At 35.6% G+C, this 144179-nt stretch overlaps 4 protein-coding genes and 2 pseudogenes across 6 annotated transcripts in view; 4 read left to right on the top strand and 2 right to left on the bottom strand.

Moving 5' to 3' along the window:
• The first annotated feature begins 34501 nt into the window (after window positions 1-34501).
• Window positions 34502-38997, top strand: LOC113783277 (annotated as a pseudogene).
• Window positions 38998-51825: 12828 nt separating this feature from the next.
• LOC113783275 (probable LRR receptor-like serine/threonine-protein kinase At3g47570) lies at window positions 51826-55965 on the top strand. The gene is made up of 4 exons (XM_027329364.1): window positions 51826-52669; window positions 53203-53274; window positions 53350-55353; window positions 55473-55965. Exons 1-4 carry the CDS (start codon window positions 51826-51828, stop codon window positions 55829-55831), a joined length of 3279 nt encoding a protein of 1092 aa, XP_027185165.1. The 3' UTR covers window positions 55832-55965.
• Window positions 55966-56666: 701 nt separating this feature from the next.
• Window positions 56667-66709, bottom strand: LOC113783274 (urease accessory protein D-like). Its single transcript, XM_027329363.1, has 4 exons — window positions 66413-66709; window positions 62328-62561; window positions 56865-56923; window positions 56667-56748 (listed from the first exon to the last, which is right to left on the bottom strand). Exons 1-4 carry the CDS (start codon window positions 66707-66709, stop codon window positions 56667-56669), a joined length of 672 nt encoding a protein of 223 aa, XP_027185164.1.
• A 5956-nt stretch (window positions 66710-72665) lies between these two features.
• LOC113783050 (probable LRR receptor-like serine/threonine-protein kinase At3g47570) lies at window positions 72666-122130 on the top strand. 3 transcript variants are annotated; one of them, XM_027329067.1, is made up of 5 exons: window positions 72666-73500; window positions 75582-75692; window positions 76216-76287; window positions 76363-78366; window positions 121717-122130. In XM_027329067.1, exons 1-5 carry the CDS (start codon window positions 72726-72728, stop codon window positions 122073-122075), a joined length of 3321 nt encoding a protein of 1106 aa, XP_027184868.1. In that variant the 5' UTR covers window positions 72666-72725; the 3' UTR covers window positions 122076-122130. The 3 variants fall into 3 exon arrangements, with proteins under 3 accessions (XP_027184868.1, XP_027184869.1, XP_027184870.1); XM_027329068.1 differs by lacking the exon at window positions 121717-122130 and adding an exon at window positions 78464-78976; XM_027329069.1 differs by having other exon boundaries at window positions 73480-73500; window positions 74987-75692.
• A 355-nt stretch (window positions 122131-122485) lies between these two features.
• On the bottom strand, window positions 122486-125265 carry LOC113783273 (annotated as a pseudogene).
• Window positions 125266-140170: 14905 nt separating this feature from the next.
• The window catches only part of LOC113783272 (receptor kinase-like protein Xa21), a 5843-nt gene continuing 1834 nt past the window's right edge, over window positions 140171-144179 (top strand). Inside the window, exons 1-5 of the mRNA XM_027329362.1 lie at window positions 140171-140996; window positions 141077-141094; window positions 142577-142648; window positions 143387-143458; window positions 143533-144179. The exon at window positions 143533-144179 is cut by the window's right edge and continues 1357 nt beyond it. Of these exons, the coding sequence (XP_027185163.1) occupies window positions 140171-140996; window positions 141077-141094; window positions 142577-142648; window positions 143387-143458; window positions 143533-144179 (1635 nt within the window). The remainder of the gene's footprint in view (window positions 140997-141076; window positions 141095-142576; window positions 142649-143386; window positions 143459-143532) is intronic.

Genomic DNA, 144179 nt, shown 5'->3' with positions numbered 1-144179 from the left:
CCACAATCGTCCTATGCTCGCCTTATTTCATCAACTACAAATTTGTTATTATCTTCCCTTTGTAAGTTTGAGATTTATGACTGGAACTTGTACTTGAAGATGTCCAGTGTTTAACTCCTCGATTAGCTCTTCAGGTGGCAGAATGAAGTTTTGGGGAAGATTAGTAATGCCTGCATCAACAAGACCCTTCACACCACTTTTCGTACCATCAAAAGCCTTCAGCTCTTTCAAACGATCATAACCTATAGCCAATTGAGCTGCAATCTCTTTGGCATGGGGGTTTCTATCCTTTATGGTCTAAATCAAGCTCAACACACAAAATATTGCATGAAGCCTCCAGTGCATGCTCAGATATTTTTATACATGTGTGGTTAACATTTAGTCAGCCAAAGATTCCAGAACAAAATTTCGATGAAATATATAAGTTGTAGTCAGGACTATAAACAGAGCTGAATTGCCCACCCAGTGGAAATAAGTAACATGTTTAGGTTAAAAGTTCTTGCCTTCGATAATGATAGACAATCTTGACCTCTTCCTTGTGTGATGACTCCGTGAATGGGACTCAAAATGAAGTTTGTCACGGCTAAAGGTGCTGCATGGGCAAGAGCCCGGGTGATCTTGAAAAAATGGGGCTAAAAGGCTCAGTCGTGACACTAGAATGTATAAGCAACCAGCATCTAGAACTTGATGTCTATATCCACCGAGGAACAAGTTGGTCGGCAAGCAAAATTCAAATGACATACTAAAAGTTCTGCATTACAAATTCTTTCTGTCGGGAACAATGAATTAGTGAACAATAGAAGCAGGATTTAATATTTAACTATGATTAAGAGTCTATGTGGTATGTACAAATGACGACCATTTGACAAGTATTTTTTTTAAGAAAAAAATTCTAATAGGAGAGGGGTGGGATTTAAGAAGTGGGGAGGGGGAGGGGGAAGGCGGATTTGAACTTGGAGATCTCTGTGTCCTAAGGCCAACTTAATGAGATGTTATTAGAGTTCAAAATTTCTGATAAGACATTATGTTATGTTGGAAGACTTTTGTGGTAAATTAAAGAGAGCAAATCCATATTCTATTCGGTTTGTGGAATCTAAGGACAACTTAGTCATATAACAGCAATTAATTGTCTAGTATATTCAGTGATTCCGTGAATTGTACTATATTTCCCATCATTGCATTTCTCCAACTTTATACCCTCTTTATGAATTTAAAGTCTTCCCTTTTCCTTGTTCCAAATTTTTTCTAACTTTTTTTTCAGTCTAATTTCCTTGAAAACTAATTTTTATGTTCAATTTTACTTCATTCTTTTAACCTAATACTTCATCTTCACATCCTAACTCCATTTTCAGACAAATTTTCGTGCTTAAAAAAGAAGAAAACAAATAATTTATGTTGAATATAATCTGTAATTTTGTTGATGACCACAATTGTAATATATTTTAAACCTCAAAGGGCTTAGGCATAATACAAAGATTATACCTCAAAATTATTCTAGTGAGCAAAGTTTTAGCAAATCGAATCTTGACTCATAGAAGAAATAGCGCTTTGGGTCTTTCTACATTCGGCCTTGGGATCATTACTATAAAGCTCATATTCAACTCATAAAATTATTAGTGTTGGGTTTAATTTGGATTCAATCTAAACTCACAATTTAACATATAAATAGGATTAATCTTATATACACTGACAGTGTATACACTTTCACCATTGGATATACAACATATAATCCAAATTTGAATTTGAAACCCAATTTTTGCATTTGTCATGCATCCAACCATGATAGTGTATATACTGTCAGTGTATATAAGATTTACTCATATAAGTATATATAAATTTATGTATTATTATATGGTTACTTATTAACTATTAATTTTTAAATTATAATATGCATAATTATAAATTACATGGAGGTGTTGGTCAGATGGTAAGGTAGGAGGGAGTATGGGTAGGAGGTTTTGAATTCAACAGCTCCCACTTACAGAAAAAATATTAATAATACAAAATTATAAATTATATTTATTATATAATATGAGTAAATATACAATTATTTGGGCCGGGCTTTAATCGAGTTGAGCCTAATAAAATCTAAACTTGTTCACGTTTAATTCTGACCTAATATTTGGGCCAAGTTTTGTCTAGCTTAATTCAACAGGCAAAATCCATTTTTTGGGCTTAGCAGGATGGATTTGGACTAGAGTGGCTAGATTAACAATTCTACTTAGACCAGATAGTCAATACAAAATTTCCAAATCCAAGTTACAATTCTGTGTTCAAAGGTCACCTCTCCTTTTCTGAACCAATGTAGCTGGCACAATTCCATGAGAATAGGTAGACCATTAAGCTCTAGATTTTGATCCCTCTCCTTGCTTGACTCCCTCTCGAGAACCAACATTTTTCTTGTCCATGGTGGCATGCTATATTCAATAGCTATGGCTTCTGCATCAACAATTTCAAACTCCAAAAGATGTCGTTTCCAACCAAAATGAGTGAATTTAGAAAGGCTCTCAGCCTACAGCTAATGTTCATAAAGATTGAATCTTTGCTTGATTTTTTTAAGAATGGTTTGTTCTAGAATACTATCGCCAATTTAAAATTTTGGGTAAAAATTGAATGTGAAGTTAATTGCTGAAAGCTTGTAAATACAACAAAAACTAATTATATGATAGAAATTGTTGAGATTGCTTAAAAAATTTGGTGAGACACTAGGTTGTAATGATTTTTAAATGTAATGTGAGCTGGATGTTAGAAATTTGAGGACAAAAAGTGCTTAGATTTGGATGTTATTTTGATCTAGAAGTTTGAGGTTCAAGATATAATAAAGGGTAAAACACGAGGAACCCCCCTTATGGTTTCGTGAAAAGACACCTTACCCCCTATCGGTTAGAAACCTCCACATAAACACCCTAACTTCATAACTAAAGTGGAAACTGACCGGTAACCGGGCGTGCGACCTAGTGATGATGGGTATGCGAAATTCCTTTGAAAAGACCTTGAGTTTCATTCCCAAGAGCTTGAAAAGACCTTTGAAAGTTGCCATGTCCACTTCTGCAAATTTTGGAGGAGGTTTGACGGATCAGATGTTATTCATTCAAGATGGGCTATGCTTGGAGCACTTGGTTGTGTTTTTCCTGAGCTTTTATCAAGAAATGGTGTCAAGTTTGGAGAAACAGTTTGGTTCAAAGCTGGTTCACAAATTTTTAGTGAAGGTGGGCTTTGATTATTTAGGTAACCCAAGCTTAATTCATGCAAAGAGTATTTTACCCATCTGGGCTTCACAAGTCCTACCGAGACGCCACCAGAATCCACGAGGAAATAGCCGTCGATCTCTTGGGCGTCAAGAAGGATGCCCGCATTCTCGACGCTAGCTGTGGTGTTGGCGGCCTGATGCACGCCATCTCCGCTCATTCCGGTGCCAACATCATCGGCATCACCATTAACGAGTACCAGGTAAATCAAGCCCGGATGCACAATGAGAAAGCCGGCCTCGATTCCTTGTGTGAAGTTGTCTATGGCAACTTCCTGGACATCTGGGAAAGAAAAAGGATTTATCTTGCTACTCATGGATAGGGAAAGAATACTCAACAATTTACTCTACAAGAACGACTTATCCCAGGGCTCTGGCCCATTTATCCCAGGGCTCCGCCCATCAGGTAAATTTCGGGCGTTTTATGACCAGTCACCAACTGCTTTTGAGCCGGGCCGACGAAAGACTTCATTTTTATGCTTCAAAAAAATGCCCGTAGCGGCAATGCTTTTGCTTCTGATTGCTCGATTACAAGGGTTTACCATAAATAAATAAGAATCTACCTGTGTCAATGGATTCAAAATCTTTTATGCCCGACAACCGTGGTGGTCCAAAAGAATGTCAACCAGAAGAACTGGATGAAGATGTAGAGGAGGATGACTCTCCCCCAGTTGTGAAAATAGCAGAGATTGATTCTGGGAATGAGCCAACCGATGGATATAGATCTGAAGTAGTCAGGGATCCAACCAAGGGTAAGACTCCTATTGTTGATTCCATCTGGTTCAAAGTCCTTATGTCAAAGGACAGTCAACCGTTGGGGAAAATGGAGAAAGCTCCAAAGATAAGATGTTGTTTCTTTGAGAATATAGAGCCAGTAAGGTAATCTTCGAGAAGCCACCATAGGAGATGACCAAGCATTTGAAGCTTTTGTATATCAAGGCTCACATTGATAGGAAACCGGTATCCAGAGTCTTGGTGGACAATGGAGCCGCGTTCCACTAAGAATGGTAAGAAGATTATCCAAGTCTGAACAAGACTTGATTCCTTCTGAAGTACTAAGGAATGGGATTTTTCCATGTAAAGGCAAGCTGACTAATAGATTTATGTACCCAGTCGGATCGGGCGCTTCTGCTTCGGCGAATGTTTTTTTTTCGAGTAAAGATTCCTATGAATGGGATCTCCTCCTAAAGGTTGGCGAGATGGGGCCAGAAGAAGCATCGAAATTTCTTGTTCAGACAGAGATGTATGTGTCAAAGTATACCCTCTATTATAAATGAGGGTATTTTGGGTATTCGACCTGCTGTCGGTAACTTAGCTGGTTCAGAAGGTAATTTCCACTTTAGTTATGAAATTTAGGGTGTTTATGTGGAGGTTTCTAAATAATAGGGGGATAAAGTGTCTTTTTGCGAAACCACAGGGGGTTCCTTGTATTTTACCCTATAATAAACTGTTGAAGATTCTGAAGTTTCTTAGGGTAAATAAATCTATGTAAATTGTAAATTGTATGCTTGTTCTTCTTGATGTGAAACATTGATGAAAAGGTGAAAAGAAGATAGAAAAATGGCAAAAACAATAAAAAACTACTGTTTTCAAATATGTTATTGGAGTAATTAATTCCTCAAGTTAGAAATCATATATTTGACAAGCCTCTCAGCAATGGTTTCCCACTCCTTTCGCCATGACATCCTCAAGTTAGAAAACAATAACGGGAAAAGGAGCGGAATATAAAGCCACATGCACGAGGATGACTGCCTTTTTACCTTTCTACCGTCGAGGGGAAAACATGATGGCTTAACTTGTTGCAAGAGCAAAACTTGTTCAAAGCCGGTTTTGTGGGAGAACACATAGCATGAGGAGTTTAGTATCTTATATAACCTTAGGGTGTGTTTGATAAAACTGAAGTCTGAAATTTGAAATTTGAATTCAGAATCTATTAAATTATTGAATTGTTAAGTATTAAATCTAATACATTTGAGTGCATATCACATTCAGTGATAAGTGAATAGTTTATTACTTAATTTTGGAAGCAAATTTTGCCTAGAAAATTCAGTGCCACTTAATTATTTTAAATGTTCAATTTTTTGTTATTAAACGGTTTGAATATGTTCAGATCTGAATCCATTAAATTTAAATGTTGAATAGGGTAATCAAACAAGATCTTAATCTTAGAAGCAAAATCTTCATGCTGCTCTTTTAAACCAGCTATCATGTACTGATCCTCCCATGAGAAAGAGATGAATTATCCTCGGTCAATTTCATATCACCATTTGTAAGGTTACCAATTTCAGACGATGATTTGTCATTCATTGTACTTTCATGAGTATCTTGACATGATTGAATCATGTTATTTTACCTAAATAAGTTTTAGAATATAAGAATGAAGGAGTCGTGTTTCTTCAAGTGTTAAACTCACAATAATGAACAAGAGCACTTTCTATCCTTGTCCTACATTCTTTCTTGCTAGTTAATTCGCCTTTGTGTAGCACCATCAATAAAACTAATAAAAAAATTGACTCTAACACCTCAGGAATTCTATTCTTTATTTTTTGACCTCACAGTTGAGATGTCCACAAATTGAGAATGCGTTTGGCTTTCTTTGAGATGGTAATTATATGTATTTATGTATGTGTGTGTGTATTTGTATATGTGTATACACATACATGTACATACTAGCTTGTAGTCTCATGTATAAGCATTGGGAAATTAGTTATTTTCATAGTGAAGGACGATACAAAAAAAAATTTATTTGATTTATTCAAACTCTCTTTGAAAGGTGCTTGATGTTAGGTCTTTTTTGGATAACTAGTAAATTATTAGAAATGCAAATGCAATAATGAGATAAAAATTTGAAATAAAATAAAAGGGTAAAACTCCAGATTGCAACCTCACGCTAATGCACTGAACAACATTAATTTTAGTAGTGAATAAAATAAAAGGATAAAACTTCCGAAACAAACATCTTTAATCATCCAAAAAGAAATGTAACCAATCATTTTCTAAAAGCAGTACATTGTTTAGGAATACCCAAGTGAAAGATTTCTGGTGCAATTGAAATACACTATCAGGCTGCTCTAGAATTGCAATTGAAATGCACTATCAGGAGAAAAGTTTACTGTCAATACTTTCAAATAAGGAAAAATTGCCAATTTAATCCCTAAACTTTTTCACTTGAACCAATTTCATCCTTTACGATTTTTTTTCAACAATTTAGTTCCAAACAATTTTATCGGGTTCAATGTAGGACTTATTAGGTGGTGCCACCACATTTTATGTATTTCGCATGGCGGGTTAAGGGTATAATTGGAATGACAGGTTTGACTATCTAATTATAGGGATTATAACAAGGACTTTTAGACGATTAAGGACAAAACCCTCTGAAAATTGAGAGAGAAATAGGGTTCATAAGGATCAAAATTTAAGAAAAGGCTAGAGCCGCTAGTCAAGGAAAAAAAGCTCGATGCCGGGGACATCGTCTCCTTTCAGCGCGGAGTAGGTGAGCTGGGCAAGGATCGATTGTTCATTGATTGGAGGCGCTGACCCGACGCTCCTGATCACCTCCAATTGCCTCCTTCCATGTCCACTACTAGTTTTTCGCAACTGCTTCCATGATTTCTATTATTTCTTTTTGTTTCTATCATTTTATTTTCTCAAGCAAAAAGAAATGACAGAAACAAAAAGAAATAATAGAAATCACCCAAAAATTGACAGGTGTCGAGCCTGTACAATAATAATTACTAAAAAGTCCTAATTACCACCATAATTAATTATAGAACAAATCCAAGTACTGGACCAGGAACCCTAGGTATGCAATGAGTTACTTGATTCACCATGTTCCTGAAGAGTTTACTTGATCCGATATACCAGAAAAATTGTCTATAAAAGTATTAAATTTGTGTACAATGGCAAATAGGGTCGATTCCACAGGGAATAGGTAGGAAGTTGTTTCTTTCCAAATCAAAAGAACGAAATTGGGGGATATTTAATGGAGTGAAAATGAAATTAAAATAAACAAAATTCAAAAGTTAATTCACCAAGTACAATTTACTAAAAATAGCAATTAATAAAATTCTATCCAAAGGATCAACTTTTTAGGCACGGTCCAATTAAATGATCATCGATGCAAAGATATTTCATTCATTCGTCACTAGGTTGGTTATAGCCATCAACAAGCTCTGACAGCCAATTCTTCCTTACTTTTTCGACAGTCAAGGTATGCTCGTTGACTGCTTCTCTAACCAGAAAATAACCCTAGGTACGATCATAGGAATTTAATTATCCAGTTGCATTAAAGTTAGAAAAATCCAACCCTAACCAATAAACACGCTACGAGGTTTATTTAAACTAGATCTTACGTTTCCCCAACACAAAGTCAATTATGGTGGTTGTCACTAGTTGTCAATTAAACGAACAATTACGGATTCAATTTAGTTAATGTGACAGTAGGCTATTAGATTAAATTAAATATCCGGCCGTTGATACTCAATTAATAAAATAACCATGAACAATTAATTCAGGAAACGCACGAATAGTAACAAATTGGAAGAAATAGTGAAAGTTCGATTAGATCTCACAGATGTTATGGACCGCGCCTTCGCGTTAACCTTTGGATAGAGAAGAAAACTAGCCGCTTCTCATCATATCAATCTCACGTGATTTAATTGAAATCATTCAATTAATTGCCAAAGAATTGGGAAAAGTGAAATAACGAGGATACGAACGAAAGGTCTTGCTTCCTTCTTGTTTCGAGTTCTTACAGGAGAAAAGTAAAGGGAAAGTCTCACGAAAGTTGTCAGAAGCCAAAACTGAGAAAGAAATCGTCTACAGGGAAGAAAACGAAAATTAAAATTACTAAGCCCACGTGATTCTGTCTTTTCTTCTATTCGCCACCAAAAAGAAAGAAAACATCTGCCAGAACAAAGCAAAAGCTAATCTATATCTCTCACGTGAATCTGGCTTTCTCCTTTTATATCTTCCAAGTAGCGCCGCCAGCAGAAGGAAAAATGTCAGGGCACAAGCCTTTCTTTAGGAGTTTTAATCCCCTGCACCCCCGCAGTCCACATGAACCTGACTTCCTAATTGCCCTCCTGCTGCTAGCAATCCCGCGGGTCCGGTTTTTAGGTGTATCTCCTTAGTTCCTAGCGTGGACACGCCATGAAATAAAGAGTCTTCAGGAAATTTGCCTCGCAAAAGCACTTTTTACACCAACCACCTACACTTTACACAAATACCAAATATAAGCAAAATCTCAACACTTAGAACCGTAAGTAACCAAAATTAAGACAAAATAACAGTGCAAAAGATGCCTAATAGTTGCTCTATCATTCCACATCATCAATATTCTTTCCCCCATCCTTGGAACCATCATTTCTACTTGCAGCATCATCAGCAGCAACAAACGCCTAGGGACAATTCCCAATTGCTACAACTAAATAATGCTACTACTGGTGTTGGTATTAACAACAATCCCCATCCATCTAATCCTTATCATCTAAGCAACAACTATGCCTACGATAATGTAATGAAGGGGAACCCTTGTTCTGGCCTGTTCATTTATCTCAGATCCGCTGCGGCTGCAAGGGCACTCCAAGTTAATTTGGGAATTGGAACGGTGCAACTGGTACAAAAAGGAGGAGGCAGCATTGGGCTGAACCCGGAGAAGGTGATGGTAGAGGAGAATGGGGAGGCGGAGGAGCCAATGGTGTTTGAGTTGGTGCCACTGGTCCAAGGAAAGGCCGCAGCAAAGCGGCTAAGGCTGTTTGGAGTTAACATGGATTGCCCCATCTCGGAGTCATCGTCGGAGGATTAGGAGGATGATAATTGTGACATACTTGCATTACCTTCCACAGCAATCGATCATCTTACAATGCCATCACAGTTTCCCCATTTGTGTTCATCTCTACCTCCACTTCCGCCTTCTTCTTCTTCTTCAACTTGTCCTCTGCAGTTGAGGCCATACAATTATGCCAGCCGTCCACCGCTCCACACAATGCCCTCCAACAATGACGGCAACAATAGCGACAGCAAGGGCAAGGCATCTATGTTCTTGGATTTGGATATATACTTAGATGGAGTGGCATCGGGGACTCGAGAGTGACTAAATCTTCTAAGGCGGGACATATACAACTTGCGTGAATGCGACCTTGTGTACTATGTTCCCTTGGAACAACTTACTATGTTAATCTTTTATATGTCTCTCTTTAGTGCTGTACTTTGGGCGGCATTAGAGAAGCAGTGAAACACTGAAATGTAGAACCATGTTACAGCGCTAAAAGTACGTGAAAAAGCTCTGGTCTATTAGCTTTGCCTGGTAAAATCCCAGTGACAAATGCAAACAACTTACTATACTATAGTAGAAGAGGAAAGTATGCAACTCATGGCAAGTGGCTGTTTTTTTGCAGAAACCTTGGTTTGGTTTCTCTTTAGTGCTCTTCTCTCTCAATTTTCATAGGTTTTTGTATTTAATCATCTAAAGTCTTTATTATAATCCCTATAATTAGACAGTCGGACCTATCATTCCAATCATACCATTTGCCCGCCATGCGAAATATATAAAATGTGGCAGCGCTGCCCAATAAGTCCTACATTGAACCCGATAAAATTGTTTGAGAACTAATTGGTGAAAAAAATCGTAAATGACGAAATTAATTTAAGTGAAAAAGTTTAGGGATTAAATTGGCGATTTTCTCTTCAAATAATTGGTCCAATATCTAAATAATATATGGAGAGGTTCATACTAACAGCATAAGAACACATATAATAGGCATTTAATCCTTCATTTTTATAGGTATTACAAACTTGAACCGAATTCGTCTTCCTTTCTGCTTGTTTACTTCTCTACTCTTTGTTTTAAACAATTTTCTTGACTCTATTACAACCCAACCAAATTGTCTGAATCATACTTCAAGTCCATCGGAGACAATAATATACCATCTGAGTATGGAAATTCGACAGTGGATTATACGCCACTTTGTCTTGCAAGATTAACCAACAACTTTCTAACCATATAAAATCTTGTACATAATAGGAAATAACTTCTAATTCTAAACTAAATAGAATATTTTTTGGCTACTACTTCAAGTAACTAAAACCAATTAGGAAACTAGTTACTTCCACACAAAACAAGAATTCTACCTAAAAGAAATTAAGCCAATTTCCTAACAAATCTCCATCTTGGCGAAAATTTCTTTTAGCAACTATTTGCCTTCAACTACCAAATAATATGGTACCGAACTACACACCCGAATCAATACAATCCTGACACCAAATTGATTCAATTGGCAAACAAACATGTGTAGTTGCCCCGAGTCTAACCTCCTATTGACTTGCGAGAAGGTGCGTCAATTCACCATCTCCCTTTGCAGGATTTCTTCTCACCACCACTTGCAACACAGGATCCCCTTCTATGAGCTCTAACCATAACCATTGAGGTAACCAAATGGTAAAATCACCATACTTCTTTCCATCCTCAGGACTGTCATGCCACGTGTGGTTTCCAAAACTCCACCTAAAACGAAACACTCGTAACTGTCAGAGTCTTCTGACGCATGAAAATTAGATCTCTTTGTTTCTTTGGGACACGTGCCACACCACCTAAAACACATAACCAAGATCTAAAAGCCATCGGGATGAAGTATCAACCATTGGAGGTGTGAGAAAGTCTCCACCGATTCACGTCCAAAATCAACATTGGACTCCACCTTTTCTTTGACCTTTGAATCACCAGCCTAGATTCACCGTCAAGCATTTCCATACATTTCGACTTCCCATCCTTCACCATCAATATTTTTTGCCAAACCATTAAAACAAGGATACCACTCATTAAATTGTTCAATTAGTAACAGCTATCAATCCACTTGATCTCAATAGTTAACTAGGATCCAACCACGAACTTTGCTCTATTGCCCGGTCTCGTAACCTGAAATTCTGATACCATTTGTTAGGATCCAAGTACGGAATATACAACTATTGAGATATCAAGTACACAAGAATTTAATGGTAAACAAGATACAAGTATGAAAGATAGATGACACATAATATTTAACGTGGTTCGGCTCCACCATTGAGCCTACATCCACGGAGAGAAACTCGTTCTTTATTATGAGAGGAAAACCCTATACAAGAATACAATTTGAACCCAAGTCCAACCCTTGTATACCATCTCTCATCTCCCAAGAACTCTCTCTTACATCCCATGTATAAGGCTACATGATGCCCTTGTGTCTCCTTGTGTATCTCTTGTGTAGTATGTCAACCCATCTATTTATAGAGAACATTATTTGGCCAAAACCCAAATAACAATAGGAAATCAATTCTAATTCCTAGACTTGTACAGAATAGGAAATAACTTCTAATTCTAAAATAAATAGAATATTTTTTGGCTACTACTTCAAGTAACTAAAACCAATTAGGAAACTAATTACTTCCACACAAAACAAGAATTCTACCTAAAAGAAATTAAGCCAATTTCCTAACATAAAATTGGTTGTTTTTTCGTAAAATAAATTCAATTATAAATAATCAAGTTAAAGAATACAGTTATCCGGAACCAACAAAAAAAATCAAATATAAAGCAAATAACTAAAAAATCTTACGTAGCATAGAAAGAAGTGATTGATTTCTTCTGTCATGAACCTAAGTTTAAGTGCTGCTCTGATAAAGCAATTAAACTTTTAACATCGTATGATTGTATTCCTGTAAAAAGAATCAAACATTGAGTTTTCAATCATCAAATAGATAACACTTTTTTTTTCCATGCAAGTTTGACTTACCAATCTTTTATTAATCACAAAAAACCGACCAAACTTTTATTGTATTCATGTCGGTTGACGCATTAGTAGAAGAGTCCCAAGTCAGTTTCGGTTTCGGAATCTTTTGTATTAGTCAACTTGAAGGTCTATATATATGTACTAGTGCTAGTGCGGTTTTTCTTTAAAGAGGGAGCTTGAGAGAATAATTGAGAAATTCTTCAAAGACCTACAGTCTTCGAGTGTTTTGAGAGATATTTGAAGGTATATACATACATATATATATATATATATATGTACTAGTGTTAGTGCAGTGTTTCTTTGAAGTGGAAGGTTAAGAGAATACTTGAGAAATTCCAGTCTTTGAGTATTTTGAGAAATATTGTGGCGTGAATTAGTAAGTGAAAGATATGATTTAGTATTGTTATTGTTGTGTATTTTTGGTTAATAAATTTTTTTGTTTTAAAATAACTTTTGCTGTTTCTCTTTCAATCCCCAATCTTGGTCCTCCCAAACCCTAGAAGAACCTTAGGACCATAGAAGAACCCGAGAAGAAGATAAACAACTCTAAAGTCTGATCGCCAATCAATGAGACAATGGAGCCTGTAGTAAGTTTTTCTATCCTGTTCTTTTACCGTCATCATATTTATTTATTAAGTTGGTTTATTTGTACTTAATATGTTGACTTCCTGTTTCATTCAATCGCATAGTATTCGTTATTATTTGCCTCCTTTTGGGTTGCTTTGTTCGTCATTTTGATTTGTTATTTCTGATTGGTTGCCTATTCATCGTTATTTTCTGATCTTGTTCAGTATTCTATTTTTATCTTTCAACTTTTCACATTTTAATCTTGAATCTTCAGGTCGCAAAGAGATTGGAGAAGTTTAAAACCACAGTCTTCACACAAATGAGCATGCTTGCAGTTAAGCATGGAGCTATTAAACTAGGGCAAGGCTTTCCCAATTTTAACGGACCCGAATTTGTTAAAGAAGCAGCTATCCAAGCTATTAAAGACGGGCGAAATCAATATGCTCGTGGATATGGTGTGCCAGACCCTCAACAATGCTAACACTTGAACACTTGAGTCGTGCTTGAAAGCACTGTCCTAAGAAACTATTTCAGGGTATTGAAATGTTTCCCCAGGATTAAACAAGTCTTCCTCTATTTGTTGAGAGGGACGTAGAACCAGCAAAATTTTGGAACAAAACCAGCAGTTGAAATAAGACAGTCAAGGAAAGCAAATAGAAAAGAAGGAGGAGAGAGTTTGAAGTGTAGACTTCATTTTTTCGAGTGAAATTGAACCTGCCAAATGGTTCTATTTATAGGCTTCTTGATGATACAAAATACGGAAGAGATAGAATTTGTAAGCTGATTTCTCGTGAGAATAGGCATGCATCCGTACCAGACTTATCCTTTGAAGTAGTCAAAGGTCTATCCTTTGTTGTGAGCTATTGGAAAAGGCTATTGGAAAATGTCAGACCATTGGGAAGGCCACTTGACCGAAGATGTCTCACGATCTGATTTCTTGAATTTGGCCTTTAGCAAAATCTTATCTTTGAACAATTCTTCCCTCAAAATAGGAACAAATATTTCTGATGAGATTTTATCAAATGAAACTCTTATCCGAACAGTAAAAATCTTTTGAAATATCTATTTTTTACAACAATTTCCCACCTATTTCAAAAGATTTTGGACAAAAGAGTATGAATATCTGCTGGATTTGTTTGAGATCAATGTAATCAGTTTGGTGTTTTTTAGACTATGAACCAAACTTAAATTGATAAAATATGTCTTACAAAATTATTGGTGAAAAAGTAAATTTCTATGAACCAATAATTCTTGTTGTAAGACAGAGATCTTATCAATCACATTATAACTCATAATTTTGCTGTTCAATGCAGTTTCGCGCATTTAGGCCGTGCGCCTGCCTGGTTGTTCATGAGAACTCTAAAGATTCGGCCAAAAAATCTTATAGGAGCGGCCCCACTCCACTCACATATAGGTGAATTTATCAAGTGTATACTGCCCTAAATACACCTCCCTAAAGGGATATAAATTCATTAAGAGTATTAAACTCAGCCTCACAATTACTGGCAGTCAAAACACTTATTTTCGAAGGGACTTAAATTTCAAGTGCTTTACTGTCAATATCGACTTGTTATTACCCATATGAACCTATTTCATGGGATCACCAATCACATAGGTTGGGTTACCATCTCTATTGACAACCGTTGGCCCAAGTCCTATCTCCCTTGTAGTTTGAAGAATTAATTTTCTTCCTACAGGTTTAGTCAGAGGATCGGCCAAATTCAACTCTGACTTCACAAAATCAATGGAAATAATTCCATCTCTAAGTAGCTGCTTTACGACATCATGTCTCAATCTCATATGTCGACTTTTACAATTATAAGATTTATTTTTTACAATAGCAATTGCCGCTTGACAATCACAGTGTATAGACACAGGAGGCAACAGTTCCTTAATAGGAGGAATATTGGCTAAGAAATTTCTTAACCAATTTGCCTCAGAACCAGTCAACTCCAGAGCTATGAACTCCGATTCTATAGTTGACCGAGCAATGATTGTCTGTCTGGCTGACTTCCATGCTACTGCACCACCACCAAGGGTGAACACATAACCACTAGTGGATTTTGTATCATTTGAATCAGAGATCCAATTAGTATCACTATAACCCTCCAATACAGTGGAAAATCCACTATACAGGATACCAAAATTCATGGTACCTCTCAAATATTTCATTAGTCTGACTAATGCAAACCAATGCTCACGATTGGGATTGTGAGTATATCTACTCAGTCTACATACAGCATAAGCTATATCCGGTCTAGTGAAATTCATCAGATGCATCAGACTCCCAATAATCTGAGCATATTTAGATTGAGCAATTGGGTCACCATTATTTTTCTTTAACTGAGTGTTAGCGTCATAAGGAGTACTAACAGGTGTCACATCATATTTTCAAACTTCCTAAGAAGTCTCTCTGTATAATGTTCTTGTGTCAACATTATACCATCACCTCTCCTTATGATTTTAACACCCAATATCATTTTGGCTTCACCCATATCTTTCATATCAAAATTAGAAGATAAAAAATATTTAGTACTATTTACAATATCTAGACTAGTACCAAATATAAGCATGTCATCTACATACAAACTGATTATCACATATTGATCATTCATAACTTTGACATATACACATTTATCCACTTCTACAGATGAGAATCCGTCTTTCATCAATACTTGATCAAATTTCTCATGCCACTGTTTAGGAGCTTGTTTTAGGCCATAAAGAGATTTAATTAGTTTACAAACGTTATTTTCTTGTCCAGATACAATACATCCCTCAGGTTGAAACATATAAATTTCTTCTTCTAAATCACCATTTAAAAAAACTGTTTTGACATCCATTTGATGAATAATAAGTTTATGGATAGAAGCTAAAGCAAATAAAACTCGAATAGATGCAATTCTTGTTACTGGTGCAAATGTATCAAAATAGTCAATATTTTATTTTTGAGAAAATCCTTTTGCTACTAAACGAGCTTTGTACTTTTCTATAGAGCCATCAGAGTTATATTTTCTTTTAAAAATTCATTTGCAACCAATAGATTTTGCACCAGGAGGTAAGTCTACCAAAATTCAAGTTTTATTTGACAAGATAGAATCAATTTCAGATTTAATTGCTTCTTTCCAAAATTTACAATCAGGGGAAGAAATAGCATCAAAGTATGTTAAAGGATCATTATCAACAAGAAAAGTTTGAAAATCATTTCCATAAGAAAATTCTTTTCTTGGCCTTTTGCTCCTTCTTAATTCCTCATTCGGAATTATTTCTCTATTTATTTCAGTAGGTGCATGAGAGATTTTACTAGACAATGGAAAAATATGTTCAAAGAATTCAGCATTCTTTGTCTCAATAATTGTATTACAATCAAGCACATCACTTTTTAAAACAAGAAATCTATATGCAGCACTATGTTCAGCATATCCAATAAACATACAATCAGAAGTTTTAGAACCTAATTTTCTTTTCTTAGGTTCAGGCAACAATACTTTAGCAAGACACCCCCATACTTTTAAATATTTCAAATTAGGCTTATAATTTTTCCATAACTCATAAGGGGTTTTGCCAGTTTTCTTATGAGATATCCTATTTTGTAAGTGATATGCAGATAAAATAGCTTCTCCCCATAAATTATCAGGAGCATGAGAACTAACTAACATAGAATTTATCATTTCTTTTGGTATTCTATTTTTCCTTTCAGCTACTCCATTAGATTCTGGTGAATAAGGAGGTGTTGTTTCGTGTATTATGCCTTCATGTTCACAAAATTTATCTAAGGCTAAATATTCGTCTCCTCTATCAGACCTAATTCTTTTTATCTTCTTATTAAGTTGATTTTCTACCTCAGACTTATAAGATAAAAAGGCATTATGAGTATCGTCTTTATTTCTAAGTAAGTAAAGTTTAGTATATCTAAAGTAGTCATCGATAAAAGTGACATAATATCTTTTTCCTCCTTTAGTCATAGTTTGTTTTAAATCACCTAAATCTGTGCGGATTAAATTTAACAGTTCAGTTTCTCTTTGAACAGTTATACAAGTCTTCTTTGTCATTTTAGTTTCTGCACATATCTCACATTTATCCATTTTATCATTAATACCAGAAATTAGACTGTAGACACCAAATTTTTGGTGTAATTTCTTTTACTTTTATTCTCATTTGTCGTGGTTGCTTTTAGTTTTTTTTAGTTTCTAGTTTTTATTTTTATTTTTATTTTTAAGTTTTAGCATAGAAAAATTATGAAAAAAAGAGAAAAAGGAAAATTGTTCACAAAATAGGTTTATTTCTTTTTAAATTCAATCTTTTGACTTTATTTATTTTTTGGTTAGGTTATTTCGAAAACAAAAGAAAAGTGAAAAATGAAAATGAAAAAATGGAAATTTGCATTTTTTGTTGTTTTTAGTTTATTTTTATCTAATGTTAATTAAGTTGTTTTCATCATTAATTATTATTGTTTTATTATTATCATTTTTGCTGTTTAATTAATTAATTAAAAAAAAATAATAATAACATTTCCATCTCTGCCGAAGTGCATTCCTTATCTCCACTTCAACTCAACCTCCTCTAGCCGTGCACCATTTTTTCTCTCTACCATTCCACTTCAAAACCCAGACCACTACAACATTTCCTCCCGACCTCGTGATCATCGACCAGAGAAAGAGAGAGGGAGCCGCATCTCGCATCCGAGAGGAAAGAAAAGAAAACCGCGACTCCAACCTCCTCAATACCACACACCATTTCCATTTACTCTCTACACCATCATTCCCCAAAACGACAACCCCATTTACCCACCTTGTAATCATCGACCGAGGGGAAGGAGAGAGAGCTGCACTTACAGCCGAGAGGAAGGAAAGGTAACTGCGAGCTCTTCGTTTCTGTTCTGTCCGTGAGCTGAGGGGAGAGAATCGGACACCACTCTGCACTTCCAAGACCTCCACCAGCTGAGCTCAACCACACCCACCAACTTCACAGCCTACGCAAACCAGACTCAGCCAGCCATACTTTACTTCCATAGCCAGCCGAGAGGAAAATGTTGCAGCAAACCATCGAAGGAGCTGCTGGAAGTGCCGCCGCTGTCAGGAAAGCGCCACCACCTCACCGCCAATCCATCATCGCCACCTGCGCTCCCAAGTGCGGCGAAGGCAAGGTCTGACGCAGTCAACGAAGTTTCCATGGCCAAATCCAGATTGAAGGAGGCAAGAAGAGAAGGTGTACGGTAAGCCGCCATTGTCTTTCAAATTCTTAGTTTTTATTCAAGCTTTCAAAGCCTGTTTTGTATTTTTATTTTCACGTTTGTGGCTAGTAGCAAATTTTCTGTTGAGTTATTCATGAATTGGAAGTATGTATGTTTTGGATGTCGATTGGACTGGAGTTTCCTGTGTTTTGACAAAATTTTGGGGCTGAATATAGCTTTAGTTGAGTAGAAGATTAGTAAAATTTCTGATGCCCTCAACCTGTTCGATGAATTGCCTGAGAAACTTTGATGTTTTGCTGTCTTGCATCTTTCCTTCCGTTCCCTTATGCCTCCCATCTTCTGGGTTTTGTTGTCTGTTACTGAATTTGACATGTCTCTGTTTGCGAAGAAAGCTGAAATGGCATCTGATGTGCTTTGATCTTCAATGGTTTAATGTTCTTGATTTGGGTGTGTTAATCAAAAGGGGTTGTGATAATCAAAGGGAATTTTTAGTAATCCGAATCTCAGGCTTGAATTTGGGTTTGTGCATGATTTGTATACTGAATAGCCTTTCGATTTTGGAACCCAGCAATTAGCATCGAAGAAGGGAGCTTCTGCAGAGCATAAATTTCTAAAAAATGCAATTTGAACCTTTCATGTTCTGCCTAATTTCACTGTGGCCCAAAAATCTGGATAAATTGAACTAATTTTGTCCTTTTAAGTGTAATCCTCTGTTTGCATATTTTATGTGACTTTGTGGATAGATTAATTCTTGATTTGGGGTCATGATTGGGGCTTAATAATTTTAGTTAATTTGTTTATCTTGTTGGGTTTAGTGAAATAAGTGTTTTGGATCAAGGGGTTATTTGTTTGGGCTACTTGGAACTGGGTTTGATTTTCTTTCATTTGGGTTTGTCCTGGGCTGAAGTATTAAAGCCCATCAGTTTGTTGGTTTATGTTTAGGGTCCGAATAGTGGACCGGCCCATTCCATTTGCCCTGGGTTTTCGGCGGGTTTAGGAAGGTTTCGGCCCAAGAGATAAATAAAATGGCCCAAGGGCCTGTTTCTTAAGAATCTGATAATTGGATTTGCGAATCAGTCCTTGAATTTCTCCTTAATTGTACTGCGGCCCTAAACATTGTTAACCTCTTTCAATTGAGTCCCTAACTTAATTGCAAATAGACCCCTAAGCTTTATATTTCTTCAATTTTGACCCCAAAGCTTTGTTAATTTTTGCAATCAAGTCCTTCCTTCTTTTGGCTTCTTAGATGTGGGTTGTTTACATGATTTAATTGATTCAATTTCATGTTTATTTTTATCTTTTGTGATTATTTCTTGATTAAAGCGATGCCTTGACTCTTTTATTATTTTGGAGGGTAAATAAGCGGTTCCATTCCATTTGAGCCCAATTCAAGGGAGGTACACCCTAATCCTTCATTTCTTACTTTATTTTTGACTCTACGTGCTCCTATGAGTTATGTGTGAATATGCATGCTTTAATTTGCTTTTCATTTCATGTTTAATTGCCTATTTCGCTTTCTTTTATTTCATTTTTCTTAATTTGCAAGCGATTTGAAGGCACTTGAATGCCAAGTTGTAATAGCTAGGTTATTATTTTTATTTTTATTCCGTTCCCCCCTCCTAGATTGTATAGGCCTTCTTCCCCTAAAAATGTAATAGTTAGGGCCTTAGTTTCCTTATGTGTCTTGCATGTCTATGTGCTATATGTTTCATCGCTTTCTTAGGTTTTGGCATCTAGATATGCATGCTAAGTGTTATGTGCTATGTGTTTATGAGTGTTTGGCATGTCTACTCGCTTTCCATGGCCATGAATGAATGTGATGGATGAATGTACGTTTCCACTAGTCCAACGCTAGTCGGAATTCATAGAATGGGCTAGTCCAACGCTAAACCCTTAGGAATTTCCTTTCGTTAGTACATGTTTGCATGTTCATTACATGTCATGCATTCTTTTTAGTTTTTTATCATTTTTGCATGCCCCTCGAACCCCTTTTCCTTCCATTTTAGGATTTTTGCATTTCATGCTAGTTATAGGGTTCATTTGCTTGAGGGTCCCCTTAAATATGGGATATAGACGAGTGTGGCTTTTTCTAAGCCTTAGCACGCTTGTATTCCCTCTATAAAAGGGCAAATTGAGTCACGATTTAGGTCTCCCCGTACCCAATATGCATGAATTCCCTAAGCTCATGCATTTTTAAATCCACTCTACCATTTTATATCCTCATCACACTTTCATTTTTCCTCCCATTTTGCACACGTGCACCTTTATGTTTCTTCACTTGCACACGAACACTTTTATCATCACTTGCACACATGCACTTCATATTATCATTTCACATACCGTACCTTGCCCACTCACGTGCACATTTTCATTTACATATTTATTGTTTTTTATTACTTTTTCAAACTCATGTCCTCACATTGCATACATGCATTTCATTCATTTGCATCCCACTCGCATTATTCGTGACCTCTCCAAAGGGTCATTATTGGGCTTCACAATTAATGTGATTGGCACCATTCAACCTTTGAAGAGAAATTTCCCCCAATATCCCTAGGTCTAGGGTTTGCATTCATATAGTGCATCCAAATGTAATAAATTTTTTGGTTAAAACAAGAAAATATTTGATTAAATCACGCAACTAGCCTTGGCTAGGTCGAAGGGGTGCCTTGGATTTTTATCCTTGCCTTCCCCTTCGTCAAATGTGACTCCCGAACCTTTTTCGTTGGTTTACGTGGACTAGGAGTCGTTTAAAAGGGGTTTCTTAATATTTTTTCCTATTTTTCTTTAAAAATTCATTTTTAGGTGACTTGGTACACCTTAACTCATTACCAAGTGGCGACTCCGATTTTTTTATTTCAAAAACCCTTTTTAAACTATAATTTTGGGTCAAATCGTCGCATTCTCAAACCCCCATTTAGACCCATTTTTCTTTTAAATAACAATTCATTTTCCAATTACAAATTGAATCAAAAAATACGTTTTTTAAACCATTTATTTATTTTATCAAAAAATGGGGCGCGACAGTTGGCGACTCCACTGGGGACATTCGAGAGTCCGAGCAAATTTGATTTAATCAATCTTTTTCTTCTTTTAAACCTTTTTATTTATCACATTGGATGTTTAGGGTTGCATTTTTCCCTTTTCTAGGATTTTTGCATTTCGCGTATCAACTCACTTCCTCACACGTTCGCCTACGATTGTTTTGATGAATGGATGTTTGTATGTGATTCCGCGCTTTGCATTGCATTTGGGAGGGGATTCTACCTTAGAGCCTTGCGTGGGTTCTCGATCCCTCCCCTCCAAACGAGCACTAGCATACGTGCATACGCTTTAACTTTTCACCCCTCATTTATTTTTATTTTAGTGGTTTGTCACGCCACTCCACCCTATTAGGATTAGATGACCCACTTGGACGTGTGATCACGACACGATGTGTGTGTAGCATGATCCGATGGGTCACTCAATCTTCCGCTTTAAGCTTTAGGTTGATAGCCTTTAGTTTTTAGTCGAAAGTTGAGGATTTTTGATAGATTCACTCAAACACGTAGCCGTGACACGATGTGTGCGTAGCGGTGTTTGGGGAATCGCTCGAGCCACCGACAAAGAATCTTGGGATTGATGACCCTTGATTCCTAAGTCTGCAGGCTCGGGGACCTGAGCTTATCGAGTCTAGATGCATTAGCGAACCTCAACCTCATGCATCCATATTAGAATTGCCTAGGATAGAGTCGGCCTTATCCTGAGTTAGGGACACTATCCACGAGGGGAGGGGTCCAACCCCTTTCTCCCTTTATTGCTTTATTCCTTTGTATTGATTTCGTTGCTACAATGTGTTATGTGTATTTATCTGGCTGAACTAACTTTTCTTGGTTTTGTGTCCCCATTGCATTCACAAACCCTAGCAAATAAGAGGTCTGGCATGACCTTCTTTTAGAACCTACCCTCGTAGATAGGTTATTGCACGTTTAAAGATTTTGGGATATTGCATTCATAGATTAATAATTGCATAGCATTCTAAGCCTACTTTGGCGTAAAGGGTCCCCTAGGTCATATTGCATTTCAAATTGCATCTTTACTGCTTTAATAAAATGGCATCATGCATAAACCCTAGAAAGGGAATGCCACATAGGGAATCCCGTGTTTAGGAATAAGCCACCTTATGTCTCGGATACTTAATCCAGTGAGACTTGCACGTTTACATTTTGTACCATCCAAAGGGGTAGTGCACAAGGTAAGGTAGGATCCGATCATTTTCATAGAGTGATCTTTGGAATATGAGCATCTAATAATCACTTTTTGGCCATTTTATCAAAAATTGGTAAAAATCCCTTGCGCGAAGGACATTAATTTGAAGAAATTCACAAATGATTCCTCCTATTGAGATGATAAATAAATTGAGGCCAAATTGTGATTTTAGAAGGCTCATAGACTGATTTTCTGAAACCACCAATGGCCGGCCGATTCGATCAATCCATTTTGTCAATTCATAATCAATTTTAAATAAACCATTCTTTTGACCAATTTACCCTTTTTAGGGTCCTTCGGTCGCTTTTAAATAAATTATCAATTTAATTGACCAAATTACCCTTTTTAGGGTCTTTTGACCAATTTACCCTTTTTTAGGGTCATTCGGCCGATTTTTGAATAAATCCCTAATTCAATTTCATTTGACCAATTTACCCATTTTTAGGGCAACCAAGCCGATTTTGAATAAATCAAGTTTCGTTCAATCTATTTGATCAATTTATCCTTTTTTAGGGTGATCTGATTATTTTTGGATAAATTTCATTCAATTCATTTGACCTGTTTCCCTTTTTAGGGTAATTCGGTCGATTTTAAATAAATTGTCAATTTCATTCAACCCATTTGCCCTATTAGGGTTTCATTGTCAAATTCCAAATTGGGAAATCTAGTCGATTTCGAGAAAAACCGTCCATTGCATCCAATCACTTGATCAATTAGGGTTTTGACCCGTAATTCACTAAGAAATTTTATCAACAAATTCCGATCTCTTCGATAGGAGTTCGTCAAGGTCAAACCCATGCGTTTTGCAAATCAAAGGTGATCAATCTATTCGGACGTTGTCCTCATTTTGACAAATCTCTCGTCACTCCAATGGCCAAATTTTTCAAATTATTTTTCACTCAATGAGTTGATCAGATCCGTCAGGTATGGTATAGTGCTTACCCTAGAGGATCGCATTTTCATGCTAGGCCTACCCTTGGCATAAAAAGGGCTCCCCCATAGGACATGCATCCGAATTTTCTGGATATCTACTAACTCTTGCCTTTTTCTTTTCCTTTTCTTTATTTTCTTTGGAATAATTAAGCGAGGGTTGAACCTAAAGGCAATCTGTCAAAAATTCTCAGGTGATATTTCAACATAGCTTCTCGTCGAAGCCCCATCATAACGCGATCCCGTAGTCAAGCCCAGAGGAGTCGTGTAAACATGAGTTCACAACCGGAACAGTCAGATAGGTCTGCTACTACCGCTCAACCCGAGACTGCAAGTTTGGGGATTCAGTTGACTGAGATGCTTACCAAGTTTGGAGAGATGGCGTCTGAGATGGCCGCCCAAAGGAAGTTGAATGATGAGCTAATTAGCAGCGGAGTTCAACCCGAACCTGTACCCGCCAGACAGCCTGAGCAAGAGCCGTTTGTCCTACCTTCGGCCCATGCCACTGTTACTCCATCATTTCCTATTGCACCCGAAGAAACTTTCACTTATCCCACCACAAATTTGCCATACACTTACCCTCCTCATCCTTCATTTTTTCTTACTCACATGCGAGGTCTACAACCCCAAATCACTTCAAATGTACCACCTGAGCCACATACCTTTTATCACCCTGTTGCTGAGCCATTCCTACCAGACCATATTGTTCAAACCAAGGCAGAAATGGGGGAATCTTCTGCTCCCGTTGATATAAAGCTGCTCAAACACCTTGATCGTTTTGATGAGTTTATGAGGAAGAGTCAGGGGGTGAACAAGCAAGGAGTCCTGGATTACGATGAGCTTTGCCTTTTCCCGAATGTGCAATTGCCTGAGGGGTTCAAAACTCCGAAGTTTAACAAGTATGATGGGACGGGCAATCCCAAGACACACCTCCGACTGTTCGCCAACAAGTTGGGTAGGCCAACAGATGATGAAAATCTGCCTTTGAGGCTATTCCCAGAAAGTCTGGAGGGGGATGCACTCGACTGGTACTCAAATTTGAAGCCCGAAGAAGTAAAAACCTGGATTGACTTGTCCAATGCTTTTGTAAGGCAATATGAGTATAACTGCGAGCTGGCTCCGACACGAACCACGTTGGAAGGAACAAAAAGAAAACCCTCCGAGGATCACAAGACTTATGCCAAGAAGTGGAGGAAAATAGCTGCCAAAGTCGAGCCACCGATGACTGAGGACGAAATCATACGCACTTTCATTAAGGCACATGATCCTCCATATTTCGAAGAAATTTTTCGCATGACTGGATGCTCGTTCGCTGCTATTGTCAATAAACTTGAGGAGTACGATGACTTCGTGAAAGCTGGGAAGATTGTTAATGTCTCTACCCTCAAGTCACAGTTGGATGCTTTGCAAGGTCAGGGGACTAGTGGGAAGAGCCCGCAATTCCAAAAGAAAGAGGGGGAAACTGCCTTCACATGGAATCAAAACCCTGTCCCAAGACCCAGACCTCGACAATACCCTACCTACTCAAACCCTTACCCCTACTACTCAAATCCTCGTCCTGTTTACCACACCAATATCACTCATCCTCGACCTCGCCCAAATTATGCCAACCCGCCTACAACCCCTTTCCAAATATCTCAACCAAGCTTTCAACAAGCTCGTCCTCGGCCTCCTTACCACCAAAGATTTCCCCCACCAAATAGACCCACCTACAACTATCCCCGACCCACTGAAACCTACAATCAAAGCCGTACCCGAACCTTCACCAACCTAGGCAGGCCTTTGGACCAATTGTATGAGCAATTGAAGGTTGCCAACAAAATAGGCGTGATTCCCCCTCCAACTTACCTTCATGGCATGCCTGCTGGGTACAATCCACATGCTATTTGTGCCTATCATTCGGGAGTACCTGGTCACTCAACCGTCGATTGCAGGGCACTCAAGCACAAAGTCCAAGACATGATCGAGGCAGGGGAAATAATGCTAAGGAAAAGAGGTGAACAAGGGCCGAGCATAAGTACAAATCCTTTCCCTGAACACAAGGACACCTTCGAAGCATCCACCTCCAATGACGAAATTTGAAAATCCTGAAGGAACTTTGCATAATTTGAATGGCCGAGTATCTTCCCTCTCGAAGGGAATTTCGGTAAATCTAGGGGTTGTTATTTACTAAGGTTCACGAAAACCATTTCTTGCATATGTGAATAGTTTAATGAAAACATCTTTTGCAACTAAGTTTTTGTCTTGTTTCCGTTTTGACTAGTTTTTCCATCAAATGCATAATTTGTTTTTTTCTGTTTATTTGATTATTGTCCCGAATTTTTAATTCTTTTAGATGGCCAAAGATGGAATTATTTGACCATTTGAATATCACTGTTCTGGATTCCGATAATACCATTCATTCAAAAATTTCTTCGTGAAAAATTTCTTTGTTGAAAAGGGCAAAAATTCCTTTGTTGAAAAGACCAAAAATCCCTTCGTTTGAAAAGGCCACAAATCCCTTCGTTTGAAAATGCCAAAAATCCCTTCGTTGAAAAATCCCTTCTTTGAGAAGGACAAAAACCTCTTCTTTGAGAGACCCCTTCATGAAAAATCCCTTCATTGAGAAAGTCTTCATTGAGAAATTCCTTCATTGAGAAAGTCTTCATTGAGGAATTCCTTCATTGAGAAAGCCTTCATTGAGAAATCCCTTTATTAAGAATTCGTTCATTGAGGAAGCCTTCATTGAAAAATCTCTTCATTGAGAAAATCCCTTCTTTGCCAAGTTCGAAGCTGATTGATTAAAGCAGCGTCACCGACAATTGATTTTGATGGATGAAAAGCAGCTGAACGCCATGTGCCATGGCTAATGTTATCAAAGTGCGTGGCCTGTGTTCATAACAAAAAGGTCCGCCTCCGAGCCTTTAGAGAAGGAGGACAAAGAGTTAAAGCGAGTTTTGCCAATGCAAGATGAAGTCAAAGACGAATTTGATCTAAACTGGTAAGGACATTTGTCATTCAAAAAGGTGCCACCGAGTGGAGCACTTATCCTTGAAGAGATGGATGGGTAAACATTCTCTCAACCTATCAAATCAGACATGTGTAAGAAGTCTTTATTTTTGATTATGCAAATTTCTTTTGGAAATCATGCAAGGGACGAGGTAAAAGTCAGGCCATCTTCCTTTTCAATCAAAACATTTCATCCCTAGTTATCCCTTTTGAGCCATCAGAGCAGTAATTTTCGTTTGGCAGCCCCTGAGAGTTGCAAACCCCACACTGGGGTCAAGTTATTTTGGAAAAGAGATGATCAAAAGAAAAGAAAACCCCACACTGGGGCCAAGTTATTTTGGAAAAGAGATGATCAAAAGAAAAGAAAACCCTACACTGGGGCAAATTTTTGAAAAAAAAAAGATGAAAAGGAAAAGAGAACCCCATACTGGGGCAAATTTAGCTTTGAAGAAAAATGCAAAAAGTGAGGAAGATGCAATGGAAAAAGCAAAGAGAGAAAATTCAATCAAACTGGGGCAAATTTCCCTCAGTTTCGTTCGAAATTGAAGATGATTTCAAATGATGCAATCTCAGGTTATTTCACCTCTCATAAGAGCAAATTGTTTTCAAGCCTTAACTTTTCTTGACATATCCCACCTGACTCCATTACAAAAGCCCAAAGTCCTGACTTTCGTCACTTGCTATATTTCTATTGGAAAGTTTGCTAATCAACTGACAAGTGATGTCCATAATGCCTTCGCTTAATCTTACAAGGGAAGTGCATTTTACTGATGTCAGAAATCTTTAACTCATACTTCTGAGGCGATTATGGTTGAGCTCTTCCATTGCTTTCTTACGTAAAAACCCGAAAGGGCACCTCAAAAAGAAAAAAAAAGAAGGAAAAAAAGAAAAAAAAAGAAAAAAAAGAGAAAAGACAAAACAAACAAAAAAAAAAAAAGGTGGGGGCAACCTAGGTAAAAACCCGAAAGGGCGCTAGGTAGGTTTCTTCAATGAGCAAACACGAGGAAGAACAGTTGATGACTTGGTTCATTTGGAATTTCTCTTCATAATACTTCTGCCAGTGTCGAATTGCAGAACAAAGATATTCAGGGACTCGAATATGACATCCGTTGGCCAAAACTGTGTCGTTTTGTAAAAATATTTCTTTAGCAAATTCATTCTTAGGAAGCTCATTTTTTCTCAATTGCTTGTATTCATGGCATTTTTGTAGGCTTTAAGCACAAATGGTTTGTGTTTGCATTCTTTCACATATTCATTTCTGCATGATAGGTGAAATTACTTTTAAATCATCGAATTTTGGTGAATGATAACCCCATGGTTTATTCAAAGCATACTTGGGTTCAGTCATCTTGCGAAAATGGTTGAAATTCAGCAAGGTCGGTTACGCAAGCTTCACAATATGGCAAAGCACATACCTGATCAGTTTGTAAATCAGAAAAGCCTTAGGGTGAAAAATCCAACTCAATCGACTGCCGCAGCAAAAGTTGATAAAGGCGTTGAAAGACTCATGTTTACACGATTCTCAAGGACAAACGGATCACATAATGGTGGCAATTCCTTTGTTTTTTCTCTTTTGCAGGAAATTTCATGCATGGATGAAAACAATCACACCTTGCATTGAAATCGGTGTCGGAAAGAGTCCTAATGAACAAAGGCAGATTGAAAATGTCGCAAGCAAATTTCATCAAAAAAATGCAACAGCATGGCGATACAGAATCAACTCTGGACTCAAATAGCAAAAATTCATCATACTGGGGCAAAGTAATTTTTTGTAAAGATTTTGAAAAGTCAAAAAGAAGCAAAAATCATCAATCAAAAACCAAAATCGAATCAAATTTCGTCACGGCAGGATCGGGTTTAATCCCACTGACCGATGATCAAAAGCATTTTCGGGTCAGTCCCTCGATCAAAAACATTTTCGGGTCAGTCCCTCGATCAAAAACATTTTCGGGTCAGTCCCTCGATCAAAAACATTTTCGGGTCAGTCCCACGATCAAAAGCATTTTCGGGTCAGTCCCTCGATCAAAAGCATTTTCGGGTCAGTCCCTCGATCAAAAGCTCATTCGGGTCAGTCCCACGATTCAAAGCTTATTCGGGTCAGTCCCGCGATTAAAGCTTTCATTCGGGTTCAGCTCCCTTCGATCAAAAGCGATATTTCGGGTCAGTCCTCGATCAAAAGCTCATTCGGGTCAGCCCCTCGATCAAAAGCATTTTTCGGGTCAGTCCCTCGTAAAGCTCATTTCGGATCAGATCCCTCGATCAAGCAATTTTTCGGGTCCAGTCCACTCGATCAAAAGCTCATTTAGGGCAGTTCCCACGATTCAAAAGCTCATCGGGTCAGTCCCGCGATTAAAGCTTGTTCGGGCCAGTCCCATGATTTGAATTTCCTTCTCTAGTTAGTCCCAATTTTAAATTTCTGCTCGGGTCAGTCCCGTTTTAATTTCCTGTTCGGGTCAATTCCATTTTTTTTAAAAAAAAAATGTTAAAGAGGTCGATCCTCATTTCAGAAGCGTCCATTGCAGCCGAATAACACAGGTAAGTATTTGGTGTCTACTTCTTTGTCTCAAGTTTTTTCAAAACTCAGACAAAGAGGGGCAAACTGTAGACACCAAATTTTTGGTGTAATTTCTTTTACTTTTATTCTCATTTGTCGTGGTTGCTTTTAGTTTTTTTTAGTTTCTAGTTTTTATTTTTATTTTTATTTTTAAGTTTTAGCATAGAAAAATTATGAAAAAAAGAGAAAAAGGAAAATTGTTCACAAAATAGGTTTATTTCTTTTTAAATTCAATCTTTTGACTTTATTTATTTTTTGGTTAGGTTATTTCGAAAACAAAAGAAAAGTGAAAAATGAAAATGAAAAAATGGAAATTTGCATTTTTTGTTGTTTTTAGTTTATTTTTATCTAATGTTAATTAAGTTGTTTTCATCATTAATTATTATTGTTTTATTATTATCATTTTTGCTGTTTAATTAATTAATTAAAAAAAAATAATAATAACATTTCCATCTCTGCCGAAGTGCATTCCTTATCTCCACTTCAACTCAACCTCCTCTAGCCGTGCACCATTTTTTCTCTCTACCATTCCACTTCAAAACCCAGACCACTACAACATTTCCTCCCGACCTCGTGATCATCGACCAGAGAAAGAGAGAGGGAGCCGCATCTCGCATCCGAGAGGAAAGAAAAGAAAACCGCGACTCCAACCTCCTCAATACCACACACCATTTCCATTTACTCTCTACACCATCATTCCCCAAAACGACAACCCCATTTACCCACCTTGTAATCATCGACCGAGGGGAAGGAGAGAGAGCTGCACTTACAGCCGAGAGGAAGGAAAGGTAACTGCGAGCTCTTCGTTTCTGTTCTGTCCGTGAGCTGAGGGGAGAGAATCGGACACCACTCTGCACTTCCAAGACCTCCACCAGCTGAGCTCAACCACACCCACCAACTTCACAGCCTACGCAAACCAGACTCAGCCAGCCATACTTTACTTCCATAGCCAGCCGAGAGGAAAATGTTGCAGCAAACCATCGAAGGAGCTGCTGGAAGTGCCGCCGCTGTCAGGAAAGCGCCACCACCTCACCGCCAATCCATCATCGCCACCTGCGCTCCCAAGTGCGGCGAAGGCAAGGTCTGACGCAGTCAACGAAGTTTCCATGGCCAAATCCAGATTGAAGGAGGCAAGAAGAGAAGGTGTACGGTAAGCCGCCATTGTCTTTCAAATTCTTAGTTTTTATTCAAGCTTTCAAAGCCTGTTTTGTATTTTTATTTTCACGTTTGTGGCTAGTAGCAAATTTTCTGTTGAGTTATTCATGAATTGGAAGTATGTATGTTTTGGATGTCGATTGGACTGGAGTTTCCTGTGTTTTGACAAAATTTTGGGGCTGAATATAGCTTTAGTTGAGTAGAAGATTAGTAAAATTTCTGATGCCCTCAACCTGTTCGATGAATTGCCTGAGAAACTTTGATGTTTTGCTGTCTTGCATCTTTCCTTCCGTTCCCTTATGCCTCCCATCTTCTGGGTTTTGTTGTCTGTTACTGAATTTGACATGTCTCTGTTTGCGAAGAAAGCTGAAATGGCATCTGATGTGCTTTGATCTTCAATGGTTTAATGTTCTTGATTTGGGTGTGTTAATCAAAAGGGGTTGTGATAATCAAAGGGAATTTTTAGTAATCCGAATCTCAGGCTTGAATTTGGGTTTGTGCATGATTTGTATACTGAATAGCCTTTCGATTTTGGAACCCAGCAATTAGCATCGAAGAAGGGAGCTTCTGCAGAGCATAAATTTCTAAAAAATGCAATTTGAACCTTTCATGTTCTGCCTAATTTCACTGTGGCCCAAAAATCTGGATAAATTGAACTAATTTTGTCCTTTTAAGTGTAATCCTCTGTTTGCATATTTTATGTGACTTTGTGGATAGATTAATTCTTGATTTGGGGTCATGATTGGGGCTTAATAATTTTAGTTAATTTGTTTATCTTGTTGGGTTTAGTGAAATAAGTGTTTTGGATCAAGGGGTTATTTGTTTGGGCTACTTGGAACTGGGTTTGATTTTCTTTCATTTGGGTTTGTCCTGGGCTGAAGTATTAAAGCCCATCAGTTTGTTGGTTTATGTTTAGGGTCCGAATAGTGGACCGGCCCATTCCATTTGCCCTGGGTTTTCGGCGGGTTTAGGAAGGTTTCGGCCCAAGAGATAAATAAAATGGCCCAAGGGCCTGTTTCTTAAGAATCTGATAATTGGATTTGCGAATCAGTCCTTGAATTTCTCCTTAATTGTACTGCGGCCCTAAACATTGTTAACCTCTTTCAATTGAGTCCCTAACTTAATTGCAAATAGACCCCTAAGCTTTATATTTCTTCAATTTTGACCCCAAAGCTTTGTTAATTTTTGCAATCAAGTCCTTCCTTCTTTTGGCTTCTTAGATGTGGGTTGTTTACATGATTTAATTGATTCAATTTCATGTTTATTTTTATCTTTTGTGATTATTTCTTGATTAAAGCGATGCCTTGACTCTTTTATTATTTTGGAGGGTAAATAAGCGGTTCCATTCCATTTGAGCCCAATTCAAGGGAGGTACACCCTAATCCTTCATTTCTTACTTTATTTTTGACTCTACGTGCTCCTATGAGTTATGTGTGAATATGCATGCTTTAATTTGCTTTTCATTTCATGTTTAATTGCCTATTTCGCTTTCTTTTTATTTCATTTTTCTTAATTTGCAAGCGATTTGAAGGCACTTGAATGCCAAGTTGTAATAGCTAGGTTATTATTTTTATTTTTATTCCGTTCCCCCCTCCTAGATTGTATAGGCCTTCTTCCCCTAAAAATGTAATAGTTAGGGCCTTAGTTTCCTTATGTGTCTTGCATGTCTATGTGCTATATGTTTCATCGCTTTCTTAGGTTTTGGCATCTAGATATGCATGCTAAGTGTTATGTGCTATGTGTTTATGAGTGTTTGGCATGTCTACTCGCTTTCCATGGCCATGAATGAATGTGATGGATGAATGTACGTTTCCACTAGTCCAACGCTAGTCGGAATTCATAGAATGGGCTAGTCCAACGCTAGACCCTTAGGAATTTCCTTTCGTTAGTACATGTTTGCATGTTCATTACATGTCATGCATTCTTTTTAGTTTTTTATCATTTTTGCATGCCCCTCGAACCCCTTTTCCTTCCATTTTAGGATTTTTGCATTTCATGCTAGTTATAGGGTTCATTTGCTTGAGGGTCCCCTTAAATATGGGATATAGACGAGTGTGGCTTTTTCTAAGCCTTAGCACGCTTGTATTCCCTCTATAAAAGGGCAAATTAAGTCACGATTTAGGTCACCCCGTACCCAATATGCATGAATTCCCTAGGCTCATGCATTTTTTAATCCACTCTACCATTTTATACCCTCATCACACTTTCATTTTTCCTCCCATTTTTGCACACGTGCACCTTTATGTTTCTTCACTTGCACACGAACACTTTTATCATCACTTGCACACATGCACTTCATATTATCATTTCACATACCGTACCTTGCCCACTCACGTGCACATTTTCATTTACATATTTATTGTTTTTTATTACTTTTTCAAACTCATGTCCTCACATTGCATACATGCATTTCATTCATTTGCATCCCACTCGCATTATTCGTGACCTCTCCAAAGGGTCATTATTGGGCTTCACAATTAATGTGATTGGCACCATTCAACCTTTGAAGAGAAATTTCCCCCAATATCCCTAGGTCTAGGGTTTGCATTCATATAGTGCATCCAAATGTAATAAATTTTATTGGTTTAAACAAGAAAATATTTGATTAAATCACAGTAAGCCCTTGGCTAGGTCGAAGGGGTGCCTTGGATTTTATCCTTGCCTTCCCCTTCGTCAAAATGTGACTCCCGAACCTTTTTCGTTGGTTTACGTGGACTAGGAGTCGTTTAAAAGGGGTTTCTTAATATTTTCCTATTTTTTTAAAATTCATTTTTAGGTGACTTGGTACACCTTAACTCATTACCAAGTGGCGACTCCGATTTTTTTTATTTTCAAAAACCCTTTTTAAACTATAATTTTGGGTCAAATCGTCGCATTCTCAAACCCCCATTTAGACCCATTTTTCTTTTAAATAACAATTCATTTTCCAATCACAAATTGAATCAAAAAATACATTTTTTAAACCATTTATTTATTTATCAAAAAATGGGGCGCGACATAGACCACAAGATTGCATTTTCTTTATATAACTAATATTAACATGTCCTAATCTTGCATGCCATAAGAAATCGAGGGTCACAGTATAAGTAGAAAGAAGGCCATGTCTGCTGATCACATTGGCAATGTTAAGTACAAAAAGTCCCTGATTACAATAGCCCTTGCCCACAAATACATTATTTTTGATCATTATGATCTTTCCAGATTCAAATGACACTTTCACTCCAACTTTTCCTAGCAATGCTACGGAAACCAGATTTGCCCGAATGTTGGGCACATGCAGTGCATCATTGAGAGCCAAAGTTTTTCCTGAAGTGAGTTTCAAGAATACTTTGCCCTTACCCAGAACATTAGCAGTTCGTGAGTCACCAAGGTAGACAACTTCCTCATCATCCCCTATAGGAGTATAGGAGGAAAATGCTTCTTGATTTGCACATATGTACCGAGTAGCCCCAGAGTCTACCACCCACTCTTTGACATTGGCTGCAATGTTCACTTAAGAGATGACAGCAGCAATTATATCATCTCTTTCGGTTAAGTGCACCTTAGGAGGATTACCATTTGCTCTGTCACCTTTATTATGTCTGCATTGTAATGCATGATGTCCTGATTTTCCACAATAAAAGCAATTGCCTTTCCTTTTCTTAAAGTTAGGATTGTTAGGCTTGAAATTAAAATTTTTAGGCTTGTAATTTTGGGATTTATTGGCGTACCTTTTATTATTGCCTTGTACCAGATTGGTTTTGAAAACCATCTCCTTTGCCTTGGTAGCTCTTAACTCCCTTTTGTTTGAATCCTCAATGAGGATGTGCTTCACGAGCTCATCCATGGTATAATTTTTCTCCTTGTGTTTCAAGTTATTTTTATAGTCGGCCCATGGCTCAGGTAGCTTTTCAATCAGCATGCCTGCAGCGAATTTCTCAGGAGATTGATGTCTCATTTTCAAATCCTCTAGCATTTGATATTCGGTGATTTTGAATTTTCATCTCCTTGTCATCAGTCATTTGCCATTGGTTGTATTTTCCTACGACAAATTTTTGCTTGGTTGTATCTTCGGCAGTAAACTTTGTTGCCAAGGCTTTCCAAATTGCCTTGGCTTCTTTGCTGCTACAGTAGACGTCAAATAATTCATTAGAGAGTGTTTGAAGGATAGTGTGTCGACATACCTTGTTGGCATATTGCCATGCTTCTTGAGTCTTGGCATCCGCAGTTGTAGAAGGTTGAGATTCAGTGAGCGCATAAGCTACTCCATGGATGTCAAGTAGAGAGTGCACACGTTCTTGCCATCTTTTAAAATTTTCATTGGCGAAAATTTCAATTTTGGATACATCCGGAAAGGGCTTGGCGAATGGTAGTGCCACTGCAACAGTTGCTGATGAAGGCTGTGGGGTGCTAACATTGTTAGATGCCATAGTTTCTTAGATTGTTGAAAAAAGCGGCTCGAACAATGCTAACACTTGAACGCTTGAGTCGTGCTTGAAAGCACTGTCCTAAGAAACTATTTCAGGGTATTGAAATGTTTTCCCAGAATTAAACAAGTCTTCCTCTATTTGTTGAGAGGGAGGTAGAACCAGCAAAATTTTGGAACAAAACCAGCAGTTGAAATAAGACAGTCAAGGAAAGCAAATAGAAAAGAAGGAGGAGAGAGTTTGAAGTGTAGACTTCATTTTTTCGAGTGAAATTGAACCTGCCAAATGGTTCTATTTATAGGCTTCTTGATGATACAAAATACGGAAGAGATAGAATTTGTAAGCTGATTTCTCGTGAGAATAGGCATGCATCCGTACCAGACTTATCCTTTGAAGTAGTCAAAGGTCTATCCTTTGTTGTGAGCTATTGGAAAAGGCTATTGGAAAATGTCAGACCATTGGGAAGGCCACTTGACCGAAGATGTCTCACGTTCTGATTTCTTGAATTTGGCCTTTAGCAAAATCTTATCTTTGAACAATTCTTCCCTCAAAATAGGAACAAATATTTCTGATGAGATTTTATCAAATGAAACTCTTATCCGAACAGTAAAAATCTTTTGAAATATCTATTTTTTACAACATTTCTATCCTGTTCTTTTACCGTCATCATATTTATTTATTAATTTGGTTTATTTGTACTTAATATGTTGACTTCCTGTTTCATTCAATCGCATAGTATTCGTTATTATTTGCCTCCTTTTGGGTTGCTTTGTTCGTCATTTTGATTTGTTATTTCTGATTGGTTGCCTATTCATCGTTATTTTCTGATCTTGTTCAGTATTCTATTTTTATCTTTCAACTTTTCACATTTTAATCTTGAATCTTCAGGTCGCAAAGAGATTGGAGAAGTTTAAAACCACAGTCTTCACACAAATGAGCATGCTTGCAGTTAAGCATGGAGCTATTAAACTAGGGCAAGGCTTTCCCAATTTTAACGGACCCGAATTTGTTAAAGAAGCAGCTATCCAAGCTATTAAAGACGGGCGAAATCAATATGCTCGTGGATATGGTGTGCCAGACCCTCAACTCAGCTGTAAGCAATTGCTGCAACCATTTCAGGCTTAATAGATCCAGATGATGAAGTGATCCTTTTTGTGACTCGTATGAAGCCACATTGTGCATGGCTGGTGCTAAAATAAAGAGTGTAACTCTACGGCCTCCAGATTTTTCAATACCCCTTGATGAGGTCAGGTCTATCATCTCCAAGAATACTCAAGCAATCCTAATCAATAGTCCCCATAATCCCACGGGGAAGATGTTTGCTCGAGAAGAACTTAGGGCAATAGTATCTTTGTGCATCCAGAATGACGTTCTAATTTTTACTGTAGGAAATAGTTAGTGATGAATTCCACATTGAAAGTGTGTGAAGAATAGAAGAGGTTTATAATCAAGTCCACACCTATTTAAATAAATTTGGATTGTGGGAAATTTTGGAGGAAAAGTTCAAAATTGCACATACATTTATCCTGTTGACTATTGAATTAGAATATAACTTTAATGGTTAAAAATTTGGCACTTGAGTCTTAAGAACCGAAATTAATTTTAATTAATTTTGTTTTAAAATTTCTTCTTAACTAAACGATTTTCTTTTAGGGGCTGCGTCTAATGATATAACTCTTAAATGTCCGTTTAGTGTCCATTCATTTTAAAAGGTGCCTATTCATAAAAAAATATGTCTTCAAAAGACATGACATTTCTTTTGGGGTATTTGAACGTTGTAAATAAGGACGTTCAGATGTTAAGAAGTCTCACTTTTACTTCTAGTTTTACTATCCTTCTATTTCTTTCAAAACAATATTTTTTGAACCATTTTTGGGAGAATTTCTTCATATTACTATGTGAAAATTTTGGTTGGCTGTTATTCCAAGAGGGAATTGCCGCAAATCTGATAGTAGAATAGTGGAGACAAATTTTCTTAAGAAAAATGAATCTTCACGTCAAAGCCATTTTCTGTGGTTGTAGTTATTACTATTTCCTAACATGTACAGATAAAGTTTATGACAAGCTGGCTTTCGAAATGGATCACATTTCTATGGCTTCCCTTCCTAGGATGTATGGGAGAACCGTCACTCAGAATTCGTTAGGAAAGACATTTTCCTTAACCGGTTGGAAGACTGGGTGGGCAAATAGCTCCTCCACATTTGACATGGGGAGTGAGACAAGCCCATTCTTTCCTCACATTTGCAACATCAACTCCAATGCAGTATGCTGCTGCAACAGCTCTCAGAGCCCCAGATTCCTACTATCAGGAGCTAAAGACTAGTTACATGGCGAAGAAATTGATCCTTGTTGATGGATTGAAGGCTGCAGGTTTCATAGTTTATCCTTCCAGTGGAACTTATTTTGTAATGGTGGATCACACTCCTTTTGGGCTGGAAAACGATGTTGCCTTCTGTGAGTATCTGATCAAGGAAGTTGGCATTGTGGCAAAATTCCAACTAGTGTCTTTTACTTGAATCCAGAAGAGGGAAAGAATCTTGTAAGGGTTTACCTTTTGCAACGATGAAGAAACTCTTAAGAGTGCAGTTCAGAAAATGAAAGAGAAGCTGTCTAAAAAGTTCTAACCCACAAGGCATGGGGTTTTTAGACCTTATTTATATGGTGCTATTATTGGTAGCTAGTAATATCTCATGTGTTTTGGGAGTGTATATATTTTCTAAACTACAACATTTCTAAGATATTGAATTTCTAATGTGTAATTTCCTTTTTATGGTTTCTAAGTATTCTATCCACGGCTTCCTGTATTCCCTTTGGGTGATGTAAATGTTCTCCTTGATGTCATTTCAGCAAAATTTTTCATTTGTTTTTTGGTGCATGTTCTCCTTCATCACATCTTCTGATTTTATCTTCCATTTTAATGAACTTTTTCAGTTTTTTTTTGTGTTAATGATGGGTGTAAAAGATTGATAGTGCTATTTCAGTTAGGTGTTAATGATTGGTAGCGCTATTTTAGTTAAAATACAAATTTTTAATTTGGGTATTAAGTTTTTTTCTTTTTTATTTTAATTCATATAATTGCTATTCATTTAAAATGATCGGACAACATGAAGTACTATAAAATTAGAGGTGGAGATCATTTTATGGGTGAGGAGTAGAGGTGGCAAAATGGGAGGGATGGGCGGGATTTACTTGGGTTTGAGATGGAAACGAGTCATATGGGTTTGGGTCCAATCTTACCCATATGTGTTTTGGGACTAACTTGGGTGGGATCACTTTGGAATGGGTTTAAATTGATCCCGCCCAATGCCCAAATTTATTTTCTACATATTTTTTTTCCTTTAATTCATTTTTTATTTTTTTATATAATTTTTATATTTTTGATTTATTAAATTTCTTTTAGTTTTATTAAATAAATATGCAAGTGCTTTATACTCAGAATTCCCACCAAAAATTGGATTAACAAATAAAGGAAAAGATAGATATACAGTCATATTCCAACATATATCAAAATGGCCAAGATACTTAGGGTGTTGAATATTTATCCTCATCATTATCCAAGGATGACAGGTCTAAACTGACTGAAATGCTGAAAATTCTTGTGGATAATGATTAGGAAGACTACTAGATTATATTCGCTGGTATGACTATAAAAATTGTTAAAGATAATTTTTGAATCTAAGACTCCGTTTGGATTGACTATTTTTTCAAAAAATAAGTTTTTCAAATACAATGTTACAGTAATATACAATAACTCAAAAAATATCCCATCCATATTAGTATATCAACTATTTCAAAAAAATTTTATAGTAAAAATTTTTCATATACACTGCTACAATAAAATATTTCAAAAACACCCCCAAAAACAGTTAATCCAAACGGAGCCCTTGCTATTTGAGCCCAATGGGTACCCAAGTATTTCCCAAAATTTTTCATCAATTAATGGGTACAATTAGGATTTGTCCCATTTTAAACTCAATATCAAATTCCAGTACCCATCCCGCCCAAAGTCCCCATGGGCATGGGTAACCCATTGGGATTTGGGACAAATTGCCACCTCTAGATGTACCCTAATCCTCAAATATTTATCCCCCTAATTTTTTTTTGGTGTCACTTAACCCCTTGTAGAACAAAACTATCACTCTATTATGTTGATATTTTCTTGTTATTTTTTTCAAATTAGTTTTCTTTTTTCAAATTCTTAGTTCTAAGCAAATAGAAATATCATTTATTTGTTATTTTCCTTTTCTAAAATTTGTACTAGTCAAATAATAGAAATTTAATTGAATTTATGATAGAGCAGTTATTTGGCACATTTTGCATTTTGTCTTAATTTTGGCTACTTACTGTGCTAAGTATTGAGGTTTAGCTCATATTTCATATTTGTATGAATTATAGGTGGTTGGTGTAAAAAATGCTTTTACGAGGCAAAATTCCAGAAGACTCTTAATTTCATGGCGTGACCACGCCAGAGAAAGGAAGAGGTACATCAAAAGGACGGACTCGCGGGATTAATTGAAGAAAAGCCAACTAAGGATGCCGGTCCACGCGAACCCGAAGCACTGGATCAGAACCTTTAAACAAGAGCTTTGCTCCTGGGTGGACTTCTCCTGCGGCATTATATAAGAAAACAAGCAAAGGGACCCGCGGCACTAAGAAGCAATAGATTAGCTTTAGTTTTATGTTTCCCTAGCCGTCAGACGTCGTAAACTTTCGTTTTGCTTTTGGCTGGGAGGCTTTTGACTCTTTCATTTTTACTTTGGCTCTGTACAATTTTCGTTGGCTTTTGCGTTATGCTTGTGGGCTTCAGTACAAACATCAACGCAAAGACAAGGAAGACTTTTTCCTTCTTCTTTCTTCAGTGCTTCATCGTTCCAAATTCTGTGATGTTTGCGCGGATGTTTTCAATTAAATCACATGGGATTGACATGATGAGGCGCGGCTAATTTTCTCCTCTACTCAGAGGTCGACGCGAGGGCGCGGTCCATAACATCTGTGAGATCTAATCGAATTTTATTAATTCTTCCAATTGTTACTATTCGTGCGTTTTCTGAATTAATTGTTCATGGGTATTTTATTAATTGAATATCAACGGCCGGGTATTTGATTTAATTTAATAGCCTATTGCCACGTTAATTAAATAGAACCCGTAATTGTTCATTTAGTTAACACCTCGTGGCAACCACCATAATTGGCTTTATGATGGGGAAACGCAAGATCTAATTTAAATAAACCCTCTTAGCGTGTTTATTGGTTAGAGTTGGGTTCTTCTAGCTTTAATGCAATTGGGTAATTAAATTACTACGGTCGTACCTAGGGTTGTTATCTGGTTAGAGAAGCAGTCAATGGTCGTACCTTGACTGTCGAAAAAGTAAGGAAGAACTGGTTGTCAGACCTTATTGATAGCTATAACCAACCTAGTGATAAATGGATGAAATATCTTTGCATCGATGAGCATTTAATTGGACCGTGCCTGAGCAGTTGATCCTTTGGGTAGAACTTTTATTAATTGCTATTTTTAGTAAATTGTGCTTTGTGAGTTAGTTTTGAATTTTGTTTGTTTTATTTCATTTTTTATTTTCCTCCCATCAAAAACCCCCCATACTCTGAACTCGAGAAGAAACGAATTATTCCCAGTCCCTGTGGAATCGACCCTACTCACCGCTATATGTAAAATTTACATTTTTCTCGAGTAGGTATTTATTATTGCACAGGTTTGACACCCTGTCAATTTTTGGCCCCGTTGCCGGGGACTGGTGCCTATTTAATTTGTTTCTTTTTTAGTTCATTTTATTTTCATTTCCATTTTTTTCCCCTCTTATTTTTTTTCTTTTTTTTCTTTACTAGTTTATGGCTGCTAACACTCCGTATTTTGGTGATAGACTGGATTTTGTTTCCAGGGAAGGCAATGAGGCTTGTTTTTTTGCTAAGTTTGCATATTCAGAGGCACTAAACTCTATTAGAGAAACAATGGTTGCTGCAACCTGTAAAATTTGTTATGCCAGGGATCATTTAACCGGTATGTGCCCCGAATATCAAGATAATCTAAGTGTCCCACTCAATAATTATGGAGATTTTTCACCCTGGTCTCAAACGTGGTATGACCCTTATTCAAATGGGTATGAGCAAGAATGGTGGGATGATTCCAATTTTAATTATCAACAAAGGCCAATAGATTTTCAACAGCTAGAGTCTCAAGAACCGTCATCCATGTCAGGTATGTCTCTTGAAGAAATAGTTGAATTAATAGCTACTAACACATATCAAATTCAACAGGAGGTACATCAACTTCAACAGGAGACACAAAAGATGAGTAAAGAGATGAAAGAAGGAAGGCGTGAATGGGCATCTAAAATGAGCAAATTGATTTCTCCAGTTTATGAAGAATTGCCCTCACCGACTATTATCGGCCATAAGAAAGACGAGAGTGCAATTATTCTGACAAATGATATGGTACTGCAAGAGTCTCAAGAAGAAGAATCTAAAGATGCAGTTGAAAAGAAAGTTAAATCGCAAGAATTGAGACCCCAACATCAAATGGTGCAAGTGAATGAATCCAGTGAACAATCCAAATGCGGTGACATCTCCTCCATTCCTTGATCAATATTTTTCTGACTTTTATTCTTTAATTCCTGTTAGTGAGATTGATTTTATTATATCAGACGATTTTGAATTTCATGCCAGGAATAAGTTAAGAGTCATGATGGCAAAATATCTCGGACCAATAAGTGCTCTTGATGGAGGAGTGAGTGAAGATTTAAGGTCATCACTTGTTTGTTTGGCGCCATCTACTGATCCATGGAAGTCCGTAGCTCGTGTGCTCAAGAATTGCTCTATTTACGAGGGATATCAGGACTACATAGAAGATGAAGCGCTGAAACGAGCTACACGATTTTATCCTCCATGAATAAATATGACGATGTCTAGCCAAAAACATTAAAGAAAGGCGCTGCTTGGGAGGCAACCCAAGGCTTCTTTTGTTTTAGTTTTCTTATATTTTTGAAATTTTTTGTTGAGTGTTAGTGTCATTTATTGGGTTTTTGTTTTATGGCAGGAAGCAGGAAGTTAGACATGCCCACGCTAGGTGGTCACGCCTAAGCAGTGAAGTTTTGGAATTGACGGTCAGAAGATTATAGCTTCCAAGGCGTGCCCACGCCTTCCAGCCTTTGCGCCAACGACAGTCAAAGATTGACCAGGATACTCTCTAATCCCACCTTCTACTTTTCTCTTTTCTTGTCTTGTATGGCCTTGTCAATTTCCATTGTCTCAGTTTCTACTTTTCAATTTTCTTTGTTTTGTCTGAGTTTTTCAAGGTTTCCCACTTGTCCACCGCCACTAGAAACTTTCTCTCTCCTTCTCGCGCCATCCATCGCACGTCGCTGCCTTCCCCACCGTCACTATCTCTCTCATCAGACAGCTTTTTTTGCTCACATTGGATTCCAACCACCTCACCCTCCTCTGCTTTAGTGTCTCACTGCACCCTCTCGGTGGTCAGGGAAGTTTCTCTCCTTTTCTCCTTATACTTCATTCATCTTTTCTACATTGAGGACAATGTAGGTATTAGGTGTGGGGGGATGGCTTCCATTATTATCTCCTTTTGCTTTGCTTTTAAAACAAAAAAAAAAAAGAGAAACACCAAAAAAAAATGAAAAAAAAAGAGGAGGAAAATGAAGAAAAAAAAGAAAGAAAAAAAGTGTAGTTAGTTGAGTTCTTTGCTATGATGAATAACTCAATCAAGGTGCATGGGCATGTTGTTAGATATACTAGCTATGCATTTCGTTTTGCCTTGACAGTATTGTTGAATGTTGGATATACTGGACTTGACCCACTTTTGTGACTTTTGGGAGCTTTTGATCCATGCATGAGCACATTATTCTTGTTTGCTCTATTTTTGTTTGATTGAGTGGGTATCACACATGGTATCGGCATTCTAGAACTTGCTATTTTATACATGTCGAGACCACATTTTGTTGAACTGGATGCATTTGAAATGATAAGGGCATTTAGGATTTGACCTTCTTTAACTTTCTACAAACCATGCCTTCATCTTATTTCCGAATAGTGAACCAACTTGAGTTTTTATCCTTTACTTTTGCTTGTTAGCCTTGTTTGATAACCCATGACCTTTTTAGACTTTCTTGTTCAATCTTGTGTCATTAAGGGATGTCTGAAATTCATTACTTGTGCAAGGCAAATAAATCTATGGGCACAAGTGTTGTCAAAAAGATGTTGTATGGTGCTGTTTCTGTACATCTGAGATCGAAAGAAAAGCCAAGAAAAAAAAATAAAGAAAAGAAAAAAAAAAGGGAAAATCGGTAAAAAGCTGGTGAGCAGAAGACTCTGTCTTCCAGGGCGTGCCCCCGCCTTGCTAGACGTCCCCTCCAAAAAAAAAAAAAAAAAAAAGAGGAACGATTTTCGACACTTGCACAATGAAAGCAACAAATGAAAACGCCCTACTTGAGAAATTGCCCCGGTAAAGCATTGTGGTTATGTAGTGGATATTGGACATTCTCTTGACACATTACACCCTATTTTTACCTTCTTATCCCACCTTTTACCTAAACCCCATTGCAACCCTATTAAAGTCCCTTTGATTTGTGTATTTAGTTCACTTTTGAGTGGTGGAGATGTGATAAATATGCAAGCCTATGGTAATGCCATTCTCTGATGTTGATTTGAGCGTTCCTAGTATTCATATGTGTACTCTCATTTTGGCGACATTGTCAAGGATTTGAGGTGCTTATGCTAGTATAGATCACCACATGACCTTTGTTTCCCTGGTTGTATCTCTGAGTTTCGAAATGCTTGAAGGCAAGCATTGTCTAGGTGTGGGGGGATTTGATAGAGCGATTATTCGGCACATTTTACACTGTTATTTTGACCTAATTTTGGCTACTTACTGTGCTAAATATTGAGGTTTAGCTCATATTTCATATTTGTATGAATTATAGGTGGTTGGTGTAAAAAATGCTTTCACGAGGCAAAATTCCAGAAGACTCTCTATTTCATGGCGTGACCACGCCAGAGAAAGGAAGAGGTACATCAAAAGGACGGATCCGCGGGATTAATTGGAGAAAGAAAAGCCATCTAAGGATGCCGGTCCACGCGAACCCGAAGCACTGGATTAGAACCTTTAAACAAGAGCTTTGCTCCTGGGTGGACTTCTCCTGCGGCATTATATAAGAAAACAAGCAAAGGGACCCGCGGACTAGGAAGCAATAGATTAGCTTTAGTTTCTTTTTTTCCCTAGCCGTCAGACGTCGTAAACTTTCGTTTTGCTTTTGGCTGGGAGGCTTTTGACTATTCTGCTTTTACTTTGGCTCTGTACAATTTTCGTTGGCTTTTGCGTTATGCTTGTGGGCTTCAGTACAAACATCAACGCAAAGACAAGAAAGACTTTTTCCTTTTTCTTTCTTCAGTGCTTCATCGTTCCAAATTCTGTGATGTTTGCACGGATGTTTTCAATTAAATCACATGGGATTGACATGATGAGGCGTGGCTAATTTTCTCCTCTACTCAGAGGTCGACGCGAGGGCGCGGTCCATAACATCTGTGAGATCTAATCGAATTTTATTAATTCTTCCAATTGTTATTATTCGTGCGTTTTCTGAATTAATTGTTCATGGGTATTTTATTAATTGAATATCAACGGCCGGGTATTTGATTTAATTTAATAGCCTACTGCCACGTTAATTAAATAGAATCCGTAATTGTTCATTTAGTTAACACCTCGTGGCAACCACCATAATTGGCTTTATGATGGGGAAACGCAAGATCTAATTTAAATAAACCCTCTTAACGTGTTTATTGGTTAGGGTTGGGTTCTTCTAGCTTTAATGCAATTGCGTAATTAAATTCCTACGGTCGTACCTAGGGTTGTTATCTGGTTAGAGAAGCAGTCAATGGTCGTACCTTGACTGTCGAAAAAGTAAGGAAGAACTGGTTGTCAGAGCTTATTGATAGCTATAACCAACCTAGTGATAAATGGATGAAATATCTTTGTATCGATGAGCATTTAATTGGACCATGCCTGAGCAGTTGATCCTTTGGGTAGAACTTTTATTAATTGCTATTTTTAGTAAATTGTGCTTTGTGAGTTAGTTTTGAATTTTGTTTGTTTTATTTCATTTTTTATTTTCCTCCCATCAAAAACCCCCATACTCTGAACTCGAGAAGAAACGAATTATTCCCAGTCCCTGTGGAATCGACCCTACTCACCGCTATATGTAAAATTTACATTTTTCTCGAGTAGGTATTTATTATTGCACAGGTTTGACACCTTGTCAATATGATTCCACCATTATTCTTCATCTACTAAATTGATTAATTAATCTAATACAAGCCTAAACATTAAATAAAATACTAGAATTTGCTATTTATCATCATGGATTAAATCACATATGACATCAAAAGAAGTATATCATTCTATATATTTCACTTAATCTAAGATCAAAATTACTCTTTCAATTACAAAATTCATTGTCAAACATGATTAACAACAAATAATCAAAAATTCTGTAACCAAAATATTAAAAAGAGCGAACTTTAATACCATAAAAATCTCAACAACAAACCTTAATATGCTAACAAGAATATTTATGATATTAAAGGTTGTTCTCTGTAATATTTTGGTTGCCAATTTTTTTAATTATTTATTGTTGATCATGTTTGACAACGGGGATATAACTGAAAAGGGTAATTTGAATCTTATATTAAGTGAAAAATATAAATGATATATATTTTTTGATGATATATGTGATTTAATCCCTAATGATAAACAACAAATTTTAGTGTTTTTATTTAACGTGTGTGTTAGTAATAAATTAATTAAATAATGTAGCAGATGAGGGGTAATGATAAAATTATATTATTTTCTCTCTCACAATATCACTTTTAATTATTAATTGGGTCTAAATGTTACAAGATAATTAACTTCAAGGGTTGCTAGTGTAATTTTTGAAACCTAGAGGGAGGCCATTAAAATAGTTAGAAACCTCATGCGAGGTTTCTAAAATTATCCCATGTATTATTTGTAGAGATAGAGCCTTGGTTAAGTGTTAAGCTGATCAATTTCTTCAACCAACCAAATAATAAAAAAAAAAGTGTTCAGCTGATTAATGATACATATGCATGCCTCCCAATAACAAAGTTTGCAATCATTTTGCTTATGAGCCCATAATTGCCAACTATTTGTGGAACTGGGGCATTCATTTTAATTGTAATTATTTTGCCTTAACATTGACTTGAGCGTGGGAATGGTTGAGGACATAAACCCTGAAAAGTCATTTCAGTACTCATTGTCTACAAGTTCCCCCAATAATGAAAGATTTCGTGCTAGTTGTAGGTACTGCAATTGGTGCCTTGATAGAATTTACCACCCAAAAAAGAAATAAGAGCAAAATACTAGGAAACTGCAAATTTTTTCAAATTAATAAATAGTTTATCATTACTATATAAAAAGTATGAATGTTGGTATTGGGTAGTGCAAGTATAAGCACTTTTTTATCTTAGTTTTTGTTATTCCTAAATTACCCTCATGTCTTTTAATTATTGCATTTTAATGTGACACTAATTAAAAGAAATAAAACACTCCAATTGATTACATTTTAGTGGTATTGGTAATTATAATTAAAAATTCCTCATTAAAAACTATTTACCTACCCTTGGACTCCATTTTCTATTATTATACGTATCAAAATTTCTTAATTGAAGCATGAAAATTTCTCATTAGTCAGTAGTTGAGATTATTAAAAAAAATCAATTTCAAAAAATAGATACTCTCTAGAAATGGAGAAACATACAATGACAAGAAAACCCTTATTCATCTGTATATCTTCACACAAATATCACAAGTAAAATTTACAATTATGCACTTTTACCAATATGAAGAATTTTTCATGTTGCACCCAATAAAATTTCAATATACAAAAAATGATGACACCTTTATAACTGAAATAGCAGTATTAAGCTAGAAAAAAGAAATCTAAAATAGCACCATACAAATTACTATTATCATTAATAGCAACTGATCAAAACAAGAAAAACTGAAATAAAATTGAAAACTATTTATAAAATGACATAAAGTAAATAGCAAATGAATTAAAAAGCTAGAATACAATTCAAATAATAGCAAAGACAACATCCAAATCACTGATATCCAGGGGAAGACAAACATTGTTATTAACAATAATATAGTATTGCTACATTTGTTTTGGTTTGAGCAAACCAAATTCATCCATCAAGTCAGAAACCATCTCCAATGATAAAATAAGGAGTATAATAAGAGTAGATATAAAATGAAGAATGATAAAATGAAAATGATATCCAAATTGTTTTTGGTGACATCCAAAATACCCTTATTTTTCTAATGATTACATATATTTATTGTATTGCAATATTAGTGAATAATGGAAGCGATTATCAAATGAAAAGCTTTAAAATTAAGTAAATTCCATTTATGGTGACAATTGTAATTAGACAGATTTAATGCATTCCAATAATTGATAATAATGATAGCGGTTATGGATTAAAAGTTGGCAATTAAAAACTAAAACACTGCAATATAAAAAAATTAATATTAAAATTATTAATTAGCCACAATTCTCATTCCAATTTCATGATCATCAAAAAAACCAATATTAAAACCAAAAATATTGTCCTCGTATGAAAAAAGTAGAATTGTTGCTCTTGCTTTGCATTGGATTGTGCAGAAAACATGAATAAAAGAAAAGGAAAATAAAAAAACTCCAACTATCTCTATCTATAAAATTTCAATTGTTAGAATGTATAAGCCAGAAAAACTTTATGTGGTGGATCATTTATACTCCATTATTGACAAAAATAGAATTAACATAATACAAAGAATTCAAATTACATGTATGTTTATTTTTCTATCTTAATTATATTCTTCGTTTATAAAAAATTGTGATGATTGTGGTTTATATGCAATAGAGTCATGAATATACAATAATTTTGATAACACATGATATTATCAATATTTGATATATTAGAGTTCAAGCTATAAATAAAAAAGTGTTTCATTCATGATTTCAAATTCAATTCTAAGGGATATGTTAACTACATTAGAATGTTTTGTGTCTCTTTTCATTTAATAAAATTTTTAAAAGTAACTAGCTTAAAAAATAAATAACATAAAAATACTATATTATGATGTTGACAATCAAAATTTCATAAAAAAATTTTAGTATCTGAAAAATAATATATTTTAAGATATTACAATCACGTGCAAAGCACGTGATCTATTACTAGTCTAAAGAAATGGGCACTTGTTGCTAACCAGCACCCACTATATACCTGTTAGAAATATCCATTCATAGAAGATATTATTTAGGTAAATTCACTAATTCAGTATATGGCTTCTTCTATTAAGATGATTTGCATACATATCTCTCATCTATTAATTGCAAATTGATGTGGATGAGTAGAGGTCAGTCCCGTTGATCGATAATATTGATTGTATTGACTTTTTCTTTCGGGATATCACCAACGTTATTAACCACAAATTCGATTATTCTTCCATTTGTGGGGTTGAGGCGTCATTGATTTTCTTGCGTTTCCTGTAGGATGATATGAAGTTCTATATCACAAATTTCTATACAAAGTCATCGTTCGGAATACTCGAGGAACCATCACTTCAGTTTCTTGCAAAATGACCAAGACTTAGTATTTGAAGGTGACAAATAACATTGTCCGTGAAAAGTTTCATTCATGTGCACTACTTATTAGTTCTTTCTTATTGTTAGAAATTATGTACTCTTCAAGACTGCCCAACTTATAAATTTACCTTGAGGCATCCTGTTCAACTTCAAAATGTTAAAACTCATCAATTTGGATCATCCTTGGACCTTGGCAATTTAGTTTTGACAGGCTCTTAGATCCTACTAAAATTCCCACCACGGCTAAGAGAAGATGCCTTGAATTACAATGAATTTGCAATTCCCAACACCCGTTTGATCATGAGATTTTGTTCGCTAATTAATTTGCAATACAGAATTTTCACAACTTCCAAATCAACATTGGGATAAAAAAATATTTTGAAGAGTCAGACTTTATATACCTATAATATTCGAATTAACATGAAAGTTTCTAAAATTTTTTTGCACATAAGGTCTAATTTGTAAGTAAAGTGTTTAAAATCTTTCCACATTTCGAAGGGAGAAAAACATTTTTGGCTATAGGACAGAGTATTTTAACAGGTTTGATCAATATGCTAAATCACAAAATTAGCAAGTGATTATATGCAACAATGGCAAAAAATTGCGCTAATGACAAACCAATCTCCTATACGGATTACATTTAATTTTTTAAAAATTGCTCAACAACACTATACCAACGACTTCAATTTTTGCATCTGATTTATTATCAATTTCTTTTATCTGTTAATCATCAGAAATACTAGTATGTTTGCCTAGCATAACTTTTTAGATTATTATACTTTTGTACTTAGTGTATTGACACGTGTGAAGCAAAGGTACTATTTTTATTAGGGTTATTATCACTTTACCCCCTTAACGTTTGGTGTTACTATCAATTTTCTCCTTAACATTATTTTTTAGTTACTTTACCCCCAAAACTAACGGTCAAACTTAACGGAGTTTATTAATTAAAGTAAAAAGACAAGTTTAGCCCTAAAAGTTATTATCACTTTACCCCCATAAACTATAGCCTCATTATCAATTTACCGCATAAAGTTATTTTTTAGGCAATTAATCCCACCATTAAACCAACTTAACAAGTTAAAAAATTTTAGAGGAAGTACCCTCCTCTTTGTATAATAAAAACAATAAAAAAAATTTAAAGTGGCACTTTTCATCTTTAGTATCAAGGAAAAAAGTCAAAGCATTAATCTCTTTCTTCTTAACAATCTTATTAATATTAAAACAAATAGAAAGATTGGGAGGGGGAGGGAGAGGGGGAGAGAGAGATAGAGAGAGAGAGAGAGAGACAGCTCAATTCTTTTTTTTAAATATAAATAAGTAAGAATTAAATACTTATATTATTTTAAAATTATTTTACTTTACTGTTTACCACTAAATTTCAATCCTAATCCCAATAACCTTAAATTAATACGATAATGTTAGATTTTTCTTTATTATTTTCTTTACAAAATCTAATTTTCTGTCTCCTTCTTTCCTATCTCTTTTTCTTTTCCTAGTATTAATAAGTGTGAAAAAAGAAATTTGAGAAAAACCTTTTAATTTTATATTTTTGGATCTCTTAAAGTGAAAAAAAGAAGAATAATCATTTCAACTTTTTTATTTTTAATTATATATATAAAAGGGTCAATATATTTAAAAATTTTTGACCATACTAATTAGATTAACGATGAAGTAAAATGCCTAGAAAATAATGTTAGGAATTAAAGTGATTATATCACTATAATTTAAAAGAATAAAGTAATAATAACAATATAGTAATGCTATAAAATAAAAGGGTATTTTTGTCCAAAATTTCTTAACATGTTGAGTTGAATTACTTATAGGGTTGAGTGACTAAAAGATAATGTTGTGGGGTAAACTGATAGTAGTGATATAGTTGAAGGGGTTAAAGTGATAATAACCACTTTTAATTATTATTAGTTACAAGAAAGCCAGCGATACCTTGATTTAGTGGTAAAAACAATTAAGTGAAGGACAAAAAAAAAAAAGAGGTTTTGGATTCAAATGTTACTAAATGAAACTTTAGTCTTGATTTTATGTTATTATTTGTCCCACCATTTGGGATCAGTTTGTCAAGCTGCTGAATTATAATACGTTTGTCTTGATGCAACCATTTGATTAGTCGTAATATTATGAGGAAAAAGAAAAAAAAAAAAGAACCCTATAACTAAATGCTTTGGTAAGTATCGGTTAGTTGTGTTGTGTTACTACATATAAAAAAATTTTAAACAAAATTAAAAAAATGTAACCAAATGCTTTCCTAAACATGTTGGCATAAACAAAATTTTGCCTACATCTGAGAAGAATAAATTGAAACGAGAAATAAGTACTTTGTTTAGTAGTTATACAGAGAGAATTTTTACTGTCCAAAAAAAAATAACAACAAAACACTAGGAAATTACAGGTTGTTCCAAATTAATAGAAGACTTTGTTTAAGTAAATTTGCTAATTCATAATTTGAGCTGCTTCTATTTGTACGATTTCCACAAATCTCTCATCTTTTAATTGCAAATTAATGTGGATGAGTAGAAGTCATGTCTACTGATAAGTAGTACTGATGTGATGGTACTTGTTTTCTGGCTTCCTGATTTCGTGTACCTCACCAACGTTATTAACCACGAATCCCATTATTCTTGCATGTGTGGGGCTGAACCATCCTTAATTTTCTAGCGTTTCGTGCACAATGAGTTGAAGATGAATAAGTCACAAAATTTCTGTCCAGAATAGTTGAAGAACAATCAATTTTGTTTCTTGCATAAGACCAAGACTTGGTAAGGTCAACTCACCAGAGTCCAGTATGGAATTTTCCAGTCTTCCCACTTGCTAGAAAATTATCAAATGGAGGACAAAGACTCTGTCCCTTGAAGAGTTTCGCTCATAAGTCATGACTACTGGTCGATTGCTCATACTTAGGAATTTAGCTGGAGGCCTTCGAACAAAGTTTTTTTAAAATACTGTTTAACGTCCAAATGTGAAAACTCATCATTTTGATTAATCCTTGAACTTTGGCGAATTAGTTTTGATCATGGGTCTTTAGATTCAAACAAGATTCCCACCAAGGTTCAAGAAAGATGCCTTGATTGGATTGCAATGAATCTGGAATTCCCAGTGCCGTTCCATGAAGTTTTTTAACTGACTAATTTGCGTCAAAAATTTTTTCAAGTTTACTTTTCTTTGTTTGATTAATGAGTGCCCAATACACTAATTAAGAGCGATCCAGGCGTTCGATTTTTCAGAAAGTGCATAAGATATGAGATGTCACTTCTTTACCGTGCCAATGATAGAGTTACATGTTGCTCTTTATTTTTGTTTTCATGGCATCCAAAAAAAATCATAATTTGAAAGAAGACTTGTGAACAACGAGATTGGTTTCTGGAGTCAACACCTATGAAGACTTCACAAAATGTTCTAGTGAGAGATTTTCCCCAAAACTCTGGCATCTCCGGGAAGCAAAAGAAACTTGAAAAAAAAAAAGATTTTTTTTTTCATGAAGGCATAGTACTAAATAATCTGAAAAATGGATCTTTATTGAGTACATGGCCGCGAAAATTACAGTAATTTCCTTGATACTTGGATTGGCATTCATTGTGTAGTATGTGGTTAACTAATTACACTTCATTATTTCCACGAATGGGTATCATTTTTTTTTGGGGGCATCATCTAATTTGCTGTTTTGTGGAGACATAGGTTTGGGTTTGAGTTTAATTTTACCATTTATTATAGTTATTAAACTTTGTTTATTTAAGTGCAGAAAAGAATTGGTTTAGACGCTCCAATAGAATATATATACTCATAATAGTGCTACGTTAATATTTTAATAAATTTGAAATGAACAGACTTAGAACCTACAATATAAAAGCCTTTGTTTAATTAAGAATTTTTAGTTGATAACAAGATTTGGAATTAACACAAAAGTTAAGGAATTAAATAACGAATTTCCCATTTTTGCTTTCTAACCGATAGCATCACAATTACATCACTGGTCAATTGGAACTTAATCTGAAAACAGAAATCCAATTAACAAACATTAGCCATAATATTACTGAGACCGCTATATATTGCGACTCCTCACCCGCCATGTAGCAATCATTAGCCATGGAGAAATTTCACAACCTCTCCCCACTTGGACTTGCGTTGCTATGTTTTCTTTCAGCTTCCTTCGCCATGCTCCCGACCAATATTACCACAGATCAGTCATCTCTTCTTGCCTTGAGAGCGCACATTTCAGTTGACCCTCTACAAATCTTGGCCAAAAACTGGTCTGTTGGCTCTTCGGTCTGCGATTGGATTGGAGTCTCTTGTGGCTCTCGTCATCGTAGAGTGACTGCCTTGGACATTTCAAACATGGGCCTTAGAGGCATCATCCCTCCACAACTGGGAAATCTATCATTTCTTGTTTCTCTTGACATGAGTGCGAACAACTTCCATGGAGAGATGCCGCATGAGTTTGTTGGATTGCGCCGATTAAAACTCCTTAATTTGAGTGTCAACAATCTCGAAGGAGAGTTACCCTGGTGGATTGGTTCATTTCCTCAACTTCTTCGCTTGTCTCTCAGTAACAATAGTTTCACTGGTCTTATCCCTTCTTCCATCTCTAACTTGTCAAAGCTAGAGGAGCTAAGTCTTTCGTACAACCATCTGCAAGGAAACATTCCCACGGGGATTTTCAATATTTCCTCCCTGCAAATCATTGCACTTAAGCATAACGGCCTATCGGGAGTTCTTCCAAGTGACATGTGTTACCATCTTCCTGGACTGAGTTTCCTTTCCCTATCAAGGAACAAGTTATATGGTCAATTACCATCAAGTAATTTAGCTCAATGTTCAGAACTTCGGGTGCTGTCTTTGTCTTTCAACGAATTTGGAGGTTCCATACCAAAAGAAATTGGAGCACCGAAGAAGCTTGAGGAGCTATACTTGGCTTCCAACCATTTAGAAGGTAAGACCCTTGCTAATTAATTCTTTCACCATATATGGACAAAGCCAAATATCACTTGTCTTGCACAATTTTTACTCTATCTTTCCAGATTCCAACTCAAACGGCAAAAGATAAAAGAAAATTTAGATCTGAAGGTTGTTTTCTGCCGAATGAATTCTCAAAATGCTGCCTCAAGGAAAAAATGGTTACCAAAGATTTTCAGAATTTTTAGTTCCTTTACAGCTAGGAAGGACAAGGGACATATGCAGTAGATAAGAATATGGTCCTGGACAAGTTAATGGCGAAAACATATTCATATTTTCTTAGGGCTCTACATAATAGCAAAAAAAAATTTTGAAAATAAAGTTAATTTTCACATGCATTTACTTTAAAATATGTTTTTGATTCCAAAACGAGCCAATTTTAATATGTTGAGATGTGCCGGGATGTGGCCAATTTCCCGCTTTTGGCCCATTAATTTTTTCATTCACTTTTCTTCAAAATGCCCATCAAAGATCTCAACCTCTTGATATTTATTCCATTTCATTTTGCAGGCCAAATTCCAAAAGAGATTGGTAATTCAACTATGATTAAAATACAAAGTTTTGGACACAACAACTTAACAGGTATGACAATTTTTTTAATGGCAGAAATTAGAGACTTATATGGTTTAATATATATGCTCAATATTATTCTGGCAGGTGTAATACCACGAGAGATTGGTAACTGGCACTTTCTCCAACAACTCGACATGGGATTCAATAGCTTAACTGGTTCCATACCAGTAGAGATCTTCAACCTCTCAAAGTTGAGTGTTATGGCACTTACACAAAATCAACTTTCAGGCAATCTTCCATCAACATTCGGTTATAGGCTTCCCAATCTAGAAGAGCTTTATCTCGACGTTAATTACTTTTCTGGAGCATTACCTAGTTCACTCTCAAATTCTTCTAATCTCCGTCTCATAGAAATTGGTGATAACAAATTCACGGGTCCAATTCCCACTTCCATGGGAGACCTGAGGTTCCTTGAATGGCTGGATCTACTTGGCAACAAATTAACGGGTGACTCCACATCTCCAAAGTTGAGCTTCATCACTTCATTGGCAAAATGCAAATATTTGGCAGCATTTTTTTTGGATGGCAATCCATTGAATGGGATCATTCCGGACTCACTCAGTAATCTTTCAACTTCCCTTGAACAACTAACTGCACAGAATTGCAAAATAAAGGGCAGCATTCCTGATGGAATTGGAAACTTGAGAAGTTTGATCCTATTAGATCTATCAAACAATGACTTAACTGGGTCGTTGCCAGCTACAATAAAAGATTTGCAAAAGCTTCAAGGAATGGATCTCAGTATGAACAAACTAATTAGCAGAGTCCCCCTGCATTTTCTTTGTGCTCTCCACAACTTGGAAACAATGTACCTTGGACAAAATCAAATTATGGCCTCAATTCCAAAGTGCTTCGGAAATCTTACTTCCCTGAGGCATCTCAACCTAAGTCACAACAAACTATATTCTGCTCCACCTGAGGAAATATGGAACCTAAAAGATCTCTTAATGCTTGACCTCTCCTCAAATCTGCTGAGTGGATCTTTGCCGTATGCTATTACGAATGTGAAGATGGCAAATTGGGTTGATTTGTCAACCAATCAGTTCTCAGGTGGCATTCCTAACTCAATTGGAGATATGCAGAACCTGCAAAATCTTTCTTTAGCACACAACAGATTGGAAGGATCAATCCCAGAATCAATTGGTAAGGTGTTCAGCTTGGAGTCATTGGATCTATCACATAACTTTCTCTCTGGATCAATTCCAATGTCAATGGAGAACCTTCGGTATCTTAGACATTTCAATGTCTCTTTTAACAATTTAAGTGGTGAAATTCCATCCAAAGGGCCATTTATCAACTTCACTGCCGAATCCTTCGCTTCAAATCAAGCCCTCTGTGGAGCTCAAAGGTTTCTTGTGCCTCCATGCCCAACTATTTCAGCTCACAAATTGAGAACAAAAAAGCTGCATCGAACAATTGTTATTCTACTGGGGGTGATAATAGCAGCGGGAGTCTTGTCTTTTGGATTTGTTTACCTGAGATATCGAAAGAAAGATACACTTTCCAGTGGAGCCAATTTATCCTTAGTTGCAATGCCAGAAAGAATTTCATATTTTGAACTTCTACAAGCAACTAATGGGTACAATGAAAGCCATTTGTTGGGGGCTGGAAGCTTTGGATCTGTTTATAGGGGCACTCTTGTTGACGGAAGGGCTGTGGCTGTTAAGGTGTTTAATTCACAAATGGAAGGAGCGTTCAAGAGTTTTGATGTAGAATGTGAAGTGTTGCGCAATCTTCGCCATCAAAACCTCACAAAAGTCATCAGTAGTTGCTCTACCCCTGAGTTTAAGGCATTAGTGCTTGAGTTCATGGCTAAAGGAAGCCTCGAGAAGTGGTTGTATTCGTACAACTATTTTCTGGATTTGATGCAGAGATTGGACATATTGATTGATGTGGCATGTGCATTGCAATATCTCCACTATGAGTATGCAACTCCGGTAATTCATTGTGATCTGAAGCCAAGTAATGTGCTGCTAGATCAAGACATGGTTGCCCATCTAAGTGATTTTGGCCTTACAAAGTTGGTGGGCGAGGAAAACAGCATCACATACACTGAAACACTCGCCACACTTGGCTATCTCGCACCAGGTGAAGAATTTTCTAACACAGCTAAATTACTATTTCCCCAGTTGTTTTAGTCGCAAGTTCCATATTATAAAAATACAATCAATTTAAGAACATATGATGAATTTATATGCGTCTTGCAGAGTATGGGTTGGAAGGATTGGTATCAGCAAAATGCGACATCTACAGTTTTGGAATCATGATAATGGAAGTCTTCACGAGAACAAATCCCAACAGTGAAATGTTTGGTGAAAAATTGAGCCTGAAGAGCTGGGTGGCTAATTCAATACCTGATGGATTAGCTCTTGTGATAGATGCTAATTTGCTAAAGGAAAATGATGAATGCATTGGTGAAAAGCTAAGCTGCATAGCCTCAATCATGAAAGTGGCTTTGGGCTGCACGATGGAGTCCCCGAGAGAGAGAAGCAGTATACAAGATGTTCTCGTTGCGCTGAAAAAGATCAAGCTTCAGTACATGAGTTCCTTGTGTTCAGGGACTTAACGGTGCATGCATGTTCTCTAAGCAGGATTGCAACCTTCTTCTTGATTGTCTCTAAGCAGGGACTTAACGGTGTTGTACTGGCAGGGCCATTTCTTTTTCCAAATTTTGAAACATTTAAATGCCCAGTTTTGGGTCAAAAATATAACTCATTTTCGTGTCTGGCTCAAAAGGGTAAGCTACATTTCCCACAACCTTTTAATATCACTTATTGTGATAGGGATTTACATTATTACAGCACTCAGAATATCAGGGGCGCTACGCAAAATTGTCAGAAACCTAAAGGGAGGTTTATAAAATTTTCCCCACTACAAGTTTTGCAACCAGGATTAGGCACCATAACAGAAGTTGAAAATGTGCCAGATACAATATCATAGATTAAATTACCACTTAATTAAGACAATCTTCTTTGGAAAAAAAATACAAACAGAGCAATGAGCTTATGAGCCTCTTTCAGCATCTTGGATGACTTTATGATGTTTCATACGCCACAAAAAGGCCCTCCACAATCATCGATATGGCGCCACACCAAGCAGTGAGTCCAGGCCAGACAACTGACATTGAAGAAAACTGTAAACTGACTCAGTCGTCATTGCAGCAATTTGAACCACAACACCTCTTCCCTGCGGAAAACAGGGAGGAGTTGGCATGTCTTCAAATGAAGAATGTAACACATATATTTAGTTAAACAAAATTTGATGCATGAAACAATTTGTACAAAAGCTAAAATTTCCCTGACTTGACGATGCAGAGATGGAATTTTCATTACATCAATGTCAGTATAAAGGAAGCAGAAATTTCAGAAGCTATGCCAAACATTCTTACAGAAAATGTTACTTCAGTTTAAGAAAAGAAATTGCTGAGACATCAAGCTTTTCACATTTTCCTGAATTTGGTCTTGAATGAACTTCAGCTTTGGCCTAAGATTAAAAAGGTTTTGTAGTCTCTCAGTTAACCAAGATTAAGTAGTGGAAAGGAAATAATCATATAAAGAATAAAAGTACTGGTTAAATTAATTCATCGAGTCAACGCATACCCCAAAAGTATAACCATCCGTTCGGCAATACTGCTATACCTTCCCTGCTCTAGCAATATCTGTGATCAAAGTAAAACAATCTGAGCCATTTAAATGAGAAGGATAACCATCATCTAGATACAACAGAGTCAATCTTGTAGAAGGAAAAACTTCAGAGAAGAGAACTGAATTAAAGGTAACCATTCTTGGATCAACATTCTCTAATTAGTTCAGATGTAAAGAAAACAAAATGCAGAAGTATAGAAAATACCAAATTAGTTTTAGAGTCTGATGTATAAAAAATACCAAAAGCAAGAGTCTCCCAATGCAAGGGAGTCAAGAAACCCAAATGCAGAGAGCATTCTGAGACTTCAACAACAACTAATGATTATTCATGTGTGAAAAAGGAAAACGAAAGATTCCTGATAGAGGAAAAAAATTAGCTAAATGATCTCCATGTTGAAGACAATAGAAGACTGGGCAACATAACACCTGTGCATGCCAAAGTGCTAGATGATCTTTAAGCAAGCCAAAGTTCAGAAAGTGCACCAAAGTTCCAAGTAAATCAGTTTGAAGATCTGAAGCTTGTATCTCCATGAGATGTTTGCATTTGATTATTTCAACTAATACCAACATTAATTGCTGTGGAGAAACCCATTCTCCAGGCTCAGTCCATCAGAATAAAGCAATTTCATCCAAAAGATCTTTTTTTTTTTGGGAATTCATCTCAAAGATGTTTCCTATCATTAAGGCATCTAATCGACATTTGCCCAAAGTCGTTTGACAAAATTAATTTACCATGTTCCTGTAAACTGCAGTTGCCATGATTACAATATTCTTGATAGGGCATAAATTGTTAGTAATTTTATTGTTAATTTCCCCTTTTATTCTTGCCAAATATTGTTTTAATTATTAATATTTACTTATATTTGGGATTGGACCCAATTTCAGGGAGTGAAGCAGAAAACTACTAAAAAGGAGGGACTTTTTGGAGACAATTGAGACTTCAAATAAGCCACAGACCTGGCCCACATGGTGATATTCGCGCCACCTGAAGCCCACCAAGCAGCCATGCGCCGCCAGTTTCGCGTTGCCCAGCTGCCATCGCCGCCGCCTCCAAGCTCCACCTCACGGACGACCACCAGCTCTCCTTCACATGCCACCCCAACTTCCTCTCTCCCTCGCGCGACCTTCCCCTTGCGCGAAGCTCCGTCACTGGTCTGCGTAGCTTCTTAGCCCGTATGCCACCCACCTCGCACGATCTTCTCCCCTCGCGGCCGTCCACCACTCAATGCTGCTCACGAGCTCCACCGGCCCCCCCAGCTCACTTTTCCCTCTCTCTCCGCGCCCAGCGCTGCCATTGCGCGCTGCCCGCGCGCACGGCCGTCCACCACCGAACGCCACCTCACTCCTCTTCCTCGTGCGCTGCCTTTGAGTGGCAGCTGCCTCAATGCTGTCCGCTTTTCCCTCCACCATGGACCTCCACTGGCCACCAGCTCCTCTCCGCCGCTCGATCTCTCTCCTTCCAGCGCCACCAGCCACGAGCTACCCAGCGCCGCGAGCCACAGCCACAGCCACAACCGTACCTCCCTCTAGCCAGCTCTCCTGCTCCATCTTGCCGCCAACCGCCGCGCGTTTCTCTCCCACAGGCCACGGCCGTTGCCGCTACCGTTCCCCACTGCCACCAACGACGCCGTTGGGCAGTAGGCAGGTATCTCTGTGTCCCTCTGTTTCCAAGTTGTACTTTACTCTCGCGCTTTCTTAGAGTCCGTTCTTGGGCTCACTTGGGACTCTGTGGTTCAATTTCTACTTGAGACAGTCCGTGGCCATTGTGAGTTGCCTTTGTGCTATCACTTCGAATTATTGATTTCTAGGAGCCATTGCTGCAATTTTGGGTTACATCATTTTTGCATGAGACTAACATTCGGATCACCATTGCTTATTGGTTGTAATTGCTGCTTTGTTGAGGCATTTGTCTAGACACTAGGTGCCTAGAATTACATTTTCTTGCTTGGGGTGGCCGTTTATGTTACTTCATTATCTGTAAGGTATACCAGTGGTACTAGTTGTAGTAATTTGCATACAATTTCTTAATTCGATGTGATTGAGCTTTTGTGACTGAGTTGCTAGAACTTTTGGTTGGTTGAGTTGTGCAATTGACTGTCCAATTGGAGACAGTTGTTGAGATTTTGGGTGGAATTGTGTCTAATTACTGACATTTGTTGATTGTGTCCAATCGGGCAATATTTGGGTCTAATTCCTTTGTTTGGGAGTTTTCGGGCAAGAAATTTCAGTTACTTAGTTCATTGAAGCAGTTGTTGCACTTTGGACGGCCTTAATTCTGAATTTGACTACATGGGGTCCATAAGTACTTATTGATTGCATTTGCTATAAGTGTTGGGGTCTGGTTTAATCTGTGGGAGATTGAATTGTGCATTTTGCTCATTGGGATGGCTTTAAAAATTGTTATTGCTTTGAATTTTCGGCTTCCATTATTTGTTGGCAATTGTAGTCTCTTGTTGCTTAGAGTGATATTTAGAGTTCATGGTGAAGCCACGAATGACACCAGCTCCAGATGCGAGTTGAGAGACTAGAGACTCGGATGACCCACATTGACGTCACTATGCAGGTCTTGATCCACAATTTCCACCTGAACTGCCCCTGTTTTGATGACTTCAGGGAAGTACCGTTGCCCCTCTCCTTCCTTCTACTTTTACATTATCGCATTGAGGGCAATGTGTGAATTAGGTGTGGGGGGGGAATCATTGTGGTGCTAGTAATTTTGTTTTTAGTTTCTAGAGTTTTTTGTTTTTTCTTTATTTTTTTTTAGTTTGTTTTTGTCCATCTTTCGTTTATTTCCTTTTCTTTTTGTTTTTTCTAGTGGTCAGTTCCCATATGAATACCAAGTTTTGATGTTGGATTTTTGTCTCTAATTCTGATATTGCTAAGTTTTAGTAATAAATGGGTATCAAGTTAATGGGGTTAAGTTCAGGAACATCTCTTTTGTGAATATCAGTAATTGCTGAACTTTTCCAATTTTTGGTTAACTTTTCGAAGCATAGGGAATGATTGTTGGCATTTTTCATGTGAATTGGTCCAGTTATTAATTTTAGTTCTCCATGTTTGGAAATTTGCGGCTGGCTGCTGTTATTTTTGTGTTATTTTTAGTTATTGTGCTATATGATTGTAAATAAGAGGTGACTGTACTCCGCTAGTGGTGACTACTGAGTAACCGGGGATTTTCACCTAAAGTGTCGATTCTCGCGTCAAAAGGTAGTAGCTACTATGAGTGCGTGGTCCCATAGCGATTGGAGCTGAGTAACCGGGCTCTTCCATCGGGCAAATGTTGGAGTTCGCGTCAAAAGACTCTAAGGGCTATAGACTAAGTCTTTTGTTACTTAAAAAAAAAAAAACAAAACAAAACAAAAAGAAAAAAAAAGAAGAAAAAAAAAAGAAGTAAAGTAAAGATTGTGTTAGTATGTGAATAAGTTAGCTTGCCGGTTTGTGATCTTAATGTCGAGATTTTGGTTAATAATTGGACCGTTTGCTGATAAATGTGAGCAACCATTCCTTTTGCTTAGATTAGTTTGCTTTAAATTGGAGGAATTGGTAGTTTAGATGCTAACCGGGGTGATTTTTCTTGGATCTTGCCCTGTGTCGCTTGATATATGATTTTCTTGGTGTCTTGGCAATACGGTAGTTGGAGTAACAGCCATGGTCAAATTTTGGTGTTCAATTGTTGTTCTCATGCTTGAGGGCAAGCAAGATTTAGGTGTGGGGGGAATTGATAGGGCATAAATTGTTAGTAATTTTATTGTTAATTTCCCCTTTTATCCTTGCCAAATATTGTTTTAATTATTAATATTTACTTATATTTGGCATTGGACCCAATTTCAGGGAGTGAAGCAGAAAACTACTAAAAAGAAGGGACTTTTTGGAGACAATTGAGACTTCAAATAAGCCACAGACCTGGCCCACATGGTGATATACGCGGACTGCATTTCTTTTGCTGATGAGGAGTGTCTTGAATCCTAGGAGTCCTAGACGCAATGAGAAACGAGAAAAGAGGAAACATTAAGAGGCCTTACCCTTTGATCAGCGGGGACCACGGAGATAAGAAGCATGGGTCATTTGGGCTCTTGGAAAGAAACGTACAGATGCTTGTGAAATGGAATTGGACTCTCAATTTGTGTGGGGACCACGGGACTAGATAGCATGAGTCATTTTCCTTTGGCTTTAAAAGAAAACAAACGTACAGGAGGTTTTCTTATCAATAGTTTTAGCTTAGCTTTTAGCATAGTTTTAGTTTTCTTTTCTTTCTTGGCTCTTTTGATGGCCTGGACCTCAGTTAAATTACGGGGAGATTTTCTCATGAGGCGTGGCTAAGTTTCTGATCTAGTCGAGGAACAACGGAGGACTTGGTTCTACTAAATTTGTGAGATCGAATTAGTTTTTATTTATTTCTATTATTCACTGGTATTCGTCTATCTTCTGCTTTATGTTCATATGGTTGTTTTATTATTCGATTATCCAGGGCCCGGATTCTAGATTAATTCAATAACCTGAAGTCAATTAGGGTAGTTAAATCCGTAATTGTTTAATTATTCTAAACCGGTGGCAACTGGCATGATTGGGTTTGTGTCAGGGAGATAGACAGGCTAACTTAAAGAGACCCTCGTAGCGTGTTGATTGGTTAGAATTAGGCTCTTCTAATTATTCATGCAATTAGGGAATTGAACTTCTATGGTCGTACCTAGGGTTGTTTCCTGATTAGAGAAATAGTCAACGGTCGTACCTTGGCTATCGACAAATTGAGGAAGAGTTGGTTGTTTATCACGTGTATGACAACTATAACTAATTTATCAGACAGTAACTGAAATAATCCTTGCATCTGTGATCGAATTAAGTGAACCATCTCCGAAGTTGTCTCTTGGCTAGAGTTCGTCCATTATTATTTTTATTGTGATAATTAGTTATTTGAGTTGTAGTTATTTTATTTTATTTTAATTTATTCCAAGTAATTTAGTTACTCTCATTTTCAAAAACCCCCCGTATCTGGAACTTGAGAAGAAATTAAATTATCCCCAATCCCTGTGGATTCGACCCTGCTTACCGCTATATACAGAATTTGTATTTTATTTGAGCAGGTATTTATTATTGCACAGGCTCGACACCCTGTCAATTCTATTATCCAACATGACATATATTCCTAGGATTAAGGCCTGTATATGCATAAATTGATTACAAGGACATTAAATGACCACAGGTTGAAAGCTCGAAAGCAATTAAAACAAAAAAATACAACATTCTACATAAATCTAAAGATATTCAAGATTGACATGAATCTATTGCAAGCAATAGTTCAAAAATAAAAATTTCTTATAAGATTAAAATACTTCAGTTTCACCACTCTCTTCAATATCACACGCTTAGTATACAATGATGCTAGCATAGTTAAAAAACATGGCTTGAGGATGACAATACCGTGTCAAGTAACAAAGGCTCATCAGCTTCTAAAAAAATGTTCTTAGTGCTCTTGTAAAGTTCAAAGTCCCACTTTTCACCTCTTTCATAACGGCCACTAGTTATCCAATCAACAATGAGCAAGCTGGAGCTGGGAAAGACTTTGAATACTTGAGTTTGCGAATACTTTGCAGTTGAAAAGCATGTAACTGGATCTGGAATCACAGCCAAAAGTGCATCACTTCCAATTCTTGCCTACTGTGCGGCACAAAAAAGCCGCTATTACCAATAGCTTTAAAACTCAGGAAAGATATTGTATAAGATAAGTAGGGTACTAGATTTTACAAACTTGGCTTGAGAAGCTAAAGTACTCTTCCCCAATAACACTATTTTTTGAAGCAGAGAATGAAACACCAGGTTTTTACAGCCATAATATCTTTTTTTTTTTGTTGGTCCAAAACAAGAACAAGCCAAGATGAAAATTCCATCACTATGTCAGCACAGACAATTCATAGCCATGCACAGTACTTTTTTTTTTTTTTTTTTGGTCTTGGAACTATCTTACTTCCACCTGTTGCCTATCAGAAAAATTTGCTTGCATAAAGTACTACATTTTTTGTATTTCAGATCCAATCGTAAATCCAAGAGGTGATTTAAAGATAACAAGGGGCTAAGAGAGTCTATTAAAGGTTCATGAAAAGTAATACAAAGAAAATGAAGGAAGCAGTTTAGACAAAGGTTTTACTACTAATTTTTTATTCGAATTTTGATGTTGTTGATCAAATTAAGCTAGGATGAATCTTATTACTTCTAAGTCAGACATCCTCATACTACTTATTTGCAGTGAATCTAGATTCCAGATTTCCAGCAGGTACCTCATTTCATGAGGTGAAGTTTTAGGTGTTCCTTTAGGAATGGTAGAAAAGCGTTGTAGACTAATCTAGCAAGTTTTTGTATCAGGGTCCTTATCTATCAATTAGCTTTTAATAGTTTTAATGTTGTATGACTCATGTGCTCTTTCAATAACTTGCAAAAGGGATTCATATGGCCCTTGAATGCTTGACCTAAACTTGTCTTGGAACATAAATGCATCCTAGGATTTCTTCTTATTGACCATCTTCTCTTCTAAACTATACAGCTCCAATCAAAATCCTTATTCTAGCTATCTTCTAGCCTGCACGTCCTCTCTTTTCTACAACTTCAGATTATTCTGTCCCAACCTCTTACGTTTCAAAATCAAATCATCCCCTCCATCCCAAGACAAACAAAGTTCAAAACCATTATTAGCAGCTTTAATGCCAGGCTTCCTCGAGTAGATCTGCGCAATCTTCGCCATCGAAATCTCACAAGAGTTATTAGTAGCTGCTCTAATCCTGAATTCAAGGCATTAGTGCTTGAGTTCATGCCTAATGGGAGTCTTGAGAAGTGGTTGTACTCTCACAACTATTTTCTGGATATAATTCAAAGATTGGACATATTGATTGATGTGGCAGGTGCATTGCAATATCTCCACTGTGAGTATTCAATTCCAGTAATTCACTGTGATCTGAAGCCAAGTAATGTGATGCTGGATCAAGATATGGTTGCCCATCTAAGTGATTTTGGCCTTACAAAGTTGTTGGACAAGGAAAACAGCATCACATACACTAAAACACTAGCTACACTTGGCTATCTCGCACCAGGTGAAGAATTTTCTAACACAGCTAAATTACTATTTCCCCAGTTGTTTTAGTCGCAAATTCCATTACTATATAAAAAGTATGAATGTTGGTATTGGGTAGTGCAAGTATAAGCACTTTTTTATCTTAGTTTTTGTTATTCCTAAATTACCCTCATGTCTTTTAATTATTGCATTTTAATGTGACACTAATTAAAAGAAATAAAACACTCCAATTGATTACATTTTAGTGGTATTGGTAATTATAATTAAAAATTCCTCATTAAAAACTATTTACCTACCCTTGGACTCCATTTTCTATTATTATACGTATCAAAATTTCTTAATTGAAGCATGAAAAATTTCTCATTAGTCAGTAGTTGAGATTATTAAAAAAATCAATTTCAAAAAATAGATACTCTCTAGAAATGGAGAAACATACAATGACAAGAAAACCCTTATTCATCTGTATATCTTCACACAAATATCACAAGTAAAATTTACAATTATGCACTTTTACCAATATGAAGAATTTTTCATGTTGCACCCAATAAAATTTCAATATACAAAAAATGATGACACCTTTATAACTGAAATAGCAGTATTAAGCTAGAAAAAAGAAATCTAAAATAGCACCATACAAATTACTATTATCATTAATAGCAACTGATCAAAACAAGAAAAACTGAAATAAAATTGAAAACTATTTATAAAATGACATAAAGTAAATAGCAAATGAATTAAAAAGCTAGAATACAATTCAAATAATATCAAAGACAACATCCAAATCACTGATATCCAGGGGAAGACAAACATTGTTATTAACAATAATATAGTATTGCTACATTTGTTTTGGTTTGAGCAAACCAAATTCATCCATCAAGTCAGAAACCATCTCCAATGATAAAATAAGGAGTATAATAAGAGTAGATATAAAATGAAGAATGATAAAATGAAAATGATATCCAAATTGTTTTTGGTGACATCCAAAATACCCTTATTTTTCTAATGATTACATATATTTATTGTATTGCAATATTAGTGAATAATGGAAGCGATTATCAAATGAAAAGCTTTAAAATTAAGTAAATTCCATTTATGGTGACAATTGTAATTAGACAGATTTAATGCATTCCAATAATTGATAATAATGATAGCGGTTATGGATTAAAAGTTGGCAATTAAAAACTAAAACACTGCAATATAAAAAAATTAATATTAAAATTATTAATTAGCCACAATTCTCATTCCAATTTCATGATCATCAAAAAAACCAATATTAAAACCAAAAATATTGTCCTCGTATGAAAAAAGTAGAATTGTTGCTCTTGCTTTGCATTGGATTGTGCAGAAAACATGAATAAAAGAAAAGGAAAATAAAAAAACTCCAACTATCTCTATCTATAAAATTTCAATTGTTAGAATGTATAAGCCAGAAAAACTTTATGTGGTGGATCATTTATACTCCATTATTGACAAAAATAGAATTAACATAATACAAAGAATTCAAATTACATGTATGTTTATTTTTCTATCTTAATTATATTCTTCGTTTATAAAAAATTGTGATGATTGTGGTTTATATGCAATAGAGTCATGAATATACAATAATTTTGATAACACATGATATTATCAATATTTGATATATTAGAGTTCAAGCTATAAATAAAAAAGTGTTTCATTCATGATTTCAAATTCAATTCTAAGGGATGTGTTAACTACATTAGAATGTTTTGTGTCTCTTTTCATTTAATAAAATTTTTAAAAGTAACTAGCTTAAAAAATAAATAACATAAAAATACTATATTATGATGTTGACAATCAAAATTTCATAAAAAAATTTTAGTATCTGAAAAATAATATATTTTAAGATATTACAATCACGTGCAAAGCACGTGATCTATTACTAGTATTATAAAAATACAATCAATTTAAGAACATATGATGAATTTATATGTGTTTTGCGGAGTACGGGTTGGAAGGATTGGTATCAGCAAAATGCGACATCTACAGTTTTGGAATTATGATAATGGAAGTCTTCACAAGAACAAATCCCCACAGTGAAATGTTTGGTGAAAATTTGAGCCTGAAGTGCTGGGTTACTAATTCAATACCTGATGGATTAGCGAATGTCATCGATGCTAATTTGCTAAAGGAAAGTGATGAATGCATTGGTGAAAAGCTAAGCTGCATAGCCTCAATCATGAAAGTGGCTCTAGGCTGCACGATGGAGTCTCCGAGAGAGAGAAGCAGCATACAAGATGTTCTCGTTGTGCTGAAAAAGATCAAGCTTCAGTATATAAGTGCCCTCCATTCCAGGACGTCTTAAAGGTGCACGTTCTCTCTGAGATTTGTAGTTTTCCCAAGTGGCTCTGTTTTTTTTCTCTCTTTTTTTTTTTGGGTCAAAAGCGGCAGCATTTCGTTGATTAAAAATAGTCAAACACACAACTTTGAGCAACTGCTCTTCAATATCAGCTTTTGCTGCTTCAGTCTTCCAAACAGTCTCTCTTTTAGTAAAGGAGAAACAACACTTATCAAAAGCTAAACTTAGTTGTTTAATACTATCTTTTATTATGCGGCAAATTTGAGCATCCTCCGCAGTTTCCTCGCCAAGTTTGTCAACCACCACTTTGCAATCTGTCTCAAATTCCACATTTCTCCAGCCTTCAATCCTTGCTCGAACCATTGCTGCTCTTAGTGCTAATGCTTCCTCCACTTTGCTTCTCTGCATACTTTTAAGGGGCATGTCCATAAGCCAATCAGTTTGCCTTTCTTATCTCTTGCAATTATACATCCCCCAACCTGCTTTGTAAGTAGCTACAAGGTTGTAATCCTTTTCATAGTCTTTATTGAATCCATGTACTGCATAGCATAACAAAATTAGTCAGGACATTTACTTTCATTTGCACATAAATATCGACCTTCTTGACCTTAATAGTTCCAGGATAAAATGTTGAAGGACATTGTTTTTTATTTCAAGTTAAGGACTAATCTTTTCCTTCATTATAGATAAACTATCATCTACAAATAGGAAAAATAAAGAAAATTTTATCATCTTTTCCTAATCTATAGTGAAGCCAACAGGGACGTCACATGCCATCTCCTCCATGTTGAAATTTTGTTCACTAAAAAAAATCAAACTAGATTGTCAAAATGGTAGGCTTGGCTGGTTTGAATTTCCTATGTGTTGGGCTGGGTTTGGGTTTCAAAATGGGCTCATTGTGATCATGCATCGAGTTTGGAGCACGACACTAAAAAGGCTACAACTGGTATAATTACATGTTTAATTCTTGAAATACCATTATCTATAAGGCAATCAATATATATCACTATTGTATTATATGCTACTTATTATCTAAAAAATTATTATTGTCTAAGATATTAACAATACTAATTATAATTTCATTACTTAAAATTTGATCTTACAATCAACATATTATATCTTTGATGAAGTGTCACAATTAGAAGTAAGAAAGGTAAAACATTTTAACTCTGAACCTTAACTATTTCAAGCCGAAAGGCACAGTTTAAAGGTCCAATATGCCAAACCCAGTCCTGGCATGAATAATGGCAATTCCGAATGATTGAGACCAGAACAGGACCCTCCACACCCCTCCCGAATTGCACAAAATCACAGAAAATTTCGACTGTCATTTTTCTTTTATTATTCTGTTGCCATGTTTACTCGCAGGTAAGTCCTTCCATTTCCAATTTTGCATTAAAAAACAGTACCAATAACCAATCTATGCTTCTTGCTTGAGAGTTCACATTGCCGAAGAGGTACCCTCAACAAATCTTGGCCAAAAACTAGTTTGTTGATTCTTTTGTTTGGGCAGATGTAAACATGACTCTTACCAATAGTTTACAAACACGGGCTGGGCAAGTGTAAAAATTGGTAAAAACAATGTGATGTAAATTTTGCTTCTTATTATTGTGTAGCAATAATAAAAATATATATATACTTTTACTTTGTGACTGATTGCAAAAGAAAGTTGTCATGTTTGCAATAAGTTAGCCTCTGAATGTATTATGGGATAATTTCAGAAACCTCCCTTGAGGTTTCTAACTATTCCACCAGTCTCGATTCAAGTTTTAAAAATTACACTAGCCTCCCTTGAGATTTATTATGTTGTAACATTTGGATCCAACCAACAATTAAAATATGATATTGGGAGAGAGAAGATGATATGATTCCACCATTACTCCTCATCTACTAAATTGTTTAATTAATCTAATACAAGCCTAAACATTAAATAAATATACTAGAATTTGCTGTTTATCATCATGGATTAAATCACATATGGCATCAAAAGAAGTATATCATTCTATATATTTCACTTAATGTAAGATCCAAAATTACTCTTTCAATTACAAAATTCATTGTCAAACATGATTAATAACAAATAATCAAAAAAAATCTGTAACCAAAATATTATAAAGAGCGGACTTTAATACCATAAAAATCTCAACAACTAACCTTAATATGCTAACAAGAATATTTATGATATTAAAGTTTGTTCTCTGTAATATTTTGGTTGCCAATTTTTTTAATTATTTATTGTTGATCATGTTTGACAACGGGTATATAACTGAAAAGGGCAATTTCAATCTTGTATTAAGTGAAAAATATAAATGATATATATGTTTTGATGATATATGTGATTTAATCCCTAATGGTAAACATCAAATTTTAGTGTTTTTATTTTACGTGTGTGTTAGTATTAAATTAATTAAATAACGTAGCAGATGAGGAGTAATGATAAAATTATATTATTTTCTCTCACACAATATAACTTTTAATTATTAATTGGGTCTAAATGTTACAAGATAATTAACTTCAAGGGTTGCTAGTGTAATTTTCGAAACCTAGAGGGAGGCCATTAAAATAGTTAGAAACCTCTCCATGTATTATTTGTAGATACAGAGCCTTGGCTAAGTGTTAAGCTGGTCAATTTCCTCAACCAAACAAATAATAATAAAAAAAAAAGTGTTCAGCTGATTAATGATACATATGCATGCCTCCCAATAACAAGTTTGCAATCATTTGCATATGAGCCCATAATTGCCAACTATTTGAGGAACTGCCACATTCATTTTAATTGTAGTTATTTTGCCTTAACGTTGACTTAAGCATGGGAATGGTTGAGGACATAAACCCTGAAAAGTCATTTCAGTACTCATTGTCTACAAGTTCCCCCAATAATGAAAGATTTCGTGCTAGTTGTAGGTACTGCAGTTGGTGCTTTGACAGAATTTACCACCCAAAAAAGAAATAAGAGCAAAATACTAGGAAACTGCAAAATTTTTCAAATTAATAAACAGTTTATCTAACGAAATGGGCACTTGTTGCTAACCAGCACCCACTATATACCTGTTAGAAATATCCATTCATAGAAGATGTTATTTAGGTAAATTCACTAATTCATTATATGGTTTCTTCTATTAAGATGATTTGCATACATATCTCTCATCTATTAATTGCAAATTGACGTGGATGAGTTGAGGTCCAGTCCTGTTGATCAATAATATTGATTGTATTGACTTTTTCTTTTGTGATATCACCAACGTTATTAACCACAAATTTAATTATTCTTCCATTTGTGGGGCTGGGTCGTCATTGATTTTCTAGCGTTTCCTGTACGATGAGATGAAGTTCTATATCACAAATTTCTATACAAAGTCATCGTTCAGAATACTCGAGGAACCATCACTTCAGTTTCTTGCAAAATGACCAAGACTTAGTATTTGAAGGTGACAAATAACTATTATTATTATTATTAGTTACAAGAAAGCCAGCGATACCTTGATTTAGTGGTAAAAACAATTAAAGTGAAGGACAAAAAAAAGAAGAAGAGGTTTTTGGATTCAAATGTTACTAAATGAAAGTTTAGTCTTAATTTTATGTTATTATTTGTCCTACTACTTGGAATCAGTTTGTCAAGCTGCTGAATTATAATGTGTTTGTCTTGTTGCAACCATTTGATTAGTTGTAATATTATGAGGAAAAAGAAAAAAAAAAGAACCCTATAACTAAATGCTTTGGTAAGTATCGGTTAGTTGTGTTGTGTTACTACATATAAAAAAATTTTAAACAAAATTAAAAAAATGTAACCAAATGCTTTCCTAAACATGTTGGCGTAAACAAAATTTTGCCTACCTCTGAGAAGAATAAATTGAAACGAGAAATAAGTACTTTGTTTAGTAGTTATACAGAGACAATTTTTACTGTCCAAAAAAAAATAACAACAAAACACTAGGAAATTACAGGTTGTTCCAAATTAATAGAAGACTTTGTTTAAGTAAAATTGCTAATTCATAATTTGAGCTGCTTCTATTTGTACGATTTCCACAAATCTCTCATTTTTTAATTGCAAATTAATGTGGATGAGTAGAAGTCATGTCTACTGATAAGTAGTACTGATGTGATGGTACTTGTTTTCTGGCTTCCTGATTTCGTGTACCTCACCAACGTTATTAACCACGAATCTCATTATTCTTGCATGTGTGGGGCTGAACCATCCTTAATTTTCTAGCGTTTCGTGCACGAATGAGTTGAAGATGAATAAGTCACAAAATTTCTGTCCAGAATAGTTGAAGAACAATCAATTTTGTTTCTTGCATAAGACCAAGACTTGGCAAGGCCAACTCACCAGAGTCCAGTATGGAATTTTCCCAGTCTTCCCACGCGTTAGAAAATTATCAAATGAAGGACAAAGACTCTGCCCCTTGAAGAGTTTCGACCATACGTCATGACTGCTGCTCGATTGCTCAAACTTAGGAATTTAGCTGGAGGCCTTCGACCAAAATTTTTTTAAAATACTGTTTAACGTCCAAATGTGAAAACTCATCATTTTGATTAATCCTTGAACTTTGGCGAATTAGTTTTGGTCATGGGTCTTTAGATTCTAACAAGATTCCCACCAAGGTTCAAGAAAGATGCCCTGATTGGATTGCAATGAATCTGGAATTCCCAGTGCCGTTCCATGAAGTTTCTTAACTGAATAATTTGCGTCAAAGATTTTTTCAAGCTTACTTTTCTTTGTTTGATTAATGAGTGCCCAATACATTAATTAAGAGCGATCCAGGCGTTAGATTTTTCAGAAAATGCATAAGATGTGAGATGTCACTTCTTCACAGTGCCAATGATAGAGTTACATGTTGCTCTTTATTTTTGTTTTCATGGCATCCAAAAAAAAATCATAATTTGAAAGAAGACTTATGAACAACGAGATTGGTTTCTGGAGTCAACACTTATGAAGACTTCACAAAATGTTCTAGTGAGAGATTTTCCCCAGACTCTGACATCTCTGAAAAGCAAAAGATACTTAAAAAGGAAAAAAAAGGTTTTTTTTTTCATGAAGGCATAGTACTAAATAATCTGAAAAGGGTTTTTTTTTTCATTGTGTAGTATGTGGTTAACTGATTTTACATTTCATTAACTGATTTTGGGTTTGAGTTTAATTTTACCATTTATTATAGTTATTAAACTTTGTTTATTTAAGTGCAGAAAAGAATTGGTTTAGACGCTCCAATAGAATATATATACTCATAATAGTGCTACGTTAATATTTTAATAAATTTGAAATGAACAGACTTAGAACCTACAATATAAAAGCCTTTGTTTAATTAAGAATTTTTAGCTGATAACAAGATTTGTTTAATTAACACAAAAGTTAAGGGATTAAATAACGAATTTCCCATTTTTGCTTTCTCCTTCACACATTTGAAGTCCCTTAGATAGATTAACCATGCATCGCTTCCCTCTTTTATTGGGCTATGGCACTCCAAGTCGATTCTCTCCCATGGAAACTAAATAAATTCTACTCTTTACATAAAGCAAATGGTGACGTGGATGTATAGACATAACTTGACTGTACAAACGGTTGTCAATGATAACTGTTCATAACGATGTAATATTTTTTGAACACCTTATATTTTTATGCGAATTATTTATAAAACCGATATGAATAATTATTTTAGGCGCATAAATATTATATATGAAACCAATATGAATAATTATTATATATGAAATTGATATGAATAGTAATAAAATATTATACTTCTGTTGTAAGTATGTACAAGCAGTTAAGATGTAGGTATAACTTACAACTTATTTAAAAAGTGTTATATGCATGGTTCTGGATGATTGTCAATGCCCTGAGGCTAAGGCATCCTTAATTTTCCAGCGTTTCCTGCACGACTGGGACAAAGCCATACAGCATCACAAATTTTCTGGCCAAAGTCGTCCGTTCACAGTAGTATCTTGGAGGTGTTTCTCCAGTCTTCCCACTGGCCTTGTCCTTGATTGCCGAAAAATCAATATATTATTTGTAGACTTTGACATGAGAAATCAATATTATTATTTAAATGCAGAAGTAAAATATTTAATAAGCTTATGTAATACAACTTGTATATTAAAACTCAGAGAAAATTTATCTCAGAATCTTTTCTCAAGCCTTCGGAAGAATTATAGTCATAACTAAATTTTACTCTTTACATAAAAGCAAATGGTGACGTGGATGTATAGTCATAACTTGACTATAAAATTCCCAAGAATAGTAGTCAAAAGAATTGTAATCAGCATCACAATTACATCACTGGTCAATTGGAACTTAATCTGAAAACAGAAATCAAATTAACAAACATTAGCTATATAATGCGACTTCTCACCCATCATGTAGCAATCATTAGCCATGGAGAAACTTCACAACCTCTCCCCTCTTGGACTTGTGTTGCTATGTTTTATTTCTGCTTCCTTCGCCATGTTCCCGACCAATATTACCACTGATCAGTCATCTCTTCTTGCCTTGAGAGCTCACATTTCAGTTGACCCTCTACAAATCTTGGCCAAAAACTGGTCCGTTGGCTCTTCGGTCTGCCACTGGATTGGAGTCTCTTGTGGCTCTCGTCATCGTAGAGTGACTGCCTTGGACATGTCAAACATGGGCCTTACCGGCATCATCCCTCCACAACTGGGAAATCTATCATTTCTTGTTTCTCTTGACATGAGTGCGAACAACTTCCATGGAGAACTACCACATGAGTTTGTTGGATTGCGCCGATTAAAACTCCTTAATTTGAGTGTCAACAATCTCGAAGGAGAGTTCCCCCACTGGATTGGTTCATTTCCTCAACTTCGTCGCCTGTCTCTTAGAAATAATAGTTTCACTGGTCTTATCCCATCTTCCATCTCTAACTTGTCAAAGCTAGAGATCATAAGTCTTGCGTTCAACCCTCTACAAGGAAACATTCCCACAGGGATTTTCAATATTTCCTCCCTGCAAATCATTGCCCTTAAGGATAATGGCCTATCCGGAGTTCTTCCAAGTGACATGTGTTACCATCTTCCTGGACTGAGTTTACTTAACCTATCATTTAACAAGTTATCTGGTCATTTACCATCAAGTACTTTAGCTCAATGTTCGGAACTTCGGGTGCTGTCTTTGTCTGTCAACGAATTTGGAGGGGCCATACCAAAAGAAATTGGAGCACTGAAGAAGCTTGAGGAGCTATACTTGGGTTACAACTATTTGGAAGGTAAGATCCTTGTTAATTTGTAGTTAATTTGTGCAGATCCAGATACAGAAGTTGGTTTGCTCTAAAAAAAAATAGCACTTGTCTTGTGCAATTTTTTTCCGGATTTCAACTGAAGTCTGAAACGGCAAAAGATACATGAAAAATTTAGAGCTAAAGATTGTTTCTGGTGGATTGGTTCATTTCCTCAACTTCGTCTCTTGTCTCTCAGTAACAATAGTTTCACTGGTCTTCTCCCATCTTCCATCTCTAACATGTCAAAGCTAGAGGAGATAAGTCTTTCGTACAACTATCTGGCAGGAGACATTCCCACAGGGATTTTCAACATTATTTCTTCACTGTGAGATGTCACTTCTTCACAGTGCTCTTTATTTTTGTTTTCTTGGCATCCAAAAAATAATAATAATTGGAAAGAAGACTTATGAACAACGAGATTGGTTTTTGGAGTCAACACCTACGAAGACTTCACAAAATGTTCTAGTGAGAGATTTTCCCCAATCTCTGGCATCTCCGGGAAGCAAAAGAAACTTGAAAGAAAAAAGATTTTTTTTTTCATGAAGGCATAGTACTAAATAATCTGAAAAATGGATCTTTATTGAGTAACTGGCCGCGAAAATTACAGTAATTTCCTTGATACTAGGATTGGCATTTATTGTGTAGTATGTGGTTAACTAATTACATTTCATTATTTCCATGAATGGGCATCATTTTTTTTTTTTGGGGCATCATCTAATTTGCTGTTTTGTGCAGACATAGGTTTGGGTTTGAGTTTAATTTTACCATTTATTATAGCTATTAAACTTTGTTTATTTAAGTGCAAAAAAGAATTGGTTTAGACGCTCCAATAGAATATATATATACTCCTAATAGTGCTACGTTAATATTTTAATAAATTTGAAATGAACAGACTTAGAACCTACAATATAAAAGCCTTCGTTTAATTAAGAATTTTTAGCTGATAACAAGATTTGGAATTAACACAAAATTTAAGGGATTAAATAACGAATTTCCCATTTTTGCTTTCTCTTTCACACATTTGAAGTCCCTTAGATAGATTAACCATGCATCGCTACCCTCTCTTTTTGGGCCATGGCACCCCAAAGTCGATTCTCTCCCATGGAAACTAAATAAATTCTACTCTTTGCATAAAGCAAATGGTGACATGGATGTATAGGCATAACTTGACCGTAAAATTCCCTAGAATAGTAGTCAAAAGAATTGTAATCAGCATCACAATTACATCACTGGTCAATGTCGTCAATTGGAACTTAATCTGAAAACAGAAATCAAATTAACAAACATTAGCCATAATATTACTGAGACCGCTATATAATGCGACTCCTCACCCATCACGCAGCAAACATTAGCCATGGAGAAATTTCACAACCTCTCCCCTCTGGGAATTGTGTTGCTATGTTTTCTTTCAGCTTCCCGACCAATATTACCACTGATCAGTCATCTCTTCTTGCCTTGAGAGCTCGCATTTCAGTTGACCCTCTACAAATCTTGGCCAAAAACTGGTCTGTTGGCTCTTCGGTCTGCGATTGGATTGGAGTGACCTGCGGCTTTCGGCATCGTAGAGTGACCGGCTTAAATATTTCGAACATGAATCTTTCCGGCACCTTACCTCCACAACTGGGAAATCTATCATTTCTTGTTTCTCTTGACATGAGAAACAACAGCTTCCATGGAGAGATGCCGCAAGAAATTGCTCGTTTGCGCCGATTGAAAGTACTTATTTTGTCCATCAACAATCTCAAAGGAGAGTTACCCTGGTGGATTGGTTCATTTCATCAGCTTCGTCACTTGAATCTTAGAAACAATAGTTTCACTGGTCTTATCCCTTCTTCCATCTCTAACATGTCAAACCTACAGTATATAGCTCTTTATAACAACCATCTGGCAGGAGACATTCCCACAGGGATTTTCAACATTTCCTCGCTGCAAATGATTGACCTTTCAAATAATAGCCTATCATTTAACAAGTGACATGTGTTACCATCTTCCTGGGCTGATTAGACTTTCCCTATCATTTAACAAGTTATATGGTCAATTACCATCAAGTAATTTAGCTCAATGTTCAGAACTTCGGGTGCTGTCTTTGTCTTTCAACGAATTTGGAGGTTCCATACCAAAAGAAATTGGAGCGCTGAAGAAGCTTGAGGAGCTATTCTTGGGTAACAACTATTTAGAAGGTAAGACCCTTGCTAATTAATTCTTTCACCATATACGGACAAAGCCAAATAGCACATGTCTTGCACAATTTTTACTCTATCTTTCCAGATTCCAACTCAAACGGCAAAAGATAAAAGAAAAATTTAGATCTGAAGATTGTTTTCTGCCGAATGAATTCTCAAAATGCTGCCTCAAGGAAAGAATTGTTACCAAAGATTTTCAGAATTTTTGGTTCCTTTACAGCTAGGAAGACAAGGGATATACGCAGTAGGTAAGAATATGGTCCTGATGGACAAGTTAATGGCGAAAACATATTCATATTTCTTAGGGCTCTACAGAATAGCAAAAAAAAAAAATTCCAAAAAAATTAATTTTCACATGCATTTAATTTAGAATGTCTTTTTTATTCAAAAACGAGCCAATTTCAAAATGTTGACATGTGCCGGGATGTGCCCAATTTCCCGCTTTTGGCCCATTAATTTTCTCATTTACTTCCATCAAATATCTCATCTTGTTGACATTTATTCCATTTCATTTTTGCAGGTCAAATTCCAAAAGAGATTGGTAATTCAACTATGATTAAAATACAAAATTTTGCATACAACAACTTAACAGGTATGATAATTTTCTCAATGGCAGAAATTAGAGACTTAAATGGTTTAATATATGTGGTCAATTTTATTCTGGCAGGTGTAATACCACGAGAGATTGGTAGCTGGTACTTTCTCCAACAACTCGAAATGGAATTCAATGGCTTAACTGGTTCCATACCAGTAGAGATCTTCAACCTCTCAAAGTTGAATATTATGTCACTTACACAAAATCAACTATCAGGCAATCTTCCATCAACATTCGGTTATAGGCTTCCCAATTTAGAATACCTTTATCTCGACATTAATTACCTTTCTGGAGCATTACCTAGTTCAATCTCAAATTCTTCTAATCTCCGTCACATAGAATTTGGCGGTAACAAGTTCACGGGTCCAATTCCCATTTCCATGGGAGACCTGAGGTTCCTTGAAGAGCTGCATCTAGGCGGCAACCTCTTAGTGAGCGACTCCTCATCTCCAGAGTTGACCTTCATCACTTCATTGACAAAATGCCAATATTTGTCAATATTGGACTTCAGTGACAATCCATTGAATGGGATCATTCCAGACTCACTCAGTAATCTTTCAACTTCCTTTGAAAAACTACACGCACCAAATTGCAAAATAAAGGGCAGCATTCCTGATGGAATTGGAAACTTGAGAAGTTTGATCCTATTAGATCTATCAAACAATGACTTAACTGGGTCGTTGCCAGCTACAATAAAAGATTTTCAAAAGCTTCAATACATGGGTCTCAGTATGAACAAACTAATTAGCAGAGTTCCCTTGCATTTTCTTTGTGCTCTCCACAACTTGGATACAATGAACCTTGGACAAAATCAATTTATGGCCTCAATTCCAAAGTGCTTCGCAAATCTTACTTCCCTGAGGCATCTCAACCTAAGTCACAACAGACTATATTCTGCTCCACCTGAGGAAATATGGAACCTGAAAGATCTCTTGGAGCTTGACCTCTCCTCAAATCTGCTGAGTGGATCTTTGCCATATGCTATTACGAATATGAAGATGGCAAATTGGGTAGATTTGTCAACCAATCAGTTCTCAGGTGGCATTCCTAACTCAATTGGAGATATGCAGAACCTGCAAAATCTTTCTCTAGCACACAACAAATTGCAAGGATCAATTCCAGAATCGATTGGCAAGATGTTAAGCTTGGAGTCATTGGATCTATCACATAACTTTCTCTCTGGATCAATTCCAATGTCAATGGAGAACCTTCGGTATCTTAGACATTTTAATGTCTCTTTTAACAATTTAAGTGGTGAAGTTCCTTCCAGAGGGCCTTTTATCAACTTCACTGCCGAATCCTTCACTTCAAATCAAGCCCTCTGTGGAGCTCAAAGGTTTCATGTTCCCCCATGTCCAAATAATTCAGCTCACAAATTGAGAACAAAAAAGCTGCATCGAAGAACTTTTATTCTATTGGGGATGATAATAGCAGTGGGAGCCGTGTCCTTTGGATTTGTTTACCTGAGATATCGAAAGAAAGATGTATTTTCCAGTGGAGCAGATTTATCCTTAGTTGCAATGCCAGAAAGAATTTCATTTTTTGAACTTCTACAAGCAACTAATGGGTACAATGAAAGCAATTTGTTGGGGGCTGGAAGCTTTGGATCTGTTTATAGAGGTACTCTTGATGATGGAAGGGTTGTGGCTGTTAAAGTGTTCAATTTACAAGTCGATGGAGCGTTCAAGAGTTTTGATGTAGAATGCGAAATGTTGCGCAATCTTCGCCATCGAAACCTCACAAAAGTTATTAATGGCTGCTCTAATCCTGAATTTAAGGCATTAGTGCTTGAGTTCATGCCTAATGGGAGTCTTGAGAAGTGGTTGTATTCTCACAATTATTTTCTGGATATAATTCAAAGATTGGACATATTGATTGATGTGGCAGGTGCATTGCAATATCTACACTGTGAGTATGCAACTCCAGTAATTCATTGTGATCTGAAGCCAAGTAATGTCCTACTAGATCAAGACATGGTTGCCCATCTAAGAGATTTTGGCCTTACAAAGCTGTTGAACGGGGAAAACAGCATCACATACACTGAAACACTCGCCACGCTTGGCTATCTCGCACCAGGTGAAGAATTTTCTAACACAACTAAATTACTATTTCCCCAATCGTTTTTGTCTTCCAAATTATAAAAACATATGATGAATTTATATGCATCTTGCAGAGTATGGGTTGGAAGGATTAGAGTATCAGCAAAATGTGACATCTACAGTTTTGGAATCATGATAATGGAAGTCTTCACGAGAACAAATCCCAATAGTGAAATGTTTGGTGAAAAACTGAGCCTGAAGAGCTGGGCGGCTAATTCAATACCTGATGGATTAGCTAATGTCATAGATGTTAATTTGCTAGAGGAAAGTGATGAATACTTTGTTGAAAAGCTAAGCTGCATAGCCTCAATCATGAAAGTGGCTCTAGGCTGCACGATGGAGTCTCCAAGAGAGAGAAGCAGCATACAAGATGTTCTTGTTGCACTGAAAAAGATCAAGCTTCAGTACACGAGTCCCCTGTGTTCGGCGACTTAGTGGTGCATGCATGTTCTCTGAGCAAGATTGCAACCTTCTTCTTGATTGTCTCATTAGGTTATAAATTTGTAGTGGTATTCATAGAGTACATGTTAGAAAAACCCTATAATAATTAACAGTGTAAGTTGATTATCTCACTCTGTCTTTTCTTATTTCTTTTCTTTGCACCTGTTTAATCGCCCTTAATTTGTAATATCTCACAATATTCACCAATCCCATTTTGGGTACCTAAGGACCTATAATCCTTTTCATAGTGAGTCTTTACTGAATCCATGTGATGCATAATAAAACTACTTTTGAGCCATAGATGGAAAAAGAAAATAATAAATAGTGTGTCAAAAAAGTTGCAATTAGTAGGTAAATGGATAGGTTGTGGAGGTGGGCAATGATTTGGATAAATTAATTAAGATTATTTATCTAGCAAACTGTGATTAGGATTCTAAAAATCCTCAAATCAGAATAGTTCTCATGTACTATAAAGTTTAACCCACCACACCTTGTAAATCCTAGAGTTTCGAATTAAAATTCATGCACATAAAATTCTAAGCATCACCTTTTTAAGGGCTTCTTTTTTTTTTTTTTTTTTTTTTGAAGGAAGGGGGGGCGCACAGAATAAGTATACGAAAAGAGTGAAGGTGACCCACAACAAAAATTTTAATATTATTACCAATATTCCAACTTTAATGGTGAGAATTTGATTTTTTACAGACAAAATTAAATAAGGCTCAATTCTTATTAATGACATAAATATAAGATGCCATTAAAATTGGTTTTTCTAGTCTCTGACTCCCTGCCATAATGGCTAGATAAAAGGCAGGTTTGGCACTTGTTTACAAAGATTGAAAATTTTAATGCTAAGCTATCCACAAGAGGGGTACAAGATGAACATTATTTGAAATAATTACTATAACACTTTTTACAATATGATGTATGTGAGATAGAAAGATGGTTGAAAATATAAAAATATGGGTTAAAAAATATATTTATAATGCAAGCGAAATATTATTTAGCAAAACTGAGCTATCCAAATTTTGTGTTTATCCTGTGCGTTTAGAGACTTAATATCTCTTCTAGCTATTCTTGAAAGACTATTTTTCCTCTGCCTTCTTTACATATTCTTATTTTATGCGTCAATAGTTGCCATTTTATCTTGTTCTTTCACCAGAAACAAAACAGTGGTCATGTGGGAGCTACCAATCAAATGAACAATTTTATATCTTTTGTTGTCAAGCTGATGAGGGCCATTCCTTTTTCCAAATTTTGAAACATTTAAATGCCAAATTTTGGGTCACAAATATAACTCATTTTCGTGTCTTGTTCAAAAGGGTAAACTAAGGCTGCAAATGAAGTTCGAGTCTGAGCTCGACTCGAACTTGGCCAACATCGAATTCGAGCTAACCAAGTCGAATTCGAGCTTAAATTCGAGTTCAAAAATATTAAACTCGTTAACTCGCAAGCGGCTCGAGCTCGACTATATATATATATATATTTTTTTTTTTTATTTTAATAGTAAAATTATATACATATATCCCTAATATTTTATTATTTGTTAAGAAACATTATTATTTTATTTATTTTTTTAAGCTCGAGCTCAAGTTTTATATTTTGAGCTCGTCGAGTTCAAACTTCATAAACTTAGATTGAAACTCGATTCGATTAGGTCAAAACTCAAGTCGACTCGACTCGTTTACACCTCTAGGATAAACTATGAATACTTTGATATCACTTCCCTACATTTTCCACCACCTTTTAGGCTTCGTTTGGGACTGCAATACTTTTGGTAAAAATGTATTTTTAGGTGCTAAAAGTACTTTTAAAGTATTTGGTGAACATCATCCCATAAAATTAGAAGTAGAGTTTTTTGTGTTAAAAACACTTTTAGTAAAAACTCAAATTTGGTGCTTTTAGAGTAAATTTTGTGATTTAAAAAAAATATCAATTTTAATCATCTTATCCTATATTATGAACCAAATAAAGAGATAAACACTTTTAAAAAATTTCAAATTACACATTATTCAATACAATAAGTACTTATTGAATTATGTCTCCAAACAATATATTTAAAAGCATTTAAACAGTTGATAAGTACTTTTATTAAAAGCTCCACTAAAAAAGTACTTTTCAATAAACTACCGCAACCCCAAACAGACCCTTAATATCGCTTATTGTAATAGGAGTTTACATTATTACAGCACTCAAAACATAAGAGGTGCTACGCAAAATTGGCAGAAACCTAAATGGAGGTTTACAAAATTATCCCAACTACAAATTTTGCAACCAGGATTAGGCACTATAACAGAAGTTCAAAATGTGCCAGATACAATATCATATATTATATTACCACTTAATTAAGAGAATCTTCTTTAGAAGAAAAAAAAATACAAACAGAGCAATTAGCCTCTTTCAGCATCTTGGATGACTTTATGATGTTTCCTAAGCCAAAAAAAGGCCCTCCACAATCACCGATATGGTGACACACCAAGCAGTGAGTCTAGGCCGGACAACTGACATTGAAGAAAACTGTAAACTGACACAGACGTCATTGCAGCAATTCGAACCACAACATCTCCTCCCTGCAGAAAACAGGGAGTAGTTGGCATGTCTTCAGATGAAGAATGTAACACGTATATTTAGTTAAACAAAATTTGATGCATCAAACAATTTGTACAAATGCTAAATTTGCCTAACTTGATGATGACGATGCAGAGATGGAATTTTCACTACATCAACGTCAGAATAGAAATTTCAGAAGCATCTTATAGAAAAATGTTACTTCTGTTTAAAAAATCTTTCTTTTACAATAAGTGCCCTCCATTCAAGGACGTCTTAAAGGTGCACGTTCTCTGTGAGATTTGTAGTTTTCCCAACTCTCCTAGCTTCTACTTAGTTGTCTTCTTCTTTCTTTTTTTTGTGGTCAAAAGCAGCAGCATTTCATTGATTAAAAATGGTCAAACATACAACTTATAGCAACTGCTCTTCAATATCAGTCTTCCAAACAGTCTCAAATTTCAAGTTATCAGCAAATTTTGCTAATCTACGACTAACATGGTTGTTCTCTCTTTTAGTAAAGGAGAAACAACACTTATCAAAAGCTAAACTCAGTTGTTTAATATCTTTTATGATGGTGGAAATTTGAGCATCCTCCGCAGTTTCCTCGCCAAGTTTGTCAACCACCACTTTGCAATCTGTCTCAAATTCCACATTTCTCCAGCCTTCAATCCTTGCTCGAACCATTGCTGCTCTTAGTGCTAATGCTTCCTCCACTTTTGCTTTTCTGCATACTTTTGACAGGCTTGCCCATGACCCAATCAGTTTGCCTTTCTCATCTCTTGCAATGATATATCCCCCAACCTTGGTTGGGTAATTATTCTGTATTGGTGCCGTATCTGTTAGGCTTGGCTGGAACCGGGCCTTTCGGTCCAAGGAATTAAGCGGTTTGAATTTCCTATGTGTTGGTTGGATTAGGGGCGGGAACGGTCCTCAGATTGACCGTTCCCGAGCTGTTGTCTCACAAAAAGAAAGGTGAGGCCAGAAATAAACCACGTCAAAAGGCTTCTGTTTGGCCCAAAACGACGTCGTTTTATTAAGTGAGACAGTCAAAAAAATGGTTATGCTCTGCTGACCGTAACGGCAAGAAACGGAACGTTATGACCACTAGTAAGCAAAGTCCCGCCCAAAGCGAAATGTCGAAAATGAAAAAGCGCACTTGGACTCCCACCCAAACCAGACGAAGCAGTTGCTTGCGAAAAGCCACGAAGGGAGAAATAAGAGGGGAAAATACGAGATTGCCAACACTCTCCAGCGTGACATTGCGAAAAGCTGTGGAAGTGCAACATTGGATACGGAAAAAAATAGCAAGGAGAAGCAAGAAGTGGTGGAGTGGTGGACAAATTTCTGGTGATTCGGATTTATTATAAGAAGAAGAAAGGTGAACCCAAGGTTGAAGAGGGGAAGATCGTAGGCGCGGGAGTAGTGAACGACCGAAAATCAGTCAGGTATTCAAATTTTTTGAGTCCTACGATGATGTAGTAACGTGTGTGAATTGACATGCTTGTTGAAGGACCTTACTTGTGGATGTTGTTGGCGTACAGTATGATGATCGCTTAGAGGGATATCACGTGAGCACAATTTTGTGTATAGTAATGAGTAAGTGCAGCATGATAGGAGTATTATGTGTTAGTTTTTGAGCATGACAGAGTGAGAGTGGGAAAGAAGGGGGAAATCGTACGGCACAACTGCTTGAGAAAATGTGTGCATGGGTTCGGGAGTTAGTATTGAAAAAATGGGTGCAGATTATAATTAGTATGCGGTAAGTAGGTAGTACAACGCGTTGAGTGTAGCATACACTGCTACATTCGTTGTTATGCATAAACACAAAACTGGAGAAGTAATGCAAGTTGTGGATCAACGGGAACATGACAGAAACAGAATAAAAATGTTATCATGAAATTGGGATGGCGTTTTTGGGTCTTGAATGGTGTAAGTTTATTGTATTAGTTCGTGTGCACGAACACAGTGTTGGATAATTGTTACATGTTGTGGTTGAATAGGTACATAGAAATAACAGAGTTCAAATGTTTTGTAATGAGTTGTGCGTCTCATACTTGCTAATGGAAATGTTATTTTGAAATTGAGATGTCGTATTTGGGTCTTGATTGGTGTAAGTTTATTGTATTAGGGCATGCGCATGAACACAGTGTTGGATAATTGTTACATGTTGTGGTTTAACAGGTACAGAAAAATAACAGAGTTTTACTGTTTTGTACTCAGTTGTGCTTCTCATATTTTCTTCTACATTGATGTTACAGGTTATTGGTTTAGTTGCATAAAGAGAGACAAGTTTCTAGGTTGGAAGTGAATGAGTACGAGAGTAGGTTATAAGTTGGCAATGTGAGGCAGACGGAATAACAAATCATGAGGTTTAGCATAGTCAGTGTGGAATAACGGTTAAGAATCTTACTAGTTATTGTAGGTGCACATCATGTTGGATAGTCATTACATGCAGTCATTTAGTAGTGACACTAGCAGAAGTGCACTGTAAAATTGGATGAACATACACGTAAAATTGTTTAACGGGTTTGTTGCTTCATTCATATTGTTGAAGAGTGTGATAAATAAAGGAGAAGGTGATTGAATCGAACTTGATAGGCAGGGGAATAGATTATGAAATGACTAAATGAGGGATAATTAACCAGAAAATTTGGTATTGAGACAAACAAATTGTGAAAAGGAAGATTACTTGTACAATAATTGTTCTGGTTGGACATCATCTTTGATAGTTGTTACACGTAATAGATCAGAAGTTACAATAATAGAACTGGTCTATAGAATTTCATGAAGTTACTATAAATTTGGATGGCCCCCTATTCTACTGCATTGGTATTGTACAGTAGCATAATAAATAGAAGAAGAAATTGATGGATGAAGTACAATCTGATAGGTAGAACAACAGATTATGTAGATTAGTGGCAGTTGGAATAAATAACAAACTGTGAAGAATGAGTTACTGAGTGTGAGAAAAAATGTTACAGGTCGTACTATAACTAGCGTGACTAATATTTGATGCTCATATATTATGTTTAGCAGTACTTCATGATATGTTATGACTGTGGTTGGAAATAAAATTTTGGAACTGAAGTGCAATATATTTGTTAAAAACATTAGTTTACATGGCAAGAATGCGAGCAGGAAGCACACTTCAGGAAGCAGACAGAGAAGAACTCGCCGAAACAAGTGGTGGTACAGAACACGGTGCAGCACCCACTTCATCGAATAGGTAAGTGGCCAGTGCTTGCGTAAGGTCTTGGCAGGTTAGATTTGGCATCATTATAATGCATTACAATGTTGACTGTTCAGGGGCAGGATGGGAAGGAAAAGAAGCAGTAAAAGGAATGATCGTTTAGGTGGGGAGGAAGAACTGGTTACAGCGGGAACAAGCGAGGTCGCAGAACCAGTCCCACCATTGAATCCATGGATGAAGTTCAGGTAAGATTATTGAATTTGAGAAAAAAATAATGGTACTAAATAGCACATATAACTTTGGAGTTTTGAATGTGGACAGGAAAGAGTATCAACACACGGTTTCGGCGAAGGGTGTTAAGCTGACCGAGGTATGCTGTCCTAGCAAAATAAACTGAAGAATCATTGAACTGATGGGGTGCCTAAGGGAAAAATAGTGAAACGAGCAATTATTTTGTGTTTAGTCTAAAGTGTTTTTTGACTTAATTTATTCAATGCAGTACAATGACATTGCCCGGGCAGCATATAATAAGTTGAGTGAGGAAGAAATGAGGAGGAAGCGAAAGGAGGAGTATTTGAAAGAGAAAGAAGAGTATGAGAAGAAATAGAACGTCTAGGAAAGCCGATATTGCGAAAAGCACGTGTTCAAATCAAGGTAAATACACGGCATGATTCATCAAACACGGATACGAAACTTATATTAGTCTAATGCATATATCTAAAAAATGGTGTAGAATCAGAAGTACACTATCCGATGCTCGCCAAAGCAGATGTCAAGCTTCGTTTCACGAATCGATGAAACTAAGAAGCAGCAGATTAGAGACATAGGATTTGGAGGGCTGCTAGACATACAGTGTCACTGGATTCCTAGTGGCATAGCCACCTGGCTTGTTGACAACTTTAATCCGACATTGAGCAGTTTAAATATACATGGAGATGGTGTGCTACCTTTAACGTCAAAGGATATCAGTTTAATCCTGGGGATCCCGAACGAAGGTCCCGTTCCAGTTGAAGACACCGATACAACCGAGGTTGGGGGAACTGGACCAAGTCATAGGACATACAAATGGAATGAGCTCCCAAATGAGTTGGTAGCCATGAATGCAGGGGAAGAATTCTTAAGACTATTCGTGGCATTTTGTTGTGGATGTCTACTGGTTCCAACCACTAGAGCCGAGCACAAAATAAAGCTTTGGAACTGTACGCAATTGGTTGATAGGGTAGCCAGATTGAACTGGGCTGAGTATGTGAGGATCGTACTATGCAATAAGGTGCTAGAGGTGCAAAAGAAAAGTGAAAAGCAGCACCAATACGTTGGCGGTTGTATCTTCGTTCTGCTGGTAAGATTAGACAGTTGTAGTCATGACGAAATATGCTCTAATTGTTACACAGTGCACCAGAGAGTTAATTAGTTTTGCGTGCCTTCATAACTACTGTCTGTATTTCCACATTTTATCGAATTCAGTGCGATGGATTGATTAGATTATGCTCAAATGAATGCGTCTACGATGATGTTTTAACAGTGTGGTCAAGTTTATCTACAGTTGAATTAATTGCTGTATTGTATTGCAGATTCATTATCTTGATCGGGTACAAATACTGAAGCATAAAGTGTCGAGGACTACTCCGCGAGCTAAGGCATGGACAGATGCTCTGATCTCTGAAAGGGATGCACTTGAGATTAAAAATCTTGGAGCTTATGGAAAAGGAAAACTGGTAAAATGTTATATATTGTTGACCTCATTTCATATAAAAGGTAGTGGTCTATGTAGTCCAATGTTTTTGCTATTGAAATGGTTGGTTTAATTTGTTGTTAAAGATTGGACAATATGATCCGGATGATAATGAATATGATGGGCAGAGTACTGAACTACCCCTGATTTGGTAGGGATGCTGATGAACAGCGGGCACGCCGATATCGGTGTAAGTGGGTCTGTTCCATGATTTAATGAAATTTGTTGTTTGATTAGACGTAATTACTGCATATTGTAAGAAACATTATTGGTTATTGATAGGCCTATCAACTTCATTCATGTTGTAGTATCATGTTAATATGTGATACCAATCCCAATATTACATCCCTGTCTAAAGAGTTATTAAAAATTAAGTCACATGAATGGAAATACAGAAATGATCTCTTGGCCAATCATGTTATAAATGTATGAAGTTTCAATGATCTCGGGTGACCATTTTATTTTTTAGTATATAAGTTACAGTTATAGAACCTATGACCGCAATTCAAATGTTAAATTAAGAACCTTTGCGTAAATGTACTATTGTATATGCCTGTATTGTATTCCATTGTTGAGAGCATGTGGCTCATTTATGGATTGATAATTTCATCATCTAACTGCAGGTTGAGCTAAATGAGCTGTATAACATTGCTGTTAGTAGCCAACGAAGGATATTGAAGATTGCAGAAATCCTCTCCTCTCAGCCGAGAGCAAAAGCTTCCACTTCTGGGCCTGAAGCATTGGACAAAGGGAAAAAACCTGTACAGGAGGACTATACAATGCACAAGAGTCCTGATACCGAAGAAGAGCTGGAATTTCAATCCGCCGAAGAAGAGGCCAACGACGAGGATGATGATGCTGAAGAAATTGATACGGAAGGGTCTGATGAAGACGAGCATAATGCAACGCAGGCCGAGAAAGACGATGCCAATACGAGGACAAATATTGAAGGTATCCCAGACCCAGAGCTGAATGAAGATGTAATGGACGTGGAGAATCCAATTCCTACCTCATCAGTCGTACCCGATAACATCAGTCGCGGATTGGAACAAGGGACCACCTTGACAACAACTGCGCAGGGAAGCATTAGACAGCTTCAAGAGCACGAGCAGGAGCAATACAGGTCAAACGTCATAGAACCTGCCGAAGAGGGTCAATGTACAGTGCAACCACCTTTGCACGCTACTGCATCGACGTCACATCTGCTTGAGCAAGAAATACCACGAAGGTTGCGATCATATGGTCGAAAGCGGAAAGGTTGGTATACTGTTATTATTCATAAGGTTCTAATTCAAGTAGTATGACTGTAACATCTATTATCATGTACGGTAACTGTGTTTATACCATCATGATGGTCTGAACTCTCGCTTGTCATCATCGAAAACTTGTGAGGCATACTGTCATACCCTGTCCGATGTGAAACACATATGAAGTTGATGTAACAAACGTAATTAGGCATATTATGAAAGTATGACTTTATTCATGTTAAGAAGTTAGTGTGTTTCGAAAAATTGTAGTTACATTGCGGTGGAAAAATGTAACAAAATAGTTATTGAAAAGTTACAGTATGTTTAAAAATAGTTACCAAAAAATTTGGTAACTTATAGATTAAAAATTAGTATGTTTGAAGAATGTTTACAGTGTGCTTGAAGTTTGTCACAAAATAGTTACCTGAAAGTTACAGTTTGCTTTATTGAATACAAAACTCCATAGAGGGGATCGTTAGTCTCGGAATTTATTTTACATTATTGTACAATAGTTACCGGAAAGTTATACTGTGTTCGAAAGCTGTTACGAAATAGTTAATGGGAAAGATGCTATTTCATAATTAATGCAAAGTCCGTAACTCAAGAATATTAGTTACGAAGTATTTGTAACTTGTTACATTAGTGATTATTTAGACGAAAATTGAATGTTATTGAAGACTGTTAGTCATTATAATTAATAGATAAGTTACAGTTTCAAAAATTAAAAATAACTCCATATTAAATGATTGCTGTTTAAATGTGTGTTTGTAAGTTGATACTCACTTATTTATTGGTCAAAGTGCATTTGAAAACTCTTAGAAACAGTTAATTTAGCATACTGTTATGGTGTGATTGAAGCCTGTTACAAATTAGTTATTGAGAAGTTATAGTGTGTTTGAAAATTTATCACAACTGTTTGAAAAGTGTTAGTTACAGTGTGTTTGAAGAGTCGTACAAATAATTCTTGGGACAGTTGCATTACATTTGAAAAATAATCGATTGGTGTTTGATGACTGCTAATTGCATTGTGTCTGAAGAATGAAGCAAAATACCTTATAATTTGTTAGACGACAACAAATGTATGTCATATGAAATGCATGTTATTTGCCTTTTGTAGGAGGCCTGGACGTTGAGGTGAAGCACAAGTCTACACGTGCAACAAAGAAGAGCACCGTTCTGCGGTCAGCAGAGTTTATTCTACCAGCACCTGTGACAGTTAGCCTATACGAAAAAAATGTGGTTGCATATGCATGGAATCCGGACCAAAATCCCAAGTAAGATTCTTGACAAAACTATTAATTCGATCTTGTGATCCATTTACTACAATAAGTACGCGTGTGGTTCATAATAAGATGGCATAGAAAAACAGATTCAATATGGATGAGATTCGATTTCATATACATTAGTCAGATTTTCGTGTTTTGGAGTAGGAGTAATAATTATTAGAAAATCGTTTAATTGTGTCCTGGATGTGATAGGGACATACTTGTTCAAATGTATCAATTTTCGCTGACTCGGCTTCACTTGAAGACACTGAAAAATGGCATGCATGTGTCTAATCGGGTCAGTAGTTCATTACTTTTAGTCAAAAAGTTTGATTATGTATCTATTGATTGGAATATTCATACGTAAACTCACCCAAGCAACACTCAATTATATGTTTTGATCACCATTTGCCATTGATTAGGTGATTGATATGTTTGCCCGTCTCATGAATTGGGGTGGAAGAACTGCCAAAATTAGGAAGCTTGAACGCTACATCGTAGAACCTGTTGCAGTTGTGAGTTTGAAATTTGGACTGCATCCTACAGTTGTGTTAAAGTTTTTCATCATCATATCTGAATTGGTATTACGATCCAACGCACCATTATTAATGTCTTCTATGCACCTTTCACTCGGCTATGTTATTGGTTGCAGGAAGGAATTTTAAAAATGGGAAAATTCGACAAGCTCTCTGATGCCAGCTTATCAGCTAAGCTTCTAAAGCTCTTCAAGGTTCGCAATAACAATACGGGGGTTGATCCTGCAAATTGTGATTGGGTATGCAATTATCAGTTTTAATCCAAAACTTCTTATGTGACTGTTGAACATTCAAAACATGTGTGAACTCGGTTATGTAGAATGACCTGTCTGACCTTTTTCATACCTCATTTGGCGCAGATACTTGTGCCAGTATGCATAGAGGGGTCTTGGTTTGTCTACAGCTTTGGTGTCTCAGAGAAAGAAGTGCACGTTGCTAGACCCTGATAGCACTCAAGCAAAGAGCAAAGACATTAGTGTACTGAATCGACTGGTATGTTGGACAAATTGCTAAATGCATTACACGATATGACAGTGACACATTAGTGGATTGTAATCAGTTTTACATAATCTTTGGTGATATAGAAACGTGCACTGGGTTTGGTCGTGGCGGCAAAGTTTGGCAAGGAAATTGACTTCTCCAGTTTCGGATTTTCTGTTGCCGATGTCCCTCATCACTCACCCAACAAAGTGTAAATAGTTTGACTTCTCCCGTCATTATTGTTAGAGCGTGTACTAAGTTTTTTGTCCAACATATATACCATAACTGACTAATGAGAAGACAACGTGAACAGGTGTGACAGTGGTGTTTTCGTTATGACATTCCTAGAGCATTGGAGCGGAAGGTTGGCTGTTCGGCTTACAGAGGTATTACAATTGATATCCCTTTTCTCCCTACAATCCATCTGAAATTGATTTAATGCTTGTTACCTCGACACTCAACTATACTAATTCCTACCTCTTGTGCTGATAGGAAAATGTTGGCAAGTATCGAGTGCTGTACACAGCTCGATTGTGTAACTCAGCGGAGAACTCAAAGTTTCCGGACAGCTTCGCAAACCTGCAAGTACCTAAACGGGCGCAGTTGAATGTTGGTAATGCCTGATTTATAAGTATTGATGACTGGGAGAGAAGGAAATTCACAAAATTGCATTTGACGTGCTTTTGTATATTATTACGTGTATATGACAGCTTTTGGATTGCTGTAACTAATTTTATTTTGGAGTCTACTGAGAAGGACCTTTCTTTTGAGACAGTAGTTTTGTTTTTCTGGAGACATTAGCATCAATACTGATTAGCAATTTGTATCGTGGTGCTGTTTATTTATCATTTGTGGCCATAAATTATGAATTTAATTCAGGTTTTCTGTTGACACTAGAATAATGTCAGTAATAACATTAACGGAGCATTAATTGGTACAAATGTGTCGTGACTCTATGGTTCAAAGATGCTCGTCGTGACTCTGTGCCAACTATACTGGAACCTATCTTGAACAATGTGTAACTATAGAACAAGCGCCCAATTGTAAGCCTATTTGTTCGTTATGCAATTGGATGTAACTTGTCAGTAAATAATTGACATATGAACAAGTCAGTAAATAATGCAACGATTCATTTGACATGGGTATATACAAGTTGATGGGTATATACACTGAGGTCTTTCAATTTGACAAGTTGTACGCTGAAAATAATAAAGGGATTGACCCTCATCCAAAGGGAGAAAAGGCAGGGACGGTTACCCTCTGTGACAGTTAATGGCCAAGATTTGGCTAACAAAATTTGTTAAAAAAATTATTTTGGAAGTTACAGATTAAAAATTAATACTGATACTCCGTATTTGAAGACTTTTTACAGTGAATTTGTAGTTTGTTGCAAAATTAGTTATTGAAAAGTTACATTTTGAAAATTAATACAAATTTCATACATGAAAGCTGGTAGTTATAAAGTGTTTGTAGGTTGTTACAAAATAAATATTGGAAAGTTACAGGGTGTTCAAAGACTGTTACAAAATAGTTATTTGGGAAGTTACAGTTTCAAAATTAATACAAAATTTCATATTTGAAAACTGTTAGTTACGATGTGTTTGGACGTTGTTACAAAATAGTTTTTGGAAAGTTATAGTGTGTTCGTAGACTGTTACAAAATAGTTAGTTGGGAAGTTGCAGTTTGAAAATTAATATAAAACTCCATATTTGAAAACTGTTAATTACAAAGTGTTTGTAGGTTGTTACAAAATAGTTTTTGAAAAGTTATAGTGTGTTCGTAGACTATTACAAAATAGTTAGTTAGAAAGTTGCAGTTTGAAAATTAATACAAAAGTCCATATTTGAAGTCTGTTGGTTACGAAGTGTTTGTAAGTTGTTACAAAATAGTTATTGGAAAGTTACAGTATGTTCGAAAACTGTTACAAAACAGTTATTGGGAGTGTATAGTTTGAAAATTAATACAAAACTCCAAATTTTACATTTTGTTAGTTACGAAATTGAGAACCTGTGGCCCGGATCTGATAGCGACTTACTTATTCAAATGTTTCAATTCTCGCTGACACGACTTGACTTGAAGACACTCGAAAATGGCATGCATGTGTCGAATCGGGTCAGTAGTTTATTACATTTATTCAAAAAGTTTGATTATCAATTTATTTATTGGATTAGTGATACGTAAACCCAATTGTAACAGTCAATTACATGTTTTGAAAACTATTGGATATTGATTAGGTGATTGACATGTTTAGTCGTCCCATGAATTGGGGTGGAAGAACTGCCAAAAGTAGGAAGTTGGAACGCTACATCGTTGAACCTCTAGCAGTTGTGAGTTTGAAGTTTGGAGTGCATCCTATTATGTGCTAAATTTTTTCAGCATCATATTTAAATTGGTATTACGAACCAACACCAACACACTATTACTGACGTCTTCTACACTACTCCCACCCGACCCATTCACATAACCTAACAAATTGGTAGTTACTCGCAAAATTGCCGATTGCAATACCATAAAAGTACACCTAAAAAAATCTATTCATTATGTGTACTTCGGGTTTTGTGTTTGTTTTCAAAAAACATGTTACTTATTCTATACTTACTAATTCTCGAGAATTATGTTACTAGCTAGCTTATATCGTTTCTTGCCACATATTAACTCCCACCTATGTGTTGGTCCGTGTTAGCTCCTGATCAACACACAACCACTACTTCAACAGAAGGTTAAAACACAAAAGCTTATGTGGCCCAAAAGGAGTTTTAGATCGTTCAAATGTCTTCATCGAGCAATTTTGGTGGCGGATCTACTGAGTTAAGGTACCAATATCGGTACTGTCACTGTGGAAAAAGGGCTGGGCTGAAGATCGTGGAGTCACAGAAACCAATGAAGGGGTTGCTGTACTTCGTCTGTGAAGGAAAAACTTGTGCTTTTTTCGCTTGGTGTCATCCAATAGGGAGGAATCATGAGCAAGTTCAGGCTAACTACTGCCCTCCCTCACCTAATCGACAAGCAATAAGTAGAGAAAGCTCCTTCGACAGTCCCGGAACAGTGCAAAATGAACCAAACTCTTTCCCGTATCATGTGCACCGAATCGGACAAGATGTTCGACAAATGAAAACGTTCATGACGATATCGATAGCGGTCGCCTTTCTGTTGCTCCTAATAGCAATTTTTCGCTGACAGCACTTTCAATTTTTTTACCCATATGATATGAACTTCGCCTGTAGTTTGTCGGAGATGTATCCTCTATAGGCAAAGTTACACTGAGGTCCTTGTACTGTTGACTTTTCATTTTGGCAGTTGATCTAGAAGATAGAGTAAACAGTAGATACAGTCGTATAGTTGAATGAAACTGGTGAAGTCACATTGAAAGTTTTTGGTGAAATTATATGATTGCTCTTTTATCTAAAATCACCTGTGTTGTTCAATTATTTTGTGTTAATGACTCCAACCAATTGAAACTATGAATTGTATAATGATGCACAAATGGTTACCTTAATTGTAAATTGTTACAATTCGTACGTTCTTACTTACAGCTTTGTTCGTCCTAAGTTACAACATTCAAGGAAATTAGTTGTCAAATTGAAAATCTTTAATAAAGCATCAGGAGCAGAAGGAGGTGCTTATTCAGGTACTATCACATTGTGGGTCATTGAATGACCAAGGCCATTCAGTTTTAGACATCTGACTCTGGGCCAAAAAACTGACATTCATGATAAAAAGATTTTATGCACAATATTTTACGTATTACTGTGTATGCACATTATCGAAATTAAGGTCACTGATGTGTAACTCTGTATTCACATCGGTACCCTTAATGTTGCAATACAGGTCTTATCATGATAAAAACTGTAAAATTTATTTTATTTTCTGATGCTGATTAGTGACACGACGTAACACTTATTAAGAGTATCGATACTAAAAATATAGTTCAACATTTTGTCCATACGATTGACAAACTGTTCATATATTGCTACAATTCGTAAGTTCTTATTTACCTCTTTGTTCGTTCTGAGTTACAACATACATAAAATTTCTAGTCGAATTTGAAATCCCCTATAGAGCATTGGAGCAGAAGGAGGTACGAACCACTCATAGAGGTAGTAAATTTGGGTCATACACTAACCAAGGCCATAGAGTGTTACACATCTGACTCTTGGCCAATAAACTTTAAATTTGGGCTGTCATGAAACTGGTGACAGTGTAACTGTGTATGCACACAGTGAAATGTACATGAATCTAATGTGTAACTCTGTATCCACGTGACTCTTAAAAGTTGGTGTACAGGACCAAAATATGATAAAAGCTGCAAACATGTGTTGAAGTCTGTAAACGATTAGCAACAGCACGTAACACGTATATTCACTGTCGGTACTACAAATCTGGCGTTTTGTACGTAACAAAACTTATCCGACATGGTTCAGGCACTGCATGTGGGTCTACAGTCTCTTCTCCCGTGATGTACTAGTTGCCCTCATATGCGTTCGGGAAGATCTCACTATTTTAATGAGATGTTCGAGAAGGTCTCGCAACGCAATATTTTGGGATTCGAAACGATCATCGTAACTATTCTCAATAGATACTTAATAAAGTGTCTAAGAAATTTAATGTGTCGGCGGGAGGAATTATCGTTTCTGCCAAGGAAAATAGCACAAACAAGAGAAGATGAAAGGTTCATCGAATATTAACTAGTTGTATTATCACTAGTTGTAATATCGGGGAATATCTAGTTGGAATATTATTCAGTATTAAATAGAGCAGACGAAAAGCTGCTGATTGCAAATTCATTAGTTATAATAAATTGTAACATACAGCTAACTGGTTGTAACGCAATCCGTACATAGTGAAACGTACAGGTCACTGATGTGTAACTGTTTATCCACATGACCCTTAATATTGGTGTACAGGTCATTTTATGACAAAAGCTGCATAATTTGTTTTATTGTGTGAACAGATTTGACACAATTCAATGGCATGCATCGAACTCTACAGCTTCCACTGCGACGACAAAATTGTTTGGCCTGAAATGCGTTGTCCAGTGATATTTTACCACATTGTGAGGGTCCTGCGGACTATAAAAGGGCGCGGTTGCAAAAGTATATCCCTCAACAACAAAAATTTTTTAGTCCACCTTTCATTACTACACAAACATTTTCCATTTTCAATAACTTCACACTTCCCATTTCATTCTACTGAAGGGTGGCAATGAACCCGTGCATGAAATTTATTATTAGTATTCTTCAACCCTCCTCTAACCTCAATTGCAGTGTCATCAATAGAGGGATCACACAGAAATCAAGTTCTTGGGTGCCAAATAGCAGCCAGTAGGTTGCATGATGTTCGAGAAGATCTCGCTAATTTAATGAGATGTTCGAGAAGGCCTCGCTACATCAATTGTTTTGGGGTTCGAATCGACCTTCTCTATGTTCTCAATAGACACTTACTAAAGTGTCTAAGAAATTTTATGTGTTAGAGGGGAGGACTTTTTGTTTGTGCCAAGCGCAATTGCACAGACGAAAGAAGAGGAAAGGTTCATCAGATATTAACTAGTTGTAGTATCACTAGTTGTAATATCAGGGAATTTCTAGTTGTAATATCAATAGTTTTAACTAGATAAGACGAAAAACTGCCGATTGCAAATTCATTAGTTGTAATGAATTGTAACAAATACATAACTGGGTGTAACTCAATAGACACTTACTAAAGTGTCTAAGAAATTTTATGTGTTAGAGGGGAGGACTTTTGTTTGTGCCAAGCGCAATTGCACAGACGAAAGAAGAGGAAAGGTTCATCAGATATTAACTAGTTGTAGTATCACTAGTTGTAATATCAGGGAATTTCTAGTTGTAATATCAGTAGTTTTAACTAGATAAGACGAAAAACTGCCGATTGCAAATTCATTAGTTGTAATGAATTGTAACAAATACATAACTGGGTGTAACTGAACATGTACATGGCGTAACCAAAATTTGTTGCATCTTAATATTAGTTACCCTACTTTCAAATTACGTGTCCCAACGAAGTATCATGTTCTTCTGCGAAACTGTTACTTATTATGTGGTCATGTGGAACCAAGCCAAGCCGCCAATTGTAAGTTCATTTCTGTACTGAAGGAGTAATACCTATTGAAATGCCTGTAATACTATCTGTAATACTCATCATAAATACAATTGTAAACAAATTGTCTAAATTTTAACATATAGGCAAATGACAAGGTGCATGTACAAGCACTTCAATAAGCGGTAACAGCTTATTAACGTCCTGTAACGTACATATGCTGGAGGCAACTGGTTGTTCCCAGGTGTTGTATGGGATACAACTGATAACAAGGGATGTAATCCAATATTCATCAGGGTAGCGATAAAACAATACTCTTTATAATCTCTAGTCAAACAAATTGCTTACCATATTTGGATATTAATCATGCCTGTTAAACAGTTGTAACTAGTTGTAACGCAACAGTAACATATCCCTTACTGGTTGTAACCTATTGTGTACTGTTCGTTCTTCCTTTTTGTGACATTGTAAAACTTTGTTTTAACGTTACAAATTAATTCTCCAAGGAATTATTTTCTTATGCGCACCTATTACCAACATGTGGTCGTGACCTGGCTTGACCATAATTCAATTAACCTAAAAACTTATAATACCAATTGATGTGCCTGTGATACATCATGTCAATGGTGCGCTAAATTCGTCAAGCGATACAAAACAAATGGCCTAAATGATAATATTTTAATAAAAATAGCCCAATAATAATTCGAATTTAGCATCGTAACAAAATCAAGACAATTTATACTTTAGACTGTGTTATCTTATACATCGTACCTTTGGCGGTGCGATCTATGCCAATAAATATGTTATTAAGGTATGCAATTGAATGTAGTAGAATGGTATACATATCACGACAGCCATTCAACTGTTATAATCGATTTAGTGAAAAATATCCGATCACAAAAAACACGTTCAATTCTATTGTAAAATTATTATTTCAATTTTCTACCAACTTTATAATTTCCTAACAATTTTATATAACCCAATACAAACTATTGATGATTACTACCACTAGATGCGATTACAATTGTAATCCACTTGTTTAAATTTGAAAAGAGTAAAATATCAATGGTGCCTGTACAACCTCGTCAATAAGTTGTAACACCTTATTAACTGCTTGTAACGTACATATGCAGTATTCCCAAGTTGGGACAACCACTTAATGTCTCGTTCAAAAAATATAGTTACATATCATTCATCAACCTCATTCTCGGGGGAGGCGACGTCAACGCGAAGTTGCAATCCCTGGGTGTTATTTCTTTCCTGAAATGCGTAACGATGGTAAATCAGCAAATATTATTAATGAAACATACGATTAATGATATACGATGTCCAAGTCTCCAATTAATAACATTACATAAATATGGGCTGTAACGATAAAAGTTTGTCACCTGAGGTGATGGTGCAAATACATGATATGCATCAACATCACAGTGTGTTGAAATTGCCCCACGCTCCTCCTACATTATATAATATAAGTAATCGACTGTCAACAAATCATTACCAGTGCCTATATTGCTCACTTGTAAAGTTAAATTGGACTAGACATTATAACAAAAATGATATATCAGACCATTAAGACATTTCTGACGGAGTTATGCTTGGAAAAAATGGAAAATCTGGGATGCATCCATTCTGTAGGGACACTTGCAGGAGGCCCCTGATTAGCCAAACAGTGGACCTTGGAATAATAAAAAATAATACGTTATTAAAGTGAGCATACGTTAACTACATAATTTGCATGATTTGACAGCCTTCGGGTGCCCACCATTAAATTAAAGAAAAAAAGGTAGCTCTACTACATGAACAAGAAGGTTTAGTTTTAACTACTAAATGTATGCATACCGTTTGACTTTCATCGATATCGGGAGCAACAACATTTGGAGGGCCATTCACTGTCTGACTCATTGAATGCGTCTACAAGTTTCGTATGGGCCAAATCATTGTATAAGACAAACAAAATACGTATATCAGGAGGGATGACGGCCGTAACAACATTATCACACAATGTAACATCAATGTAACTATTTATGCTGTTAGAAACATCCAAATAAAAGCAAGAGTCATGTCCATTTTATACTAACCGAAACAGAGTCAGTAGATGAACGGCATCCCATAAACATGTATTCCTCAAATGAAACTGATGTCGGCTCCGATTCTGAGACCTACAGTATTGACACGACAATAATATTATTTCATAATGAATCTTACCTAAACTTTAGTTAATAGTATAACAATAACTTAGTTTTAGCATAAATGTTCCCCGAGTACCAAAATTTGATCCATACCGTAGTCTGTGTAGTCCTTGATAATCTAGATTTTCTTTTTACTCTGTCAAATTTATCGACCCAACTTCGCATCACTCTACTTTTCTTCCCACCGCCTCGTTTTTTAATGCCTCTTGTGACTACTGCCTCCCCCATTTCATTCACAATTTCAATTTTATCTCGTTCCTCCATATTCAGATTTTTTTGATTTTGCAAAGGTTGCTCTTCGCTTTCTGAGAGGAGGAGCTCAACTCTCTTTGCCAAATCGGATATGACAGTGATTGTTACTTTGCTGGTGTCCTCCGACATTGCTGCTCGAGTTGCGACCTTAATCATGGCTGGAGCGAGCTCCCGATAACGAGTTGAAATCATTATTTTAGGATCAGCCACAATTTCCCGTCTTCGCCGATCAAAACAGTCTCCAGCCCGAGCTCTTTTTGTCCATCGCCTCTTAATGTATTCAGGAGGAATTATTTTTATGCCCACAGTATTAAACACCTTCAACGCGTGCCCACATAAAATGCCTTCATTTTCGTATTTTTTGCAACTACAACGTACACTTAGATCATTCCGATTGAATACCACTATTCTTTCAGGTCCTCCATCATACCTCATGACCGCAAACTCCACAATCATCGCTGCATCTTGTTGTCTCAATATAACCATAGCTGTTGACTCGCCATATTCATTTTGGAATGCAACAAATACGGTTGGTGAATACGTCTCTGATGCATGCACGAGCATAGGTGTTTGCCTTAACCCGACCATGGGGAGCTTTTGCCTCATTTCATATTCTGCGATCAGTTCATTATGTCTCTTTTCATCAACCACCCGATTGAAATGTCTAAAGAACTGCACAAGGTCATGATCCAGTTTCAAATGATTTTTAATTGCTGCATTTAGGCTTTCGCTGAGTTGGGTGCTTCGCATTCCCGCGGTCCATCTTTCTTTCATCATGCACCTTGCCCATTTATCACGAATTTTATACAACCCGGAGAGCCATTCATTATTTTCAAGATTGTGTTTCTTCACCATCGCCTCCCACACCCTATTGAATTGTTCCACTTCTTCAAACTCATACATGCAGGCACCAAACATGTATGGAAGATCACTATTTTCCTTGTAGTGATTGCCAAGATGTTTCATAAAATTACGCCTTATGTGAAACGTACATAGACCGTGAAATGTTTCAGGCATAACAACTGAAAGAGCGGCTGCCATGGCATGATCTTGGTCGGTTAGTATGGTACTTGGACGCTTTCCGCACATTGCTTCTAGAAATGTACCAAACACCCATTTGAAAGAATCTATAGTCTCATCATACATAAGGGCAGCACCGAATATCACAATTTGCCTATGTTGGTTAAAACCCACAAACACTCCAAGTGGCCGGTATTCTTTATTTGTTTTGTAGGTTGTATCGAATGTGACTACGTCTCCAAAAAATTTGTAGTCAATTAACATTCCTGCATCAGCCCAAAAGATATTCGTTATCTGCTCTTCACAGTCCAACTGTACGGCATGAAAAAATGATGGATTCTCGAGTGTTTGCTCTTGAAAATAATTCAGCATGCTACCTGCTTCTCCATATTTTTGCTCTTGAAAATAATTCAGCATGCTACCTGCTTCTCCATATTTCAAACTCCTTTCCCGTCGAGTACGAAGATATCGTTTCAGGTCTTCCCGAGTATATCCCACATTTCCCATCCCACCTGTCTCCTTTCCCATAACCTCATGGCTCTGTTTCAATGAAAGCCCAGCGTCCTCGCTTATTTCAGCTTGGAATCCTTGAGCCTCGCTCACTTTTCTTTGTGATGGCATCATGTGAGCACATTGAGCAATGTGCAACTCATGGTTATGCTCTAAAACAAGATCATGCACACGGTACTTCATTGTTTCTCTAAACAACACGATAACCATTTTAGCTCCACACCCTGTTTTCGTCGGCGCTCGTGTCCTCTTTGGCATCACATCACCTTCGTACTTGCGCTTCACACCTTCCTTGCAGCAACTATATCTCCTAGACGTGGTCACGCCGTCTTTGTCTTTATTCAGATAGTCTTTACGTACACTGAAACCCATTTTAAAGGCATACTTGTTGTAAAACTTGTACGCATCCTCTTCACTGTTGAACTCCATTCCTAACTCAGGAGTCCCATTTTCTGCCAATTTGCTGCAATCCATTACTTCTGCTCCTGCCAATTATGCATCAAACACCCTAATTTGCAACATTTCATGAATAGTATGTACATAAACGACAATATAAATGTATATTATCATTTATAATGTGTTATGAATCACACATTACTCGTATACCAAATCCTATTATTACGCTTATCAATATGATTAATGATTCACATCACCTTACTTTTACTCTAAGACAACGGCATTATCTATGTACAAATACAACTCCATGTACACTAACTTATACGGACTGTAATGTATTGGTCACACGATGTAAGTCTATTTTAACTGTGTGTACATCCACGCTGGTGATTATATTTTGATTCTAGATTCTTTAATTCACTGGACCTTATGTCATTCGTTAATGACAACCGCATAAACCAACTCCACATTTTCTACTATTTCTACATTTTGAGGGCCAAACAAGTACTTTCTACTCATTGTAATATATTTCTTACATCATGTAATTGACTTACAACACAAGGTTCACCCATTTATTATTCACATATGTGTCTTTTCCTCTGCTTCACCTCATTCAACTCTACGCCTCCATTTTATACACACTGTATGGTCAGGAGAGGGGCAAACTAATATTGCTCCATGACCATGGACCAATTACTAGATGCACAATAATTCATATTAATTGTAATACGGTGGCTATAACATGTAACTAATTTACAACAAGATGTATATTCATTCACTTGTTAAATGTGACTTTGTTTCTCTCATCTTTCCCTAATTCCAGTCGATGGTTTACTTGAATACATAACCCTACTTTCTACTCATTGTAATATATTTCTTACATCATGTAATTGACTTACAACACAAGATTCACCCATTTATTATTCACATATGTGTCTTTTCCTCTGCTTCACCTCATTCAACTCTACGGCCTCCATTTTATACACACTGTATGGTTAGGAGAGGGGCAAACTAATATTGCTCCATGAGCATGGACCAATTACTACATGCACAATGATTCATATCAATTGTAATACGGTGGCTATAACATGTAACTAATGTACAACAAGATGTATATTCATTAATGTTAAATGTGACTTTGTTTCTCTCATCTTTCCCTAATTCCAGTCGACGGTTTACTTGAATACATAACCCTAGGTCTTCCAAAAACTATTATCCCGTTATAGTCCATCACTGAAAAGCTGAATGCTCACACACACACAGATACGGTACACACATACAAATACAGTACAACTTCACTATTCTTCTATCATCTTCATATTATTTCTTCAGTGATTCTAATTTCATCCTTCCTTTAACAGATGTGCATTTGGGTGACAAATTATTGGCCACAATTACTGACATGGTTCAGTCATGTTACCTTGGACTGCTAATACGCTGCACGTTTCACCGAAGTCGGAGACGTAGCTGCTTCTGCTATTAAGTTGAAGGACAAAATCTGGTTTCGTGAGATGCTGAATTTCCTCTATTTGCTTCTACCTTACCGCCGCTCTTGCATGCATTCAGAATACATACAACACTCTTATACCCAATTGGATACCACAGCTGCTTCTGCTATTCAGTTTTACGGACAAACTTTGGCTTCATCTCTGTTTGCTTCTTCCATGCCGCCTGCCTCTCCACCCACTTTTCTGTCAATTGCTACCTTCATCAGAGTAGACTACACCCACTTCACCTAGAAACACCCAGTAGGTTGAATCCCAACCGAACTTCAGCTTTCTACCTTCAGTGAGTGGTTGGTCAGAGTAGATTACCTTCACAAGCACATGAAGACGCTTCCCTCAGTTTTGTTTTTTGCGGCTAATTCAAAATTTCAACTTGAATTTCAAAAACCAATTCTCTTCCGTTTGCTCCGTCTGCTCCCGTTTGGAAGTCAACATTTTTTTATTTCGAACGGCATCATTTTTGTGTCCTGCTTCAGCCTTGCTGACTTGGCTCATTTGTCTCCTCACGTTTTTTATTGTGAGGAGACCGTTCAGGAGCGGTCGTCTGAGGACCGCTCCTGCCTCGTATCCGTGTTGGGCTGGGTTTGGGTTTCAAAATATGCTCATTGTGATCATGCGTCGAATTGGGACCACACTAAAAGGGCTACAACTGGTATAACTACATCATGTGAAGTATCACAGTCAGAAGTAAGAAAGGTAAAACATTTTAACCATTTCAAGCCGAAAAGCTCAATTGCGCAAAATCACAGAAAATTTTGACTGTTGCCATGTTTACTCGCAGCTAAGCCCTTCCATTTCCAATTTTGCATTAAAAAACAGTAGCAATAACCAATGTGTGCTTCTTGCCTTGAGAGTTCACATTGCCAAAGACCCTCCACAAATCTTGGCCAAAAACTAGTTTGTTGATTCTTTTGTTTGGGCAATGCTCGGAGTCAGATGTAAACATGACTCTTACCAACAGTTTACAAATACGGGCGTGCAAGAGTAAAAATTGGTTAAAACAATGTGATGTAAAATTTGCTTCTTATTGTTGTGCAGCAATAATAAAAATAAAAAAAAATACTTTTACTTTGTGACTGATTGCAAAAGAAAAGGTGTCATGTTTGCAGTAAGTTAGCCTCTGAATGTATTTCGCTTTAGATTTTAAAAATTCCACTAACCTCCCTTGAGATTTATTATCTTATAATATCTGAGTCCAACCAACAATTAAAAAGTGATATTAGGAGAGAGAAGAGAATATGATTCCACAATTACTCCTCATCTGCTAAATTGTTTAATTAATCTAATACTAGCCCAAACATTAAATAAAATACTAGAATTTGCTGTTTATCATCATCACAGATTAAACCACATATGCCATAAAAAATAGTATATTATTCTATATATTTCACTTAGTATAAGATTCAAAATTACTCTTTTCAGTTACAAACTCATTGTCAAACATAATTAACAATAAATAATCAAAAAAATCTGTAACCAAAATACTATAAAGAGCAAACTTTAATACCATAAAAATCTTGGCAACTAACCTTAATGTGGTGACAAGAATATTTATGATATTAAAGTTTGTTCGCTGTAATATTTTGGTTGCAAATTTTTTGACTATTTGTTGTTGATCATGTTTGACAATGGATATGTAACTGAAATGGGTAATTTGAATCTTGTATTAAGTGAAAAACATAAAATGATATATATTTTTTGATGTTATATGTGATTTGATCCCTAATGATAAACAATAAATTTAAGTGTTTTTCTTTAATGTGTGGGTTAATATTAAATTTATTAAATAATGTAGCAGATGAGAGACAATGATGAAATCATATTATTTTGTTTCTCCTAATATAACTTTTTAATTATTGATTGGGTCTAAATGCTACAAGATAATTAACCTCAAGGGTTGTTAGTGTAATTTTTGAAACTTAGGGGGAGACCAGTAAAATAGTTAGAAACCTCATAGGAGGTTTTTGAAATTATCCCATGTATTATTTGTAGAGACAGAGCCTTGGTTAAGTGTTAAGCTGATCAATTTCCTCAACCAAACAAATAAAATAAAATAAAAAGTGCTCAGCTGATTAATGATACATATGCATGCCTCCCAATAACAAGTTTGCAAGGCTACTCTATTGGATTAAGGGTACGCTCATCATTTTGCTTATGAGCCCATAATTGCCAACTATTTGAGGAACTGCCACATTCATTTTAATTGTAGTTATTTTGCCTTAACATTGACTTGAGCGTGGGAGTGGTTGAGGACATAAACCCTGAAAAGTCATTTCAGTACTCAATGTCCACAAGTTCCCCCAACAATGAAAGATTTCGTGTTAGTTGTAGGTACGGCAGTTGGTGTCTTGACAGTATTATTATGGCATCAATTTTCCATGGCACGCTAAGTCAAATGCTTTGACAAGGCATTATAAGAAAAATCAAATGCTTTGACAAACAAGTAGTGGAATTATGGTAATAAAACTAAGCATTCAACGACAACGAGAGGGACGGAAGGTGACTAAAAGCTAATCAGTCATCATCATACCGATTTACTAATTTACTCAAGAGGCAGCAAGGGCGAAAAGGACAAATCAATTTGCTAATTTCCTTTCTAAGAAACTATTAAAGCATCGTTCCAAATAAACATTATACCGAAAATTCAATTTTTGCATCAACTTCCAAATCATTTTGTTAGAAAAATAAATTCTTGCCTAGTATAATGGTAAACAGGTAAGACTACAGATAATTATAAACAGAGCAAAATACTAGGAAACTGCAAATTTTTTCAAATTAATAAACAGTTTATCTAACGAAATGGGCACTTGTTGCTAATCAGTGCCCACTATATACCCGTTAGAAAGATCCATTCATAGAAGATGCTATTTAGGTAAATTCACTAATTCATTATATGGCTTCTTCTATTAAGATGATTTGCAGACATATCTCTCATCTATTAATTACAAATTGACGTGGATGAGTAGAAGTCCAGTCCCATTGCTCGATAGTATTGATTGTATTGTTTTGTTCTTTCGAGATATCACCAACGTTATTAACCACAAATTCGATAATTCTTTCATTTGTGGGGATGAGATGAAGTTCTATATCACAAATTTCTATACAAAGCCATCGTTCAGAATAGGTGAGGAACCATCACCTTAGTTTCTTGCATAATCACCAAGACTTTTAGTATTTGAAGGTGACAAATAACTTTGTCCTCGAAAAGTTTCAGTGCACCACTTATTGGTTCTTCCTTTTCGTTAGAAATTATGTACTCTTCAAGATTGCTCAACTTCCAAATCATCGATGGGATAAAAAAATTATTTTGCAGAGTTGGACTTCATATATTTATAATATTCGGATTAAGATGAAAGTTTCTAAAATTTTTTGCACGGACATAAGGTTTAATTTGTAACTAAAGTGTTTAAAATCTTTCCAAATTTCGAAGGGAGAAAAACATGAATTTTGAAGACTTTGGAATGGTGGTTCCTAACCCCCATTTTCGTCCTTGGTCTAGGTTTAACTTTCTTGGCTTCTTGAAGTACTAATTAATTCTTTATTTATGACTCTTGAACTATAGAAACAACCTTTTCGCCAATGTTTTTCTAAAACAACCTTTGCAAAATACTGAGAACTTGCAGGTTTTCCAAATTCATAGAAGATGCTACTTGTATAATTTCCAGACGTATCTCTCATCTATTAATTGCAAAATTAATGTGGACGAGTAGAAGTCATGTCTATTGCTCGGTAGTACTGATGTTACTTGTTTTCTGGTTCCTTACTTTTGTGAACCTCACCAACGTTGTTAACCATGATTCCCATTACAAATTTTTGTGCCCAAAGTCGTGGTTCAGAATAGTTGAGGAACAATCAGTTTTGCCTCTCTAGCATAATGACCAAGACTTCGTATTTGCAAGTTTCCCAAGAAGCAACAAGAGAAGATTTTTTTTTTCTTCATTTTGACAAACTTTTGTTTCTTCGTTTTGACAATTTTTTTTGTTCAATATGGAGGACATGAACAAGAAAGCTAAATAATAAATAAGTCAAATTAAAACTAGTACTAATTTGCTTCAAAGATTTGCCAAATTTCCAAGTTTACTTTTCTTTGTTTCTTAAGGTAAAACTAATTCTTTACTATTGACTCTTGAACTATAAAAGCAACTTTCGCCATTGTTTTTGAATGGTTACTTATTCAGGCAAATTCACTACATAGAAGCAACACCTGTAAATACATAGTTAATCGGTGTAAATACCGTTGGACAACCACATAGAAAGGAAAAACTATATGTGCTCAATGCACTCATTAAGAGGGGTTTAGGTGTAAATTTTTAAAATAACGTACTTAATTTGGGAGAGTGTCTAAATTGCAAGCAGTGTAATAATTGTTATTAATGTGTGTATTTACAAGATATATTTTAGGTGTGCTAATGAATACTCCTTGAGCACAACTTGGAAAAATCCCTCAGCTACTTTACCAATCATCTGGGCAAAGATTGATACATATCATTTGCTATTAGTTTTGCCAACCAAAAATGAAAAGTTTTGCAGTCAAAGTTAACTGCTAATAATATATATAAACTATGCGATTGGTTGGTTTATATTTCCTAACAGGTTACATTAATTACGACCATGCTTGATAATTCAATTTAACACTTAAATTTAATAGAATTAGTTCTTAACATATTCAGACCATTTGATTACCAAAAATTAATCATTGATAAGTGGCACTTTTGTCGTCTATTTTATAATTAATTTCCTCCTATTATCTTACCGAATGTGTATTAATTGGCGGATTCTACTCACTTTTGGAAATTTGTATCGATTGCAGGGCGTTGGAACAAAATGTGGTAAAAAGGTGCAAATTTTCCACTATAATTGCTATTTGGCGTAGGCACATCAAGTCAGATCTTAACATGTCCAGAAAATACGGGACAGGCGCGAGACATCAATTGCCAATTGGAAGTATAACGTGGGACCGTAAATATTCCATTAGCTGATTGTTAGATTTGAATTGGAAAAGGTAGTTTAGAAAAAAGAGGAAAGGGGCCAATTTGGAGACTTCCTACTTTTTTGGCTTCGGTTGAATAGGAGATAAAAGTCAATTGAGATTAGGACTCTCTTTTCCTATGACTCATTGGAGTAGCCGTATAGAAGTAGACAATTAGCAATAGGATTTAGATAGTAGAGGAGCAGACATTCTTGACTACTTTGGATTTTGACTTTTGCCACTTATTCTTGTGGCTTATTCCATCGGATTGCTTCTCTTAATTGAGAGACGATGTATGCAACAATTAATTTTACGATTTTGCGTGGGTTTTTCTCAACGGAGATAAACTAAGCCTACATTTTTAGTCAAGGAACAACGGAGGATTTAGTTCTATTTAAATTGTGAGATTTAACTGATTTTAGTTTTCCTATTATTTCCTGGTATTCGTATATTTCCTGCTTCATTTTCTTATTGTTGCTGTATTATTCAATTGTCCCGAGCCTAGATGTTAGATTAATTCAATAACTTAGAGCCAATTAGAATAATTAAATCCGTAATTGTTTGATTGTTCTAAATTAGTGGCAACTAATTTGTAAACAACCCTCGTAGCGTGTTGTTTGATCAGAACAGGGTTTCTCTAAATTTTAAAGCAATTGTGAAATTTAATTCTACGGTCGTACCTAGAATTATTTTGCGATTAGGGCAATAGCTAACGGTCATACCTTAGTTATCAATAATTACGGAGAAATTGATTGTTATCGCTTGTTTGACAATTATAACTTGTTTATCAGTTTATATGTGGAATTATTCTTGCATCGATGATCAATTAGAAGAACTATTTCCGAAGTTGCTTCTTAACTAAAGCTGTCCAATACTATTTGAGTTTTTATAGTTTGTTATAGTTTGCTATTTAATTTTTATTTAATTGTAATATTTGATTAGTATAACTCATTGTTAATTTTCCTAAAATCCCCCATTATTAATTTGAACTTTAAAAGAAACAAATATCCCCAATCCCTGTGGATTCGACCCTACTTATCACTATCTACAGCAATTATATTTTGTTTGAGCAGGTATTTATTATTGCACAGGCTCGATAACCTGTCAATTTTTGGCGCCGTTGTCGGGTCGACAACCTCTTTGAATAATAGCACTGAATTTTCTAAGCAAAACTTGCTCTCAAAATTAAGTGATTAGCTATTTACTTATTATTAAATGTGATATGCACTCAAATGTATTAGATTTAATACTTAATAATTTAATAACTTAATAGATTCAAACTTCAGATTTCAGATTTTAAATTTCAGTTTTATCAAACAAACCCTACATCTATAGCAAATGCATTGCAATATCTCTATTACAAGTATTCAACACTAGTAATTCATCATGATCTGGACTCTGGAGCCAAGTAATATCATATATTCATATTAGATCAATATATGATTATCCATATAAGTGATTTTGGTCTTACAAAGTTGTTGGTAGAGGACAACGACATTATACATACCAGAACCGATGGACCCAAAATTGATAAACGAACGTAAACTCACAGAAACAATCACAAGAAATCGATATACGAGGCAAAGGGAAATTTTCTATTACTCAAACGAGGCTGCAGCTACAATACATCATCACACCCAAAACAAATGAACAGAGGCTGTATGCGGCTGACAGCTACTAACACATCTACTAACAGTAGTTTAGGACTAATCCCATAATGACCGCAACTCACTTTACTAACCAATCTCCTAATGACACGTGGCCTCGACTAATACATAAGGCTTGGTTTAATTATTTTCTAACAAAAACACTAGTAACACTTAGCTATCTGGCACCAGGTGAAGAATTCCTTTCTGCACCTATATTACTTCTTTCCCAGTGGTAAAATTTTAGTCAATTTAAGAGCATAATATGAGTGTATATGTTTCTTGCAGATTATGGATTCAAAGGATTAGTATTTCACAAAATGCGATTTCTATAGTTTTAAAATTATGATGATGGAAGTCTTTACCAAAAAAAAAACCCCAATAATAATTAGCATCGACAAAATCCCTTTTTGCTTCTTGAAGTACTAACTAATTATTTATTTATGACTCTTGAACTATAGAAGCAGCCTTTGTCCAATATTTTTGCAAAACAACATGGTTAATTAGGCAAATTCTCTGCATAGAAGTAGTATCTGTAAATATAGAATTAATTGGTGCAAGTACCGTAAGTCTGTTTGGATTCAGACTTTTTTGAAAAATAATTTTTTCATCTACAATACTACAGTAATACACAAATAAAAAAAACTCTAAAAACACCATATTTATATAATATATCAAAAACAACTCCAAATATACAAAAAAATACACAACTATCCATCACTCTCCACCACCATGGCCACCACCTTACCGCTACCACCTCCACACCCACGACCCTCTCTCCTCTCTCCTCTCTCTCTCCGCCCATCTTTTCTCCCTCTCTCCTACTGCTCTTCCTTTTTTCCTCTTCCTCTCTTTCATTCTCCTTCCTCTTTTCTTCTTTCCCTTTCCCCGCCCTCCAATTTTCTTCCCCTCGACTAACCGCAACCTTCTTAGTCACGATCAACACGTTCGTAGTTAGAGTGGTGGCTAAAGTCGCAGCCACCACCCGCGAGCTAGAGAGGGGTTTGGGGTTGGGGGGAAGAAGGGGAGGAGGGAAAATGGAGAAGGGAGAGGAGAGATGGAGGAGGAGGAGGAAAAGGAGGAGGAGAGGGAGGAAATAGAAGGGGAGGAGAGGAAGAGAAAGGAGAAAGAGGGAGGAAAATAGAGGCGATAGTGGTGGATCGTGTAAAATTTATAAAAAATCCCAAAAAAATTGTAAATTACAAAAATACTCAAAAATATATTTTAAAAATACCTTTAAAAACAATCCAAAAAATATTTACAGTAAAAGTTTTTCATATATACAGTTACAATAAAACTTTTGAAAAACACCTCCAAAAATAGCTAATCCAAACAGAGCCATACATTACGTGAAAATGTGTATCGAGCAAAAGGTGTGACAGGTGTCGAGCCTGTGCAATAATAATTACCTAATCAAGAAAAATATAAATTTTATATACATCGATGAGTAGGGTCGAATCCATAGGGATTGGGGATAATTTATTTCTTTTAGAGTCCAGAGATGGGGGATTTTTATAAAAATAACTAATTAACTAAACAAAAATAACACACGAAAATAAACAAGAATTAATCAATAAGAGATACGACTCTAGCCAAAGGTGCAACTTTTCAGACACAGTCCATTCAACTGATCATCAATAGAAAGACAATTCAATTACTCATTAATAGATTTGTTATAGTTGCCATACATGCGATAAACAACCAACTTTTTCTTACTTTTTCGATAGTCAAGGTACGACCGTTAACTATTTTCCTAACTAAAAAAATAACCCTAGGTACGACCGTAGGATTGAATACCTAAATTGCATTAAGAATTAGAAAAACTCGACCCTGACCAACAAACACGCTACGAGGATTTGTTTAAATTAGATCATACGTTTCCCTAACATGGGACCAATCACGCTAGTTGCCACTGGTATTAACCAATCAAACAATTACGGATTTAATCGGTTAATTTGACTATAGATTATTAGATTAATTCGAATATCGGGCCCTTGACATTCAAATAACAAAACAATCATAAGAAGTTAAATCAAAAAACGTACGAATACCAATGAATAAAAGAAATAAGTAAAATAATTCGATCTCACAGATGTTTAGAATCGAGTTTTCAAATCGACCTTCAACTAGAAAACAAAATTAGTTACTCTCCATTGCGAGTAACTCACGCAATTCCATTGAAGGAAATTGCATCAACGTTTGACAACAGAAAAAAATTACCTAGAAGGAAAGAAAAGCCCAACGGTTGTCGTCCCTTCATAACAAAGAAAAGGAAACGACTAAAGAAAAATGCTACTAACTAGACTCCTAATACTACTAAACTACTACGACCCAAATGAAAGAAAGTTCCAATTGGCTCCAGAATAGTCACGGCAATTGTTGCCTTTTCGAAAGTACTAATCACCCAAGAAACTAGCCAATCACTTCTATTTTGTAGATTTCTAAATAAAATAAACTTCCTCCTAGATAAAAAGATTGTTTCAAAAAGTCAAGATAGCTAACTATACTGGTGTCCTAATAGGAATAGGAGACTAGTTTTGCGGTGCAAAGCCTGACTTCCATGACTTCAAACCAACTCCAATTCAAGGTTGAAAATCACGCGCCAAATCCCCAATTTCCGGACATGCAAAGTGGATCTTGACACGCCCACGTCGAATTGCATATAAATTGGTTAAAATTCACATTCTTAACTCTTTTTCTCTCCAAATCCTTACAATCAATACAATTACCAAATATAAGTGGAATCCACTAATTAACGCAATATTTGATAAAATAAAAGAGGAAAATAACCACAAAATTAATGACAAAAATGCAACCTATCAATTTTCCACACACCTAAACCATGCTTGTCCTCAAGTATGAGAACAATAAATCAAGCAATCAAATTCAAACAATGGCTATTGCTCAAATCTTCTATTGCCAAAATATAATTAAAATACATGTCAAGCATTAGTGGCAATTTTTTAAGAAATATCTCTCTAATTAGCTTTCAAGATCAAGCACTTCTCCAATTTATGACTAATTAACCTAAGAATATAAAATATTCAACCAACATTTTTCAACAAACGGTTCAATTATTAAGCAATTCATGGATCAGCAGGCTAACACAATTATTCACATACTTGCACCTTTTTTTTTTTTTTTTACTATTAGCTCATCACTTTTTTTTTCTTTTTTTTATTACTCTCCTTTTTTTTCAAGGGAAAAAGCTTTAGTCCTCAGCCATTCAAGTCTTTTGACGCTAACTCCGACATCTATCAAATAAAAGAGCTTGATTACTCAACTTTTATGGCTAAAGGAACACATACTCATAGTTATCTTCACTTTTTGATGCGAAAGTCGACACTTGTGGTGAAAACTCCCGATTACTAGACAACGATATCTAGTGGAGTATGGCTAAATATGATTCAAATAACCACTAAAGATAAAATTAAAGATCACACAAGCCCGCTTCATTTCTTAAACATGGAGAACTAAGATTAATAGTTGAACCAATTTGCACAAAAAAATACTAAACAAATATTTACAATACTTAAAGAAATTAACCAAAAAGTGCAAAAGTCACAAAATCTCAAATATTCACCAAAGAGACATCCTTAGATTTAACAATGTCATACTTAACACCTTAGAGTATAAAATCTTAGCAATAGAAAATTTTGAGACATCTAACCATCGTTTATCAGGAACAACCACAAATATGCACAAAGATAGACAAAAATTGGATAAAATTTGAAAAAAAAAATCGAACAAAAAATTCCAGCAAAAATGCCTACATTTGCACTTTCCTAATATACTACTCCCCCACACCTAAATCTTACATTGTCTCCAATATAAAATAAAGAATAAAAGAAAAGTAATAGGGATAACGAAACTTTCCTGATAACTGAGGGGGCCGTGGACTGCTACGGGTTGATGGTTGGTGGCGGTGGACCTCGGATGGAGAAGTATGGAAGAAAGAAAGAAAAAGAAAAGAAACGATAGGCAGCAGTTTTTTTTTTTTTTATGATAGGAAGTAAGAAGGGCAATTTTGTCCTTTAACCCCCTTCTCTTTTTTTTTTTTTTGAACCACTGCGTTAGACGTGGTCACGCCTAACTGTTATCGAGTCTTCTGACCAACTCTCGAAAATTAAGTCCTTTAAGCCTGACTACATGACGTGGGCACGCCTAACTAATGCCGAGTCCACTACCCACAGACGAAAATTGGTTTTCTTAGGCGTGCCTAATTGGCGTGGGCACGCCTAACTGGTAGCTACCAAATAAAAAAAATCGTAGATTCTTGGATTGTCTCTCAAGCAGCGCCTTTCTTTAATGTTTTTAGTTAGACATTGTTATGTTTGGTCAAGGAAGATAAATCTTGTGGCTCGTTTCAGTGCTTCATCTTTTATATAATTCTAATAGCTCTCGTAAATAGAGTAATTCTTGAACACATGCTACGGTCTTCCATAGACTAGTAGATGGTGCCAAACAAACCAATAATAATTTTAATGTTTCACTCACTCCTCCATCACGCGTAGTTACTGGTTCAAAATATTTTACCATCGCTACTCTTAACTTATTCCTGTCATGAAATTCAAAATTTTCTGATATAATAAAGTCAATCTCACTAACAGTAATTGAAGAATAAGGGTCAGGAGAATATTGATTAAGGAATGGAGAAGATGTCACCTCATTTGAAGATTGTTCACTGAATTCATTCACTTGAATGATTTAATGTTAGGGTCTCATTTCTTGCACTTTAATTCCCTTTTCAACTAAATCTTTAAATCCTTTTTCTTGGAACTCTTGCAATTCCATGTCACTTGTCAGGATAATTGCATCCTCATCTTTCTTAAGGTCGATGATGCTCTGTGAGGGCAGTTATTCATAAATTGGAGAAATCAATTTGCTCAATGTAAATGCCAATTCACACCCTTCATCTTCCATCCTTTTAATCGCCCTTTGTGTCTCCTATTGATAATTATGTACCATTTCTTCAAGAGACATACCTGACATGGATTATGGCTGTTGATATTGATGTTGAAAATCGATTGATCCTTTTGCACAATTCAAGTTGAAATTATTCCATCATTCTTGATTATACCATTTAAATAAGGATCATACCACGTTTGAGATTGGAGTGAAAAATCTCCAAACTTATTGATTAGGGCATTTAGGTAATCTTGATATTCAGGGCACATACCGGTTAAATGATCCGTGGTATAACAAATTTCACAGGTTGCAGCAGCCATTTTTTCTATAAGGAAACTCAGTGAATCTAAATATTGATCATCAGAAAAAAGCACAAGTCTCATTCCTTTCATAGGAATAAAATCAAGTCTATTACCAAAATACAGAATGTCAGCAGCCATAAACTAGTAAGAAAAAAAAAGAGAAAAATAAAAATAAAATGAACTAAAAAAAGAAACAAGTTTATCAGACACCAATCCCCGGCAACGGCGCCAAAAACTGACAGGTATTGAGCCTGTTCAATAATAATTACCTACTCAAGAAAAATATAAATTTTATATATAGCGGTGAGTAGGGTTGCATTTACAGGGATTGGGGATAATTTATTTCTTTTAGAGTTCAGAGATGGGGGGTTTTTATAAAAATAACTAATTAACTAAATAAAAATAACTCACGAAAAATAAACAAGAATTAATCAATAAGAGATATGACTCTAGCCAAAAGTGTAATTTTTTAGACAATGTCCATTGAACTGATCATCGATGGAAAGATAATTCAATTATTCATTAATAGATTGGTCATAGTTGCCATACACGGGATAAACAACCAACTTTTTCTTACTTTTTCTATAGTCAAGGTACGACCGTTAACTATTTTCCTAACTAAAAAAATAATCCTAAGTACGACCGTAGGATTCAATTCCTCAATTGCATTAAGAATTAGAAAAGTCCAACCCTAACTAACAAACACGCCACGAGGGTTTGTTTAAATTAGATCATACGTTTTCCTAACATGGAACCAATCACGCTAGTTGTCACTGGTATTAACCAATCAAACAATTACGGATTTAACCGGTTAATTTGGCAGTAGATTATTAGATTAATTCCAATATTGGGCTCTTGACATTCAAATAACAAAATAATCATAAGAAGTTAAATAAAAAAACGTACGAATATCAATGAATAAAAGAACTAAGTAAAATAATTCGATCTCACAGATGTTTGGAACCGAATTTTCAAATTGACCTTCGACTAAAAAACAAAATTAGTTACTCTCCCTTGCCAGTAACTCAGGCAATTCCATTGAAGGAAATTGTATCAACGTTTGACAATAGAAAAAAACTACCGAGAAGAAAAGAAAAGCCCAATGGCTGTCGTCCCTTCGTAACAAAGAAATAAGGAAACGACCAAAGAAAAATGCTATTAACTAGACTCCTACTACTACTAAACTACTACGACCCAAATGAAAGCAAGTTCCAATCAATGTTTTAAAAACCGGACCGTTAATTGAACCGGTGAAGTGAAAGGGTCGAGGTTCAACCGGTCGGACCGGTTCAACCTCGGTTCAATGAATTTTTTTAAAAATAATTTATATAAATATATATATGTACAAAATAAGACATGTAATGGACTAATTTAATACTTTATATGATGAAAAGTTTATTATTTTTTAATAACTTGAATTTTTAAAAATAATTTTTTTAAATTATAAGTAAAAACAAATAAATTTCATCTCAATTTCAATTATATCTAAATCCAACCCAAAAATATCACAATATTTTGAAATTATACAAAATTCAAGTCTATGAGAATTTAGATATTGTGAACTTAAATTTTAATTTACGTTTTGGGATTTAGAGATTGCAATTTAAAAATTGAAGTTTGGAGTTCGAAGGAAGTCAAGAAAATCGAAAATAGAAATGTAAACTTGATAAGAAACAAAAAGTGAAATAAAAGTGAGTGGTTGTGGCATTAAATAATTTGGGTTAAAAAATAATTCTTTTTTAACTTTTTTCAATTTAATGGACAAAAACAAAATTAAAAGATGGAAGAAAACATCAATAAATTAAAAATAAAGAGATTTGATTAAAAAGGGAGTGACAAAAGAAAAGAGGATAGAGAGAGAGAGTTGAAAATTAAAAAGAAAGAGCCATGAGAGAATGAGATTTTGTAAGAAAAATGAAAAAAAAGAAATATGAGTGTTTGCTTTATATAAATAAGTTATCAAAAAAAATTAATAAGATGTGATGGTTCAACGGTTAATACATTGGTATTCTATTACAAAGGTCTTGAGTTCGAATCTTGATAGCTGTATTTTGCAAAAAAAAAAAAAAAAGAGGAAAAGCTGAAAACCGGAAACCACCGGTTCAATCTGGTTCGCCGGTTTTCGCGGTTCTACCGTTTTTTGACCGGTTTTCTGGCAAAGTCAATTATATCATTGAACCGGACCGGTGCCATGGCCGGTTCGCGGTTCAACCGGTCGAACCGGCCGGTCCGGTCCGGTTTTCAAAACATTGGTTCCAATTGGCCCCCAAAATAGTCACGGCAATTGTTGCCTTTTCGAAAGTACTAATCACCCAAGAAACTAGCCAATCACTCCTATTTTGTAGATTTCTAAATAAAATAAACTTCCTTTTCGAAAGTACTAATCACCCAAGAAACTAGCCAATCACTCCTATTTTGTAGATTTCTAAATAAAATAAACTTTCTACTACATAAAAAGATTGTTTCAAAAAGTCAAGATAGCTAACTATACTAGTGTCATAATAGGAATAGGAGACTAGTCTTGTGGTGCAAAGCCTGACTTCCATGACTTCAAACCAACTCCAATTCAAGGTTGAAAATCACGTGCCAAATCCCGAATTTCCGGACATGCAAAGTGGTTCTTGACACGCCCACGCCGAATTGCACATAAATTAGTTAAAATTCACGTTCTTAACTCTTTTTCGCTCCAAATCCCTACAATCGATACAATTACTAAATATCAGTAGAATCCACTAATTAATGCAATATTTGATAAAATAAAAGAGGGAAATAACCATAAAATTAACGACAAAAATGTAACCTATCAAGCTGATCTTAACTTTGCCATCGTTTACCTAAAATTAATAGCCATCTTTTGCTTTTAGTTTTGTCAACAAAAAATGAAAAACTTTTCGCAACCAAATTTAACTGTTAGTTGCCATGTACAAAAACTATGTAGTCAGTAATTGTTTTATATTTCCTAACAAGGTTGACCACATGTAACTCTATGTAAGTGCATCGTCAGCAAAATATATATATGTTAGACCCATTCCAAAAAGGCTTGAGTTTGGCCGCCAAAGTGGAGCAAACCTCTGTTCATTTATTCCTTTCGAGTTTCAAAGCCAACATCCAACATCATAATCAGAAGTATACTACTTGTTTTCTCAACAGTTATAGAGAGACAAACTTTACTGTCAAATAAGAAAATAAGAGTAAACTACCGAGAACTTGCAGGTTTTCCAAACTAATAAAAGATGTTATTTACGTAACTTCACTACTTCATAGTATGCCCACTTCTATTTGTATAATTTCCAGACATATCTCTCATTTAGTTATTACAAATTAATGTGAATAAGTAGAAGTCATGTATATGGTTGGGCAGTACTGCTGGTTCTTGCATATGTGGGGCTAAAGCTATACAGAATCACAAATTTTCTGGCCATAGTCATGTCGTTCAAAGTTTTGTGAGGTACATTTATTTTTAGAGTTTCTTTCATAATGCCCAAGTCTTTAGTAATTGAAGGTCAACTCACCGGAGTCAAGGCATGGAATCTTGGAGGTTTTTCTCCAGCCTTCCCACGCACTCGAAACATTAAAGAATGAAGAACTTGTCCTTGAAGAGGCCCAATCTTGAGTACTACTTGGTAGTTCTTCTTTTTGGTAGGAAGCTTTCACTTTTACTTCCGTAAAAACCACCTTTATTTCCTTGTTCAAAGCAACCGCATTTGTAGAAATCAAGTTAGGATTGGTATTTGTCATATATATTATGCGGTTTTGTATTCGAAAGTTACTAAATGAAGTGTATTAAAGAAAAGTGGTTTTATATTAGTTTTTGGTAATTAGACTAACATAATAGTGTGTTGTTTGTTTAAATATTCACAGAATCCATTACCAACTCAAGAAATTCAATTTTCTTTTTTCTTTATTTTGTTACAAGAGAAATGAAACTAGACGAGGCATAACCAGAGTAATGAATTGCACCCGAGCCCCCCCCCCCCCAACCCTGCAATTCCCTCAAAATAGACCAAGAGAAACATTTCTCCATGGGAATTCATTTTCATTTTTCTCAGTGAATTCTTAGAACCAAACAGTGCCTGAATTGTAGTATTAAATCCTTCGCCAATATTGCTTTATAGTCCGCATGAGATATCACTTCTTGGAACTCCAATGGCATCTTATGCACTATTCCTCCTTTCATAATCTGAAGCCAGATCTGTGAGCAAGGGTGAATGGTCAAAATGGTCTCTGGAGTCTTAACATATATGAGCCCTTGAGAAAAAGTTGTGGTGCGGCTATCACTGTAAGAGGCCTAAGAGAATTTCCCCGAACTCTGACATCTCTGGAATTCAAGTGAATTTCTTTGAAACTACTTCTAAGGGAATTCATTTCCTTTTCCTTGTAAATTGAAGGAAGACTTGTCAACACTGAAACTGGTCCCTGGATTCACTGTATATGAAGGAAGACTTCTCAAAAAGTTTTAGTGTAGCTACAAGCCTACAGATGTAATAGGCCTAAGAAGTTTCCCTGCAAATTCAAGAACTCAAATTGGTTTGATCTTTGTTTGCTCATTGCCGTAAAAACCACACTGATTTCCCTGTTCAAAGCATCCGCATCCGTAGAATTCATGCTAGGATTGGTATTTGTCATATATACTATGTGGTTAACTAAGGTTGTGTTTGTAACGCATTTGGATAATCTGTAGAAAAATTACTGTAGCGATTTGATATATGTGAGATAAAAAAGTGATAGGAAAATGTGTTCACGGAAAAAGTAGCAATTTTTCGGCGGAAAATAGCTGTCCAAACAAGGCCTAATTATATTGCATTACTGCCACGAATGAACATCATCAAATTGCAGTTTCGTCGACATGAAAGTTTTGGTTCAGTTTAGTTTTCGCATTTAATTTCTAGTTGTTAAGCTTAATTTTTTAATTTAAGAACATAAAATATTTGGTTTAGAAGTTCCAATAAAATTGCTTAATTTGTTTGTCTCCTAATTGCTCTTCCCATTAGAAAAACAATTAAAAAATGGTAAGATAAACACCGTAGTGATTCTAATTAAGTTATCTGAACAGTTAATTTGTTTAATGTTTTCTGCTTCAAAGTGAGATATGAAGTTTAGTAAAATACAGTACCGATATATTTTATGGGCTAATGCAAAAAGAATTCTGATCACCACAACTATTACGTCACTGGTCAATGTGGCCAATTGGAACTTAATCTAAAAATAAAAATCAAATCAACAAGCCCATATTACTGAGACTGCTATATAATGCGATCCCACCCCCTCCTTGATGTTGCAGACATTAGTCATGGAGGAATTTCACCACCATTCCCCTCTTGGACTGGTGTTGCTGTGTTCTCTTTCAGCTTCCTTAGCCATGTCTGCCACCAATATTACCGCTGATCAGTCATCTCTTCTTGCCTTGAGAGCTCACATTTCAGTTGACCCTCTACAAATCTTGGCCAAAAACTGGTCCGTTGGCTCTTCGGTCTGTGATTGGATTGGAGTCACTTGTGGCTCTCGTCATCGTAGAGTGACTGCCGTGAATATTCCAAGCATGAATCTTTCCGGCACCTTACCTCCACAACTGGCAAATCTATCATTTCTTGTCTCTCTTGACATGAGTGCAAACAACTTCCATGGAGAACTACCACATGAGTTTGTCGGATTGCGCCGATTAAAACTATTTAATTTGAGCTTCAACAATCTCGAAGGAGAGTTCCCCCACTGGATTGGTTCATTTCCTCGACTTCATCTCTTGGATCTTGGAAACAATAGTTTCACCGGTCTTATCCCATCTTCCATCTCTAACATGTCAAACCTACAGTATATAGGTCTTTATAAAAACCATCTGCAAGGAAGCATTCCCACAGGGATTTTCAACATTTCCTCGCTGCAAATGATGGACCTTTCAAATAATAGCCTATCCGGAGTTCTTCCAAGTGACATGTGTTACCGTCTTCCTGGACTGAGTTATCTTGATCTATCACATAACAAGTTATATGGTCATTTACCATCAAGTAATTTAGCTCAATGTTCAGAACTTCAGGTGCTGTCTTTCGGTTTCAACGAATTTGGAGGTTCCATACCAAAAGAAATTGGAGCACTGAAGAAGCTTGAGGAGCTATACTTGGGTAACAACTATTTAGAAGGTAAGACCCTTGCTAATTAATTCTTTCACCATACAACTTGTTGATATTTATTCCATTTCATTTTTGCAGGTCAAATTCCAAAAGAGATTGGTAATTTTTGCAGGTCAACTTGTTCAATCTCAAATTCTTCTAATCTCCGTCTCATAGAATTTGGCGGTAACAAATTCACGGGTCCAATGCCCACTTCCATGGGAGACCTGAGGTTCCTTGAACTGCTGGATCTAAGCGGCAACCTTTTAGTGAGCGACTCCGCATCTCCAGAGTTGAGCTTCATCACTTCATTGGCAAAATGCCAATATTTGTCAATATTGGTCTTGGGTGACAATCCATTGAATGGGATCATTCCGGACTCACTCAGTAATCTTTCAACTTCCCTTGAAGAACTAAGTGCACCAAATTGTAAAATAAAGGGCAGCATTCCTGATGGAATTGGAAACTTGAGAAGTTTGATCCTATTAGATCTATCAAACAATGACTTAGCTGGGTCGTTGCCAGCTACAATAAACGATTTGCAAAAGCTTCAATACATGGATCTCAGTATGAACAAACTAATTAGTAGAGTCCCCCTGCATTTGCTCTGTGCTCTCCACAACTTGGATACAATGAACCTTGGACAAAATCAAATTATGGCCTCAATTCCAAAGTGCTTTGGAAATCTTACTTCCCTAAGGCATCTTGACCTAAGTTACAACAGGCTATATTCTGCTCCACCTGAGGAAATATGGAACCTAAAAGATCTCTTGGAGCTTGACCTCTCCTCAAATCTGCTGAGTGGATCTTTGCCGTATGCTATTACGAATATGAAGATGGCAAATTGGGTAGATTTGTCAACCAATCAGTTCTCAGGTGGCATTCCTAACTCAATTGGAGATATGCAGAACCTGCAAAATCTTTCTCTAGCACACAACAGATTGCAAGGATCAATCCCAGAATCGATTGGCAAGATATTAAGCTTGGAGTCATTGGATCTATCACACAACTTTCTCTCTGGATCAATTCCAATGTCAATGGAGAACCTTCGGTATCTTAGACATTTCAATGTCTCTTTTAACAATTTAAGTGGTGAAGTTCCTTCCAGAGGGCCTTTTATCAACTTCACTGCCGAATCCTTCACTTCAGATCAAGCCCTCTGTGGAGCTCAAAGGTTTCATGTGCCCCCATGTCCAAATAATTCGGCTCACAGATCAAGAACAAAAAGAGTGCATCGAACCATTTTTATTCTACTAGGGGTAATAATAGTAGTGGGAGCCTTGTCCTTTGGATTTGTTTACCTGAGATATCGAAAGAAAGATACACTTTCCAGTGGAGCAAATTTATCCTTAGTTGCAATGCCAGAAAGAATTTCATATTTTGAACTTCTACAAGCAACTAACGGGTACAATAAAAGCAATTTGCTGGGGGCTGGAAGCTTTGGATATGTTTATAGAGGTACTCTTGATGATGGAAGGGTTGTGGCTGTTAAAGTGTTCAATTTACAAGTCGATGGAGCGTTCAAGAGTTTTGATGTAGAATGTGAGGTGTTGCGCAATCTTCGCCATCGAAACCTCACAAGAGTCATTAGTAGCTGCTCTACCTCTGAATTTAAGGCATTAGTGCTTGAGTTCATGCCTAATGGGAGTCTTGAGAAGTGGTTGTATTCGTACAACTATTTTCTGGATTTGATGCAGAGATTGGACATATTGATTGATGTGGCATGTGCATTGCAATATCTCCACTATGAGTATGCAACTCCGGTAATTCATTGTGATCTGAAGCCAAGTAATGTGCTGCTAGATCAAGACATGGTTGCCCATCTAAGTGATTTTGGCCTTACAAAGTTGTTGGACGAGGAAAACAGCATCACATACACTGAAACACTCGCCACACTTGGCTATCTCGCACCAGGTGAAGAATTTTCTAACACAGCTAAATTACTATTTCCCCAGTTGTTTTAGTCGCAAGTTCCATATTATAAAAATACAATCAATTTAAGAACATATGATGAATTTATATGCGTCTTGCAGAGTATGGGTTGGAAGGATTGGTATCAGCAAAATGCGACATCTACAGTTTTGGAATCATGATAATGGAAGTCTTCACAAGAACAAATCCCAACAGTGAAATGTTTGGTGAAAAATTAAGCCTGAAGAGCTGGGTGGCTAATTCAATACCTGATGGATTAGCTCTTGTGATAGATGCTAATTTGCTAAAGGAAAGTGATGAATGCATTGGTGAAAAGCTAAGCTACATAGCCTCAATCATGAAAGTGGCTCTGGGCTGCACGATGGAGTCCCCGAGAGAGAGAAGTAGCATACAAGATGTTCTCGTTGCGCTGAAAAAGATCAAGCTTCAGTACATGAGTCCCTTGTGTTCAGGGACTTAATGGTGCATGCATGTTCTCTAAGCAGGATTGCAACCTTCTTCTTGATTGTCTCTAAGCAGGGCCTTAACGGTGTTGTACTGGCAGGGCCATTTCTTTTTCCAAATTTTGATACATTTAAATGCCCAGTTTTGGGTCAAAAATATAACTCATTTTCGTGTCTGGCTCAAAAGGGTAAACTACATTTCCCACAACCTTTTAATATCACTTATTGTGATAGAGGTTTACATTATTACAGCACTCAAAATATCAGGGGCACTACGCAAAATTGTCAGAAACCTAAAGGGAGGTTTATAAAATTATCCCCACTACAAATTTTACAACCAGGATTAGGCACCATAACAGAAGTTGAAAATGTGCCAGATACAATATCATAGATTAAATTACCACTTAATTAAGACAATCTTCTTTGGAAAAAAAAATACAAACAGAGCAATGAGCTTATGAGCCTCTTTCAGCATCTTGGATGACTTTATGATGTTTACGCCACAAAAAGGCCCTCCACAATCATCGATATGGCGCCACACCAAGCAGTGAGTCCAGGCCAGACAACTGACATTGAAGAAAACTGTAAACTGACTCAGTCGTCATTGCAGCAATTCAAACCACAACACCTCTTCCCTGCGGAAAACAGGGAGGAGTTGGCATGTCTTCAAATGAAGAATGTAACACGTATACTTAGCTAAACAGAATTTGACGCATGAAACAATTTGTACAAAAGCTAAAATTTCCCTGACTTGACGATGCAGAGATGGAATTTTCACTACATCAATGTCAGTATAGAGGAAGCAGAAATTTCAGAAGCTATGCCAAACATTCTTACAGAAAATGTTACTTCAGTTTAAGAAAAGAAGCATTTTTTACAATAAGGAGTTCAAGAGAAAGCATGACTGCAAGGTGGAAGGCTTGTCAAACTTCAAGTCTAACCATCTGTGAATGTAACAGAGAAAGGCAAAATTCTGAAGAGGCAGATTTAGGCTATACATAAATCAAGCTTCCACAAGGCATATGATGATCCATGAAAGATTAACATATAAAAGGAAAAAAAAATACCACAATGCCTAATAGCAAAATCATGTAATATTCTTGCTCATGTCGTGTAACCCACTGATTAGCATAAGATTCTCAAAGAGCTATCCAAAGACATTAAAAATTCCATGAGGATCTTGAAGCATATATGACACAACTAGTAGAAGACCCGGACTGCAATAGTAGATGTAAAGCCTTGCAGATTAGTCAGTGGTATTAAACAAGCAACTAAAATAAAATTTCCTTGGAACAGAACCTATTGAATATTGACTGTAAAAAGAGCCTACCATTGCAAGAAAACTAACACCCATGAGAAAAAAATCTACCTTTTGACCAAAGACGCTGCAGGAGGCCAAAAAGCTGGGTCTGGTCAAGAAAGGATTGTCATCGATATCTCCATATCGTCCAGAGCTACCTGAAGGAATACGTAATTGCTGAGACATCAAGTTTTTCACATTTTCCTGAATTTGGTCTTGAATGAACTTCAGCTTTGGCCTAAAATTAAAAAGATTTGTAGTCTCTCAGTTAACCAAGATAAAGTAGTGGAAAGGAGATAATCATATAAAGAATAAAAGTACTGGTTAAATTAATTCATCGAGTCAACGCATACCCCAAAAGTATAACCATCGCAATTACTTGATAATCTTGCATCCGTTCGGCAATATTGCTATACCTTCCCTGCTCTAGCAATATCTGTGATCAAAGTAAAACAATCTGAGCCATTTAAATGAGAAGGATAACCATGATCTAGATACAACAGAGTCAATCTTGTAGAAGGCAAAACTTCAGAGAAGAGAACTGAATTAAAGGTAACCATTCTTGGATCAACATTCTCTAATTAGTTCGGATGTAAAGAAAACAAAATGCAGATGTATAGAAAATACCAAATTAGTTTTAGAGTCTGATGTATAAAAATACCAAAAGCAAGAGTCTCCCAATGCAAGGGAGTCAAGAAACCCAAATGCAGAGAGCATTCTGAGACTTCAACAACAACTAATGATTATTCATGTGTGAAAAAGGAAAACGAAAGATTCCTGATAGAGGAAAAAAATTAGCTAAATGATCTCCATGTTGAAGACAATAGAAGACTGGGCAACATAACACCTGTGCATGCCAAAGTGCTAGATGATCTTTAAGCAAGCCAAAGTTCAAAAAGTGCATCGAAGTTCCAAGTAAATCAGTTTGAAGATCTGAAGCTTGTATCTGCATGAGATGTTTGCATTTGATTATTTCAACTAATATCAAACATTAATTGCGAAGGAGAAACACATTCTCCAGGCTCAATCCATCAGAATAAAGCAATTTCACCCAAAAGATTTTTTTTTTGTTTTGGGAATCATCTCAAAGATGTTTCCTATCATTAAGGCATCTAATCGACATTTGCCCAAAGTCGTTTGACAAAATTAATTTACCATGTTCCTGGAAACTGCAGTTGCCATGATTACAATATTCTATTATCCAACATGACATATATTCCCAGGATTAAGGCCTGCATGTGCATAAATTGACTAAAAGGACATTAAATGACCACAGGTTGAAAGCTTGAAAGCAATTAAAACAAAAAAATACAACATTCTACAAAAATCTAAAGATATCCAAGATTGACATCAAACTATTGCAAGCAATAGTTCAAAAAATAAAAATTTCTTATAAGATTAAAATACTTCAGTTACACCACTGTCTTCAATATCACACGCTTAGTATACAATGATGCTAGCATAGTTAAAAAACATGGCTTGAGGATGACAATACTGTGTCAAGAAACAAAGGCTCATCAGCTTCTAGAAAAATGTTGTTAGTGCTCTTGTAAAGTTCAAAGTCCCACTTTTCACCTCTTCCATAACAGCCACTAGTTATCCAATCAACAATGAGCAAGCTGGAGCTGGGAAAGACAATGAATACTTGAGTTTGAGAATACTTTGCAGTTGAAAAGCATGTAACTGGATCTGGAATCACAGCCAAAAGTGCATCACTTCCAATTCTTGCTTACTGTGCGGCACAAAAAAGCCGCTGTTACCAATAGGTTTAACACTCAGGAAAGATATTGTATAAGATAAGTAGGATACTAGACTATACAAACTTGGCTTGAGAAGCTAAAGTACTCTTCCCCAATAACACTATTTTTTGAAGCAGCAGAATGAAACACCCAGGTTTTTACAGCCATAATATCTTTTTTTTTTTTGGTCCAAAACAAGAACAAGCCAAGATGAAAATTCCATCACTATGTCAGCACAGACAATTCATAGCCATGCACAGTACCTTTTTTTTTTTTTTTTTTTGGTCTCGGAACTAACTTCCACCTGGTGCCTATCAGAAAAAATTGCTTGCATAAAGTACTACATTTTTTACATTTCAGATCCAATGGTAAATCCAAGAGGTGATTTAAAGATAGCAAGGGGCTAAGACAGTCTATTAAAGGTTCATGAAAAGTAATACAAAGAAAATGAAGGAAGCAGTTTAGACAAAGGTTTTACTAATAACTTTTTATTCGAATTTTGATATTGTTGATCAAATTAAGCTAGGATGAATCTTATTACTTCTAAGTCAGACATGCTCATACTACCTATTTGCAGTGAATCTAGATTCCAGATTTCCAGCAAGTACCTCATTTCCTGAGGAGAAGTTTTAGGTGTTCCTTTAGGAATGGTAGAAAAGCGTTGTAGAATAATCTAGCAAGTTTTTGTATCAGTGTCCTTATCTATAGATTAGCTTTTAATAGTTTTAATGCTGTATGACTCATGTGCTCTTTCAATAACTTGCAAAAGGGATTAATAAAAAAAAAAGGGGAAGAAGGAAAAAAAAAGAAAAAAAAAAGAGAGAATAAATAATAGGAAAGCTTGCCGGTTTATGGACTTAATATGGAGACTTGTGTGAATATTTGGACCATTAACTGATAAATGCTGTGTGCCATTCCTTTTTCTTAGATTAGCTAATTTGGAAGTTGAAGGAGTTTGTGGTTAAAAGGCTAACTGGGGGGATTCTTCTTGGATCTTAATTACTAGTGCCCGATATATGGTTCTTTCTTGAATATCTTGGCAATTTGGTAGATTGGGCAATGGCCATTATCAAATTTTGGTGTTCGTTTACTATTCTTATGCTTGAGGACAAGCATGGTTTAGGTGTGGGGGGAATTGATAGGTAGCAATTCTATTACTTATTTTATTATTAATTTCCCCTATTATCTGATCGGATGTGGATTAATTAGTAGATTCTACTCACTTTTCGTAAATTGCATTTATTTCAGGGAGTAGAACGAAAATATAATAGCAGGTACCAATTTGACAGAAAAGGGGTGCAGATGATAGAGCTTGTCCAAAGGGTATTTTTGGAAAGGAAGATATCACGCCCATTTTGGTAAATTCCGCGGGGGAAGGACACCTGGGAGGGCTTGGTTCTGCTGAGGTGCGCCGCAATTAAAAGAGAAAAGGAAGGAAGTTTAGGAAATAGAAAGTTTTCTTTGGGAGTTTTTCTCGGCTGTAGCTTAGCAGAAATTCTTGACTCTTTTCTTGTACTTTACTTTTTGGCTGAAAGACATGTTCGAAGGGGAGGAGGCATTTTTGTTAGCCTGGAGCTATGACTTTTCCTTTCTTCTTTTCTTTTGAATCCTGCGCATGGCAGGAGCACTGGAGAATTGCTTCCTTTGAATTCTCTTCTTTAGCTTGAGACGAAGTGAAAACTATGAACTTTTGTAGCTTTTCTGTTCATTCGATATATTGAGACAAATTGGATTTTGCCGAATTTCAACGGACATGGCCGCTGGTTTCTTTTCAATTTCTTGTGAATTTAGTTCATCAATTATGAGCTAATTCTCCAATCCTAGTCAAGGAGCAACGAAGGCTCTGGTTCGCCTAAAAATTGTGAGATCGTTTTAATTCAATCTTTTCTTTTTATTTATTGGTATCCGCATATTTCCTGATTGCTATGTTTATGGTTATTTAATTAATTGATTGTCTTGGATCCAGATAATTAGTTGATTGGGTAATCTATTGTCAATTAGGGCATTAAATCCGTAATTGTTTAATTGTCCTAAAATAGTGACAACTGGCACGATTAGGTTTGTGTCAGGGGGATACGCGGACTAATCTGAAATAACCCTGATAGTGCGTTATTTGGTTAGAATAGGGCTCCTCTAATACGTAAGGCAATTGGGGAATTAAATCTTATGGGCGTACCTAGGATTATTTCTCAATTAGAGCAGTGATTAACGGGCGTACCTTGATCACCGACACAGTAAGGAGGGGTTGACTGCCATCGCTTGTTTGGTAGTTATAACTTATTTATTGATAAATAATTGGAATTGGCTTTGCATCGATGATCAATTAGGTAAACCATTGCTGAAGTTATTTCTTGGCTAGATCCTTAATTATCACTCATTTGATTTTAGTAATTGGTTATTTAATTTTTAGTAGTTTCTTAGATTTTAGTTGAATTGCTTAAATTGTCACCCCTGAGATAAAAACACCCCCCTTGTCACTGTGAATTTGAAAAGAAATAATTACTCCCAGTCCCTGTGGATTCGACCCTGCTTACCACTATCTACAGAAATCACTTTTAGTTTGAGCAGGTTTTATTATTGCACAGGCTTCGACAACCTGTCAATGTTCTGTCTTTTATCTTTACACGTGAATAAAATAATACTAGTGCTATTAGCATACTCTATGGGGATGTGTTTAAAAAAATAGACATGTTATTATTGTAAGTTTTTTTTTATTTTTAATGTAATATTTATTATATTAAATGTCAAAATAGAGGATACAAGTATTCACTGTTTCATCATCATTGGCATAAATTGATGGTGAAAGGTATATAAGTTAGTCTTGGTATCTCCCAACATTAGTAATCACTATCAGTATAAGTAATGGTACTAATTACTACTAGAATACTAGTAATATCAGTGGTTACTAGTAATTAAGAGTATATTACTAATTACTAATAATAATAGTAATAAGCACCAAACTAATGTGGATTATGAGTTGAAGTTGTACCAACACTATTAACCAGTAGGAATTTTAGCAAATGTTGAGGCATCATTTTCTAGCAATTTATGCACAGTTGAGATGAAGCTACTACAACACAAAATTTCTGTCCAATGTCACCGTTCAGAATATATAACAAATAATGCGGTTTCTTGCATGACCAAGTCTTAGCATTTGAAGTCACTCACCAGAGTGGAAGCATGGAATTAATCTTAGATGGCTGTTACCCACTAGGAATTTTCCAGTCTTCCACTCACACAAACAATGATTGAATGACGACTTTGTCGATGAAGAGGTTCGTGGTACATCCACTTTGTTGGAATTTTCTGTACTCTGCAAGCTTTTTCAACTTAGAGATCGATGTCCACGAAGGCCATCTAACTTCCAATTGTCAAAACTCATCATTTAGATTTAAGCTCGAACTTTGGAAATTTTAGTTTTAAGTGGTTCTTATATCCTAGTTGATCCAACTGAGATCCCACCCGAGGCTAAAAAAGAAAGATGCCTTCAATTGCAATGAATCTATCTGCAAAATGCAATTTCATGAAACCTTTTCGCTCACTAGTTAAAACTTTTTATCCTGTTTCTAAGGTTAGTTTCTCTCTGTTTTTTTTTCTCTTAATTGGACACCGACTAATTTTTCTTGATCACTCTTGAACTATTGTAGTCTTTTTGCCAGTGTTTTTGCAAAACTAATACGGCTACTTAATTTTTTAGGCAAGCTCTCTACTTAATTATTTAGGTCAAGAAAGCATGGCTTGAATTGCGATGGATCTGCCAACTATTTCAGATGCATTAGATGATCTCTTACTTACACTTCGTCCTCCTAAACCACCCAATCCATCGGTCCTCTTGGAGACTTGCTCGTTAAATAACTGATAAAGAAAACAAAGCATACTTATTCTGATTGCATTACACAAATAAAAAAATCTGTAGCATTAGTCTAAAAGTTAGTAGAATATTCTACACTGATATTCCAAAAATTTTTAACCATATATATATATATATATATATATATATATATGATTTTGGACCACTCTACTCATTGTCAATTGATTTTGACAATTCCTCATCACTCCACTCCACTCATGGAAGCCCAAATTCCTCATCATGGTATCAGAGCTGAGCTTCGGATTTGTTTGCTACCCTATTTATAGTTTTATCCATGACTTGGAACCTATTTGGCACTTGAGTTTTTTGCCAAGTTTTTAAAAACTTTAACTATAGTAACCTAAAAAATTTTTCAAAATTTTTAAACTATACACTTCAAAATATTTAAAAAAAACACTTTAAAATTTTTTTAAAAAACTTATACAGTAAGCTACAGTAAATCTTTAGACAAACACTCAAAAAATTCACTTGCCAAATGGAGCCTTGGTTCTTTCTCTATTAGTGTAAGCCCCGTTGTGGGTTCTTTTTCTACTAGTTTATACCTATTTGCCAAGTCACATCTCATTGCCAATTAGTTTTGAAATTGAAATCCAAGTTCTTTATCACTAAACATGAATTAATTTCTTTTTCCCCACTTTTCAAGTTGAAGTTCCTGATGCCGGCCGATTTAGTCTTATAGACCTGTGAAGTGGATGGAAAATGCTGATGCATCTTCAGTCTGAATTTGCTCAAGATGCTTCTTTTTCAAAATGATTGCACTGGTAAACAATTATAACGTTGGTCCAAATGACCACGACCAACGTTATTCCTGATCAACCATCTCTTCCTTGGAAATTCTGATCTAACAAACCGCAATTGACCGATGATGCGCCTTCCTTACGAAGAAGAGGAATTAATTTGCTAAATTGTGGTGTTATCTTGACTTCGTAAACCGCTACAATGACCGCAATTGACCGATGATGCGCCTTCCTTTAGCACCAACGTGCAGGCTGGGGCTGTGTTTTCTCCATGATTTACAAGTTAAAGCCGTGCTTGTTGGTGCATATTATAGAATGATAATTTGTTGGCAAAGACTCTTCTATTACACATTTTCTATTACACTGCATGGTTGATATAAGTTCTGCAATATTCTGTGTATCTTTCCACTAGATTAATATACACCATATTTGGTGCAAGTCTTGACTTACACTAATCAAATAAAAAAAATTAACCAAATATTACAAAATTTGCACGAAACCAAAAATGTACAGCAGACACTTCAGTGGCAAAAGATCTTTTGCCCTCTATAATTCTTTGGGCTTTTATTTGTGACTCGTACTTGGATCGACTCAATTTTCAAAACTCAATGATTTAGATCGTGCCACATTATTTCTTCAAATGGTGTGACACAACTTTGATTATTGAATTTTTAAAAATCGAATCTACTCAAATTTTGATCTTTACTTTTAAGCTATGATTGTAGACCAATTGTGCTCCACTTTGGTCAGTGGCTCAGATTCGCATTCTCATTTATCCTCACCTGGGCTTCGAGGTGACTCTTGGCCCAATAGCTTACACTCCCCAATATACTAATGTCCTGATTCATGATCGCTCTAATACTAACTATAATATTTTCAATCATGAGTTGTCCAATAATTTTTGAGCAAAATGAGAGGTTCAAGACATTAAAATTACTCCCTCCCTTCCACTTTAATAGTCCTATATTCCTTTTTTATCTGTCCCAAATTGTAGTCCACTTTCCAATTGAAAAATGTAGTTGTACTTTAATTTTCCTAAAATACCCTTATTCAATGTAAGTAGTTGTTACTATAAACCTACCCCATTTAATGAGAGTTGATTCTTTTTTTACCATCAATTTAAGTTCACATAAAGTTGTACCATATTTAATGTGAGGATATTTTAGGAAAATAGCAATCTAAATTTACTTTTCCAACAAAGTTAATTACTTTTTCTTAAACTGTGTGAAAAAAGAAACAGGACTATCAAAGTGGGACGGAGGGAGTAAATTACTAGTAATGGGTGATTCTGGGACTTATGTTCGTATTCTTTCCTTTTTTCCGACCCATGTGGGATTTTGGGGTATTACAATGTCACCGTCCAATCTGTAACAGATTAATTGATTTAATTCTTATTGCAGTTTCTTGCATGACAATGTTCCAGTGATCAATATTACTGGTTTTGCAAGAGCTCCCTAGACGCTTTTTCTTCTGCTACAAAGGGCTCAATCTGTAGTAACATATATTAGTCCAAGCAGAAATTCTCCATTACAATCTCTAACATATGTACATCACTTACAAAGTTCCGTATAAATAGTTGTTTAAAGGAGTCATTGAGACCCTGGACATTCTAGCAAATCAGTTTCATGTGAAACGAGTACCTGTTCTGTTCCTGGCACCCCTTCCTAGCCTCTCAACTTTAGCATCGGTTTCCGTTTTTTCCAACGGCACCCTTTCCAACTCAAAGAAGATAGTGCACTCTAACTATTCTTGGTTAGAAGAGGATTACTTGTTACTGGGCTAGCCTTCAAGCCACTCTTCCTTCCTGTCCTAGGAAAGGCAAACACAGCTTGTTTACCTGCATCCCAACTAGAGCCGGAAAGGGTGATTATATTGCCATAAATGAGTTTGTTGACTCCTCATAGGTATTAAATTATAGAAATTGTGATATGTAGACAATTGCTATTCTATGTATAACCAGGAAGATTTGTTGTTATCGTTATCCAAACTTTCAAACTTTGCAAAAATTTAAAAAAAATCAAAATTTATAATATGACAAAATTTTATTAATATTTTATAAGGTTATGTGATAAGTAAAAATATTTTATAGTATTTTAAAAATGTATAAAACACAGAGGATTTTTAAATGCAACATACAATCACGTCTTAAATAGGTATATTATGAGTATTTACTAACTATAATACTAAGTTTTGATCATTAATAAAAATTCTTAGCATTATTTCAAATAAACTTCCTAATGGTAACTTGATCTAAGTTTTTTAAGTAAAATAGTAAATTTGTGCTATTTATCTATAAAAACTTGCTATTTTTGAACTAGACTTACTCTCTAGAAAGTAAGTCTGGGAAATAAAGTAGTAATTCATTCCCAAAAAAGAGTGAGTTTCTTATTTATTTCAATCTAATTTTTGACACACAAACGCTACTAATTTATTACGTTATCTTACTATTTTAAATAAGAAATTTACTACAAATTTTTAGGCATTAGCCTATTTAGGTGGATAGATTCAATGGTAATCAAATAGTTGACTAAAAATGTGATAACGTGCAATATCAGGTAAAAACTACTTCATTACTATAATGATCATCACCGGAGCATTTTCCTGTAATATAATATGTATTACATGGTTAACTAATTATATTGCATTAGTGCCACGAATGTACATCATGAAATGTAGTTTCATCAACACTATAGTTTTGGTCCAGTTTAATTTTTATATTTAATTTCTAGTTGTTAAACTTAATATTTTTATTTAAGAGTATAAAATATTTGGTTTAGAAGTTCCAATAAAAATGGTTAATTTGTTTGTTGCCAGAAAATACTACTTGAAGAAAAATGTGACATGGTCATGGTTCTATTGTATGGTAAAAAAAATAAAAAATTATAGCTTCGACAGGATTTTCATGTTATGGAGTATAATAGTGCATAGATATGGCAAAGTAAGGACATATATTTGGCTATAGGATAGAGCATTTTACAAGTTTGATCAATATGCTAAATCACAAAGTTGGCAAGTGATTATATGTAACAATGGCAAAAAATTGTGCTAAAGACAAACCAATTTCCTAAGGGTCCGTTTGGTTCATGGGATGACACATAATTGGATTAATCATCCTGTATCATCTTATGTTTGGTTGCATTTTATACATGGGATGACACATCCTACCTAAACAAATTAATCCCCTATTCATGGGATAAAATAATCCCATAGGGGATATGGGATTAATAGGTAGGATGATAAAATTTTAGACTAATTTATCATTACAAAAAATATAAATTTATACTCTTATAATTATATAATCCTACTCTCACATGATAATATACTATGAATGGACTAATTGGCCCCTACTATTTAATTTAAATTTTTTTTTGACTAATTTGCCCCTGCTACCAATATAACAACATTTGGACTAATTTATCCTTATGAATGATTCAAATTCAAATTAGCTATTATATAACCATACTCTCACATAATAATATCATAATAAATAGACCAATTAGCCCCTACTAATTCTATTAAAATTTTTGACTAATTTGCCCCTATTCATTATTTTAAAAGTTTTGACTTGCTCCTATTAATTGATTTAAAATTTTTGACTAATTTGCCATAGTAACATAATAACAGAAGGACTATATTGCCCTTGGACTAAATTACCCTTACTAACCTTATTTTCTAAACAAAATTTATATAAATATATAATCTTATTAATTGGACTTTGTGGATGAGGACGTCAATAAGCTCAAACTCGATCCAAAGAAAAATCTTCTATATTAGCCTGAGTTTGGCTCATTGAAAGCTCTTAAATGAGTTAGGTTTTAATCAATTTAATCTTAATTTAATTTAGCCAAAACTTGGCCTATTATTTAATTGAATTTCAAATTTAGTTTCAAAAGCTTGGCCAAAATCGATTTTTAAGGGCCCAAATGGGCTAAATTTGAATGAATGCGAATTTTTATATATCAAAACCTTTGATTTACTTTATAATTATAAAGTTTTAAACTATTCTATTTTAATAAAATTTATAAATATTAAATTATTTATTAGATTATTTTATTAAAAAATATTAAATTATTTATTAATATTTTATAAAATATTAATTTATTTTATTAAAAAGAATCTACAAATTAAGGGATGCTTTGGTCATTAAAATATTAATCCTTCCTCATCCAATCTTCAATCAAACACGGGATAGGATTATTTTCTAACATATCCTATTCAACCGAGAACTAACTAAACACTAGATAATTTGGATTATTTATCCGGGGATAACTAAATCCAGGATTATTAATCTTGGGTTGAATAATCCCATTTCATCCAGTCCGTGAACCAAACAAACCCTAAGAGAATTATATTTTCCATTTTAGAAATTGCTCAACAATATTATACCAAAGACTTCAGCTTTTGCATCTACTTTATTATCATTTTCTTTTATCTATTAATCATCACAAACAGCTCTGTTTGAATTGGCCTATTTTTAAAAAACTAGTTTTTTAAATATAATGTTATAGTAATACACAAATAAAAACAACTCACAAAACATCTCATACATACAATATATCAAAAACAACTCACAAATATACACAAAAGAATTTTAAAAAAATAAAATTTATAATATTTTCCACCTATCACCACCACCCCCTTTCTCCTCCCTCTCATCCATCTTCCTCCTCCCTTCCCCTTCCTTCCCACCTCCAACCCTCCTTTCCCTTCCCCCCCCCCCCCAAAAAAAATCTGGTCGAGACTAGATTGAGAGGAGGAGGGGAGAGTTGGAGGATGGGTGGGAAGGGGAGGGGAGGAGGAAAAGGGATGGGGAAGAGGAAGAAGAAGGAGGAGGAAGAGTGAGAGAGAGGAGAAAAAAGGAGAGAGAGGTTGGTGGCGGTGTTAGGTGGGGGTGGTGGCGGTGGCGGTGGCGGTTGTGAGCGGTAGTATTAATTTTTAAAAAGTATTCTAGAAATATTTTAATTTTAAAAGGTATCCTAAAATATATTTCAAAAATCCCTCCAAAACATTATAAAAGAATCTACAGTAAAAGTTTTTCATATATACTGATACAGTAAAACTAGTGGGAATACCCGTGCTACGCACGGTGCTGACATTATTGAAAAAAATAAAAATAAAATGATGAACAAATACATTTGTCCTATATTTTGGGGCACTTTCACTATAAATAAAATGTAGTAAGTCCTATATTTGTACTTATTCGTTTGATAGTACATGACATTAGGCTTTAGGCTTCCCGTTTAATTAGGAAAAGATAATATAGTAAATTGATTAGAATGGGCATTATGCATGCCAAAAACAAATGTACCGTAAGATGCTTTAGGTCCCATTTTGGGCTTACGATGTTTTTACTAAAGAAGGACAAAGCCAATCTAATATGTTTGGTGAACAGCATTTATTGAATTTATTAGGAGTAGAGTTTTTAGCCAATGAAACATTTATAGAATAAACTCAAGATTAGTGTTTTTAGTGCAATTTTTGTGTTGCAATAAATAAAAATTGAAATTTATAAATGATCAAATATAAAATACTCATATAAGTGTACACCCAACAATATGATAAATAATTAATAAATACTGTGATGAAATTTGTATTAATTAAATACTTTTTAATAAAGTACAGCAACCTTAAACGGTCCTTAGCATGCAAGTAGTTGATAGGTGTTTGGCATACTACCGGGCTTCCGCATGCACACTCTTCCAGCACATGATTCCATTTCAGTTTCCATTATTTGGTCCCTGTTCTTTTTTTCGTTATCTATATGTGCAGACTTTTTGAGAAGCAGCACAAGGTCCTTTGAACTTCCGCTTCAGGTTTAAATCTAATTCCACTTAGCTAGAGATGGCGGTGCTGAATATATTGTGCTCATTCATTTTTCAAATGGTACTAATAGGTTATGCTAATCTGTTGAAGATCCTTGTTGGCTGAAATCATTCAGTTGCAAAACTTGATGGACTTTTGTGAATTATTGATCGTAACATCAAAAGCTGTTAATAGCCTTTCAGGTCAGTTTCAGATGTAAATGTTCTTCTATGAGTGGCATGGAAAACTCCAGTTTTACTTCCCTCTCAGGTTGCTTGGTTTTATAAAATGCATTTTCATGATGTCAATCATTCAGTAGGTTTTGAAAGGAATTAAGGTTTTGCATGGGAATTATTACGGGTCTTGCTGTTACTTTTCCAGAAAATTTTACTTTATATCGGTTGTTTGGCAAAAAAAAAGTTATGCATTCATTTAGTTAAAAAGCTGTCTTTCTCTGACAGTATTTAAGTTAATGAACCTATCGGTGTTCATCTGCTTGTCAAATCATACTCTGATTCCGAAATTCAACATGATCAAGAATAGTCGCGATTAATGTTGTGAAAACTTTGGAATTACCTCCTGTTATACTCGAAAGCAATTTTAGACTCACTAACATTGGAGCATTTTCTATCCTATCTGCATTCATCGTATCTAGACAAAGGAAATCCTCTCAATTTGGAAAACCTGAGTCACAAACAGATGGCGAACAATTCTGCTGCGCAAATGGTGAACAATTTTTTTCTAAACCACAATTATTGGTAAAGCCTTAAAATCAAAATTCCGCCTTTGTTACAGAATTAAGGGAGAAGATCTTGTTTGCATTAAGGACATCTTTTCAGAGAGGCAAAAAGACATGAAATATTGTGCACAGAAAAGAAAGAATGAAACAAAAACCAAAACATAGCCTAACAAACAGTAAAGTGCCGAAATATGAGTCAAGATTATTTCCTTTATGCAGTTAGTTTCCTGATCTCTGGTATTCGAAATAATTATGACCCTTGGGTTTCTTTTCATGTATTTATCGTTAGGTCTTTGGCATCACTGCTGAACATAATCCAAGCTTAGAAGGACACGTTTTTCCTAATCCAGTGGACACGTGAAGGTACCAAGATGATATTGAACTCAGTTGAACACATTTCAAATATTTAATATCATCATGATAACTTTTACAGATATTCGAAATCGTTGTGCTGACAAATCTTGGGAAGTTTTCAATAAACTTCTGCAGCAAACACCACCCAAAAAATAAAGAAAGTAAAACATGACAAAAAGAAAGTAAAACATGAAGGTTGACAAAATCATGAAGGAGAAAAAATAAAGAAAGTAAAAGACCAAATCACCTTAAAAGAAAAGCAAAACATGACAAAAAGGAGGAGCAGAGGGGACCGACTCGGAAAATTAAGCTGACAAGAATATACTTCCAGTTCTCTGCAAGAAGGTTGATTTCCGTTGAAGTCTCTGCACATAATCTCTTCCATAACTGCTAAAAAAAAAAGCAAAATCAATAGATTTACAAAATCAATAGAGAACATAAAACAAAGAAGAAAGTGAGAGAGAGTGTGGGGGAATCCACTCGATCAGTAAAAAGGTTGAAAAAAAATTATAGACATATTATAGTATTGGAAATAATTGAAAATAATAAAAAATATTACAGTATTTGGAATAATATTTGAAATGCCAAAATTACAATGGAAATGCCAATATTTAAAGAATACACAGTACTGGAATTTTTAATTTGATGTGAACGACATTTTAATCGGTGTAGCCTGAATTTTGTCCTTCGAATTTGATTTGAAATTTCTCTTTCGTCAGTGCAAAATTGTTGAAGCTTTTCCAACTGGTGTGTGGAATCCTTGCAGTGTACGTTTCATTTTTTAAGCAAATGTTTCCTCATTTGCAATCTTGCGAGTTTGAAATTTAGTTGTTGTTGAAATGCTTGTAGGCGGGCATATTCCATGATGAAACTAAGTTAAAAACTAAGATTGACACCACAAGAAAGATGAAAGAGATAATAGGTTCTTGTTTTGGTTAACCAAAAAATACGAATGAGCATGCAAGAAAATTGAATGAGAATTCTATGTTTGGAGGAGTTTTAATTAGGGTGCAATTCTTAAATTGCAGTGGACTCTTAATTGAAGTGGGAAACGTGAGAGGAAATGTGGAGGAAAACGTGCGATGATGATTAGAGGATTTATAGGAGTAGTTGTAGGATAAATTAAGAGATAGTGGGAATATTTTAAATTTCAATTTGATAAACGTGGGATGATGATGATAGGATTTGTAGGAGTGGTTGTAGGATGAGTTAAGAGATAGTGGGAATATTTTAAATTTCAATTTGATTGGTAATAGGGTTGGTTACCCACTACTTTTTATGTATTAAAATAAATACAAAATTCTAGAAAAAAGAATGAAAAGTTTAGAAGCAATTGAGAGAGTTTCTGCTAAAAACCCCTTCTTGAATACATATAGATATAGATATTTCAAAAATAATCCCAAAAATAGCTATTCCAAATGGAGCCTCCCTAGCATAATCTTTTAGATTATTATACTTAATTGTACTCAGTGTATTGAAACCAGTGAAGCGAATGTGCTGCTTTACTGCTGTATAAGTAAGTCGATGAGATCTTGATTTAATGGTAAAAACAATTAAAGCGAATGACCCAAAAAAAAAAGATGTTTTGGATTCAAATACTAAATGAAAGTTTATACTTAATTTTATGTTATTTTTTGTCCCGCCATCTGGGATTAGTTTGTCAAGCTATTTGGTTATAATATGTTTGTGTTGATACTACCATTTGACTAATTAGTTGTGATATTATAAGGAAAAGGAAAAAGAAAAAGAACTCTATTAGTAGTTATACGGAGACCATCTTTACTGCCCCAAAAAAAAAAACAATATGGGAAATTGCAGGTTGTTCCAAATTCATAGAAGATTTTATTTAAGTAAATTCACTAATTTATAATTTGAACTGCTTCTATTTGTATGATTTCCACACACATCTCTCATCTTTTGAATACAAATTATGTGAATGAGTAGAAATCACGTATGTTGTTCGCTAGTACTGATGTCAGTGTGTTTAGATAACCATTATTTGGCTCCAAATTATTTGATTGCATCACAAACACAATTTTCAACACACCTTTTTATTTCATATACATTACATTACAAAAAATATTGCAGTAATTATTTCAAATTATATCTCAAATAATCTCTTATCCAATCAATAGGATCCTTAGGTTTCTAGCGTTTCCTGCACGATTGAGTTGAAAATATATAAATCACAAATTTTCTGCCAGTCGTTGGTCAGTAAACTCAGTACAAAGCCAATTTTGTTTCTTGGATAATGACCAAGACTTGGTCTTTGAAGGTCACTTCACCAAGTCCAGTATGGTCACTTCACCAAGTCCAGTATGGAATGTTGGAGGAATTTTCCCAGTCTTCCCACTAACTCGAACATTATGAAATGAAGGGCAAAGACTCTTTCCTTGGAGAGTTTAATCATGAGTTTTGGCTACAACTTTCTTCTTTTTGGTTAGGAATTCTCCACTTTCCAAGATGGCTTAAGTTAGAAATTTACGTGGAGGCCTTCGAACTATTTTTTTTTAATCCTGTTTAACTCCAAGTGTTAAAACTCATCACTTTGATCAATTCTTGAACTTTGGTGAATTAGTCTTCGATTATTGATCTTTAGCTTCTACTAAGATTCCCACCAAGACTAAGACAACATGTGATGGTTGAATTGCAATGAATCTACAATTCCCAGTACCCGTTCCATGAAATTCTCTTGCTAACTAATTTGCATCAAAGGTTTGGAGATTTTTTAAGTTTACTTTGTTTCTTAAGGTACTAACTAATTTTTTTAATTATGACTCTTTTTTCTTTTGAAAAATAAGACGCTTACTTATTTAGGAAAATTCTCTACGTACAAGCAATATCTCTAAAGTCTAAATACATAGTTAATATGTGCAAAATTAGTTGGGAGATTATCTACAAAATAGGTGTAAAAATACCTAAAAATTAGAGATAAAGAGATAGGATAATGATAAACATACAAAATTAGTGGTTGAGAGTTGTCTATAATTCTTTGAACCATTGCATGAGTCATTTTCATATTTTTTCAACATAAAAATAATATATCAAGCAAAGATTAATTATCTTAATATTACCAATGGTAAGATTGATACATATCTTTTGCTATTAATTTTGCCAACAAAATAGTGAAAAGTTTTGCAATCCAAGTTTACCGTTAAAAGTATAAAACTATATACAAAAACTACATAATTTGTCGGTTCGTGTTCCCTAACATGGTTATATTGCAACGCCATAATTCTCCTAATTGCTTTTTCTTTTCAAAAAACAATTAAAAAAAAGGTAAGATAAACGCCGCAGTTATTCTAATTAAGGTATCTGAACAAGTTACTTTGTGCAAGTTAAGATTTAGCGGTTTAATGTTTTCTGCTTCACAGTTAGACTTCGAAGTGAGATATGAAGTTTAGTAAAATACAGAAGCGATATATTTTAGATATGTGGTATTACATCACTAGTCAATGTGGCCAATTGGAACTTAATCTGAAGATAAAAAATTCAAACCAACAAACCCATATTACTGAGACCACTATATAATGCGATCCGACCCCCTCCTTGAAGTTGCAGACATTAGTCATGGAGAAATTTCACAACCTCTCCCCTCTTGGACTGGTGTTGCTATGTTCTCTTTCAGCTTCCTTAGTCACGTCTGCCACCAATGTTACCACTGATCAGTCATCTCTTCTTGCCTTGAGAGCTCACATTTCGGTTGACCCTCTACAAATCTTGGCCAAAAACTGGTCAGTTGGGTCTTCAGTCTGTGAATGGATTGGAGTCACTTGTGGCTCTCGTCATCATAGAGTGACTGCCCTGAATATTGTCGGCATCATCCCTCCACAACTGGGAAATCTATCATTTCTTGCTTCTATTAACATGACTATGAACAACTTCCATGGAGCACTACCACATGAGTTTGCTGGATTGCGCCGATTAAAACTACTTAATTTGAGCTTCAACAATCTTGAAGGAGAGTTCCCCCAGTGGATTGGTTCATTTCCTCGACTTCGTCGCTTGTCTCTTAGAAACAATAGTTTCACTGGTCTTGTCCCATCTTCCATCTCTAACATGTCAAAGCTGGAGGAGATAAATCTTTCGTACAACATTCTGCAAGGAGACATTCCTACAGGGATTTTCAATATTTCCTCCCTGCAAGTGATTAGCCTAACGGGTAATGGCCTATCTGGAACTATTCCAAGTGATTTGTGTCACCATCTTCGGGCACTAAGTATCCTTTCCCTGTCATCGAACAAATTAAATGGCCAATTACCATCAAGTTTAGGTCAATGTTCAGAACTTCAGAGGCTGTCTTTGTCTTTCAACCAATTTACAGGATCCATACCGAAAGAAATTGGGGACCTGAAGAAGCTTGAGGTGCTATATTTGGGTGCTAACTATTTAGAAGGTAAGATCCTAATTCTTTCAACCATATAGGGACAAAGCCATATTAAATGAATTATTTTAAGTTATTGTTAATTTGTGCAGATTCAGATCCAGAAGTTGGTTTGTTCTAACAAAAATGGCACATATCTAGCACAATATTTGCTCTTATCTTTCCATATTTCAACTGAAAAAGGAAAAAAAATAGTAGAAAAATTTATAGCTAAAGACAGTTTCTAACCAAAGAATTTTAAGAATGCTGCCATAATTAATGAAAGAATTTTTACCGAAGATTTTAAGAATTTTTTGGGTCCTTTACAGCTACGAAGAGGAGGAATATATGCAATATGTAAGACAATGGTCCGAAGGGGAAAGTTAAAGGGTTACGATCTACATAACCGCAAAAAACATTTTTTTTTGTAAAAATGTCTTTTTGATTCTAAAAGGAGCCAAATTTAAAATGTTGAGGCCCACAGTTGACAATTTTCCGCTTTAGGCCCATAAATTTTCTCATTTAGTTTCCTTCAAAACTTACATAAAAAATGCCAACTTGTTGATATTAAATCCATCTACATTTTGCAGGTGAAATTCCAAAAGAAATTAGTAACTCAACTATGATGAAAAGCCTGGAATTCGGGTTAAATAACTTAACTGGTATGACACTTTATTTTATGAAAATTACAGAATATAGAGACTTATATGATTTAATTTATATGCTCAATATTATTTTGACTGGGTAATACTACCTTATATTTTCTCCAATGACTCAACTTAGAATCCAATAGCCTAACTGGTTCCATACCATTAGAGATACTTCAACTTCTCAACACTAAATCTCATGTCACTTACAAAAATCAACTTTCATGCAATCTTCCATCAACATTTGGCTCTAGGCTTCCTAATTTGGAAGGGCTTTTCCTTGGCATTAATTCCCTCTCTGGAGTATTATCTAACTTAATCTCAAATTCCTCTCAATTTCGTAGAGTAGATTTTGTTGTTAACAAGTTCACAGTTCCAATTTCCACTTCACTGTGGGACCTAAGTCTCCTAGAACTGCTGAATCTATTTGACAACAATTTGACGATTGACTCCTCATCTCCAAAGTTGAGCTTCATCAATATTAGACTTGAGTGACAGTCCATTGAATTGGATTGTAAAATCAAGGGCAGCATTCCTGATGGAATTGGAAACTTTAGCAGTTTGATCCTATTAGATCAATCAAACAGTGAGATAAGTGGGTCGTTTCCAGCATGAATAAAGATTTGCAAAAGCTACGGTGCATGAATTTAAGTAGGCAAAAACTAAGCATAGCCCCTTTGCAGTTTCTTTATGCTTTCTATTACTTGGCTACCATAAATCTTGGACAAAATGAAATATCTGCTCAATTCCAAAGTGCTTGGGGGATCTTATTTCCCTAAGGAATCTTGACTTTACAAAATATTGATTATCTTTAATTATTTTTTTATTCCCACAAGAGGCAATTTCGAAATCTTGAGTGGTGGCCAACTTTCCACTGTAGGCCCGCTAATTTTCTCGTTTACTTTCCTTCAAAACTACCACCAAAGATATTAAGTTGTTGATATTTATTCAATCTACAAATTGCAGGTAAAATTCCAAAAGAAATTGGAGACCTAAACAAGCTTGAGGATCTGAATTTGGGTGACAATAACTTAGAAGGTAAGATCCTAATTATTTCAACCATATATTTTGAATTTTTTTTTAAAAAAATTATTTTGAAAAATTTTGCTGTAGCAGAGTTTTTAGAGTATATTTTGGGATATTTTTAGAAAATATTTTGGGATATTTAAGAGTAGAAGAGTTTCTAGAATATATTTTGAGATATTATAGTTTCTAGAATATATTTTGAGATATTTTTTTAAAATTTTAAAAAATTTAAACTAATATTTAGATTACCTTTTAGAGTACTTTTTAAAAATTTTATTGTATTTGAAAAATTAGTTTTTGAAAAACACTCCCATCCAAACAGATATGCATTATTTCAACCATATATGAACAAATCCAAATTAAATGATTACTTTACTTAAGGTTGCGTATATCCAGATCCAAAAATTGGCCAGTTATATTCCAAGTGAAAAGGCAAAAAATAATAGAAACATTTAGAGCTAATTTTTGGTTCCTTTGGGTCCTGACGGAAAAGCTAATGGCCAAAACAGATATTTCTTTTTCCCTTGAGGGCTGTACCTAATCGCAAGAAAGATCTTGAAGTATGAATTCTAACTGTCGAACGTAGTCTCTTTAAAAATATTTTTTCTTGATTCCAATTTCGAAATGATGATGAGTGGCATGCTGCACTCAACTTTCTGCTTCAAGTTCATCAGTTTGCTCGGTCACTTTCCGTCAAAGATGTCAATTTGTTGATATTACATTCCATCCACATTTTGTTACATTTTGTAGGTGAAATTCCAAAAGAAATTGGTAACTTAACTATGATGAAAGAACTAGATCTTCGACGTGCAAATTTAAGAGGTACGAGAATCTTTAAATTACAAAATCCAAAGACTTGCATGATTTGATATGTATGCTCGACATTATTGTTTCAGGTGTAATATTACGAGAGATTGGTAACTTGTATTTTCTTGAAAGACTCAACTTAGAACAAAATAGCTTAACTGGTTCCATACCAACAGAGATCTTCAACCTCTCTAGGTTAATTGTCGTGGTATTTGTGGGAAATCAACTTTCAGGCAATCTTCCATCAACGTTTGGTCATAGGCTTCCCAATTTAGAACGGATTTACCTCGGCATTAATTCCTTCTCTGGAGTATTACCTACCTCAATCTCAAATTCTTCTAAACTTCGAAGAGTAGATTTTAGTTCTAACAAGTTCACGGGTCCAATTCCCACTTCCCTGGGGGACCTAAGTCACCTAGAAGTGCTGAATCTATCTGGCAACAATTTAACGAGTGACTCCTCATCTCAAGAGTTGAGCTTCATCACTTCATTGACAAATTGCAAATATTTGTCATTTTTGGACTTGAGTGACAATCCATTGAATGGGATAATTCCAAACTCGATCAGTAATCTTTCAACTTCCCTTGAAAGATTATATGCAGCAGGTTGCAAAATCAAGGGCACCATTCCAGATGGAATAGGAAACTTCAGAAGTTTGATCGCATTAGATCTATCAAACAACGAGTTAAGTGGGTCATTGCCAGCTACGATAATAGATTTACAAAAGCTTCAATAC

The sequence above is a fragment of the Coffea eugenioides genome, chromosome 9, assembly GCF_003713205.1.
Source record: "Coffea eugenioides isolate CCC68of chromosome 9, Ceug_1.0, whole genome shotgun sequence".
In the NCBI taxonomy this organism is placed as follows: domain Eukaryota; kingdom Viridiplantae; phylum Streptophyta; class Magnoliopsida; order Gentianales; family Rubiaceae; genus Coffea; species Coffea eugenioides.
Note: the sequence above shows the minus strand (reverse complement) of the source record. Positions and strands in the feature narration are given on the sequence as shown.

Excerpts from the sequence above, each read along its gene's own strand:
- LOC113783050 (XM_027329067.1), top strand. The coding sequence starts at position 72,726 with ATGTTCCCGACCAATATTACCACTGATCAGTCATCTCTTCTTGCCTTG. Across the intron at positions 75,693-76,215 it reads GGGTAACAACTATTTAGAAG|GTCAAATTCCAAAAGAGATT; the intron begins GTAAGACCCTTG and ends TCATTTTTGCAG. Across the intron at positions 78,367-121,716 it reads GCTTGGCTATCTCGCACCAG|AGTATGGGTTGGAAGGATTG; the intron begins GTGAAGAATTTT and ends TGCGTCTTGCAG.
- LOC113783275 (XM_027329364.1), top strand. The coding sequence starts at position 51,826 with ATGGAGAAATTTCACAACCTCTCCCCACTTGGACTTGCGTTGCTATGT. Across the intron at positions 52,670-53,202 it reads GGCTTCCAACCATTTAGAAG|GCCAAATTCCAAAAGAGATT; the intron begins GTAAGACCCTTG and ends TTCATTTTGCAG. Across the intron at positions 53,275-53,349 it reads TGGACACAACAACTTAACAG|GTGTAATACCACGAGAGATT; the intron begins GTATGACAATTT and ends TTATTCTGGCAG.
- LOC113783274 (XM_027329363.1), bottom strand. The coding sequence starts at position 66,709 with ATGCCCCTTAAAAGTATGCAGAGAAGCAAAGTGGAGGAAGCATTAGCA. Across the intron at positions 62,562-66,412 it reads TTGAAGAGCAGTTGCTCAAA|GCAAGAATTGGAAGTGATGC; the intron begins GTTGTGTGTTTG and ends GCCGCACAGTAG. Across the intron at positions 56,749-56,864 it reads CGGATGGTTATACTTTTGGG|GCCAAAGCTGAAGTTCATTC; the intron begins GTATGCGTTGAC and ends TTTTAATCTTAG.